We start from the raw sequence: 139,006 nt of genomic DNA on the forward strand, positions 1-139,006 counted from the left end.
GTAACTCACAGCATGCATCCAAAAAAAGAGACAAAATCGAGGACAGAAAGATGCATTAGTGCTACGAGCTGAAACTGAAGCTTAGATGCAAGATGCCAATATAGCATGAATGGTGTCTGGGATGAAAGGACTCGTTTTAATTTCCTGTCTTCAACTAAGAGATGTGCCTCTGCAAATCAAGTCAAATGGGTTTGAGAATGCAGTAACTTCGATTTACTAACAGTGTGTCTATTTTGAGGAAAGGGAATAGAAATGAGAGTAATTAAAAGAAAATTAAGTTGGTTTTTTTTTTCCTTGGATGCTAGAGTCAAGAGAGATTTTGTTTGGTGTAAAATATTTTAAAAAAAAATAATCAACATAAAATAATTTATTGTTGATAAAAATATATATTCTCAACTCATATAATTCTATATTTCTATATAATATTTCAAAAACAATAATCAACTCACAATATTATCTAACTATCTTCTCACATTATCTACTTCTTTTTTTCACTTTTTATTTTTAAAAATCGATTAACAAAATATCAACTAAACAAAGAGGATTGAATTATAAATGGGTTTAAAACACAAAAATTAAACATAATTTTTAAAATCATGAGAACTGATTAGCTCTAATTTTACTAAATCAAGTAGACTAAATTGTAATTAACACTCCCGGACACCATGTTAAAGAGGTCGAGAGTTTGTGCCTTGATTCAATGGATTCTTTCTTCTCGTCAAAGAACCATCAAGTGAAGCTACGGATCATGGATGATAGGTCAAGCATTTAATCCCAAAAAACACGGTGCTAAAATAATTGTGGGAGTAGAAGGTGGTGCTCGCTACAGGGAAGAAATAATTGGGGTAATAGAAGTTCAACTCACAACTCGAACTCTCAGCCGAGCCGTGCCCTTTCCATATCGTTGTCTGTCCAACTCTCTGTTGATATCTTCCTAGTGGGCCTACTAAAACAGATGTTGTTTATCTCATCTGTGCCGAAAACGAAGGTGTTCCATGTATTTAAACACCGTATTTATTCGATTAAAAAAAAGAAAAAGAAAAAATATCATGTATATATTATCTTCTTTTTCTGTGCGGTGCATGAAAGATAAAACATAAAGAAACTAGGGTCTCAGGGACAAAATGCTAGCAGCATCACCCGAAAGGAGTCTAATCGAACTCGGAGGTGGAGAATCCCAAACCATACTAGGAGAAATCTGGGAAGCACCAAGCTTAACTAAGAAACCTGCAACATAATTTTCCTTCTCAAAGGGTATGCTGTATACTATCTTACCTCCCATACCTGACAAGTTTTTTGGGTCCCGTATGAGCTTAAATTAGGCTAATTAGCAAGAATAATAATTATATCAAGGAAAAAGAAAAATAAGATTTGGTAAAACAAGGGTCATGTTCTTGTTCTTAGGAAGCAAATTGTCCTAATTAATACATTTTCCGCCTTGTCTAAAAGAGGAGCTGATGTCTCTCATAGGAGCTGGAGGAAAGATTAAGGGAGTTGTAAGGTAAGTTTCATGTGTACAGGATTGAGTATATATCTACGATGAACTCAATCTTTTTATTCTCCATCTTGTGATCTTCAAGGTGTTCAAAAAATAAAGTGAAAATTTTTGTATAAACTAAAAAGATGTTTGAGATAGTGTGGTTGTATCTTGATTTTTTAAAAAATGAATTTTTTTAGTTTAATTTTTGTTTTTATTTTACGATTTGATGTTCTAAATTTTAGAAAATATAAAATATTACATTAATATATTTTTAAATAAAAACACTTTAAAAAAACAATTACTAAAATCATAAAATCATCTGAAGTGAGAGTATTTGCATGTTCGTCCATAATAGATAGAAGGTATATTTGAGCCTGCCAATTTTTCCTCAAAGCCAGAGCTTCGTTAGGCCAGAAAATTGAGGGCCTGATTGCGATGGCTTACATGGAGTTTTTGTGGCCGGTGGGATTTTTGTGGATCAACGGTCAACGGTGAGTTAATAAAATGAACTTTTACATTAAAAACCCTCAGCTAATTTTTTTATTGATCTGCTGAATTATCTTATCTATTTTATAATTTTTTATGATAATTATCTTATATTCTTTTTTATCGCATTAAACATAGTAAATATTTTTCAAAATCGTTTTTCTCATTTGTTTTGAAAATGAATGTGTTCCATATATTCAAACACCATGTGTTTATTCTATAAAAAAAAAACATCATGTTTTTTGTCTTACCTCTTAGGCCTGGCAAGTTTTGTCGGGGACATGAGCTTAGATTTAGCCTCGTTAGCATAAGAAAGAAAAGAAAATAAAGGCAGAGATTAGATAAAATTAACAGTCATGGGTAATACCATAATAAAAGTGATTTTTTCTTTTTCCTTTACAATTTTAGCAATTCAATATATTCTCATGTTAGTTTTTATATATTAAAATCACAGTTATTAAATCCAATTCAAAATAGGATAAATTAATTTAAATTAACTTAAAAATCTATAATTTTTTATAAAAAATCAAAACTATGTTGTTCGATAAATTTTTTTATAAAAACATAAATAAGTTTTTAACCAAATCAATCAAGTTTTTAATAATGTCATACCAAGTCAATTAATTCCTATGCTTTTTTATGAAATTTGAATAACTCTAAATTTCAAGTTGGCTGGCACAAACTCGTCTAAATTTAATAAGTAGATATTTTCAATGATTCTAAATAAATACCGATTGACACTTGAAATATATATATTTTCTTATAATCTCTTCTAAAATTCAAATAATAAATTATAATAATACGAAAAGCACAACCACTTAGGACCACCAAGTTAAACTTTTAAAATATATATTTATATAGTGTAGTTGAAATTAAAATTAAATAAAAAATAATTTAATGTATTTAAACTCTTAAAGGCACAAAAGAAGATATCAATTCCCAGCTCTATCCCACGCTTCCACCTACGGGGCGACTGGACTTTAACTTCGTACCCGTACCTTAAAAAAACCAACTAAAAGAAAAAACAAAAGGAAGCGGACCCACTTCAATCTGACGGCTCAAAACACTCAAAAAAATAAAATCCAATGGCGTACCTTGACTTGTAGAACAAAAGACGCGAAAACACGGAGCCGCTCGTGCCCAGAGTTTGGAAGATATTCGCCTCGACAACCACAAACCCCTCCTGGACCCCACAAATCACTAAAAAATCCCCACCGTTCAATCCGCAAAAACCCTTAACTTAACCACAGTTGCCTTTTTAACTTAACCACGTAACCACACCCCCTGCTTTTGCCCTCTTATACACCTTCACCGCTCCCTAAAGCTCACTCCTTCCCCTAACTTAAAACTAATCCTCTCTTGCTTTATCACCAAGAAAAATATCACCATTTTATTTGATCATCACGAAAAGCATCAAGACCAGGCAGTAATTATATCAGACGGTGGGTATGAGCTGCAATGGTTGCCGAGTGCTGCGAAAGGGGTGCAGCGAGACATGCGTATTGAGGTCGTGTCTGCATTGGATCCCCACCCCTGAAGCCCAAGGTAACGCTACCCTGTTTCTAGCTAAGTTTTTTGGCCGCAGTGATCTCATCTCTCTCATCTCCGCCGTTCCCGAGTCCCAACGCCCTGGTATGTATAAACGTATAAACACACAACAAACCGTATATACATAGTTATACATGTAGAAGAGTACAAATTAATTTTACCTTTTCTTTTTGTAGTTTTGTTTCAATCGCTGTTATTTGAGGCGTGCGGGAGAACAGTGAATCCGGTGAACGGAGCGGTGGGGCTGTTGTGGAGCGGTAACTGGCACGTGTGTCAGGCGGCTGTGGAGTCAGTGCTTGCCGGTGAAACCTTACGGCCGTTACCTGGAATTCTCACCGGAGTCTTAGCGCCGAATTGTGATGAATCATCTGACAGTTTCTCTGCGGCTGCGTACGCCGTGCATAGCATGACGTGGAATCAATCAAAACCGTTTGATAAGGAGAATAATAATCAAGTGGTGTCTGATCATCATGTGAATCTGTGTCTCGCTAGAGGAAGAGGTGGAAGAGATAAGAGAGGAAGAGATGCGGTGTCGTTTTATACAGGAGGAGAATCGGAGACCACAAGCTTTGAAAGCAGTGGTGCTGATAAGAATAAACTTTTGAACCTGTTTGTTTGAATAAATAATAAATTTAAGACAGAGAGTAAAGGTTTTGCTGTAACCTCTTTTTTTCCTCTATAAATATAATGCCGGAATTTTAATCCGGTGCGTTTTTGGCTGGATATGGACATTTTTCCGGTGTAACTTTCTTTTAGTTTTTTTTTTAATTATTGTTATTGTTTTAGTTAAATTATTGGATACTCTTTTCTCTTTATTTTTCGCTTTTATGATAATGATGGTTCATCATGTGTTTATTTATCAATTTGATGTTTTTTTTTTAATGTATAATCCATCATTCATGGTTGTATTATTTGTAAAATCAACTGAGAATAAGCCTATTAAATTCAATTTGAGAACTAATATAAAAAAGATTTGTGTTATTGAATCACTTCAATTCAAAATAATTTTTTATATTAAAATGGTAGTTTTTTAATTTTTTTAATTTTGACTTGATCAATAAATAAAAATATTAAAAATTAATTGAATTAAATGGATTTAATCAAGTTTATATTTTATATAATTTAATTAAAAACTTGATTTGAATAAGGGTATGGATTCAGATCTAGGATTTAACAAATATGATCTTTGTTTGTTAATTAATTTGCTAGTACATGAAAGGGGTGTAGGCGCGGTCCGTACATATGGAGAAGCGAGGGAGCTTCTTAGAGATAGAGATAAGCTGCTGCTGCTGCTGCTGAGACCCGTGACGGGGGTGGTACCACCTAAGAGGGAGAGGGCCACAGACCTAGACGAACCATGGTTTTCGAATGAAGAGTTTGGTGCAGCTGTTTAGATTCTACAATGCTATCTTTTCGTTGAAGGATAATGATAATTTGATTCAGAAGTGTAAAGTGCTGAAACGCAGATCAAGAGTTGAGAATTTTACACATGATGGAAGACAATGTCGATTCTAATCAGTTGTAATATCATGTTGCTATATGTATGCTACCACATCAATTCGAGAAGAAAGTTCTTCAATCCGATTTTGATTTTGATTTTCTATCATGAATTGTTGGAGTTAACCTAGATTGATTTAAATTAATTTAAAATAATATTATTTTATTTTTAAAAAAATATTAAAATATAATTTTAAAAAAACTAAAATTAAATTTTACGGTTTGATTAGATGACAGATTAACTAGTCAAGTCAATCAAATTTAAACGAGTCCACTCTTACTTGTTTTAATATAAAACCCAACACGAACTAGATTATAGATCATCAAATTACTAGATTGACTCATTGAATCTAGGGTGAGTTGTGTGAGTTAACTTAAATTGACACACATCAATTTAAAATAATATTATTTCAAATTTTTTTTTAAAATTAAAACATAATTTTAAAAAAACTAAAATCAAGTTTTGATGGTTTGTTCAAGTCATAGACTAACTAGCCAAGTCAATCAAATCTAAACAAGTTCACTTTAATATAAAACCCAACACAAACTAGATTTTAGATCATTGATTTCGAGGTTGACTCATTGAATTTAGGATGAGTTGTGTGAGTTATCTTAAATTGACACACATTAATTTAAAATAATATTATTTCAAGAATTTTTTTAAAAATTAAAACATAATTTTAAAAAAACTAAAATCAAGTTTTGATGGTTTGTTCAAGTCACAGACTAACTAGCCAAGCCAATCAAATCTAAACAAGTTCACTTTAATATAAAACCCAACACAAACTATATCTTGTATCATCAAATTAAGATTGACTCGTTGGACCGGTTGAATTTGACAAAATTGATTGCCACAGGCTGCCTCCCCAGTCTTCGGAGAGAGATGGAGTGGTAAGTCCTAACCAAATAGATGCATCTGTAAACAATCATATGTCTAGTTCAGCTATCCTATCCTTGCTAGCTGATAATGTAATGTTCACATGGATGATTTGATGCTGATAAGGTTCACTGATGACAAATGAGATTATGACGTAGTATTATTATTATTATTATTATTCTGTAGCCTTGTTAATATAAATTAATTTGGTGTTGGCTTATTATCTATCTCTCTTTACAGATTTCGAGTATCTCGTTGATTAAGCTTCGGGCAGCAGCTAGGCTAGATGCCAAGTACAACACAAAAGGAGGCATGGACTTCACATGAAGGCAGATGGTTTTTGACCCATGGTCTCAAACTAGCCAAGCAGCTGGTAGATGAGGAGGGAGCATCATAGAATTACGTTCTTGACATGGGACGGAAAATGGGGGTGAAAAGGATGGGCCCCAGTTGAGATTTTGTGGAGAAAAAAATGGTGCGGTGCACGTCAGCTTCCTCCCCCTCTAGTCCTCCTCCACTGGAAGTGCGTTCCACGGCATTTTAACACCAAAAAGACTTTTCCTTGGCAAAAAGACAGCGTTATATATCATATATGCAAAGAGAACACAAATAGCAAAAGAGAGAGCCATTATTATTCCAATCCTTTCGAGTCGCTGCGTCTCATAGCATATGCTGTGGATCCCACCTCATCTCCGTTGGATCGCCATTTTAGCATACTTCCCTTCACCGTTCTGTCCTAGCAATGGGAGTTGGGCGATGCAAAAGCAAAGTTAGCAGGCTAAATGCTTTGTACTTGGAGGGAAATGTGATTATTAATTTAAGGAAAAGGAAGGGAATGACGTGAAGCCGAAAGAGACTCTTAAGGAATCTTATTGAGATCGCATCATAATTCCTTGCTTTCAACATCACTGTATTTTTGACAAACAACATTATAAAAGTCGATCACCTCCTGTTCCATGACAGGGAGTTACTATTATTTTTATTACCATGGTCTTTTCACCTCATTTGATAGCTCTAAACAGACGGCTCGTGTAGCATGCATGGAGTAATTGAGCCTTTCATGTGACTGAAGCATGCTTTGTGATCCCACGATTAAGCAACTCTTCATCTATAAACAAATTGTTCTTTAGAAACCTAACCAAATAAAACCAATGGAAAAAAAACAACTAAAAGAAACAAAAAATTACGAGATAGGATGATGGGAAAAGGGAATTGTGCGTGTTTAATATTACTCGTGGGGTACTTTTTAAAAGTATTTTTTAATTGAAAACGTATTACAATGATATATTTCTTTAATTTTAATATTAATATATTGAAATTATTAAAAAAACACTTAAAAAAAATGTTAATTTAATACTATTTAAAATAAAAAATATTTTTTTTTTAAAAAAACAACTTGTAACCCAAAATCAAATTCATTAATCTTGACGCATGAGGTACTAGCTAGATATATGTTGTAATCAATAGCATAAAATTGTATTTGACTAGAGAGTCGTGTAACTAGATATATGTTCGGAATGACTTTCGATGCTAGAGAGACGTGTCTCCTCAACCCTCACGGTCATCTTCCATCTTAAAAACAGTATCCAAACAAACGCTGACATTTTTAAAGCACCTGCACAACGTGACAAATAACAACGGTCCATTTTCATAGAAAGAGAATAGATGCAGAGCAGGCCCAGAAAATGCCTAATATAGCAATGACATCCATTTTCAGGCAAAAGGCCCAATACAAAGTAAGTTCTTTTCCGAAGGTGTAATCAAATTTCTTGCAACATTCAACATTCTTTTGATTGAGGTCACTAACTGCTGATCAAGCACGGATAATAAGTTGGGGATACACAACAGATGGATGTACTGAGAAATAAACTGCAGAGAATCATCGTTGGGACACCAAATGCAACTCACAAGTCACGAATGCACGTAAATAAAACAGTGCAAACAAGAACTAAAGAATGGAAAGAAAACTGGAAGAGGAAACCAGGAAAAGAGAGAGATTGAAAATATCATTGTATATATTTACATACGATGAACTCTGCCCTATAGAGAAGTACCTAAATACAATCTAAATCTGACTTTGAAACTACGCGTACAAAATAGCTACCTTTTGCTTGTCCATTCAATACTTTCTTAGTTCCTCTCAGTTCCTTGAATCGGAGGATAAAAGGGTTTGATTTGATATTGTTAGCATTAGGGAAGGAGTTAAGTGATTTGAGCTTTTTACACTTGTGTTGTCAGGCTGGAAGGCACTCATTTTAGCTGTAAAATATGACTTTTCAGGCTACATTCTTTTACCTGGCAACATGAACACTTTTAGTTAAAAAGCTAACAGCATTAAAGGTAAAATGCCAAGAGCTACAAGATCAGGATATATATGGCTCCTCTACTAAGTATAACAAAAGCACTAAAATGAATTTTACTTCTATACCACCTTCTTAATTCTTTGTAAGAGTAAACCAAACACAATTACCTGCAAGGCTGCAATGGTTGACAATAGATCCTTGCACTGATAAAGCCTATTACACTCCTTCCGACTTGCCTTTTCAAGTTCCACCACCAAAGAGTTTACTTCCTCAACCTATGGTAATGCAAGGATAAATAAACTGTTAACACAGTTGACAATGATCAGTTGACAATGATCGCACAAAGCCATCTTCGGAAGGTTCATAATTCAGCCAACACTAGGTTGTATGCTCACAATAAAAATCAGTCACGACAAAGTGTTTATATTTCCATTTGCGAGTCACCAAGAGAAGGTAGCAGATCATTTCCAGTATTAGGCTCCTGGCAAGGCAGAAGTATTATAATGGCAATTCCATAAAATTTATGCAGCTTCTTTGGGGGGTTAGGGTTTTGAAGGGGTATTCACTGGGAGGCCAACATGGCCAGCTCTGAGCAACAAAATATGCAGTAGCCGCCCTTCATCCTAGAAATCCCTTCCATCTATATCAAGATTAAACTTTAGACCTCCAGCTAAGCACAAACACTGGACTATCTAAAACTTGAAAGAAAAGGGCTTAAACACTGATACATTAAGGCTATGCTTGTTTCTTGTAAAATATGTTTCCATAAAATATTTCTCATTTTCTCATGTTTGGTTCAGTTGGAAAAACTTGGTCAACAGAAAATATTTACAATCAAAGGGGAAAAAAAAGCTTGAAACAAAGGAAGACAACTTACTGTTCTCAAGAGATGAAAATATTTTACAAAATCATCTTTTTTCATATATACCAAACACCAAACAATCATTTTCAAGGAAATTTTACTTAAAATAGCCAAGCAAAGAAAAATGATATATTTCCAGGAAATATTTTTTACATAAATCCAAAAACAAGTTATTTCACATGTGACAAACAGAGCATAACATGGCAAAATGTTCACTTATTGATACTGAATAAAATCCAGAAAAGAATGAATGCAAGAATGAATGTTAAAAAAGGAAATGAAAGAGAGGAGTGGGAAGAGGAAAATAATGACCTTGGATAACAGTATGCAAATTGAGGATGCCATTGCCTGCATCACATCAACCGCTGAACATATAGCATCCTTCAGGTTCTGGACATCTGCCTGTAGAGTTACAAATCAAATAAAGCAATTATCAGAAACCCAACTGAAACCAACATGCCCAAAATGAAAATCACGTCAAGGAAAATGGCACATACCCTTGCCCCACCAACAACAGGCAGACGGAGTGTGCTAGCCTGCAAAGCTTCAATGGCTCCCGATAAAGAATGGGAGTAATCCTGGTCAATCAATGCCAATTCTTCTAAATATAGCATCTGCAACAATCATGCACCATTAGTTTAAAACACAAAATCACTTGAAATAAACTACCTTTAAGCTCTCCAATAAAGCATGCATCTCCATTAAAATAAAACTTTGATTTGGCCATTGCTCTTTAATAAAACAGAGTAAACTTAAATAGCATTCAAAGCAATGACATGGTTGAAATCAAGTCATATATGGTTTGAAAATCTTTGACAATCCATTCAAGAACACAGCCTAATGAGAGTCAAGTTTATATGAAAAAGCGTGTGTATGTATGTGACAAACATAGAGGATTTAAACACTTTAAATCACGGGATTTAAATATTAGCTTAAAATGACAAATGCCACATCTTAAAATTCAATTTATTAGAAACACTTCAAAAGTGCACCAGTAAAATTTGCATAATTTACTAAAACGAGTACAGCAACATAGGAAAACGTAGTGCTTGCATGTATGATGGGGATGATGCAGTCGTATCTTACTTGCCCCTTGAGGATGGAAATCAACTTCAAATTATGTCTTAGCCACTGTAACTCTGTTCTTTTTGCTCTAACAGATTCATACAGTTTTGATGTTGTTACACGTGCATTATACAGGCTTTTCTGGTACAGAGAAGAACATTTAGACAAGAAAATTCCTCTTAGATAATTTGATTAGTTAAGTTAAATTGCATAATAAATGAGTCACCCAAAATAAAAATGAAAGGTAAGCATGGCAAAAATCAATACATCCATCATATCGGCCAAAAGTGGAAATGCTGGGTGTTACTATTATTTAGATATCCTTAAATAGCTTGACTTTGGCCACAATCTTACTAAACGCTAGAAGTGATAGATGGACACATCTACAACACGTGTCTTCTCACATGGACAAGCTATTACAGTCTATCAGGCTTTAGTGAAAAATATTAATAGCTCAACATGAATAATATAATTGTGAGTTTCATGTTATAGAATTGACTTAATCAAAAAAAAATTAGAAGGGAACTAAAACATAGGGGAGGGGGTCTGAGCAATTATTTTTAGTCAAAGCTTCTAAAAGAAATTTTGAAAACCTAGCACCCATGACCTGTCTACACGATAAAAATAAGCGAACTGCAGAATCAGCTTCCTATCATATTAAATACAAGGGTAAAAACTAAAAATCAATCTTTTCTCCATCTCATCTCAAGCCAAGAAAATATTCATCTTGTCAGTATGGTTTCATTAACAATACAAATTCTTCGTTAATAATAGTCCTCAATCCCATAATTAAGAAGGTTTGACCCGTATATAAAAATTGTCGCTCAATAAGTTGTCATTATTAAGAATTTAGGCTGGCAGATGAAAAGCAATATACTAGAAATTTATATTCACCTTACAATCGCACCCTCCACAAAACTTTAAAAAGCTAAACTCACGCGATTTGACAATTATATTTTTTTTCCACTGATCCCCTACTATGTTTATTGCCATATTAACAGATCATCTTCACCCTTGAAGACATGAAACTCAAAACTAGACTTGATGGATGGTTGTACCTAGATGGGAATTTAATGCCAAAATACCAAAATAAGAGGGCAGAGCGCCAAATGACATTGCCCCATCTCCAATGGCTAAGCCTCTTGTTAGGCTTTTCAGGCAGTAAGTTTCCTTTTAACCATGTCAGAAACTACGAAAAAAAGCAGAATGTTCAAAGGGATTTTCAACTGCCCCACCCCACCTCCACCTCCACCAATCATACATCATCAACCAATCAATTTACATGACCTTACACCAGTCATCATGGCACAAATTTGATATCAACCTATAAGTTCTTCCCTACTGCTTATGCAAAGCATTAGCAGGAACTAGCAAGTTCCCTTCCACTAGCAGTTCACAAATGTGACCAACTAGTTGTGCAAAAAATTCATCTCCTTCTGTTGTGAATGACCATGACTATTTACTTCTTGATTGCCAATCAACCTCAAGACAGCTCTTCAGTTTTTATTAGGCATTACTTAAACCATCCAGATTAGATCAAATCCCTAAGTTAAAAAAAAATGAAAATCGGCACTTCTCACTGACAATTATATCAATGGTAGAACACCAATGGCAGGACAACATGGAAAGAAGCAGCAAAGATATTATTATGGTTTCCTTTCCACTAAAATACTCTATGCCATTCATCAACTGGTAGTAGTTACCAAGCAAAATACACAAAATAAAGAAAATATATACTAAATCATAGAAAACAGAGATCATACCTCTACATTCAACCTCTGGGCTGACAAAACGTAATCAGCTCTGGCATTGACAAAACGCCATTGCAACATCCGATTATGCAAAATCCTTAACAAATGCACCTCCACAATCCGATTCTCCCCAATCCTCCCTCTCCTAATATCAGCTGCAAAGCTCAAAATTGAAAAGGTGCTACTCACATTGCTCAAATTACTACTGACAACACCTCCCACAGCATTCCTCACTCTCGAAGGACTCATTCCCCTCATAGGAGACAATGAAGCTCCTGATAATGTCCCAAACTTACTAGGTGATGCAGGCCGTAACGCTCCGCCACGTATAGGAGACAACTGTCCCCGACTATTAACAACTCCTTTTGGAGAAGATACCGGACTATCACCTCCAAACTTCTTTGGTGCAATAAGTTTAGCAGGTGTAGGTCCTTTTAGTCCGGCATTCCGAGAACCTGGCGACCCAGGCTCTGGTTGCCGCCTGATTCTACTATTAGTCTCTTTCCAAAACCTTGCCGGCACAATTAATCCACGAGCTCCACGCTCCCCTTGTCCTCCGACACCAACAGCATTTCCACTGCTACTCTCTGAAGTAGTACCAGATGATGCACTCTCAGTATCAGAAGCCAAACGATGCTCACTATGCACAGCAGATCCGTTAACATCCAACGGCTTTGCGGATTCAATTGCACTAGAGTCAGAGCTCAATCTGCTTTCAATTGAAGACCTAATAATATTGTTGTTGTTGTTGTTGCTGCTGCCCACCATTGAATTTTGCAATGCCCTAACAACATTCAAATTGACTCCAGATCCAGCTAATTTCTTCCCATCATCAGAACAATCCATGCTTCTAGTCATGGAATTCTGTTGCCTCAATCTCCCTGGCCACCGACGTTGCTCCATAGTCCTTGAATTCTCCGCCTGATCAGCTCCTCTGGTAGGTATTGGAGTGGTTGCTTTACGCCTCTCCGGTGTTCCTTTTCTTACAGCACTGGGAGACGAAGTTGGCTTCGCTTTACTCACTTGAAACGAAAACGACTCTCCTTGAAACGACACCGATAATCTTCTCGTTGAAGTAATCAACATTCTCTGAGCATTCGTTATCTCACCACCACCACCACCACCACAATTGGCATTTCCTATTCTCGAATCAAGAGAGTTAGTTCTCGGAGTAGCCGGACGCCTACGCTCCAATGACTGTGACCGTTTGATTGCGGAAGCAGCGGAAGGAGTTGGAGTCATCATGGCCGTTCGTCGTGAAATTGACGGTGATGCGCACCGGTTAAATGTTGAAGTAGAGGATGCCGATGCCGATGACAAGTAGCGAGAACTGACTTCCCGGGATTTGGGACGGCGAGGAGCGAGAGCATTGTCAGGGTCTGATGGTAATAAAGGAGGCCTTGCAGGGTTTAGGTTTTGCGTTGTTCTTGCTGTTGATCTCGTTTTGGGGTTTATCGGTGTTGAAACTGCAGTTACCATTGTCGTGAGAAAATAAATTCAAAATTCAATTCAGATATCATTCTTCGTCGAAACCCTAATATCTGTTTAAAACCCAGACAATTAATTTATTAAAAAATAATTATAGAGGGAATTAAGGAGATAAATCAGTGAGTGAGAGTGGATTTAGAGAGAGTGTGAGAGAAACAAAAATTGACCGGGGAGTTTTTTTATGACCGTTACCGTTTCCCGGCGTGATAGTAGAGAGGGTGGTGTCGTTTAACTGGAGGCGAGATTTTGGAGCATAACTGTCGTCCTACAATTTTTTTTTCTAATAAATGTGAATATAGACACGGTTTTTGAAGATTTGATGTACTCGCTGGTTATATATGGGGTTGGAGACTCGCGCGTTAAGGAGGTGACGTGGTTAATAATGGGGGTAGTTTTGGAAATGGGCAAGGAGAATGTTGCGTTTTGATGACGTGGCTATACTTGAAAGCGAGTTTGTGGGTTAGTTTTGTACGCTATACTGGAGGTGTGTGAGAAGAAAGGGGCAGCGTGTGAATCTTTGGAGCGACGCTACGCAAATGACACTGCGCTGAATTTAAATTTCTTTAGAATTATGGAAAAAATAGCCGTTTTGATTTTGACATGTGTGAAACTACTCCATTGGATACAGTTAAATCTGTTTTTTTTTAATTATTTTTTATTTAAAAAATATCAAATTAATATCTTTAATATATTAATATTAAAAATAAAAAATATTTTGTTAATTAAAAAATAACTTTACAAAAATAATTTCCACTACATCGTTAAATACACACTAATTTCTATCATGGCTAAAATGTTAATATAAATAAATAAATAAAAAAAGGTGTCAAAATAACGTTAATGACGATTTGTTTGGCGTTAACTAAAACTCTTAGCTTCACCTAAAAGTAAATTGAATGTAAGATCTACGAGGAAGAAATTTCAGTTCAAACTAGAGTTGCTTAAGGTAAAACGAAAAGTAATTTTCAAAGTAAGTCATTGGACTGGGGAGGACAAAGACAGTCACAGTGAGGGGAAATATATCTTTATTTAACTTTGTTTTGTTAGCTAAAACAATTCCTCATCATCATTTGATCATATTCACCATGCTTTTCCTATACCCAAATGATGGTTTGTGTCTCTTGCTTGAGGTAAAATGGAAAGTGATATTCAAAGTAAGACATCGGACAAATAGAAATCATGGTCAGACAACCTAATTGTGCTGACAAGACATTTATTCATGGATTTATTCAGGCAATAAAAGAGGGATGGGATGGACAGACTTCAATGCCCTTTTGTTTTTCTAGTTAGATTCCAAGACATATCATCTAAAAATAATAATTTAATAATCATATTTTAATCATCTCTTGAAGTAAAATATTTCACTATTAAATGGGGGGTAATGATGTTTTGTGCGTGGTAATGTGTTCTAAGGTTTCATTTAACTATGATTAGTTAGTATTTTATGATAAAAATAAATAAATACAAAGAAATGAAGAAACATGTTTGATTAAAAATATAAATAAAGACAAAATAGATTTATTTACATAATAATTTTTAATTGAATTTATATACTTTTAAAACATGAAATATATTCTGTGGCCTTATTATATATTTTTTTCAAGATAATAACAAAATGTTGCTTTTTGAATTTTAAATTACATGCTTAGTATGCTTTGCTTCTTGTAAAAATCTTTTTTTTAATCATTTATAATTTTTTTTATTTTTCAAGTGTGTTTGATATTAAGATGCACGGTATTTTTTATTTGAAAATATATTAAAATATTTTATTTTTTAGATTGTTTTTTTACATCAACACATTAAAATTATATAAAAAACTAAATTATTTTTTTTAAGATAAATATATTTTTAAAAACATTTAAAAACAATAATTATTATACTTTCAAAGAAACAGGTAGAGCATCAACCACTTAATAAGGAAAATAAAGAATGTAATCACCAACTAAATCAGAACCCAATAATTAATCTGGGCCTAGGAAAGTCACTTGCGTCCCCAATAACCAAATGCTAACTAACTATAATTAATATTCTTTTGTTGGAAAAGGACTATCACCCTGCTTTGAGTTATTATAACTCAAACTCTATATTAAGTTAATCCAAGTCATTAGTGTTTGCTTTATTAACCCGTGTGGTATCAAAATCAATCCAACTTCTTTCCACCCCGGACCCCACATTAATTCTTGATTATTTTTAACCTTCGAAATACTTTCGATAGTGCTTTCTTTTAGTATTATTATTATTTTGTCTTTAGCATGCATTTTATCTACTTAGCTTGAGTATATACGTGGAAGCAGGGTGATTTTGTTTTTGTAATTCAGCCTACCTTTTATTTTCTTTAATTGAAAAAAATATTAAATTAATACTTTTTAGATATTTTTTTTATAATTTTAATATAATAATATAATAGATAATTTAAAACAAAAATATCATTGTCGTCACACTGTGATCATGATATATTTTTAATTAAAAAATATTTTTATAAAAACACTTTACACTGTATTATCAAACATGTACTATGAAATAACTTAAGTTGACTCGACCCAAGACTTGAGTTGTTGGTTGGATGAGTTGATCTAGGTCAATTTAAGTTTTTTTTTCTCTAAACAATGTTGTTTTGTTATAAAAAACCCGGATTTTTCTGTTACTTTGAGTCAACGAGTCACCAGATTTGATTCGGGTTTTACAACTAAACATGAAAGCATTAACTTTCCCAGCTAAAAATGTTTTATGCCTTGGTGCTTTTTAAGCTCTATAATTATCCCTCGTGGTTAAATTCGGGTGAATGAGCAATAAGGTATTCATACACCACTCTCAGCTTTGTAGGAAGCTAAAAATCTGAGGTCGAAGTCAAGCACCTTTGCCTTGCCTCTTCGAAAAAAGTAGGACCTGTATATGTATGCAGGACTATTTTGAGCCTTAACTCGCACTAACTGGCTGCCTTGTAGAAAAAGGTGGGGAGAGGTAGGCAGCTTTGGCAAAAATAAAAGCGTGCCTCTGCTCTTTCCATCCCAACCCTAAACTTGAATGAATTTAATTTATAGTTCTTGTACCCACCCTAGCTCAACATTACTAAACATTCATCATCTCCAACTGGCATACCAACTCTTTGAAGAGTGGTTAAGGCCTTAAAAAACACTTTTACCCATCAAAATCAGTTATTTTTTAAATTTTAATATAATTTTAATAAGTTATTAATACTAGAATTATTATTTTTCTCTTTAAGTAACATGTCTCCAAATATTAATTTAATTCAATAAAAACTTGCATGTCACTATCATAGTTATTAAACTTAATTTAGAGGTCGATTTAAGACATGCAATGTGTAGATCACAGATCTGACAGATTAAGTATTTTTTTTAATGAATCAAAATGATATTATTGTGGTTTTTTTAAAAAAAATTTTTGATCGAGTTGTAGATTAATTAATTCAAGTATTTTATCATGTCATAATTGATTAATTCTCCTTTTCTTTTTTGTGAAACATAAACCAACCCCAGGTCACAGGAATCCTAATTTAATAACCAAGGTTACTATATCTTCAAAAAGAAGAAGAAGAAGAAGAAATAAAAGGGAAATTGAGGCTTGATATAATTAAGATAATTATTTTGTGCCACTAAAAATTTAAAAGGAAGTTCGTTTTAGTGTGCAGTTATGTAACGAGCAGGATCTAGCTAGTGGCTGCTGGTTCTTTTTGCTACAGCTAGCTAGGCAAACAAGGCAGCAATGGAAAAACTATACAAATTGCCATGGACAAGTTTGAGGTCTGTGAATCAGAATCACGACTTGGACGCTGCGAGCACTTTGCATGCTTGTGAAATTAATGTATAGAAGGACCACTCGGGAAAAAGCCTGTTCCTTCGTTAGCACTCAAATTAATAAAGATGTTCTCTTTTTTCTTTTTCTTTTTCTTTATAAAACAATTCTCTCACGTATAAATCACAAGTTCTACAAACCATAATAATTAAATTTGACCATAAATCGATTTATAACTTGTTTATTTAAAACTTGAATCAAATCAAGTTTTTTTAATTATTTTAAATATTCACTCGATCAAACTCAAGCCTAAATTAATGAGACTCAAGTACTGGGATGTTTATGAAAAAACATTTTCCAAAACTATGTTATTTGCGGATTGACCCGGCAATCAATGACTTGTGACTTAAACCGGCCGGCAACAATGACGCAAACAAGCTTTTGCCCAACTAGGGTTTCTGTTTAAGATTTTCATTTGATTGGCAAACTTTAATTATTAAACATCTTATTGATTAGATGGCAAGGAATTATGACTACAGAGAACGATACATCATTATTTTATGAGGCAATTAAGATGATGGAGATGGAAATGATTGCTTTATGAACACTACTCATGTCAAGCAATCTTCCTTCTCTACAAACATTCACCAGAAGTGCTTAATTAATTGCCTTGCAAAAATGGTGATAAACCTAACCGAATCACCCTCAACTTGTTGTTTCTTTCTCTAACAAGCACCTGACGTGAGTAGTTAGCACTGTTTTATTGCAATAAAAGATGTCCCAAGCACTCCGATATAATCACTGCGCGTAAAGATCAAGGAGAAAAACACTACATGGGCGGATAAAAAAGCATATATAGCTGATCTTTCTAGGATGCCCTGTCCCATGCTGTCTGTTTCTGTCCTCAATTGCCTCTCTATATGAATATTTCCCTTCCTTTTATATAGGCTATTGATCTCATGTGCCCCATGACTCCTTTTCTATTTTAATGTAATTTTGGTATTATGGTAGTTTTTTCACATTGGGGTTTGAAATGGCCGGTTTTAAAAAATTCATAAATTGTTTTTTTTTAAAATTAAAGTTAATTACCTGTGTAAAACCATGTTGCGTATTAATTAAATAATTAAACAGACTCAAATTTATGATTTGAGTAAAACACAACATCGCGCCGCGCGCCTTATTCCTTGTACTGCAATACAATGCTAAACAGAGCTTTACACGGGCATTGAAACCTAAGAAATATGCACTAGGTTATAACTTTTTTGATCTAGTTCCATTGATGGTAATCGGTGGTTTGGACGGTGATAGCTTCCTAGCTAGAGACAGAAATTACAAAACTATTTTTTAAAAAAAATTAAGAAAATAATTAAAATCCATTAACATGAAATGATTTAGCAAACTAAAAAGATGACAAGGACATCATGTGGTTCCAAGCTGACATCTGCACTGATTTACAGGCAAGCTAATTCGTTAGTAACTTAAAAAAGATGGCAATCAGTTTAAAATCAAATCTTTATTAACAAATCATGATCGTTAGGAGTTAGAAAGTGTCGTGACTTAAGCAACAATTTATATTATAATTGGTTTTAAAGTAACTAAGCTTTACATTAAGTAACGTTTCTAAACTAATGAACGATATTGCCCCACTTTGAGAGTTAGGATAAATGGCTTTTTTCCTTGGTCCAATTGCTTTAATGAGTACAATGCTCATCTTTCCACTAGCAAGCCCAGAGAAGAAAAGAAGAAAAAAGAGTGAGACAGCACGTAGGGACTAAATGATGGTTGGGGCTCTCTTTTGCAAGTCTTATCATGATACTCTCTATCTTCTCATTGAGAGATTGTGAAGAGAGAATGAGCTAGGAGAATATTGGTGCACTAGCTAGGTGAGACGTTGATTGATGGGAAAAATTGGATGGTAAATAAGATTTAGCTTGGAGAAGAAGGTATCGTTTTTGTTCTTGGGTCTGGTCAATGAGGGTTGGTGCGTGGATAATTCTACTTTCCTTGATTTTTCTTCTGCTTTTAGGTTTGGTTTGGTCACCCTCTAGATCAAGCTTGTTCATGGTTAGCACTCAATTCTTATTAGGACTCTCGAGAGGGACAACATGATTAGTATTCTCTCCATGTTTTTGGCTTGTTTTCTGCTAGTTGCTTAGGAGGTATAATTCTCAGTATAATATTCAGGGAAATTAAACTTCAAGCAATATCAGTCGTCAAGAATTGCAAAAACAAAAGTAGATGTAAAGTTAGAAATGGAGTTGCCATTGATTGAAGGTCTCATGAATAATGCTTATAGCTAGGTGAAGATGCAACGCTAGTGCTTGTGATGGAATCCCGGCCCAGATCCTTCGGTCAGGGAGGAATGATCAGTAGGCAAAGCTTATATTAATTAAGGTTAATTGATTGCTTAAACCTTTCTTGAACTGAAATGGACGAGTTTGAGGTCTATGAATCAGGACTTGGACGCTACGAGCATTTTGCATGCTTGTGAAATTAATGTATACAAGGACCTCTATGAAAAACGTCTGTTCCTTCGTTAGCACTCAAGTTAATAAAGGTATTTTGTTTTTTCTTTTTCTTTTTCTTCATGAACAATTCTCGTAGATAAATAAAGCGTATACAATACAGCTATTAAACGTGATTGATTCTCTCATTTTGATTTCTATGAATTTGATCAGATTTAGATTTTATTTCGAATTGTAATGGATACTAATCAAGCCAGATCCATTTAACTGGTCACCTTAGGATCTAGACTATTCCAAGCTGAAAAAAAACAAAACAAAAAAAAAATTTCACTGATCTAGTTAAAAATTCATGTTGACCCAATAACTTGTTCAAAACCCGGCCATTAATCCGGTATTGAAACCAACTCTTCCGACTTGTAACTCAAGCTTTCCAGTATTAGATTTTAAAATTACAAGAAAAAGGATACAAGAGCACAAGACGAAGCTTTTAACAAATCTAAAAAGGTGCGTGGTAGGTTAAAGTGACCAACCATAGATTAGGAGACGAGCTTGAGCATCTCTTTCAGGCCACAGATATGGATAACGAAGTGTAAGCAAGTAATATAATTAACGAACAAGCAGCAAGATCTGTTAATCATTACTCTACTCAGGGAAGAAAGCGATCTTACTCCATTAATTCACTGCATAAACATTAGAGTTATTGTTGAAGGATAGCAAATCCCAAGAACATCATCAAATTACAAGAAAATTCAAACCAAGCAAAGCAGGATACATGAGCTAGCTATACGCAGACACTAAAACAGGCAAGGCACGTACACAAAACACCAGATAGAGATTAAGGGCTACATCATTTTTGAGAAATGAGTATGTTCACCAAGCTAACCCAAGGGTTTTGGATGACCAGGACCAGGAGGAGAAGGCTTGGGAATATATGGGTTAAGAGGAGTGCCATGCTCAATAGGACCAGGTTTTATGGAAGCTTTTGAACTTGGAACTGGATCGATAGGGTGGTAATCTTCCAGGTTCACGTTGTGTGCACTGGTCTTAACATCATCGCTCAGATCATAGCCATTTTCCTGCAGTTTCATAGGATAAGAATAAAAAGGGATCAGTTAATTAGTTTGTTGCATCTTCATAATTAAAGCAAAATGAATGATTCTTTTTAGCCTATATGCCCTTTTTTGCCTACAGTGCATGTACCTTGAGCTTCCTGCTTGTTGTTGCCATTGTCATGCTACCACGAGAGTCAGTGAAGACCATATCTGGAATTACATTCAGGAATAACATAGTGTTAGCATGTTCACTAGCCATTGGTTCCAGCTAACCAATGATAATTAAGCACAATTCAAAAATTGGTGTTTCGGCATCATTGCACAATTTCGCGGTTTCCCCCGCTGACGCAGTTCTCTCTGGAAAAACCTTCTTACAATATCTCGTGCACCAAATCCACAGCGTAATCACTGACATGAATTCCAAAAGACTCCACATAACATGTAATTTGATCATACAAGGTTTGACAACCCTTATCCACTGTTGGAAAGGCAAAGAATACAAGAAATGGCCAAAAAATTGTTGTGTCCAAGGACTAATTGCCCACAAATGTATAATTGTTGCGGTCCTTGCTGCACAATGCGCACTCTAGATTAGAGTGTTATTTAGAGGAAAGATACTAAAATGCAATCACAATTCACAAGTTGTATCTGGAAAAGATTTCCAATTGTTCAAAGAATCCTATGATTTGAAGCCAGCATATTCTGGACTGACCCTTAAGTTGCAGCATGATTACAAGACAACAAATACATATTATTCACTCTTCTGCTACCTATTCAGTCTCTACAACCAAGGATCCATTCAAGAACAACAACAGGTGCCAGATGAATACAAGTTATGCCCTCTCCAAAGCAGGGATTTTGAGAAGGGAAAGCTAAGCACCTCTTATTTATTTTTGTATCTAGTGGCTAGTCTTCCTTTGGTTACACAAGCCTTTGAACTAAGAATTCATTTTTGCATAAATCAATGCGCCTGATAATAGAATCCACCCAGCGCTCCATGTTTAAAAAGAATTTCGGCCACCGACGAATATTATTTAACAGTACTCTCCAGTCTGTCGAGTTGCAGAAATGCCTGTGTTCAATTAACTTACTTCAAGCACATTAATGATTAAATATAGTGATTACTTGATAAATATTTGGGATTTAAGAAGCTTTACTCGGGCATGATTTGGATTTTCTATGTATACTTTCACCTGATTTGTCATGACGGCTAACTACAACAATAAATGCTGCTGGTATGATGATAGAACAACCCAATAGGGATCACGAAATTCGACTCTTAAGTAAAAGCAGGGACTCAGCTACACATGGATTTTGTATTGCAAGCCCCGATTTCTTAGTGTGACTTCGGCAATTGATAGGTGAAAGAAAACAAGCAGTTCTGCTTCAATTACAGAGATCAGAATCATAGCCTTGACATTGACAATTTATTCGTAGTGAAGAGGGGGCCGAACTCATTTTAGGTATCGATCATTGAAAACATATCTCCACACACAAAAAGGTTATCATTGCATTATTTTCTCAATCTGTTTCCTAATTGTGAGAACCAAATGTGAACATGCAATAAAAAGAGCAAGCAATGTCAAGAATCAAAACCCAACAACCAAATTAAGAGAAGACAATGAGAATGAGAATCTCTACAAGATCCTACATGAAATCAGAAATTTTCTGCCAATGTCTTTGTCTTATAGTTCGATGATGCAAACAAAACCACAAGTGGAGCTGAAAATAGTTAGTAGTACCACTTAGGCACTTACCAGTAATTGCCAAGCAAGTCGTGCCTGGTGAGCAGTTAAGGAACATTAAGGCTGTCCCAACCATCAAGTACAAAATCCAGAGACCAGAAACCTTCATAATGTATTGAAAATAACAGAAAGGACACACAAACAAAAGCCTGTCTCCTCGAACCTAACTGTAGAATCTTCCTTAAGAAGACACCTTACAGCCCCTTAGTATGCAAGTAAGCCCACAGATAAGACCAGAAGAAAAGGGATGATCGCTGATCAGCTTTCGTCACAAAAGATTGAGAGAGCAAGAAAGTCTTCCAGAAAATCAGTGGAGATAAGGAGCAAAAGGGTAAGAGCCCATGTCTAGGAAATTAAAAAAAGAGACTGAGTTGTTTTATGAGGTTAAGTGAACAATAAAAGAAAGCATGTGGGCATCATTGTCTCACATTAATAGAGAGATGCAGGAAGGGAGTTAATTGGGGTTTTGTCTTTGTGTTGTATGCTTTTTAGTGTAGAAGAGAACAGTGAGGAATGAATGAAAGAAATTAATGCAGATTTCGAAAGAGTTGTGGTGGAATGCGAGCCGTCAGGCACGTCCTCTGCTGTTCCTGAGTCCTGACAGCAAAGCAAAAGCAATTTTGCACCAAACTGCCATGCATCACCTTGTTTATCAAACGACACCGTTTCCTTTTTTGCTAGGAGTTTCCTATTAAATTTGATGCTATAAGCCTATAACTATGAAGAAAGCAAACTCGTTTATCACTTGGACCAACCCTCCGAGGGGATCATTGATACGAAGTTCCAGCTCTTACATCTCCTTGGGGGCTAAGTTAGTCAATGATCCGAATACTCCTTGGCAATCAAGAAAAGAAAATCTATGAGATGTTAAGCAATTTTATTTACTGAACTAGCTAGAGATCTTATTTTTTCTTAACTGGAAAGCTGCTCCATCTTTCAGCTCAAGAAGAGCACTCTCACTAACTAAAGAGTCAAATTCTACGGTTGGATGAACGATGTAAAACCCTCTTCTAATGACATGCTAATCCAGGGTATTAATTTGGAGTAGTGACGATGCTGAACTGCCTTGGCAAGACATATCAGCGCAAGGATGAAATTAAGGAAACAATAGTTCAGTGGTCGGATTTGCCATGTTTTTGTGCATATCATAACATTTTTAATGCAAGAGATGCATGTCGCAGGCATCAAGATATGATGTTTGAGGTTTTTCAAGACACCAAATTCTATTATTTAGACCTTTGTTTTTAGTTCGTATAATTTTTTATTTTCTAAATAGTAAAAAAATTAACAAAATTTTCAATCCTAGCTATTTAAAGTCACTTTGTGAGCTCTTTTGGATATCAGAATTATTATTCAGAATTTTAATGTGCTTGTGGTTCTCTCTCTTGTCTGGGAAACGACAACTAAAAGTTATCTTGGTCAAAATTTGCAGTAACAATTTATAACTCAAAAGCCAAGAGCAGGACGATCCATAATGGAAGGCAAGCAGCCAGCCGATATATATATATATATATATATATATATATATATATATAGAAGCATTAAATTTTGACTTGAAATTCTTCTCTTTCTTCACAGAAGAGTCATCGAAGGATGGGCAAATTAAGCCTTTCAAAGCACGAAATACGGGACAGAGACCCGACATTGTTGATGGGGAAGATGAAAGCGAGAAGCTGGACAACTGATTGAAGATCAAGATTTAACAAGATTAATATTTAATGGAAAATTTGATCCAATTTAATGCATCACAGGTCTTCATAATTGGAACTGCGAAGGGACGCAAAAAACTATTGCGCAGGCGGAAGCTACCTTGTACAGTAACGGCAAGAAATCACAAGAGAAAGATACAGAAGATTAATGGATTAATGTCTTGTAAGCTTGTAATCCTATCACACATCAAAATCACAACAAACAAACAGAGCTCCCGTAAGGGCATTGTGAGCGTGTAAGAAACAGATCGTAAATAACTAGGACAATTTCAAGGTTGGAAGTATCATTGGCTGTGGGTTCTGTTTTTGCAATTTAGGCTCATTCTCTATGTGGACCAGGAGTGTTTCAGATACAAATCTTGTTAGTAATTCATTTGACCTGGTCGAGTCGAATTGATGCAAGAGACTCGGCAGATTTAAGCTATCAGATATGGATTTGTCATAGGATGGCTACAAGTTTAAATCCATCAAAAAGTTCATACGTGCCAAATGATTTTTTTTAACAAAAAAATATATAATTTTTTATTCAAATAGTGTTTAAATTTTATCATGATGTTCTAAGAGCCATATTGACCGGTTGAAGTCCAAAAGGTCCTTGAATTATACCCTGGAGATGATGTTTTTTATTTATTTTTTACATTTCGTAGGTATTTTCGGATATTTATATTTTCTTTCTTTGTTTTTCCTGGTTATTTTATGGTTTTCTTTTCTTTCCAACATAAGACGGCCAAGTTCCTATTTTAACAATCGTAGATTATTCAAAATTATTTTCTGTGTAAGAAATAGAAGCGGCTAATAATTCATCTAGTTCAGACAGCGGCACGAATACCTGGGACTTGCATGTTCAAGCAATCTTTTGGAAACACGACCTTGCTAGTAACCAGACCCCAGCAGGCATCAAAATCGAGGGTGGTGAGTGAATTACACAGTGAGCCCCCAATACAAAGCCATGCAATACAAGCAGGCAAAATAAGATCGAGCGTGTGTGTATCACTGGTACGTGCTCTGTTCATAATTTCTCATTTGCTTAAAGAAAAAAGATAAGGGTAGCAATTTTGACTGCAAAATTACGAGATATAACCTAGTGGTACAGCCCCTCCCTTCAGTTGTTTCTATTTCTTATATGCCAGAAAGAATTTTCCAAAGACTTCTTGGATCATAGCTGGTTAAGGGCCTCTATTTCAATTTCCTTGAATTTGGCAACCACGTTATACCTTCTTACAACCTTCGGGGTACACTTTGTCCTTGGCAATAACGTTCTTAATTCACAATTCCAAGTCTTGCCGTTTTACATTAAATTGAATTATTTGTGTAATTCTTGGCGGAGGATAGTCATTTATCAAGACGCAAAGAAATTTAACTAACAATACGAAACATAAGAGATATGAAAGAACTTGGTAAATTGCTTTGACAGTTTCAATACCAGGTTAAATTACTTCTGGAAACACGACTTTGATAGTAACCAGGGCCCCCAGCTGATTTAGGTTTCGATTGTGTTTTAAACCATGGAAACATGTTTGGGAACGCACATGTTTCTAAAAAAATTTAATTTTTTTATTAAAATTTAATATAATTTGTACGTTTTAAATTGTTTTGATATGCTGATATCAAAAATAATTTTAAAAAAATAAAAAAGCATCATTAGCATGCATTTCGACACAAAAAGTTATTTGAAAAGCAACCGCTACCACACTACCAAGCACCCTCTAAAAAACCCTCAAAATTCAGCTTTATAAAAACCATGATTTTAAGTGGACTAAGTTTTCAAAAACATGGTTTTGAAAGGGTTACCAAACACCTAATTTTGACTCAACTTGTATTTTGCCAACTTAACCACAATACCAAACAGGTACTTTAAAATCATGGGTCGGGTGACACAGGAACCTAACACCACAAGGCCATCCAGGCAAACCAAAAAAATTTCTACTGTCTGAGCTAAGGTTGCAAGAATTACCATGTGCATCAGTTCAATGAGGTATCTGGGTAGGGTTCCTCTTTATACAACTCTGTTGAACAAGTGCAAGCTTAGACCAAAAACCACATCGGTAAATCCCCAGGATTGGCTAATGTTAAATCAGAACTCTAAACAAAGGAGAAACCATCACAAAACATAAACAGCGTGCTACGAATGAAATGAAAACACAAATCAAAATACTCTAAACAAATTCCTTTCTAAAAATAAAACAAGACAATATAGTTAAGACTTCAGAATTCAGTAGATTACATCACTGGAGATGATAAAAGAAAAGGAAGATAAAACTCCCGCACACCATATTTCAGACAGAGCCTTCAAAAACAGATATCACCGAGTTCTCCATTCAGCGGTACTGCAGTCAAAAACAAATACGAATGTCTCACCTCACTTAATAAACAAATTTAGCAACGACAATGCAGACTAGTCTATGGAAATCCCACACTTCAAAGAATTTAGTACGAAAATTGCTCCTATTTTATTCCTTTTTCCTTGGCAAAGAGAGGACGGTTGAAGGCTCGAATACTCTAGGGAGAGTTCAACCGTGAACCTTGCATAATAAAAGAGGCCACTACAGATTCGAGCCAAGTCGAATCGGTTCCTGTTTTGCTTCATTCTAACTTATGGGATTTATCTAAACAAACAGTTCATTGTAAAAATTATCAGAAAATAAAGGATCTCTAGAGTTCAAAATTGTATGACAAGAACTATTTACCGATCCAAAATTAAAGGCATTCCGAAAACAGTTCATGCAGCAACCATAAGACTGTATGAGCCAACAAAAATAAATGTAAAAATAAAAATAACAGAATTAACAAATATTTCTGTGGTCTTACCTTGATGAAGCCTATTTCCTTCGCATTGCTGCGGAAGCACTGCCTACAACACATCAGTCCATACTTCCTGATTATCCCATGAGGGTTTCCACACACTCGGCTGCCAACAAGGAGATTTCAAATCAAAATCCTTAACTAAATAAAGTTAGGACGTGAAATTCACTCAGGAAAGAGATTTAGTCCACATAGCAACTAGATAATCAAAAGAAAAAAAATACAAAATCTTGACCTAAAAGGGATCACCATCATTTTACAAGGACCTAAGCAAACAATGCATCAAGAAAAACATCAAACCTAAGCAAATATGGATTTCATGAGTTGTTCTTTCAAATTTGAAAACTAACCAACAAAAATAGATAGCATACAGACATCGAACACCAAATCAAAAAGAAGACAGGACATTAAACTAAAACAACATGGGAATCATCAAATCAAGATGGCGGTAAAAAAAAAAAAGAGAAGCTGAGTTCCATAAAATACCAGGTTCGGGATCCAGGACCGTAGTTCTTGGGATGCGAGTTCCAAATATTTGAGTGGCCCATCTAGTAGTTGTGATCGACGGAGTAATGCCTGACTCGCTGCGCCGCTCTCAAGTGCCAAAAACCCTGACCGCGATATCGTTTACTTGGGAGGTGATATGTTGCTGCTTTTATAGGTCAATTCATAGTTGTCACAACTGACTTGGAAAACTACATGGGCTTGGATCAATTATCGGTATATTTAGATAAATTATAACGATATTGTTTTATTTAAAAAACAATCCTTAATATTAACCCGGTTAAAAAATTATTAGGTTATTAAAATTTAATCGAGTAAATTGAATTTTAATTCTAAATAAAGATAGGAAAATCCATATACAGCAACTTTTTTATTAAAAAAATATTGGATTGCATTGTTTTTAATAACAAATTTTATGAATTGCATTGTTCCCAACAAAGAAAACACCCCGTTTTTTAGGTAATTTAAGTATAAATAGTTTTATTCTATGTATTTTACTTTAAATATGAGTTTGATTTTTTATTATAATATTTAAATTATTGGTGTTAATTATTTATAATTAGCAATTTGTCATTTTCTAAGTTGATTGTGTATGGCTGGTTGATCCACTTAAAAAAATATGACTATGCTACATATTGGGTCTAGTCGTGGTTTCAGATGTAGGAATTCATAGTTTACAATCTCATAAGAGCATGCCAAACATAATTTTTTCAGGGTGAGATAAAAAATGAAAAAAAAATTAAACTGAGAAAATAAAACTAATTTTAAAATATTCTAAAAAAATTATTCAGTTTAGTTTCAGTTTTAAAATGTTAAAACCAACTAAACCAAACTAAACTGATTCTCACCCGATAAATTTTAAAGTTGATTGTTATATAATTAAATTAGGCCATGATACCAAAAAAAAAAAAAGACAAGATGTGAAGACAAAAAATAATATCTCATGCTCATAACAAAGATAAAAAGAAATTCAAAAAAATACATTAAACTCATTGTAAAATAAAACCTAATAAAAACTTAGAAAAGCTCGAGCCCATTACAAGGAAGTCCAAGAAAATCCAATTAAATAGACATAAGTCTAATTGGTTTTTAATGAAATAAACAAATCAAATCAAACCAAAATGGTTAGTTTGAATCAGTTGGTTATGTTAATTCAGTTTGTGATTTTTAAAAAATACAAATTTTGGTTTGGTTAGGTTTTTTAACTCAAAACCAAACCAAACTAAAAATATTCACTTTTTTTTCTTAATATACTATAGTCAAATCATTGCACACATCAAGTTACCTTTGTATGTTGGCAATGCCTGCCAAGTAAATTTTCTTGGCCGATGAACAGGCATCATCCATTAGTATCAGCCAACAAAAATTTAATTATCTACAAAATTCTTAGAACAGTCTGCTTAAAAAAGGATAGGGAGAGATATGAGAAGGTGCAAGCATGAATGCATGTATTCCAACTCCAATGATCAAGAATCCTATAGAATAGGATCTAAGCTTTAAATTTCACGACACGAGCATGATTATCTAGGGCTAAAAGGAATACCTACAAGCAATAATTTGATCTAATTTCAATGCTTAAATTATCTTGAACCAGCAAAAGGGGTAAAGCCGTTGCATTCTTCTCCTATAACTCAAACGGAGAAACAAGTGCAGCATTTGAAGTCCAAATCTGAGGATTAATCCGTGCTCGCTTTCTTTAAGCTTGCCATGTATGTCAAATAGATTGTCCACACATATGAACAAATAATGTTCACCAATGGCTGTCAAAAGCATTACCAGAATTCCCATATGTTAGCAAAGAAAATACAAATTACCTCCGAGTCATAGAAATTAGGCTCATACAAATTTTCATATATAGGAAAGAAAAGGACCCATATATACCTGTGGATGAACGAGCACAAATTTATATGTCGCAAAATCACAGACTGGCCAGTACAAAAGACCATTCCTCAGAGTTGGAAGGAGGTCACGCTTCAATCTAGCTACTATCTCATCGCCTCTTTCACCTGAGCTGGTACCAGAGCAGTCATTCAGGAACGCCAAAGACCAAAGGATAAGAGAAATATGCAAATATAAATAGGTCTACGGGCAAGTTGACATATCTCCCATCACTAAAGCGAGGGATGTAGAGCGAAACGAATTGAAAGCCATCTCATGTCCTAACATATGGTTGAGGTCCAGTTTTTTTGGAAGAAAATAAACAATGAAGCAAACATGTAAAGACAGAGACTGGCTTGGTTTAAATTATCATGTTGCAGCAGTACAATCCTGCGGGGCCTTCTGTTTGAGGCTGTTTTAATTAGCTGCAGCACTGGCTAGGCAAAGAAATCATCAAAATGAGCAGTAAGGCCCCGCGGAAGACCTATAACAGCTCCAAAGCTAAAAAAAGCCATCTTATGTCCTAACATAAGGTTGAGGCCCAGTTTCCATTATCATGTTGCAGCCGTAAAATCCAGTGGGGCCTGCTGTTTGAGCCTGTTTTAATTAGCTGCAGCACTGGCTAGGTAAAGAAATCATCAAAATGAGCAGTAAAACCCCGCGGAAGACCTATAACAGCTCCAAAGTTTTTTTTTTTAAAAAGCTAGCTTGCACAGAGTATGCCAGCAGCCAATAACATCCAGGATAACGCCAAGCTTTCACTGGTATCAAACAGATGGAGCCCTACCATAAGGCCAAATTGATCCAAGCACAGGCATTGATACCTAGAGGAGGGCTCTGGTGTTGCCTCCACAGACTTGTACAAATGAGAGATGATAAAGAATTGACCAATTACTGCCTCTCTATAACCTTGTGGTGGAAACAAACACAAGATAGCCTGGAGAGCCAACTATAAATGCCGTTATAAAAATACTAGTGCCATAGAACACTGAAATCATAATGAAATAAAAATTTTGTTCACCTTGTAAAGCTGCATTATAGGAGAAAAAAGGGTAGCATTAGCAGGTCCATAAACTGCTTGTCCCATAAAAACTTTCTTGAAGGTAGTTAGCACATCACGTTTTGGGAGAACTTTTCTCATAAAATTGAACCAAAGATGCTGTGATGGCCCTAAAAATAGCAAACCATATCCAGCCATGCGTAATGTCCTAATGAAGTCAAAAGAACTAGATGATGTTGATGACATCATCTGCACAAATGTTTACCATAAGCAATCAAGGAACTTAATTTCCACACCCACACCCCTCGCACACACAATGGGATAAAAGGAGATCCTGTAAGATCACTTAAACCAGAAGAAATATCATAAATCTACTAAACAAAGTAATTCATAACCTGCACAGCCAATTTTTTATACAGTTTTTAACCCGGTGAGCCTAGCTATAGAAAAGAGGAGTACCTCATAAATACTATGCAATAGCTCCACAAACTATAATAGCAGTCCATGGAGATTGTGACAGCTAACTGAAGTTAGATAAAACTTCAATGTAGTTCTGGCATTTATTAAGGTTAGAAAAGAGAATTGAAAGAAGCAAGCTAGATGAAAAACGTTCTCTCTCTCTTGCCAGAGCACAATCTGTCAATCTTATACACTTGCTTCTTCAGATAAGAAATATTGCAGCTCCATTCTGCATCTCCCTTACACCCAAAACGGGGGGGGGGGGGGGGGGTGGGTGGGGCTCATGTATCACTAAACAAACGTTATATTCACAGCTTGAGTTGCCAGTAAATGAAACTCCTAATTAGCACCATACGCAAGTAATACACTCTTTTCCACGAAATATTTATTAGCAGTTGGAATCAAAGCCCCCCCAGTATCCTACATAGGAAGCCACGAAAGCTCAAATGCCTTGTAAAATTCAACTAACATTTCATCAAACACAAGTTATGCCCCCAACCAATGCTTAGTATACCCATTTAGAAACCAGAACTGAACTAGTGTAAATTGAAGGAAGCTAGGGCTCACCTGAGCGGTCAAATCAGCAGCAGCGTAAATAAGCTAAGTAGTGAAAGTTTTTGTGACAACTGGGTGTGATTCCAGCTGGTTCAAGTACCATCCTATAAACCCACTTTTGGATTTAGAATTCGAACAAGATGGTCTTGATGGTGATGTTGAAAATGGGTGTGAAGGGGATGGTTTGTAGAGAGTGTAAGAGACTCTTGTTTTGCTCGAATGATGACGAGGAGAAAGAGACTCTGTGTTTCTAATACATGTTTGCCTCATGAGATTTCCATGGAGAAAGCGTTTGCTAATTGTTCTTATGCAATGCTGCCCATGATGACGAGGGGATAGAGACTCTGGGTATCGTATACCTTGTGCGCTGGGTTTTCTTATCCTCTGTTTCTGCTCTCTCCTCTCTCTCTGTTTCCTTCCAAAAATAACCTGGAGTGTTGTATATACACGAAAGCGAAAGAATAAAAAAAAACATTACTTCGGGTATGCAGGAGAGATTCTGTTTTTTTTTTTTTTTTTCCTGAATTTTTTAAAGTGTTTTTTTTAATATTTTTAGTTAAAATATATATATATATATAATTATTTTTTAGTATTTTTTTATAGTTTTGATGTGTTGATTTTAAAAATAAATAAATAAATTTTAAAAAAATATTTTAATATATTTTTAAATAAAAAATTATTTTGAAAAGTATTTTCTATTATTAAAAAATAAAATTTTAATTTTAATTTTAATTGAAATTAAATTTTTAATTGAGTTAAATCAAATTTTATTGATTCTAGGAATGTTTTTAATGAGTACGGAGTTTCTAGTTGATATGAATTTTAATTCATTAAACCCAAATGATTATGAAAAGATTTTCAATAATTTAATTAACTTAACTAACCTTGTTTAAATCTGAAAATGAATAGATTTAGAAAATTTGAAATTCGTAGTTAAATTTATATCGGATTTCTAGTTGAATTAAACTATATATTGACTCTACCAAACCGGGAAAATCCGGCCAGTTTTTCAATAACCTGACTCGACAAACCCAATTAAGATCTGACGAGTTAATATTAAGAAATTTATTTTAAAAAACAAAACTCAAACTCTTTGAAGAAACAGTTCTAGGATCGGATCCGAGAAGCGAGAACTCTGCTTGGGGGCAGAAACCTATAAAAGTCATCTTAATAAAATCAAGTGATTAACATCTCACGACGGTTAGATTGGGTTGGATCCAATCTTCCCTCACCTTTTCAGGGATGGCAAATGCCTGGAAAAGAGAAAGCAACAAACAGCCAAAATACCTCTCTCCAATCCTTCTCCTCCTCTCACTATCTCTCTTCCTCCTGTTTCTCTTCTTTTTCTACGCTCGATCCCCATTGAATCCTCCTAACTCCACGCTTTATGTACCCCGAGTTTACCCAATCCCTCCTTTTGATTGCTTAAAATCTCCACAAGCTCACCCTGTGGTTGCCAACATAGTGGAAAACCTCAAATACCCCTTCCTCTACTCTCTCTCGGATTTTGGGTCCTTGCCCGACAAGCCCCACAAGAACATTGTCAGGCTTCTGAAAGGAAAGCCTTTCAGAAAGCCAGATATTTCAGCCACGATTCAGCAACTTCTTGAAGGAATGAAAGGGAGAAATGGGTTGGTTGTGGATGTTGGTGCTAATGTGGGAATGGCGAGTTTCGCAGCCGCGGTTATGGGCTTTAAAGTGCTGGCTTTTGAGCCAGTGATTGACAACCTTCTGAGGATTTGTGATGGGATTTGGTTTAATCGTGTTGCGGACTTGGTTACTGTTTTTGAGGCTGCTGTCTCTGATCGGATTGGCAATATCACTTTTTACAAGGTTAAAAATCAATCTTTTCCGAAAATTTAATTCTCTTTTTAGGGCTAAGATTTATACTGGTTGATTGATTTAGCCTAATTTGAACCCTACTTCTTCCATCTGCTGTACTGAATACTCATCATCTTAGTCCTTTTAAACTGGCAGCTGGTAGGTCGGCTTGACAATAGTGCTGTTTCAGCCACTGGTGCAAAGTTGGCATTCAAGTCCAACGAAGAAATAGCCCTTCAAGTAAGGACCATCCCCCTTGACGAACTAATAACAGATTCAGAGCCTGTGTTGCTTCTCAAAATAGATGTCCAGGGATGGGAATATCATGTACTGAAAGGGGCCGTGAAATTACTGTCAAGAAAGAAAGATGAAGCCCCCTACCTAATTTACGAGGAAGATGAAAGGTTGCTGCAAGCGAGCAACAGTAGTGCCAAAGAGATCCGGGATTTCCTCCGAAGTGTTGGTTTTAGTCATTGTATCCAGCACGGTACAGATGCCCATTGCACCAAGGATTAGTGAGCACCAGATCATTTCATGAGAAACACAACCTATCTAACTGAATGGCTTGGTTTCCAGACCCCATCACTTGCAAGGAAATGTAACACGTTGGCTGCTTGGTGCCTGTCATTTCTTCTTGCCTTGAGAATTTTTTAGGTTGCAGAGTTCGCATGTAAGCTGTAGAAGACTGCAATTTAGGGCCTCGGCATCTGTACTGACCGAGGAAAGTCAGATTTTCTTGGATGCATATTCAAGCTTTTCAATTGTAACTTCTCCTGATGTATTGATGTCTATGAAAATCTATGACCTCCTCTTTGTGTTGGCCAATTATTTTTGTTTACAAACATGGAGTAATCTTTCCATTTCTGTAAAAAAAAAAAATGTTACGGGAGATCTTGCAATCCTTGTACCATTTGGAAAACAAGAGTGGCAATCATCTTGCAATGATAAAATCTTGCATGATTTTGCATGGTCCTGCTTCGGAGTGTCAAGTATACACTTTTATTCGATTGGAGTTCCAAACTCACAAAATCCGCTCAACGCTAATTTTTACAACAAAAACATCAGAGTATATTGTTTCCACGGAGGAAAGCAAGAGTTAAGGTGGTGAAATTAACACGAGGAGCAGCAAAAGCATTGAACAAGGCACATCTTTTGGCGGCCACAAGATTCTATGGATGCTTACAAGTCGAACTTCTGAGCCCTGTCATGCAGTGGCAAGAAAATTACGACGATTTATCTCACAAATTTGTCCTTCCAGCCAAATCAGAAGATGATTGGCCATGCAATAGTCAGGACTCAGGACCGTAATCTTGTCAGGTACCAAACACAAAAAAACACCATTTTTGGGGAGGCACGTGTGGCGTTATTCAGCTGTAGCATCAGACCTGATTCGCTCGTACAGTTGGTAAATCAGAGTAGACCTGGACATCTGAGGTTCCCTTTCCAGCACTGACATTACATCCTTAACAGAAATGGTACGGACCACTTTGGTTTGAGGCACAATTGCTTGATTCCTTCCACATTTCCTACCAGCTCCTGTCAAAGGAAAAAAGGTAAGGTTAAAAACCAAACAAATGTAATGTACACCATAATACATAATGTGATTACGAAAAGAAAGTTTGCTCCAGCATGTGTCCCTCGAATTGTCACACTTACCAGATGCAGAAGAAGGAACCACATGGCTCCTTTTTTCTGCTTCGAGATTTTCCATCATATTTCTTCCTGATGGTGATAGAGGTTTGCGGTTCACATCTTTAACTGGCTGGGAACCGGATGCCCCCTCCATCCCTCCTTCACGTTTCTGCCGGGCTTGCTCAGCCATTAGTTGCCATTTTGACAGTATGTCATCTCCCCCAACAGCTGCTCGAGCAGCAACATTAGCAGCTGTTGTCCTCATTTTGTCATCCTCCTCTTTGTTAACCTACATAGTTATAGAAATTAGAAAAACAGAGATTTGTTTTATTTGGCTAGAAGGCAAACTTTTAATACTTGCAACATCTTTAATACCTTCACTGATTTCACTCGACCTTCATCTTTCTCCTTCTCACCTTCACCTCCATTGTCACCCTCCGGCTGTATACAGAGATACAAAGTACGTGAAAAGTTAAGGAATTCATGCTTGAACAAATATATCATATGTAGAAATATTACGTATGTACTTGTGCGTTGTTCTTTATGAATGTACTTCTTGAATCATATATAATGATAGTTTAAGAAAGTGTATTGTTCTATATGAGCATGCAATTCTTGAATCATATATTAAGAAAGTAGATAGTATCAAACAAAGCACCCACTTCGTTAACTTTTTGGAGCTTTTCTGCTTCAGCCTGCTTTTTCTCCAATTCTTCCTGAGCTTTCCGGTTCATTGTCATGATCTGTTGCCGAACATCTGAAGTGATTAGAGTCTGGTGTCTTGGCTTCTCGGCATCAACACGCTGTAGAGATCCAATTTAAATCATGAAAGATGATTAAAGTAAGCAAATAAATCCAAGAACAGAGAAAGAGTCTGAGAAGTTAGCGAAAAGAAAACAAAAACTCACCTGTTTTGACAGCCTTATCATGTTACTTATTAGTCCGCGCATCCTTTCTTCCACACACTAAAAATTGAATTCCACAAGAAAACGTGTGAAAATTATCTCAAAAAATGGACCAAGAGCTAGCAACTCACCAAGGACAAGCATCGCTCCACATCAGTGCCAAAGTTCTTCAAACCACATTTGGCCACTGTAACAGATAGACCGATAAATATCAAACCATGTGAATAATACTGCCTTCCATAAAGCACAAAGTGCATAGACAAATGGATTTACAGCGGACATAACAGGGGCCAAAAAACAAAAATACTAACTGATCTCTCCTAATTTTTTCTTCAAAGGAGTTTTCTGCAACATCAGCCTTTCTTCTTCTTCTTGTACAAACCGTCGAGATGCTTCGGAAACTCGACTGTCCTCCTTTGGCCCTGAAAATAGCTGTTCTTCCTCTTCCTATATCAAAGCAAAACATCCTAAGAATTCCAAGCTTATTTGTCAAAGGAGTGTTTTTCCTTGCTAGATGATACTTTTGTACACACAATCTTGATGGTTGCAAAAAATACCCTGAGATTAACTCCACTGACAGCAGTGACATCATTGAGTTGTTCAATGCTTTGATCCGAAAAAGCCCCAGATACCTTATGCTTCTTACTGCATGTTATCCCATAGATTATGCATCAAACATGATTGAAAAAGAGCTTTTAATAGAATTAAAGAAATAAATGAGTCAATTAAAATCATTCTTGGTCCATAAAAGGAGCTATTTACGTTGACGCAGGTGGAGAAGAACCAAGTGCTTCAAATGGCTTCTTTTGGCCAACAGAAGGCTTTTTGGGAGGTGTTCTTGCATTAACTCCAGCAGGAGAAGCTACAGATGAGATTCGCGAGCCTGCCTGATAACATATAGAAGCAAAAAGGATATTATTCATCAACGGACAGAAAATGTCTAGTTTAATCATTCCAGCAGTTTTGTTTGTGAAATTGAGTGCAAAAAACATATTTCTGATGAGTTAAATTAAAAAATCTTAATAAAATTTCATGGGATTGGAGAATCTGTATACCATATTGACTCTCAATCTGAGTCAAACCACAGGGAAATAAGCTGGTAAAGACAAATTCACTCATATATTCCACCAGAGCTAGGAGCCAATGTTAAGACAGAGGATGCTTTTAGCTATATACCAAGTTGACACAGGAGCTTTCAGAAGATTTTTATTTGCTTAGTAATTTTAGTTTTTTTATTTGGTTAAGAAAATGCTTGTGTTATTTGGATTCACTATTAGTCCTATAACTTTTAATAGTGCTTCCTTTTCTGATGAGGAGTAGGATTTAGACCTACAACTAGTATAAATAAGGCTGCCTATGCTATTATTCCAAACATTTCGTATATTTTATCAATCGGTTTATGTTTTAGAGACTGTCTACAAACTGTAAACTTATTTTTCCAGTTCCAGCTTCAATTTTCTTCTAGTTTAGACATCATATTTACTGTTCTTTGCTATTTTGATTTGATATCTCTTCCCACTATACATCATATTCACACACCAAAAGAGTACTTGAGTTTTGCAAAATGCAGGATGACATTTGTGGTTCATTTTCAAGGATCTTGGAGAAGGCTACATTTTTCAACCAGTTTCAAAGTAGCTTCCTTCAATGAAGCAGGTTCAAGTCCAACTAACTCCAGTTTATTTGCTCATTGTGTAATGAGAGAGGCCTACCCCCATTTGTGTAGCTCAAGACTCAAAAGGCCACCCGATTAACCCAAAAAAAACATCATCATGTTTCATCTCAACAGCTGGATAAATCATCATTGGCTAAAAGAGTTGGGCTTGTGCAGCACCAAAAAACTCCAACCTAATAACTATTGCTAATTGGTCCACCGCCATTAACTGATTGACAAAGAGTCAGGGATGCAGAGCAATTTGCATTATTTCTACCACTTTTTTCAATACCTGTTTCCCAATTATATATGTTTGCTCTCATTGATGCTTGGTATAAGATATCAAGTTTCTCCAATGCCCAATGGACAAGTTATTTTAATCCAGCCTCATCAATGTTCATGGTAACAAGAATAGAACAAAATCAAATGTTTCTAGCATTACATGAAATTAATTATCCATTGCAAATTAGTAGGAAGTACTGGGGGGTTTTCACCACTTGAAAACATAAGACCAAAGTAAAAATGAAAAAAGAAAGAAAGAAAGTTTAAAAGTAAAGCAGCCATGCAAAAAACAAATGGTCGTGTTCTTCTGTAAATGTTTAACCTGTCAGATTAAGAATTCATCTAGTGGTTAAAAAACGACCTATAAGATGGTAGATAAACTATGAAATCAAGACCTAACAACTAGATGTGCTAGAATTATATTCATGATCAGTATGAAAGTACCTGGCCATTGGGGTCCATTTGAGTCGCAATTGAAGGGGGGGCAGAATTGGGAGGCACTGTTGAAAAAACAATTTTAGTGGACTGCTTGTCTAAAGATTGATCCTTTAAATTTCCTGAAATTGCATTTCCCTTTTCAACAGGTGATGGAGACAGCACTTGAGGGCTCGACAACTGGGGTTTGTTCTGCTGCTCACCAGCCTGTTCAAGCAAACCTGGTTTTACATAATTCAACGAAGAGAATGAAGCAGGACTTTTCTCTCTATTTGATGGTGCTTGCCAAGGAGCTGAATTCTGTTGCAATGCTGATTTGTTTGTATAATGGGAAACAGAACCACTGTGCACTCTACTAGGATCATCAGCAGAATTTTGCCTCTCAAACTTCGGCGTGCTTATCATGCTGTGCATTGGCCCTCCTATTTGAGTCACACCCAGATTTTGATGATGTAGAATTTGCCTTGTTTGTGGATCATGGGGTTGTGGCTTCACAGATGGTCCTGAAGTACTAACATTTGTCCCAGAATATGGATGGTAATTACCACCACTGCTTCCATACATTGGAAAGGAAGTTGGTGGAAAGTTCACATGTTGTTGTTGCTTGTTCTGCCCTTGCATTGCAATTGAGGATCGCTCTCTTTCTTGATTGGAAATGCTGGCATTGGAGGAATGTGATTGGCTTGCTTGCATTACAAGAGAATCTGGCTTCCATTCTACCGCTTTGGATTTCTGAGAATTGACAATGCTTGAATCAGTCTGCAATTGGACTGCTGAAGGAGGATTATGAGATGGTTCTGCAGGAATAGATCCCCTCGGATGAAGTACAGAATGATGTGGATCAGGAAACTGAGCAGCACTGATACCAGCAGGCATTCGCCCATCGAGCTGGCGACCAGCTTGAGGCTGTAACTGGGATTGGTTGGTACCTGGCTGCAGTGCAGGACAAGCTAGTTTTAGCCTAATATCACTAAGAGAGTCCTAAGCTCATTACAATTTCACTAGCCCATGCATTACTTGCCTGTGATTGCAGTTGTGCAGCTGCCAGCCTGAGCACTTGATCCCCAACAATATTTCTCATGAGTCTGACAAATTGGTCTTTTGCAATTTCATTTTTCTAAAAATAACAAAGGAAGATATATCATAATAATAACCAGTCCCATGCATAAAAGAGACAGCACAAGAACAAAGAAATTCATGTCAGAGACCCACCCTCAGTTTATTATATAAAGTTTGTAGCTGCATCTCTCTGTCTTTATCAAGATGAGGCTTTAAGGCAGGCAACAATATCGCAAAAGGTATCTGCTTGCTATTCTTTTGGTTGCCTGCCTGATCTGTGCCTGCAGTTTGCTGATTGCTCATCTTCTGAAAATTTAAAAAGTGAGGATCACCATCAGAACTTTGCATTTTATCAGGCTCGGATTTTGGGATAGGATTTTTCTCATAGCTTTGCATCCCAATCGATTGAGGAGTCTGGAGAGGAGCCTGTTCCACAAGCTCTTGTTTAATATCATCTTGGGATGTTTTCTTAAGTAATGGCGGGCGGGTTGGTTCCTGTGGGAAACCCCCCTGCTGCTGTTGGTTCTCAGCATTAGGTCCATTCTGCTTTGTCTCCATTGCAGATGTGTGCTGCTCCTGATGATGTTGTCGTTGAACATTTTTTGCATCAAGTTCCTCGGTATTATTGGCATTGCCAATTTTCCCTGCAGTTGGCCGATTAGGAAATTGTTGGCTGGAACTTTAATTGTTTTCATGGCACAAAACTACTATGTTTTACAATTGTGTACAATAAATAATCAATATTTTAAATATATTCCAGACAAGCGAGAAGAGTATCGGCAAGTCCAGGAAGAAATCTGTACTTTTCAAACAAGCTTTCTGACAAGAATAGGCATAACTTTTAATCTAACTGTTAGATTGGACTAAAATTTTGTCAGCTCATTCTACCTCCCTGGTTCTGTAGTAGGTCAGCTAACTATAACCACCTACACGCTAGTTTCTTTCTCTACAGTTTAAGGCCATAAGATTTAGGAATTGAGAAATCCTAGCTTTCTATCTTTCGCTGCGTCAACTAACTTGACGAAAGTATGAAAAGACTAAACACAAGCACAAGTATTACTGCAAATATGATAAACTGACTAGCTACTTGACAACCCGCAGCAATTAAACGAGCACAATACCAAAAAAAAAATTATTAACTTCTCCAACTTTATATGCTTACATATTAATCCTAATCTCCACTTTCTCATATTTCAGCCTAAATCATGTAATTCTATACTGCCAGTAAATTATAAGAAACTGAATTAATTGATTAAAATGTGGTTGAATGAAGATCAAATAAATACCCGCACTCGAATCAGACGGCTGCGAGTTGGACACGTCGCCCCCAATATCCCTGTTCAGGGCAGCTTGGAAAGCCTCCACATCAGCACCGGAATGCATGGTTTCGTCCTTTAAGCACAATTCCAAAAACCCCTCAGAATCAAACTTAAGTTGAAAATAAGAAGAAAAATAATAATGCTTACCTCGTCTTCTTCGAGAAGCCTCATTATGTTAGGGTCCATCACCAACCAAACAGCCTGTGGTAGTAGATGTTACGACTATGTTGCTTATTTCAACGATCCGTTTGCTTTTGGCGTGGATAAGATTTAAAATTGTATTCGTATACGAGGGGTGAATAACTAGGAAGGAGATTAATCTGGGAGATTAAGGGACAGATGAGATAGTGAAGCTATTTGATTTTGCTCAGCGTTCCTGGGAGATGTTTTACGGAGAAAGAGGAAAAGGTTGCAATCTCGTTGTGCTGTGCAAAGCTATTTAAAACCGGTTCGGCCCATGACACCAACTCAGTCAAAGATTTGGGTCACAAGGTGGTTTAAATGGTTAACCTGGGTTTATATTATTTTAATTTTTTTAAAAAAATAAAAACAATATTGTTTAGAAGCAAAAGAAAATTGAAATTTTTTTTCAAAAACCTATATCTCATTAAGAATTGGGTTGACCTATCAGACTAGATTGAATTTTAATAATTGTGGTGCTTTGGTTGCTTTATATATAGTTCTCTTATTTGGTTTGGAGACTGGCTTAAAAGAGTCATAAATCATTGGATTATTAGGTAAATCGAGATTACTTATTTTTATTAAAACAATATATTTTTTAAAATAAAAAATAACTTTTTTTTGTAACCAGACCCCTTCAAGAGTCAGGACAACCAGACTGATTTCTAATAATTGTGGTGCTTTAATTGTTTTATATATGGTTCTCTTATCTGGTTTGGAGACTGGCCTGAAAAAACATGGATCGTTGGATTATCTCATCAAATGAGATTAACTAATTTTTTATTAAAACAATATTATTTTATTTAAAAAAAATTCTCTAATATTTACATGATTGATTATTTAGTAACCTAATTGATCAGGATATACTAATATCCTATTCAATTTCACTATAACTCAAGCCAGATTTCAAATACTAAGTTTTTTTTTAGTATAACACCAGCTTGATTAAAGATTTGAGTCACAGCGTTGATTAAGATGATTAATTTGAATTTATGTTATTTTAAATTTTTAAAAAATAACAAAACAAAATCATTTAAAAACAAAAAAATAAACAAAAGAAATCAAACTGAGTAAATTTCAAGTTGATTTTTAAAAAAACCTATATCCCATTAAGATTTGGGTTGGCTTATCAGGCTATATTGAATTTTAATAATTATGATGCTTTTGTTGTTTTATATATAATTCTCTTATTTGGTTTGGAGGCTGATTTTAAAAAAATTATAAATTATTGGATTATTGGGTTAATTGAGATCAATTATTTTTATTAAAATAATTTATTTATTTGAAAAAAAAACTTTTTTTAAAACCAAACCCTTAAAAGAGTCAGGATAACAGGCTGATTTCTAATAATTATGGTGCTTTAATTGTTTTATAAATAGTTTTCTTATTTAGTTTCACATGAAAAAACATGGATCATTGGATTATCTCATCAAGTGAGATTAATTATTTTTTTATTAAACGGTGTTAATTTTATTTTATTTTAAAAAAATCTCAAGTATTTGCATAATTGATTATTTGGTAACCTAGTTAACTAGGTAATTCTAATATTTTGTTCACCTTAACTAGAACTCAAGCCAAATTAGATTTTAAATCAAGAGTTTTTTTTTTTTTTTTATCCTGTGTTTAACAACTATGATTTTATACGCCAAGCACTTGATGATTTAGAACCGGGTTTTTTAACCTTTCCTTCTCGGCCGACCCGATTCATGACGGGCTTGGGTTTGTTGTTAGTGTGGACTCGTGATTTTAGAGACCAGTCCTTTATGTGCTTTTTTATTTGGAGGCCCGTTTCATTTAATTTTTAATTTTTGTTTTTTTATTTGAGAATTCCACTTTAATAATAATAAAAAGATTTAAAATAGATAACTTATTAAATCCGTAACACAAAGTCATAATAGTTTGAAAGTATGGTTATGGTTGCTTTTCAATGTACTTTTCGTGTTGAAATATATTAAAATAATATTTTTTTATTTTTTAAAAATTATTTTTGAGATCACGCATCAAAACGATCTAAAACATAAAAATATTTAATTTTTAACAAAAAAAAATTTTGAATTTTTTGTTAACAAAAAAAAATTTTTAAAACTACGGATTAGCCCGCGTTTCCAAACGAGCTAAAGGGTTTCATCTAATATGAGGTTTCGGATCCGAGTTTTCGTGACTGGCTCATTGAGGAGACTATTTATCACTGACGACCAGTTAAATTATACGTAGCCTTGGCCTGAAAGGATGCGGTGCAGTGAGGTTTTTTCAATTATAAAGAACACAATCCCCCCTTCCTACCACTTGTGTGGCAGCTTATCAGTAAACTGGAACACAGGAGGCAATTGGAGAGGACAAAAGTTTTAATGAAGATTTGTTTCTGGTATCAAATACAGCATTATCTGGGATGCTGAATTGAGATGGGGTTATCAGTGCCAATAATGAACTCAGGCACATCTGAAGTTTTCTCTATGTCTGGGCATGTTTCCCTGTTTTATCCTGCAACAACTGTACCGTGTGAAAGAGCATTTCAATGGGGTTTAATGGACTTGTGCCTCCAGTGATCCAGAGGATAGCAATGCACACTCTACCTTCACATGCAATTAGGTATGGCGTAATCTCGAAGGAATTAAAGCAAAAACAACGTGGGCAAAGATAAAGTCAATAATGTAACTAAGGCATCATAGTAATATAAACAAATCCACAATACATAGCAATAACATCCAAGAATCTGAACGAATTGCTTTGCAAAGTTCCAAACTCGATCACCTACGACAATATATATGGAGCTTTTAACCAATCCCCACAAGTTCTTTCTTTCTCTCCTGCTTCATCTTCATTTCTGGAGGTGGGGGAAACATGTATTGACGTCAGATTTGGGGTGTTTGGCTTCTGCATGCTCCCTGCACTTCACTTCCGATGTGGTGCAAATGAATGTCTGCATACACACCTTGCACTGCAAACAAAACCCACCAGTTTATTAGACGACCAAAAACAAGATTTTCAGTCCAAATACTTTCGTGACTGAAATTATAGGTTAAGACCTAACGAGAAGGTAATCTCACCGAGTCAACAGCGATAATCTAAGAAATTCCACTGAGACAATAACAAGATAGAAGCCAAAGAAAAGCATAGATATAATAGAAGATCAGGGCATCTCTCAATTGCCACGAATTCATTCAAAAGCCAATACTAAACCGCAGCCTAGCAGTGGTCAACAGACAGACATGGAAAAGCTAGTATAGATGATTCTTAATCATTGATTAGTTTTTGAGACTGGGTTTCTTCCAATGATTAATTCTTGCCTAGATAAGTGACTATAGAGGAGGATTATCTCTCAAAAAAAAGTAATCATTCATCGGTTAAAAACACAGATCCTTTCCAAAATCTATCAAAAAACCAGTAACTCAAAAGCTCAAGCCGTTGGCTAAGATCATGAAAATAGTTTTACATTGCTCCCTAATACATACTCTCATGTATGTATGGGGGTGATCGGGTTGAACTGGATCTTTGAAAAAATCAACCTATCTTGACCTAATTTCAGCTTTCACTAAATAAAGTAAATTTAAAAATTCTATGAATTAAATTGTTATAAAATTAGCGGCCGAGAAGAGCAAGAGCGGTAAATACCTGGATCGACATGGCTTTCTTGTTTGATTCGAGCTGGCTTCCTGCATATAAATCGGAAGAACAAAACCGAGTCAGGACATGAACATGACCACATAGATCTCCTCGGACAAACATCGAGCAGTCAAATAAACAAATAGAGAGAGAGAGATTAGGCTTGCTAGGGTTTTATAAACAGTCAATCAATTACCCTTAGAACCAGCTTTTTGCTTCTCCAAGTTCTTCTCGCGAGCCATCTTTGCCTTCTGCCCGTTGCCGCCTCCCATTGTTTTCTTCTTCTGGTGAAACAGGCACTGGAGAATAGGAGATGTGGTTTGGAAATCTACCACTTAAAGAGAGGAGAGGACACCACGGCCAATTCTACCTAGAGGATACCCTATTTATGTTCAGAGAAGATAGCCAACCGAAAGGACAATTCCATTAGAACTACGCCGACGGATTTTGTTTTACTGGGTGGGGGTTTGGATGGGCCTGCGGAGCTGTTCGGGACTGTAGCCTTTTTTTAAAGTGTTTTTTTTATAAATATATTAGAATACTATTTTATTTTTGAAATTAGTATATTAAAGTAATTAAAAAATATTAAAATAAATTAAATTAAAATTTAATGAAAAATCAGCTACAGGCCAGGTTGTTAAAGTCGACCCAATTTATTCGAGTGGCCTTAAATTCAAAGAAGATAGCTTAGAAACTTAGTTAAAGGCAGGCTTGGATCTTGTTCATATGACGGGAGTAGGTGGGAGAATTTAATCTCATCTCGTGGAAGTTGATTTTCAGATAGGGCCCATCCGTGGAAAGTTCACGCACAGTTTTTTTTTTAATAGAAAAGCAGCGGATACGAACAAAACTAGATCACTTGTTTGTTTGAAAATCAAGCTTTAATTTTTTTTTAATAATCCCAGTTAAATAATTTTTGTTTATTCTCTATTTGAATTTAAGATTTAAATAATATTTTTGATCACTTACTAATTTTCTAAAATTAATTGCTTGTTTGGAAGAGATATAGAAGTTGTTTTTTAAAATATTTTTTTATTTAGAAATGTATTAAAATAATTTTTTATTTTATGAAATTTATTTTTGATATCAACGCATTAAAACGATCCAAAAAACAATAATTTAAAACTTAAAAAATTCATAAAATTAAAAAAGTATGGTTTGTCATAATACCAAACACCACTTTAGATAATATTTAAAAATATAATAGCTATTGCTTTTCAAAGTACTTTTAACATGAAAATATATTAAAATAATATTTTTTACCGCCACGTTAAAAAGATTAAAAAAATATAATAAAATAATTTTGAACAAAAAAAATTAAAAAAAAAACAATCAGGCTGCACTACCAAATAAGACAGGCGTGTTTGAGATTATGATAATGGTGATGGTTCAAAATGCTTTTCGTTTAAAAATACATTAAAATAAATTTTTTTATTTAAAAATTATTTTTAATATCAGCATATCAAAATGATCTGAAAATATAAATTAAAAAAAAATTTAAATAAAAAAAATTAATATTAAAAAAATACCGTGTTTCCAAACATTAATACAAAACAACTTTGGTGCGGTTATTGTTAGGATTAACAACCACACCTGGAGCTCGCTTGTTAGAGCATTCTCGGAGAAAGCTAAAAATAAATAAATAAAATATTATTTTACATGTTTTAGAGAGACAACTAAATAAAATGTTATTTTATTATTTATCTTATAAAAATATTATTTCTACATATCTTGTAATAATGTTAAAATACTATATGTTATAATAATGTTTTTTTTTTTTTCATTATTTTCTCCTTTGATTTTTTATAAATCTATATTTTTTTATTATAATTTGTGTTATAGGTTTGACAAGTTTATTCAGCTGACTAAAATTATTTTTTTATATTTTTTAATTGATTTTTTTATTTTATTTTTTAATATTAAATTAATTAAAAACCATTCAGATTATTTTTAGATCTATCATCACAATCAGTTTATATTAAAATTTTAAAATAATTATGTACAATTCATTTTTTATAATTGAAATGAACATAAAAACTATATTACGCTGTAGTGAATAGTGTCTTTCATGGAAGATGCCCTTACTTTGAGGAACCGTGGTGGTCCGTGTGACAAGGCTTCTGCCAACACGCATTAGTGGTGGACCCATTCAACCCAATAAAAGAGAGCCTCCTAATAAATGGCCCAACCATCGGCGACTACCAGCACGCGTTTAATCGTTTCGGGTCTTTGACTCTGGCTTTCTTTTCTTCAAGGAGGAGCCATTCTTTGCTCGCTGTACGATGGTTGTATGGTTGGGTTCACGAACAAGCTTTTATTTTATTTTATTTGATAATAGTGTTTTTTAATCAATTTAATTAATAATATATTTATTTTTAAAATAATTTTAAAAATACACTATTCCTCTCAATTTAATACATTAAAAAATATCCAAAAATTCGAGTAAAAATATATAAAAAATTATCTACCAAACATTCGAGTGGATTGATCACACACACGCACAAGGATTGGTTTTTATTTTTTTTCTTTCCTGGTTGGTAAAACAACTAAATAAATGGTAAGTTATCCGTCATTTTTCTTCTTCCTCCTTTCACTTTTCTCAATCCATGTTCCTCAAGTCCATAGTTTTTTAACTCCGGTGTCGTTTTTTATGCCGAGGTTAGATATTGTGTGTAAGTATTTTTTCTTAACATTAACTATTTTAATTTTAATATTAGAAGTTTGGTATGATCCAGTGTAAAAAAATAAAGCAGCAACAAAACCATGTGCTTAATTCATTGATTTATCTTTAAAAAATATTTTTTTTTATTAAAACAATGTATTTTTTTTTCAATATCAACTCAAGTTTATCCTCACAGTCCACCAGCCCTGCCCCAATTCGTGGATTTTATAATTTATTTGGAACAATTTAAAAAGTGAAGAAAAAAAACAGTAATAAGATCTATTCATAGCATGATTCTACATAACACAAAATAAATATTAATGAATTTTACACAAATAAGTCCATTTTCAATTGATAATTTGTCCCCGATTTATATATAAAAAAGGACGTGAATCCAAAATTTTGGTTTAAAAATCAAAATTACTGCACCACTACCATACTCATTGCATAAGAGAATCCATAACCAGCTTTCATGCTTCGATCACAAGTCATGCCATGGTAAGAAATTATAAAGGCAATGCTTGTTACAGAAGGTATTGCCATGTTAATTAACCAATGGAGCCCTGACAACTTTGAAGGTATTTAAAGTGCGGTAATTGTTGCGGTTTTAGAAATGCATTAAAATAATATAAAAATATAAAAAAATTAATTTTAAATAAAAAAATATAATTTTCACCGCATTCTCAATCATTATCTAAATTTGTATATTTGGAAGTGTCGTAGCGGTTGCTTTTCAAAATGTTTTTCATTTTAAAATACATTAAAATAATATTTTTTTATTTTTTAAAAATTATTTTTGACATTAGCATATCTAAATGATATGAAAATATTAAAAAAATATTAATATGAAGTAAAGAAAAAAATAAAAATAAAAATATTTTTTTCAAAAACAATTCCAAAAATACCAAACACTACTGCAGGTGTTGCCACTGTTCATAGTCAGTCCTTTGACATGGGCACGGCCACTCTCTGGTGTCGAAATCTGCACACCTATGCAAGAGCCTAATACCATAGGAAGGCCAGGCTAAAACCAATCTGGTTTGGGCCGCAGTCCTGCACTGCCAATGAACAGCTAGCCTATCACCCCTGAAGGTGGAATTCTGGTCCAAGCCGAAAGTTCTAAAGTACTAGGCTCTGGCCCATGTCATCACTGGATCATCAACCCTGACTCCCCTCTATATTTTCAGTCTAGCCCGGTTGCTAGGTAGTTGACTACATGTTTATCTTTAATCCAGAGACCACCTTGAAAGGATTTGGATCATCGGTTTTAATTCTTGACTAAGATGATAATATTTTTATCTATTTGTGTTGAATTAGTCAATTTTAATTAAAGTTGGATTTAATTATATGAATCACTAAAAACTCGTTGAGCCTAAACTAATCTAGTTAGATTAATATATTATTTTATTTAATTAAAAAACTAACCCGAGTAAAGTTTTATATCAGTTCATTAAAACAAATGAAGTTTAGCAAACATGATAATTAAAAAACTAACCCGTTGACTTTTGTATTTGTTTTTTACTAAAACAACGCCGTTTTGAATTTTTTTTTAAAATAGGGATTGACCCGGCCGACCCGGTCAAAACCCGGTGACCCGGGCCTTGGACCGGGCCGGGTTTAAAAACTATGGTTAATCTACCTCTCTTTCCTATTCTTTTTTTTTTTTTTCCTTTCCTTTTTCCCCTGGTCTGAGGTTATGCTTGTTTCGTTGAAATTTACATATATATATTTGACTAATTGCATTAATGGGATTCATTTATAGTGATTTTTCAACTGGAGAGAAGATTCAATACTTTGAAATTAGGCTGGTTTCGTCCATGGAATCATTTATGGATAGTTGTCCGAGGGGAAACGAAGACCCACACTCCTATCTTATCTCATCATCGTTTTATTATTTTTCCTCTTTGCAACCCACCCTCATTATTAAAGGAGGATGCCTTTACCTGCAGGCATCACCGCCCCAGAGATTGAGATAAGCACGCCAGTGCATCACAAGATTTTCAAAGAAAAAAACACGAGCAACGTTGAATAAAAGAAATTCACCCTTTAGAATTTGATTTTTGTATTAATTTTAGTTTTTATTTTTATGATTGTTATTTGCTTTTATCTTATTATTTTTTTAATTGAAATTTTTTATCTATTAAATTTGATCTTTATTTTTTTTATTGTTACTTATTTTATTTGAAATAATTTATAAAATTATAATTATCGATTGTTGAATGTGATCATGCCGGGACCAAAAATCAACCCTGTAAACTTTATTTGTAATCAAAAGAAAATACATAAAAATCCACCTCTTGTCATCATACTTTTGGCACAACTATAACTGAACTTAACATTCATGTTGTAATAAGTTGCTAATCATCATCTTCAATGCCCAGCAAGAAAAGCTAGACATGGAAAGGAGAATAAAAGATTTATCAGCGTGACAACATCCCCTGATTAAAGTTAACGCGCTAGAGAAGTTAGAAAAGGACAATGAATTTGTGGCTGTCTCATCGGAATCCCATTTGCATTACAGAACCAGAGACCTCCAACTTGAACACTGTCTCAGCATGCTGTCAATGGTGGTATGCCTTCAAACACAAACAAAACTTCCCCTTGAGTAGAATTACTGTAGCAAGTAAAGCATGTGATGGGAAAACCAAAAGTGCTAAAGTAAACCTGAAAGGCAAGCAATGGATCAGATGCATAGCTAATGACCGAAGCTAGGAACATTTTGTTTCCTTCCACGTTAAGTAAACACCAAGTTATAGACACCTTCGCACACCAGCATTCGTTGCAGCAAAAATCAGATGTGTACTTAATAATACAAGGTAGACAGAAACTCACCAGGGTTCATTGAAGATGCTATAACAGAAATACAAGCTGAGCAACCCCCACTAGGAAGAAAAAATAACAAAAATATAGAGATGGTGTTCCCCAGGTCATATCCCAGCATGCAAGAGCGAGTGAGAGATGTCCAAAGCAAATTTCAAAATCATCATATCAAGCAAAACATTATAAAGGGAAAAATTGTTATTCAAAATCATGGGCAATCAGGACCAGGAAAATCAGCATATGTACAGATTTATAGCAGCACTACAGTCGATCCAAGTAAGTATTTGAGTTATATCAAGTTTTATTTAAAATGAATAGGTTTTGCTCTTCCTGCATTCAGTCATAAAACTAAAAGAACAGAAATTTATCGTTAACAGTCAGCTGAGAAACAAGTGAACTACCCAGCTTGCATAGCCCTGCCCTCTGATTATTGTTCTAATAAAGTATTCTCCTCACAGTATAAACATATTAGGCCGAAATCTTCAGTACAGTGTTATTATGTTATAACTTCCTTTTCGGCTATGCAAAAAACAACCTAATGCAAAATAGTTCTAGAGAAACACCAAGAAATTGCATTTTTTTCCTTGGAATATGTATTTCCACAAAAGTTATTACAACATTATAGCTATTTCTGACTTATTATTGCCATGCAGTTGATACAATTGATATCAATTTCCCTTTGTGTGTCTTAGATGTAAAAAAGTTAGGAATAACTTGAGTTCTCAAAAACTAGATGAGACCAGCTGACTGGACCTTAAAAATTAGGATAATAATCCATGATGGTGCGACGTTAGCTGATCATAAGAAACAAAAGTTTGATAATGATAAGTCTGTCTGCATAACATCAAGCTCCTTGTGATCTTCTACTTCATGCTGCATTTACTAGGCACAGGCAAAGGAAAGTTAAGTGCAAAAGCCTACCTCAAGCATGGAAAGAGCGAGGGACATGGTGGCACAAAAACAAGAGTATACAAAATAAAAATACATGTCGAGCCAGACTTTGGGATTCCAGGAGCTTTTCTTATGAAAAATCAACATAAGCATAAATTCTTCCTTGAATCTGTAACTCTTGAAATTCTAGACAATCAGATCATCTACTTTGACTGCAGATCTTGGGTATATCCATTTCAAAAGACAAAATCAGAGCGCCTATTCTTCTCAAACAATGTAAGTTAGAAGCCAAACTTATATATACACACACACACACACACACACACACACACACACACACACACACACACAAAATAAAGCACAATCAAACTCATACCTAATGTTGCAGAGTTATCTTCCAAATCATACACCTAGCGCTCTAGTGGAGTTGAGAAAGCTGGAACTTGCTAGCCTGAGAGGGGATGGAAAACAAGTGAGGAAGGAATGGGATCGAATCTATGACTATGATTATTACAACGACCTTTGTAATCCAGATAAAGGTCAGGAACACATTAGACCAGTCCTGGGTGGTTCTGAATTACATCCATACCCTCGTAGGGTGAGAACAGGTCACCCTCCCAGCAACACAGGTATCCCAAATTTCTCTCTCACGTGGTTCAGATGATCTGCCATGGTTCCTTTTCCTATAAAATTCCCTCATAGCTTTTTCCACTGTTAATACATGATTTTCTTTTTGTTTGCTACTTGTGATCACTTACATATAGAACCTTCAACCGAGAGCCGGACAGAAACAATCAACTTGGATATATATGTTCCTCTAGATGAGCGTTTTAGTCCCAAGAAACTATCAGAGTTCATATCAAATTCAATCCAGGCTACTGTGCATTTCATTATCACAGAGGCAGATTCATTATTCAAACAAGATTCCAGTAGTTTTGAGTCGTTTGACGAGATACATGATATGTTTTCTAGCAAGAGAAGTAATGCAGTAGAGGGAAAGGCCAAAAACAAATTGAAGGGAAAGGTCAAAGAAAGATTGAAGAAATTAGTTCCAGATGTCCTTTTCAAAGAAATTATATATACAGGCAAAGAAGACCTCGTGAAATTCCCATTACCTCAAATTATAAGAGGTAATTCCTTTAGCAATATGCTCTTATAATTCATAGATCCTAAAGGATTGTGTTCTATTAAATTGTCTCAGTATTATGCGTATATTTTAAATGTATTTTTCAGAGAATGAATTAGCCTGGGGAAACGATGAGGAATTTGGACGTCAAATGCTTGCAGGAACTAATCCAACAAGGATACAAAGTTTGCAGGTTTCTCTAACCTTATGAATTGCATTGGATCTATCATCAGCTTAAAGCCTAAACCTGCACCATTCTATACTAATCTCCATTAATCAAGAAATTTCCTTAATATGTTCATAAGGCATGAACTACATACAACAGACAAACATAACAAAGATCATGTTCCCTATACCGGTCTTAACACCTGGCAAGACTCATTATTTTCATGTAGATTTCAAACCCACAATACAGTTCTTATAAATTGCTCTTCAAAGTTCAACACTGTAGCAGCAGGTCACCTTGATACTGAGTCATGATTTAGTCATAAACACCCATCAAATGTTCTAATTTGACTATACTTCACAGGAATTCCCACCAGAAGGCAGATATGGAGTGAGTACAATAGAGGCATCACACATAGAGCACAACCTTGATGGGTTGACACTTTTCGAGGTAACCATCCACATCCTTCTCCACTAAGTAAACCTCTCATTTTTCCTTTTCTCTCTCTCTTCCCACCTTCTCTCCAAGGAGATTAATGATGCACAACAAGAGTAATCACAGGACATGAAATTCGTTTCATAAATGAGACTAGGCTAGAGGTTAATGTTAAATTAGAATGGTGAACACTCGTAGAGTTCAAAAAATTTTAAACAATGCAGGGAAATAATAGAATACACAAAATGTAAGGTTCAGATATCTAGGAATAGCGACAGAGGTTTAACAAAACTCATAAGCCAGGAAATAACTTTTTCACGCACCAATAAACACTTAAAACCATTTATGTTCCATGTCCAAGATTTATTATTATCCACAAGGTAGTAAGAGACAAGAGAGATGTTAAATTATGAACTAAAACAAGTACTATAGAATTAAGGAGCACTAGCAAAGTATTGTGAGATCATAGAATGCCTATCAAGTCAAGGGGAGAATTATGTAGGACATCGATAGCAGCCAAATTTTACGCATAGAATGTAGGACAACCCATAATAGAACAAATGAGTAGCTCAACTGATCAGATTTTAAATTTGTTTTGTAAAGATTACCTATTCGAGTCTTATAAACTTCAAGGCTACTAGAGGCTTACATGGTTGTTAATTTCAGGACCTATGAAATTAATCGAGATACACACAAGCTAACCCGGACATTCACATTAATTAAAAAAAAATTCATATATCTGATTGCCACAAGTTTAGAATACTTTTCAGATTGATTTATTAAATATATCATCAATCTACCTTAGGATATATAAATACCAGTAAACACTATACATTGTGTGTCATAAAAACAGGAACATCTCTTTTGGCAAAAGATTCAATATCAAGATTACTCAATGAGACTACTTATGACGAGAGAAATGAACAAGGAAAAAAATGAGGGGAAAAAAACAGACTCAGCAGTTAGTTTACAAAGTGGAGCCTCGATTATAAAATATACTTACCCTTCAAGCTTGGGTTTCAAAATATTTTCTCTAGCCTTTGCAAGCCTCAAATCTTTTAAAATCATGATCTATTATTAGAAAGTAGCCTTAAGGTAAGTTGGCATTCTATTATTATGACAAAACTGAGGGTTGAAATTATGTCCTACAAGTGCTTTATGGTGAGCTAGGTCTTGGAAATTTGGGGTTTTAAAGCTTGGATTAAGAAATAAAAGGATTTATGGTTTGTAATTGAGTTGGAGCCTTGAAAGGGTACATAGAAGGGCTACTACTGCATTATAATAGTAGGGTTTCAAGGAAACACACCTAGTGGAAGGAAAACCAAGGTACATAACTGCTGTAAAATTCATTCATAAATTATTGTTTTTGTCGCTTGCATCAGAGTCAGAGCAATAATCACTGACAAGGGTATATGATATGTGTTTAATTCATAAGAACACCCTTGAAGGATATAGTATAGTTTGTTCCAAAAACGCCATACAAACTACTTCAGTTCTAAGAAGTTGGAAGTTTTTCAGAATATACAGCAAGTACTCTCATTGGAGCATTGCGTATATAACTTATCTAAGTTGGAAAACCCTGTGTATATTTCTGATTATCCTTCTTAAGGAGTTCAATGCAGAATGCAAGAGGTCTTCTGTAGTTATTCACTTCTTTCTAAATATAAATCACAGGCAATGAATGAATGGAGGATATTCATCTTGGATCACCATGACTATCTCATGTCGTATTTAAGCAAAATTAACACAAAGGGTGTTTGTGCTTATGCATCAAGAACACTATTTTTCTTAAGAACTGATGATACATTAAAGCCATTAGCAATAGAATTGAGCCTGCCTGGCTCCAATGAGGACACAGAAGTCAGCAGGGTGTTTCTCCCAGCAAATCAAGGAACTGAAGCAGCACTATGGCAGCTTGCTAAAGCTCATGTTGCAGCTAATGACTCAGCATACCACCAACTAATCAGCCATTGGTGAGTTGAGATACTTTGCCAATCTCAATCCTGGATTTTCCATATTATTTGTGGAGTTTTACCCACAACAAAAATATTTTCTCAGAGATCAACAACTAAGCATTATATAGGCCATCCAATGACTGTTTCTTTCTTTCTTTTCGAGAATTTTTGACTGAAATTTCTAAATGCATTCTTAAATCATTACTGATGGTTCATTGAAAAAAGAAATGCCCAATGCTTTTGTTCTCTCTGATATGTGCATTTTCCAGGTTACACACTCATGCAGTAGTTGAGCCGTTCATTATTGCAACTAGAAGGCAGTTGAGTGTCATGCACCCAATCAACTGGCTACTACGTCCTCATTTCAAGGACACCATGCACATAAACGCATTGGCTCGGAGTATCCTCATAAACTCTAGAGGAATCCTTGAGAAAACACTCTTTTCTGGTGAAATATCCATGGAATTGTCTTCTGAACTCTATAAAGAATGGAGATTTGATGAACAAGCTCTTCCTGCTGATCTTGTCAAAAGGTAATTCATTTTAACAAATAGCCCCCCTCCCCCTTGCACCTAGTTTCTTTTTGTTATCAACACAAAAGGGGGAAAAATCCATAATGTCAACATTTAAGTTGAGATCATACGATTATTTTCATGATCTGTAGATAGTTAATATAATAAACAAGAGAAAAGGAAACAATGAACATAAATATCATAAAATTTGACAGGGATATGCTGAATATTTGTCATGCATTCTAGAGTAAGTGCAAAATAAAATTCTGAGCCAAAAAAACCAAAGTGAGCATAGTAGAAAACAAACACCTAGAAGCAACCTCAAAAATTCAGAAAACATGAATTCTTACTCTAGCATTCAGTTCTAATGTTGTCTTATAACAAATGCTATTTCAGAGGATTGGCCCTGGAAGACCCAGACAATCCAAATAATCCCACTGGGGTACAGCTCCTCTTCGATGATTATCCCTATGGTGCAGATGGACTTGATATTTGGTATGCCATCAAGACATGGGTCACAGACTTCTGCACACTTTTCTACAAAGACGATTCTTCTGTCAATTCTGATGTAGAAATTCAAGCATGGTGGTCTGAGATCCAGAATGTGGGCCATGGTGATAAGTGCAACGAGACATGGTGGTACAAAATGACAACTCTCGTAGACCTAACAGAAGCTCTAACAACACTCATATGGATTACATCAGGCCTTCACGCTTCCGTCAACTTTGGGCAATATGCATATGATGGCTGCCCTTTAAATCGTCCCATGCTATGTCGAAAATTTATTCCAAAGGAAGGGACACAAGAATTTGCCGAGTTCTTAAGAGATCCAGACAAATATTATCTTAACATGCTGCCCGACAGATTTGAGATGAGCCTTGGTATAGCATTAACAGAGGTTCTCTCGAAGCACACATCTGATGAAGTATACTTAGGTCAGAGGCCGCTGTTAGAGTGCACTGACAATGTAGTTCAGCAAAAATTCAAGAAGTTCAATGAACATCTCCAAGAGATAGAGAAGAAAATTATTCAGAGGAACAAAGATCCCAAGTTTAAGAACAGGAGCGGCCCTGCCAAGATCCCATACGAACTTCTCTACCCAGATACATCCAATGTTGGACCCAGATGGGGCATCACAAGAAAGGGGATCCCTAACAGCGTATCAATATAGCACGACTTCATTATACTGCAAACTGTAGTCCAGTGATGACTATACAGTCACTATAGAAGTGTTTCTCCAAAATATATACTTGTCCAAAGCATGTTAAGCTCCACCATTTTCCTGGTCTCATCCTGATAGTGATTGCATTACTGAAACATGTTCTTTGTTTCTTATGAGTCAAAGGGGAGAAAATATCAAGGGTTCAATTTAATAATATTCATCCAAGGCAGTATGCTGCCAATGGACTTTGTCTCACCTAGACAATCATCGAAAGTGGAGAAAGCTAGAGCCAGAGAGTCAAATGGGACTATAACATTTGTCTTAGATGTGCACGCAAGATTAACAGTAAAATGATGAAAGATTGACAAATGAGAGAGAAAAAAAAAACTAGAAGATAAAACTAATGGTTCAGTGAATACAGATATAAATTAAAGAAGCAGATATACGAAAGGCATACAAAATATTTCAGCAGCTACCAAAATTCAGCACTATTTCCTGTGACCTTGAGATGTCCCAGAAAACCAGCAGACCATTAAATACCGGCCAATCATGCAACCATTCCATCTTCCATCTTGTAAAAAACACGGGTATTTATTAGCAACATCGACCCTGAAGTGCAAATGCTGCCAAATCAACAATTCCAGGATTGCCCAACACCATATCAGCAACCATTTCAGCAGTACCCAAAGCCTCCAAATGGAAGAAAAAAAAATGATGAGCGATTCCTTTGTTCAACAAAGATTTATCAGCGGTCAAAAGGATAAAAAATAACTGCGAAGCTAATTTCCAAAGGCAGGGAACATAAGCTGTCACTAATCAAGTTTAGTTTAAAACTAGAACAATATGGTCAAACTTAAAAGCCTGAATTTATTTTTAGAAGGGGAAAAAAAGAATAAGAAAGGAAAAACACATAACCACTTTTCTTCAGTGGAAAAGGGGGATACGGATATTACCATAGAAAGTCCTCCTCCTTCATGCCCAGTTGCGATGATCACATTCATCAAACCAGGCACAGGCCCAATCACTGGCTTCCCATCAGGCACTAGAACAGTAGAACACATTTCATAAGTACAAGGTGATGGCTTAAAGTACAAATTTAAAATTTTCAAGTCCCAGTGCCTTGGAAAGAAATTTTTTCCTCTATGCATGTCCTGAAGTACATGGACTTACTATAAGGGCGTAATCCTATTCTCACTTTTCTATCCAAAGTGAAATCTTCTAGGGGCAGCTCTTTTAGTTTGGGAAAGAACTCTCCAGCCCTCTTCCATATATGATTAATAATGGACTCATCCACTTTAGTGCTATACCCAGTAAACTGACGGCTGCTCCCTGAAAAGTTGAATAGTAGATGATGGCCACACAAGCAGTCATTGAATGAACAACAATATCTTATTTTGAAGTAACCTAATTACGAAGAAAACAATATGCTAGGAAGAGCAGAAGACGTGACATAAATATCCAAGATTTACCAGAAAGCCACACTCACTCTCTGTTCGCCAAATACAATTACTCATGCAAACAATTTAGTATCAAGTCTTATGAGGTTGCAAGTCACCCAAGTTATTGTATGCAAGTTAAGATCGATGATATTAGATATCATGGAACTAAAAGTACAAAAAATTTACCAAGAACAAGGTTTCCCATTGTGTCCATGGTGGCCGTCATCGAGACAGACGGGGTTTGCCCTTCCTCAACTTTTACTGAATGTGAACTTTTGCGATCTAAAGCATCATGTAGATGATCAACATAACCCATCTCCATCAGGCCATGGTCCAATCTAAAGGAACTAAAGTTCTCAAGGACAACCAAGTGACCCTGTTAAAAAGATTAAATGCATAACAGGTCTTATATATACAACAAGTGCAAGATACAACATGGAATCACCCAATAAAGCTCATGTTTAATAAATAAATAAATAAAAAACAAAGAAAGAAAATGGTAATCCCAGGCCATTTTATATAATGCAAAATAAGAATAAAAATCTTGGGTTATGTGATCCTAGTTCCAACCTTCCGAGGCTTAACAGGGACATTCAACAAAATATCTGATTCTCTAAACAAGTCATGTACCAAAGACCCGCTCCAACAACCAGCTGCCACTATAACAGCCTTCTTACAATACAATGTATTCTTGAAAGTCCGAACACCTTCAACCTCATTGCTGCTATCAGATCTGTACACGTTAGAATTAAAGTAGTAATCTCAGAACTTATACCCCCTTGAAACCACAAAGAATTCACAGCCAGTTACAGAGAAGTGTGAGAATAAACCTCAATAAACCTGTCACAGGATCATGAAAGAACTCTGCATATCTCCCTTTTGTAGAAAAGTGCCTATTAGCCTATATACACATGAACCACACAAGCATGAATTCCTCCACATGCCAACTGAAAACAATGCTGACTAATTGAGACAAGGGAAAAATTAATAAACCTTTTGAATGAATGCAACAGCACGTTGAGCGTCCAATTGACAATCATCGGGTAGAAACGCAGCCCCACCATCTTTACCGACCTCAAGCTCAGGTTCCTTTAATCGCAAAGCATCACTTGTTAAGTACTCTGCTCTCAATCCAGCTTCAGATAATCTTTTCACCTTCTTTTTCAACGTTGCCGCCTCTTTGGCAGTTTTGCCTACCAACAAACTTCCTATAATAATAATTTAAGAAAAAAAAATCACAAACAATTATCACACTGCCCAATTAGCTAAACATAAAAGTTATCTTCAGAGACTTTTATGAATAAATTTAAATAATTACCAGTCCGTTTCCAACCTAATTCTTGTAACGGATCCAGGCCTTGGGCACGCACCTTCTCTGCAAACATTTGCCACAGTTTGTAGCTTCTCATTGTGAGGTCCCATGTGTCACTCTCTGGTTCCTTGTGCACCATCCACAAGTATCCCTGCCCTGTAACCGTCACAAAGTAAAACAAAAACAATATTCTGAAAAAAATAAACAAAACGAGAGATAATCAGAATTTGTTACTAAGAATACCAGCGCCAGTAGCACCAGAGCAAGGGACGTCCTTATCAACAACAGCAACGGAAAGGTCCGACCCGATGAGGAACTGCCGGGCAATAGTTAACCCGATGATTCCAGCACCAATAATTACAACATCGAACGTGTGAGTAGAAGAAGAAGAAGAAGAAGAAGAAGAAGTGATTACGGGTTGAGTTCGAAAGGTTTTTGGTAGAGAAAGCGGTTTCCCGTTCGCGGTCAACGAGGAGCCAAAGAAGGTTGTTTTGAAGGTGACGATAGGGAAATGATTCCTTGGAAGCGAAACGACGTCGTTGTTGAGTGGTGGTGACTGTATGTGTAGCGTAACGGAAGCCATTTTTGGCTTTGATTCGCGATTGGAATTTGAAACAGAACAGTTACCTCTACAAGGAAAAGGAAAAGGAAACGGTGTTGACTGTTAGGACCGTACTTAATCCTTAATTCATTAAATTTTTTATCAATTCAACTTAGAAGTTTAATAATATTAAAAGATAAAATTAATTAATTAATTTAAAAATATTTTTTTTAAAAAAAGTTACATTTAATAAAAAAACAATCTATTTTATTTTTAAAACAACTAAAAAATTTCATAAAAAAACAACAAAACACTGGAGGGTGGTAAAAAAGTTTTTTTTTAAAAAAGAAAATAAAACCAAGAAAACTCGAGTCAACATCATAAACTGGGATTAATTTTTTAAACCTTCAATCCATTAAATTCTAGACTTAAATTTAACTAAGAAGCTAAATACCCAGTTAATTAAATGTTGGAAGATGAAATAAAAAAAAAATCTTGCAAGGTAAGACAATACAATAATAAAAAGAATTAGATTTGATATGAATAAAATCAAGAATGATGAAATTGCAATAAAAAACAATTACAAAAATCATTTAAATAAAACAAATAGTGACCAAAATGATGGGAATCAAATCTAACATATGAAAAATATCCATTGAGGATGAAATTGAAAAAAATATCTTTAATTTCATAAATTATTTTAAATAAAAAAATTGTAATAAAGAGAATAGGGATGGAATTGAAAGAAATCCTTAATTTCATAAATTATTCTAAATAAAAAAATTATAATAAAGAGAATAGAAATGAAAATTTAAAGATAACAAATCTCAGGGGCTAATTTGAGATCAACACAAAAAATGAGAAAGAGAGAGGGAAAAAAAATGAAACAAAAATTCAAAGGTGCCAAACTAGCCACCATTAAGCTATGCGCACCGCTTTAATTATGGAGGGGATGCCAAAATGTTCCGGTCGCCGTCCTGAAAGTACAGTTTTAGCTATATGAAGGAGACATACATGTCGTCCAAAACCTGCAAAAACTGTTCATGCACCTTCAACTTTTTTTTTTTTGCTTATTATAAAAATTACTTTATTACCTCTAATTACACTTGATAACTACAAAAAAGCAAAGACAAAACTTTTTAAATTTCAAAGTTAATAATGTAATTTAACTTTTTTTTGCTATCAAGGACAATGCAGTAATTATATTATGCAAGAAAAATGCAAAAAACAAAAAATAATTTAACCATATTTTTTCTTATAATAACTAAAAAAACCTCTCTACCTCTAAAACAAGCCAAGCCAAGTAATTGAAGGGTGAAATACTAAACTCTTACACACACACACACACACACACCTTGCACTGCAAACAAAACTCACCAGTTTATTAGACGACCAAAAACAAGATTTTCAGTCCAAATACTTCCGTGACTGAAATTATAGGTTAAGACCTAACGAGAAGGTAATCTCACCGAGTCAACAGCGATAATCTAAGAAATTCCACTGAGACAATAACAAGATAGAAGCCAAAGAAAAGCATAGATATAATAGAAGATCAGGGCATCTCTCAATTGCCACGAATTCATTCAAAAGCCAATACTAAACCGCAGCCTAGCAGTGGTCAACAGACGGACATGGAAAAGCTAGTATAGATGATTCTTAATCATTGATTAGTTTTTGAGACTGGGTTTCTTCCAATGATTAATTCTTGCCTAGATAAGTGACTATAGAGGAGGATTATCTCTCAAAAAAAAGTAATCATTCATCGGTTAAAAACACAGATCCTTTCCAAAATCTATCAAAAAACCAGTTCAACTCAAAAGCTCAAGCCGTTGGCTAAGATCATGAAAATAGTTTTACATTGCTCCCTAATACATACTCTCATGTATGTATGTATGTATGGGGGTGATCGGGTTGAACTGGTTCTTTGAAAATCAGCCTATCTTGACCTAATTTCAGCTTTCACTAAATAAAGTAAATTTAAAAATTCTATGAATTAAATTGCTATAAAATTAGCGGCCGAGAAGAGCAAGAGCGGTAAATACCTGGATCGACATGGCTTTCTTGTTTGATTCGAGCTGACTTCCTGCATATAAATCGGAAGAACAAAACCGAGTCAGGACATGAACATGACCACATAGATCTCCTCGGACAAACATCGAGCAGTCAAATAAACAGAGAGAGAGAGAGAGAGAGAGATTAGGCTTACTAGGGTTTTATAAACAGTCAATCAATTACCCTTGGAACCAGCTTTTTGCTTCTCCAAGTTCTTCTCGCGAGCCATCTTTGCCTTCTGCCCGTTGCCGCCTCCCATTGTTTTCTTCTTCTGGTGAAACAGGCACTGGAGAATAGGAGATGTGGTTTGGAAATCTACCACTTAAAGAGAGGAGAGGACACCACGGCCAATTCTACCTAGAGGATACCCTATTTATGTTCAGAGAAGATAGCCAACCGAAAGGACAATTCCATTAGAACTACGCCGACGGAATTTTTTTTTTTTTTACTGGGTGGGGGTTTGCAGGGGCCTGCGGAGCTGTTAGCCTTTTTTTTTAAGTGTTTTTTTAATAAATATATTAGAATACTATTTTATTTTATTTTTCAAATTTTATTTTTGAAATTAGTATATTAAAGTAATTTAAAAATATTAAATAAATTAAAATAAATTAAAATTTAATGAAAAATCAGCTAGGTTGTTAAAGTCGACCCAATTTATTCGAGTGGCCTTAAATTCACAGAAGATAGCTTAGAAACTTCGTTAAAGACAGACTTGGATCTCTTTCATGTGACGGGAGTAGGTGGGAGAATTTATAATCTCATCTCGTGAGAGTTGATTTTTAGATAGGACCCATCCGTGGAAAGTTCACGCACAGTTTTTTTTTTTTAATAGAAAAGCAGCGGATACGAACAAAACTAAATCACTTGTTTGTTTGAAAATCAAGCTAACCTTAAAAAAAATTTAATAATCCCAGTTAAATATTGTTTTTGTTTATTCTCTATTTGAATTTAAGATTTAAATAATATTTTTGATCACTTAATAATTTAAGAGTCAGCCAAGGCTCTGTCTAAGGAATCTGCTAAACTTGACTCCCATAAACCTAACCTACAAGCTCTATTGTAAGTCTCATACCCTGCAGCTCTTAGACCTTCTGAAACCATCTCCCTCAAAGGTCCGCGCATGTCTGAGCACTTATTCATGGTATTCAGAAAAGTTTCTGTCAACCCATGTTGCCAGAAAATCACAATGGCGCAGCTATTATCTACCAATCGCACATCAAATTCCTTGGAGAAAGCTTCATGAGACTCTTGGAGCAGGCTCTTTAGTACCCCAGCTGTCACCCTATCCCCAAATCCCCACAAGAAAACCAAATCCTCACAGCTCACAGTTCTTGTGTTGTTAGTCCATTTGTTAGTCCATATTTTGATTTCTCCATCTATTGGTTCTTCAGATGCAGTACAGAATGGACTGAAAATATTTGCGTAAGCTTCAAGGGCTGAAGCCCCTTTTTCTTCATCTGATTTGACAGCAGCAGGATCGATTTTGAGTATACTGCATAGCCTAGCAAACAATTCACAAATCTTCACAACATTTTGCCCATGAATAGTGTCTTCATTTTCCATAGCTGAAAAGATCAAATATGGTGTACATCAATCAAGTATGTCAAGTGGTATAACTTCATAATTTGCCGAAAGAAATTTCAATTGCCTACTTCATAATGTTTGGAGACCAGGCAAGAAAATAGAACCTACAAGCTATAAATAAGCAATTCATAAATAGACTTCCGTAACACAGATTTCCATGAATCCCCTATCATATAACATATGTCAGCCTGTTCATGAAAAAACCAGAGAGAGTAACAGACCTTGGCATGGAATTTCCATATCAATGGGTGTAAAGAACCGATTCTTTAATTGAGAAATAGCTACAGGTATACTAGTAACTTTTCTCAGAGCACTGATCTCCTTCATCAGATGGTTGACATCAATTACCAGGGGGAAAGCCAAACGCAAGGAACACATAAACTCATCCACTGTAGGAGGCAGGGGAGCTATGAATTTTGAATGAATAACTGTTAAATCTGCATGTAGCAGTATCGATCCATGAGATTAGCTACCAAAAAAAAAACATATACTTTATTTTCAGATAAACAGAAACTTGAGTTCATAGATATACACCATTAAGGGAACCATGCGAGACAACAGGCTTCTGAGAAGCAGATATCAAATCGATCACCTCTCGAAAGCCACGGACCTTTTTCTTTAGTTCCTGTTCGTCATTTTGAAGCTTTCCCTGTCAATCAAGCATCAATTAGATCATTAAGTGTAGCTTGACCATGATCATTACCAAGGATTGAGATATAGTTGCTACCTGCAGAAGATCTTTATCCTCCTTTGAACTTGTTAAAACAACACGAACTGCCTGCATTGCTCCACCCTTTGCTGGAATTATTAAAGGAACAACATCATCAGCAAATTCTTGCAACATCTGTAGCCAACAAACATAAAAATTCAAGATATTATTACCAACAAAAATTGGAAGCAAAACAAGTCTAATTCAGTAAAACCAGCAATAAGGATAAGAATCTCATGCATCACTACTAACTGACAGTCCAGACTATCCTTTCAATCTACCTCAACCACAAGCTGCGCTTGGCGTTCGCTGCAAACATCTATATTCATGCACGGTCTTGAATCATACTCTTCATTTCCTAGAACGAGTTTTCTTAGGGATCTGACCAGAGCATCTGGAAACAAAAAGGTAAACTCATAATAATTTTGTTTTCTTATAAAAAAAAACAAACGAAAGGAAAGGAATGACATAATCAAACCACCTTGAATTTGGTTGCCTTCTTTCCTTGTGCTAGTTTCTTTACATGCTTTCTTCCAATTTTTAATGTGTGATTTAATCCTTTCAACGAATACAGAATCAGCAACAGAAAGGGTAGAAGTGGATTCTGTCACATTCTTTGCAAGTATTGGATTCCCCATCTGAATTTTTGCAGTAGATTCTTGTTCTCTGGACAAGTATGAGATACCTATCAAATCAGAAGAATCACACAGATTTTCAAAAACAAGCTCAATACATGGAGGCAGCAGACTCTACTCGACACTTGTCATGCTCCTAAAATGATACTGGAATACATTCACTATCTATTTCAACAGGTAAAAAAAGAAAAAACCAAATATGGATGATTCTTACTTTGATTAGGCTTAGACTTGAGAGTGGCCAGTTGTTAGTGCCAAAAATAACTATTAACTCAACCTTATTCAATGATTTGAGTGAGAAAGCATCTTAACCTTGGCTCACTTCTATTTTCTTTAATTTAAACAATGTGACATTCTAAAGGATTTAGAATATAGAAGAAAGAATTAGAATCCAAATTTGGAAATTCTTAGAGTACACATATGAAGCAATGCAACTTTAAGGGAATACATACCATCCTTTATGCAAGAATTAAAGTCAAAACCTTGGCGAGCCATAGATATCAAAGACGAGGTTTGACAATAAAAACTGTAAGAAGGCATTTCCATCTTTAGTTCAGCTCTTGGGAACAAGTGAAAATTATATCTGCGCCAAAAGCAATATCCAGTTTTAGTTCATCATCAATTCTAGATTTTAACAGAACAAAGATTGGTTAAAGATTGTTGTACTAACGGGTAGGCAGTGACTTTAGAAGCCCTGACAGTGATGGGGCAAACAGCGAAATGAAGAACCTGGAACCTTTCAGCGGCATACTTGGCTTTTAAGTAAGCCGTGTCGGCGGTGTCAAAAGGGGAGACGCGTTGCCAAGGGGCGGAGAAGGAGCCGGTGTTTTGCAAGGACACGGCCACAAAATCAGAATTGGAGACATGGGATTTTATATCCTTAAGAGTGTCAGCAAAGTTTGATTTTGTGACTTGCTTTATGCTCCATTGCTGGTGAGGTTTATGGTGGGTTTTAGTCACGCTGGTGCTTAACAGGCGCCTTTGCAGCAGTGGGGAGACGGCAACCATTTTTATTTTTCCTTTTATCCGGCGAACCAAGGGAACTAGGGAGCAGAGAGAGCAGGTAGATCAAGATGTGGGCTAATTGCTTATTGTTGATGAAGTCGAATATGGGCCATGGCCCAATTTTTTCATGGGCTATTCTTCACCAGGCCGTGAAAGATTGCAAGACTCTCTCTCTTTATGTTAAAGACAATAGAGGTGCCCCCTGGTGCTTGTTAGTTGGGGATCAGCACAGGTTGGATCCTCGTATTGTTAGTAATTTTTCATGAGCGTGTCTGCGCGGAAAGTACGGTGGAATTTATTTTTTAATATTTTGTATATATTAAAATAATATATTTTAAAAAAAAATTATTTTTGATATTATTATATTAAAATGATATGAAAATATTAAAAAATAATTATTTGAAATAAATAAAAAAACTAAAAAAAATTAAATTTTTTAAAAATATTTTTAAAATACAAAAATAATCTATCTTGATAATATATATATAGATGGTGACTTTTTGTTCTAGACAAGGTTGTCGAAAACGCTTTTTTGACACGACACGGAACATACAATATAAACTCGACTCGTAAACTCGAATCATAAAATCGTAAAATCGGAAGTAAATTTTTTTAACTAAAAATCGTAAAATCACAAGTAAAATATTTTAACTGAAATCGTAAAATCGCAAAATAAACATCCAAACATCTTAAAATACATAATTCAAATACAAGTAAAATAAACAATACAAATATCCAAATATCTTAAAATACACAATATTCATTCCTGTTCTTGAAGAAACCATAGATGATGGGGAAACAGTCAGAAGAAAATGTCTCTGTCTACAAAGTCAACAAATAAAAACAAAAGAAAATACGTAGAAAGTATGGAATCTCGGATCTCACAATAAATCTACAGCATGAGTTGAATGTAAGAATTGGAGTAGAGGTTGTTCGGAAATTTGTTTCTCTCTAAGGTTAAATTTAGCAGACACTTCCCAATATTCATTCCTGTTCAGCTAAGTTTTTGAAATTTGAATATCAAGAGATTAAACACACTGCCTTCGACCTTTCTTTTTTGACAGAAATTTTCTCCCACCTCTCAATTAACATCCTTCATTGCATAATAACTGGACAAGAATACAATATGTAATTGCATATGCAAGCCCGATAAATAGTATTAATGCCCAACACATAGAATAGAAGTTGCCAATCATTGACTTTGTTCCAGCCATAAAAGACAAGAACATGAACTTACCAATTCCAGATTCAACCTGTATTCAACAAGGTAAAAATTGTACAAGCCAAAGTCTCAGCAAAGACAAAGAAGCCAGGCAATGCTCTTAGCATCAATTGCCCTGCTGCCACCAAATACAATGCCAATTTCCAAAGGAATTGAAATGTTTGTTTCCCAGTATTTAAACTACAGAAGTATGGCAGGTGACAACATGTAATCTAATGATTTACAATTCATAAAAAGGCAACAGAAGCACGGCAAAAGGCATTCCAATCCAAGACTGACCTATCCAGTAATACACATTGAGAATTAAATGCAAAATATAAAAAACCTTAACACATTGAAAACCAGCAATCTTAGTTACAAGAAATTACAACACACAAAAACAGCAAGCAAGAAATTAAACAGAGCCCTCTCGTATAAGAAATTTGACATGAACTGCCACACATACACTCTTTTCTTTCATTCACATTTGAAAATTTTCATGCTTATCAACAGATGCATGCATTTCATCAACACATCTTGGACTCTCAAATTTCAATGAGAATATAATATTTCAAGGCCCTATTAGCTAGTAAAACAATGAACTTGACTGGATAAAAACACAAACAGGAAAAAAGCTAGTGGTGGAAAAAGAAAACCAGATCCATGGAAGTGCCTTGGCAGTGAACTTACGAGGAGTTTCCACGTTCATACAAGAATGCAGCAGGCTTTTCTTGTGTCCCAGTACTGAAAATAAAATAAGGCAGTCCAAGAGTGCAATCCTAGCTGGAATGCTTCGTTGTCTATGCAAAATTGCAGAATCTGCAACACCAAAGCAAGCAAGATCAAACACAGATTCAGAGCAGTGCAGCACAACTCCCCCTCCGAAAAAATACCCAGCACTCCAGCAGCAAACCAAGTAATAGTAGAATACCCAGAAGATAAACACAAATTCACAGAATACCTAGATAATTTTTGTCTATAATCACCACCATTAGACAGAAAAAACAAAGCTTGGGATTGGGAATCAATTCTTACCTTCGTCTCGCCAAGAACGCTCCGGATCGGGGGAATGTGATTTTTTAAATTGCTGGGGAAAGGGAAAAGGGGAAAGGGGAAAAGGAAAAGGAGTCGGGGAGACTGGGAGAGTGGGAGACGGGGACTTGGAATTTGGAAAGAGAGTGGTCACTGGTGCTGCGGTGCAGTGGTGCTGAGTCAAAGGAGCATTTGTAATTTTGCATTTCTAATTGTCTGCAACTCTGGTTACTCTGCATTTGTCATTTGGTGAAACCGTGAAACGGTAGTGAAAGTGAAAGTTTTGGTTAACTCGTTAAAACGTTACGTTTTTTACGAGTCAACCCGTTTTTATGCGAGTTTGACCGAGTCAACCTGATTTTGCTGGTTTTCGAGTTTTAACCCCGATTCTGCACGTTTTTTGTGTTTTAACTCGTAAAATCGGATGATTTTACGAGTTAAAACGCATTTTTAACAACCATGGGTGGGATCCTGGTCCAAGCCGAAAGTTCTAAAGTACTAGGCTCTGGCCCACATCGTCACGGGACCATCAACCCTGACTGCCCTCTATATTTTCAGTCTAGCCCCGTTGCTAGGTAGTTGACTAGGAGCGTGTTTGGCAGTGTGGTTGCGGGTGCTTTTCAAATAGCTTTTCGTGCCCGAAATGCATGTCAATGATGTTTTTTTATTTTTTAAAAATTATTTTTGACATCAGCACATCAAAACGATCCAAAAAGTACAAACCACACTCAATTTTAGCAAAAAAAAAAAATTCAAATTTGGACGAAACGCAGGTGCAAACGCAATACCAAACGCTCCCTAGATGTTTATCTTTAATCCAGAGACCACCTTGAAAGGATTTGGATCATCGGTTTAATTCTTGACTAAGATGATAATATTTTTATCTATTTGTGTTGAACCGGTCAATTTTAATTAAAGTTCGATTTAATTATATGGATCACTAAAAACTCGTTCAGCCTAAACTAATCTAGTTAGATTAATATATTATTTTATTTAATTAAAAAACTAACCCGAGTAAAGTTTTATATCGGTTCATTAAAACAAATGGAGTTTAGCAATCATGATAGTTAATCTCATAGTTTCGAAACCCGGCCGGGCCCGGCGGGTCGACCCACGACCCGGGGCTGGAACGGGGCTGGGCTGATGAAAAAATAGGATAAGCCATGACCCGGTGTGACCTGGCAAAACCCGGTTGCAACCCGTTGACTTTTGTATTTTTTTTTTACTAAAACAACGCCGTTTTGAATTTTTTTTAAAATAGGGATTGACCCGGCCGACCCGGTCAAAACCCGGTGACCGGGTCAAAACCCGGAACCCGGGCCTTGGACCGGGCCGGGTTTAAAAACTATGGTTAATCTACCTCTCTTTCCTATTTTTTTTTTTTTTTCCTTTCCTTTTTCCCCTGGTCTGAGGTTATGCTTGTTTCGTTGAAATTTACATATATATATTTGACTAATTGCATTAATGGGATTCATTTATAGTGATTTTTCAACTGGAGAGAAGATTCAATACTTTGAAATTAGGCTGGTTTCGTCCATGGAATCATCTATGGATAGTTGTCCGAGGGGAAACGAAGACCCACACTCCTATCTTATCTCATCATCGTTTTATTATTTTTCCTCTTTGCAACCCACCCTCATTATTAAAGGAGGATGCCTTTACCTGCAGGCATCACCGCCCCAGAGATTGAGATAAGCACGCCAGTGCATCACAAGATTTTCAAAGAAAAAAACACGAGCAACGTTGAATAAAAGAAAATCGTGAACCACGCATGGCTTGTCTTGAGCCGGTCTTTCCGAGGTCGACCTGGCCAAGACTCATGGCAGGTGAGCTAATTAGATGAAACCCAACTTTTTTTAAAAAAAAAACTCTAGAAAGATTTTGTTTTTTTTATTTTAAAATCCGGGATTTTTCGTTAACTTAAGATGTTTTTTTCTTAAAAAATCGAGTTTCTCCACCAAATTAATCCGACTGGTCCCGGCTATCCGACCCTTCAAGCTGGACTGCAAAACAATGGGTTTTTAGTTCTGATACTCTTGAAAATTTGACAGAATTGGTGCCATTCAAATTTCTAAATCCATTTTTCAAAGGAATGTATTTATGGAGACGCTGGCAAGCGTACTTTTTCTCTGTGGTAGTAAAAATTATATCAATTTCGAACTTTATTTTCCTCTACAAACGTATCTCAAAGGAATTAAATTAGAGATATAGAAAAAAAGCTATGGTCTATAGATACATCTCAGGCACCTTTTGGGTTAGGTGGAACAGTGATTTTCCAAGAATGTGATGGCAAGTGGTAAAACAAAACAAAAACACAGACAGCGAGGTCAGAGTCTCGAGCAGGCAAAGATCTTGAAACAGCCCGGTGATCTACCTCTTCGAAGTATGATCTAGACTGAATTTTATTTAGCAAAAATTCTGAAACAATCCGGTGATCTAGCTGTTCGAAGCACGATCTAGACAAAATTTTATTTTGAATTATTCTCAATGCTGACTTGATTAGAATTAGGTGATATAACATGTCCAGTTCAAAGTTCAAACACAGTTAAATTAAAACCAATAATTCCTTTTGTTTTGGCTTTGTTTGAGTAGAGTTTGGCATGGAACATTTGGGTTATAAATTACCTAATTTTGACTGGATTAATGTTCAAAGCAAATCCAATTTGATTCCACCAAACTAATAGCATGAATCCTAAACATATTCAAACCGACTTTGACAACCATGAACAAAATGTTTATTAAGGTTTTGTTTGTATATGTTGTCCTGTTTGTATTTTGTTTTAATTATAAATTTAAAAATATTTAATTAATTAATACTCAAATAATTTTACATAAATCTCTTTAATTATTTTTTAATCTTGAATAAAAATAACTACAATTTATATATTTTTTAAAAAATTTATATTTTTAAATTATAATCGTAAAAGTTAATACAATACTAAACACAAAAAAAAAAATTAATTAAAAATATATCAAAATAATCAATTTAGATTTTATTTTTTAGATAAATATATTAAAATCATCTGAAATAATCTTAAAAATATTTATCTGATATTTGTTTTAAAAAAATAATTAAAAATCACTTGTAAAAGGCAAACATGCCGAGTCACCATGGGTCCAGTTGGTTGATTGTGCACTTTTTAGACACCCAGCATAGTGTTAGCCTATTTGGGACCCACATCACCGTATAAACTTAGCCAAAAAGCAAAATAAAGATGCAGAATATGCTTTGCTCTTCCCTGCAAATATCCTTTCCCTCTCCTTCTCTTCTGTTTCGATCCCTTTATTACTTCTGTCTTCTCCACTTCCCCCATCGAAAACAAAAGACCTTCCCCTTCTCGCTGCTTCTTCTCTTTGCTTTGATAAAAAAAGATGGAGCTTGTTAAAGAACTGTTTGTGACTGGTGTTATTGCTGTTCTGTTCTCCTTTCTCATAGCCAAACTTGTTTCTATGGCCATGTCCAGTGGTGATTCTAGCCACCACGAAGATTCTCAAACTCAAAATGTTGATCGAGAAGCTTTTTCTGCAGCAGAGATTGTCGGTGAAGAAGAAGAAAAGGGGATGATGGAGGAGTTACGGTATCGTGAAAGATTGGAAGTTGAGGGGCTTAAGAGCGAAATGAGAACGGAGTTTGTTGAACAAGTAACAGAAAAGGTCTATGAATTTGTTACAGGAATTTCTTCTGTCGAGCACGCTAAAGATTCAGCAACTCGTGACGAGATACTACTTGAAAGTGAAACTGAGGTTCAAGAATTGATCGAGGCAATTTTAAAAGAAGAGGAGGAAGAAGACAAGCTAAAAGAAGGTGACTTTTACGATGAAGACGTCAAGCAAGTAAACCTGGTTAGTTCTAATAGAGAAAACAGAGAAGAGGAACCGATTGGCGTTGAATTAAACGTTGTCGAGGAGATTGGGGTTGCTGGGAGTGATTCAAAAGAGAGGATTGAAGAAATTGAAGTTAACGAGGTCGAGGATGATGATGATTGGGAAGGGATAGAAAGGAGTGAATTGGAGAAAATATTTGGAGAAGCAGCGAAGTTTGTTGAGGAGTCAGGAAACAAAGATGAGAGATTGGCAAGTGTAGGGAGCGATTTGCAGATGGAGTTGTATGGACTTCATAAGATTGCTACTGAGGGGCCTTGCAGGGAGCAGCCTCCCATGGCTCTCAAAGTTTCTGCTCGTGCTAAGTGGTATTAAATTTTGCTAAATTAACATAATGTCTCTGCTTTTCTCTTTTTTTTCTCTGTATTCTGTATTCTGTTCTCTTATTGTTTGCTAAATTGTCGAATGAGAGCAGATAAACGTTTTCCATTAGGGGTTTTAAGTTTGTCAGAGGATAGGATAAGATAGTCTTGGGTGAGAGAATATGGTTTAGTGATGCACAAAGTGAAGATTCACGGCATGTGGATCAAGAATTAATGGATGTCAAACAAGGTTAGAGTCTTTTATTTAGAAAAGAAAAGGAAAAAGAAAATCAGAATACGAACACATGGAAATCGTTAGAAATCCACGTCTGGACAGGTAGTACTACTATAAATGATGTTTATATGGCCATTTTGTCTGTTTCCCGCCATGCTTAGATCTACCATAGTACTTTCTTGTAGAAAAAAACCCCAATGATCCTATTGTCTTTATTTGGAAACTTAGAGGTGTTGCTTTTGCCGCTCCAACCTTTTCACGATTGGTTTGGTCGAAGTCCTTTTCCTTTTCCTCCACCCTAGATTTTTTACTGGTATTGATTCAATTGTTTGGAAATAGCCAAAAAGCCAGAAAGCTTATCAAACAAATTACAAGATAACGGCAGCCATCAGCCATAATCTTGTGCTAGAGGGATTGTACACCTAAGAAAAAGAAAATGAAAGCACAGAACAACACCTTAGGGGCTGCCTATACCAAAAAATTGCACGGTATAGTTTGATAGTTAGTTACAATAACAGGGTTGACAGCTGCTATGTGTGAGTGATCGAGGGCACTGGTTACAATGTGCAAGGAATGCTTGGCAAAGGCTGGGAAACATGAGTCCAGAGGCGGCTATGGAGCAGTATATTGCCCTTGTATTGGAGAGAGCACCAGGGTGGATGGAAGAAAAACCTAGTGTAGGTATTTTCCACTGCAGCGTAGAGCACTTGTGTTTCCTGTAATGACTTTGAACAATCTCTGGTTAATTTCGTTTTACAGGGAGACAATAAACCAGGATCATCTGAAGTGGAAAATCTTGTTGCTGTGACTCCAGATTTAAGTACATTACCATCCCGTCAACCAAATTTTACAGATGAAATGTATGTCCTGAATGTTTGGCTATTTCCCCCTTCAATCCTTTATTTTTTAGTCTCGTTTCTGTCTTTTCATTAGCTTATTATTATGTTATGATACTATCACTATTCTCATATGTAGGACATGTAGGAATCCAGAACCGAAGCCTGTTGCTGAAGAAGGCGATCCGACAGGGGGCTCAAACCTGGATAGCAGGTTACAAATTGTTAATTCATGCATATTTCTTTCTCTTCCATATGCCTTATTCTCCTAAGCTGTTGCAGGAACTTGAGGGTTCCTGAAAAGGTTTGAATAGAAAGTTGTTAGTTTCATAGGACAATATGATTAATGTAGTTTCCATGCTTTGCACAGCAGAAAGGTAGAAAATATTTTACAGAAATCTTTATTTGATGTCATTTATCAGTAGTCTGATTTATAAGGTTTATCTATAACCAGCACTTGGAAAACAAGCACCAGCGTTATAGTAACAACTAAAATTTCCCCTGGGTAGCTCAGGTGGTAGGGTATGGGAGTTTGAGTTGAGATCTTAGGTTTTTGACTTAAAGTTCTCCACCAAAACAAAAAAAAAGGCCGGTGGTTTCTGTCTATTTTGAATAATCCTTAATTACCTCTTGGAATGTTGTAGAGGGTGTTTTCCTCAAATGAGGCTGGGAAGAAATCCCTTTTCAAGAAAATCAGATCCCTTTAAAGAATAGTTTTTTATTGTTGAAAAAGAAACCACAGGCATCACGCTATAAATGTAAGAAAATTTTAAGGAAAATGGGTGGATGATCATCATTTCTTGCACCACCACATTCTTATGTGAAAAGTTTATTGATTCTGCCACTTATTTCAATGAAGATTCTTATTTACCTGTCATCTGTAACTAGACAATCACCAGTGACAATCTATGAGGAATCTGCCATCCAGGACTTGGGTCATATTCCCGAGCACTGCTCTAGTGAATTTTCATGTAGTCTCGCTACTCATTTCTTTCTTATGGAAGGGTCATGCTTGCAATGATTTCAATATGCAAGCCAATTAGGGCTGCACATAACCTATTTAACATGAAATTTTTCAGGCCAAAGAATGACAAGCATTGCCCTGCTGCTTGAGATAACCATGGAGCCCTTCTCCTTTGGCTTGACCACAAACAAGACTGATTACTGTTGCCAAGTATAATCTGTTTCAAGTATGTAAGGTTCTTGCCTGTTTATACTATCATTTATTTGTCCCTAGAAGTGAACTATGCATTGTGTGATACTAGTAACATTTATGCGTTGTGCATTGATGCATTTGTATATATACCCTGCTGGCTGGAATCATTGAATTATAATATGATGTTTATGCACCATTCTTTCCGAGGCATGGTTAAGACTCGATGCTTATGCCAGTCTTTGTGGTCCTTTGTTTGACTCTTTATTCTAATCCATGAGAATATATGAAGCGATGTTGGCATTACGTGAAAGGAATGTGCTAAGAGTTTTGCACTAATTATGCTATTTTTGCCAAATACTTATCGAGAATAAATTCACATGCAATTGAAGTGCTCCTCACGTTTGGAATTGTTGAGAGGGAAAGTAGTTGTCTATAGTCTCTCTATTTCTTTTGGTAAGAACTCTCCTGTTTCTTCCCTAGCAGTAAACTCCAATAATATGGGGCATCCCTTGATGTTGATTGGGATTTAGATGAGACAGGGTGGATATCATTCACTTGGAGTTTAGACATGGTCAACCGAGGTAAGGGCATTTTTTGGGTGTACAGCCCTTATAAGTATAGAAGTATGGATCCGTAAAACAATTTGCAAGCATTTCATGGTTGCTGGCATGGCAAGTTACACGACCAAGGCCATTTGGGTCCACCAGAATTGTTCCAAGGGCTCTCAGATTTTAATTTTCCGTGTTGGAAGTGCATAAATAAGTTAGATTTCGTTTCAATTGTTAGGGACGGCTTCCATATTTACTGTTTTATCGCATTTATTTGTGGTGGCAATGGATGACCCTAGCACTGGATACTGATAACGATTGCTATTTATTAGAGCATGCTGCTAAACATTGACAAACTCACTAAGATAGAGAATGCATAAAAAGCTACTATGGAGGTTTCATCCTTATCCTCTGCTTAAAGACACTAGGGAAATTAGTAATTCTTCATTGGTGAAACATAGGGGTTCTCGTCGCCATATCAAGATCGGTTTTCTGACCCAGATCCTGTGATATGGACATTGTTGTGATCATATCCCCCGCCTCCACCACCACCTATGCCTCCACCATAACCCGAGCCATACCCATTTCCTCCACCATTACCACTCGAACCAGACCCACCTCCAAAGCCGCCACCCCAGCCGCCACCAAACCCGCCACCTTGGCCCATACCATTCCCATTCCCATTCCCATTCCCACCGCCACCGCCACCGCCACCTCCACTGCCGTAGCCCCCGCCACTGCCACTGCCGTAGCCCCCACCTCCACTACCCGGTCCATAGCCCTTATCACTACCATCGCCTCGTCCACCCCCTTGTCCATAACCACTGCCTGAACCTGCACCGTAACCACCAGAAGACACCCGATATCCAGCCTTCACTCCGAGTACACGTTTCACCTCATGGTCCATAAAACTTCTGCCCCTCAATAATCTCCCTTCTTTCTTTGCTTCAGCGAGCACATAACTACAAAGGCCGAGTCCTAAGAGGATGAGAAGCCAAGACACCACATGTTGTCTCTCCATACCTCCTGTCACTCAAAAATCAACTGCACCTTGACAAAGAACCAACCTTGCTCTTAGAAAAACAACACGGATGAGGAAGACAGAAAAGAATAAAAAAAAGAAGATGAAAATCTGGTACAGTGTCTACTGTCTAGTAGCCTCTCTCTTATTGCAAGCTCACTGGTAATAGTCTTGAGTATTTGTTGGTAGTGGTAGTGGCCTGAAGGCTAAAGCTATATATAGAAATTTTACCTTTAGCTTCTAGGAGCTATGAAGCAGGTTCAAGGGGTGGGCATCCCTGCAGATTGTGCCTGATTGGGTGACGCGTGCCAGCTTAATCTGGTGATGGGAGCTATATGCATGAGCACAAGGGTACTGCAATGCGGTTTTGGCGTGTGAGTTTTGGGTGTCATGGACATGGAAGTTAGTTTCTGGGCTATAGGCCTTAGCTTGCGATTACGGCCTTGTTGGTGAGGCCAGAGTCGAATTTCAAGTGGCCACACAGGCTAAATAAATTTACGTGAAAGTGTCCTTCGTGTTCAAGACTTCTTCGAGTTAAAGATCAAAGAATGTGCTCTCTGGCGCTTCAAACAAGAATACGATTCCAGCAGGAGGAAAATGAAAAATATTTTTCTTTCAAAGTAAAATTTAGCTCTATTTTTATAAAAGTTTTTTATTTTATTTTAGATTGAAAATACATTTTAAAAGTTGTGAAAAATTCAGAAATATCATGTTATTTACTAATTATATCAATTTTGATCATCAAACTTTTGATTGCTATATATTTTGTTTTAATTTTTTTTTTCAATTTCACCCCTTAGAATCTGATTTAATTTGATTTTTATATCAACTTTGATCCTTATTTTTATGATTATTATTTGCTTTTTTCTTGTTATTTTTTTCATTAAAATTTTGTATCTATTAGATTTGATCCTCCTTTTTTTGTTTGTTATTTATTTTATTTAAAATAATTTATGATATTGTATTATTTTTTTTATTGCATCATCTTTCAATTTTTTTTATCTATTAGGTTTGATCTCTATTATTTTAATTATTATTTATTTTATTTGAGATAATTTATAAAATTAATTTTTATCTTCAATTTTATTCTCATTCAACTTCTAAATTTTTATATTTATTTCTCATTATTTTAATAAACTTGAAAAAAAATATTAATAAGTTATTTTCCAGTTCATTTTGAATGATATAGTCAAATACTGAAAATTATTTTCTGATTTATTTTTTATAACATTACTAAACATAAAAAAATAACTCACTTCCAATAAATTTATTTTTTAAAAAAACTACTATTAATAAATGAATGGGGCCTAATAATTGTTGCACCAAATAGGCTGGCTGTCGATGGAAAAAGACTTTGCTTGTGAATTAGAAGTTGGGGCGTATGCAGAAGAGTGATCATGGGCCCTTCTAGTATTAGGTAACCAAGATTTCATCTTTCGATCCTACAATCAAACCCATATTAAAGACAACGAATAATTCTTTCTGCTCGGATCATTACATGGGTTCCACGAGAATCTCAAGGACTGTCTGACGGCCCATGATTTCTGTTTGTTTTAACCATGATTATTGAACTTGATGTGTGTTTATTCAAGGAATCTATTACTTGAATGAAACCCGATCTTATTTGGATTTTAAATTAAATAAAATTTTTTTTTGGTAAAACCCAGTTGATTTGAATAGGTTTTTAGTAATTTTATCAAACTTGTTCTAAACCGTAATAATGAATTTATGTTTTTTTTTTAATAAAACAAAGTTGTTTTAATAAAAATAATTAATTCAATAATCTATAAATTATAAATTGATATGATAATTCAATATCACAAATTCTTTTCTGGGTCAGTTTTTAGACTTGACACAACTGTATTTTCAGTTAATTTATGTAAAAACAAAATTATCATTTATTTCATAACGATGTTTTCGGTTTTAAATAGTATTTCATGAAAAAACAATTTACTTAATTTTATATATATATATATATATTAATTAAAATTAATTTGAGATGCTGATGTCAAAAATAAATTTCAAAAAATAAAAAATATATATTTTTAATATATTTTTAAATAAATAAAATTTAAAAAGCAACTTACAAATACTCTCTTAGTTTATTACAGTTTTGTCTTTGTTTCACGTGTCAGCATTTAATAAGATAGCCAATTCTTTCAACGATGAGCTCCAGTGCATTGATGGGATTTTTGCAATAATGTCTTTTAACATCAAGGAAAAAATTGATTTAATAAAAATATTTTTAATTATATTTTTTGAAAAAAATATGTTTTTATTAAAATTAATAAGAAATAATTTTTTACATGTAAAATAAATAAAAAACATATTATTTTAATTTTTATAAAGCAAGATTTGTAATACAATTATATCTAAAATCCAATACATCAAATAAAATCCTTGCCTTTAAGTTTTAGCCATATGGTATGGAAATATTTTTCCTTCATTGCACATTGTATTCATAACTTTCAGTCTAGAGATAACCAATTAAAAATTATATCCATCTTGACAGAACTCTACATTAGTTTATTTGAATGAAAACACGAAATTACATATAAATGAGATGGGATAATAAATGTTACTTTTTAAAATATATTTTTATTAATAAATATATTGAAATAATTTTTTTAGTTTTTAAATTTTATTTTACACACCGATACATTAAAACGATTTTGAAATACTAAATCAATAGTAAGTTTTTTTTTTTTTTTAAAATAAAGCTAGAACTAAAAAAGCAAAAATAACAAGAACAATATTGTATCAATGTTTTCACACTAGCTCGAGTTGGGTCAGATGCAAAACAACGACTTGTCATAATTAATGATTGTTGACTGTTCGTGAATAGAACCCTACCCTCTGTATAATTGCAGGGGGAGGTTTTTAACTTTAGCCTATGAAAAACTTGAATGGCTGTGAGTATAGTAATCAGAGAAGAAGGACCGCTGAGAATTGCGAGCATTCAAGAGAGAAACGACTCCTTGCTGACTGCTCTCTCAATTATTTGGACTGTCGATATGCATGGGACAGTGACATGGTAGCAACTCTGGGAAGATTCTGAAAACATTTGCTGTGGTCGATCGCTTTATTTCCAAGTCTGCAACAGTGAACCTCAATCAATGCCTAATGCGGCCGGCTTCCTTTCAAATCTGCTCCTAACAATCAGCGACTTTACGCGTGCTTTTTTAACCAGAGAAACCCCGGGTTGATTGGAAAACATGAGATTAGAATCTTACTGTAGCTAAGTTTTAAGTCACATTCTCTCACTCGGCAAACTCGATTTACTCGACTAGGTTAGCGCATGCAAAACTAGGCATGATTTGTTTAGGCCAACACTATTTCATTTTAAAAAATAAACTGAAACAATGTTATTTTAAGCAAAAATATAGATTTGGGTTATATCAGAGGGATCCTCCAATAATCTAAAGCGTTATTGAAGTCGATAATTTAAAGTGATTGGAGGAAAAAACCAAGAACTTTGAGTCAGTACTTATCAACCTTCTTGGCAATAATTGACGATTAAAAAAAAATTGCATTTCTCGTCACTGTCCAAATGCAGAGACATGCATGGTTCATAACCTAAGTTATTTTGGCACTGAGGAAATAATTTGATCAGGAAAATAAAATGCAATGCACGGTCAAATCTCAGCATAATTATATATTTTAAGTAAAAATATAAATAAGTGATTCTTAAATTAACTTAAGAATTCAATAATTTAAACTTTTACGGGTTAAATTCTAAGCTAAATTTAATAATTATGATTTCATGTTGAATTTAATAATAAGTGATTTCACTTTTTGTTAAAAAAATAAATAAAATATTTTTATTTCGATAATTTAAAGTGATTGGAAGAAAAAACCAATAACTACAAGTCAGTACTTATCAATCTTCTTGGCAATAATTTATGATTAAAAAAATAGTATTTTTTTATTAATACGAGGATAGCTTAATTGATCAGATTTTAGATTTGTATTTTAATGATTACGAGTTTGAATTCTCTCAGGGTCATTAAAAATTATATTGTTATTAATTTTAAAACTCGTAAGATTAATCGAGATGCACAAAAACTAACCCAAATACTCATATTGATAATAATAATAATAATAATAAAAATACACTGCCATATCATAGCATAATCTTGTATGGAGTGCAAGAAAATCAGCGCACACAGCAGCCGTAGGAGTGGAGTAAAAGGGGGGCCTGGTACTGAAAAAATAAATAAATCTTGGTAATTTCTCTTTAAATAATTTAAAATTTTAGGGTTAAAATTATTAAAATTTAAATTTTGGCCCTCTTATTTTTGTTTTCTAATCTAAACCTCATATAAAAATTTCCTGGGTACGCCCATATTAATTATTATTGTTAATTTTCGGTCAAGGATTGATGGTTCTTGTGATGAGTTTTCACGTTTTGGAATTAAATTTATCTCTCTATTATAATCTAAAGCAAACCATCAAAAAATTCACAAAATTTCTTACTAGTTATTGTGGGATTCGATATATATATATATATATATATATATATATATATATATATATATATATATATATATATAACCCGGGATGTTTGGATCAGTTTACGCACACCACGACTAATCTCCGGGCCCACTAAACACTGTGCAAGCCTAGTGGGCAAGTAAGGCACCGCGGGGATGATAGACATGCATAGAGAAGATCGAACCCGGATGCAGAGGAAGGGAACAAGTCCCTTCCCCCACTAGACCACGACCTCAAGTGCGGATTCGATATTTGATAGAGAAAGAGATGGTATTTATATTTGTCAAACCCCGTTTCAAAAACAACTTGAAAAAGAATCTGAGTTACCGATCATCACATTAATCTCTAATCATCAATTTTTTTATTAAAACGATAACAATTTATTTTTCTAGAGAAATTAACTTTGTCAGACTTGAACGGGTTAATCGAATCACTAAAACTCATTCAAGTTAAATTGGTTTAATCAAAGTCAAAATTCTACTTCATTCAACTACAAACTCGACCTAAATAAAACTTTTGAATTATAAATTACTTGCATCAACTCGGGCCAGATATAGGCAGCATTTGGAAACATGGCCAACTCGTGTTTTTAAAAAATTAAAATTTTTTTGCTAAAAATTAATATTTTTTTATGTTTTAGATCATTTTAATACGCTGATCTCAAAAATGAATTTTAAAAAATAAAAAAATATTATTTTGATACATTTTGACATAAAAAACATTTTGAAAAACAACCGCAACCACACTTCTAAACAGATAAATAATACGACATCTATCATGGTCATGTAATGAAATAAAGAAAGTTGTAATTTGAGGAGTGCCAAATTGATAAAACTCGTATACAGAATCGTAGATATGGAGGAAGGAACAAGCACTTGCTACCATTGCCATCCTTTTGTCCATGGAAATCTAGATTCCAAACGATCATAATCCATACCCCACACTGCAAGGGGATTTGTACTAGGACAGGGATCTTAATTAAGTTAGAGCCAGACAGCTCTTCAAAGATTATCAAACCACAGCCAACCATTGTTTCTTTCCATCCTTAATTTCTTTTTTTCATACCTTTTGTTTAAAGTGTTTGCCGACTAGACTGTTGATAACTGAAATTGATGAGATACCAGCACGAAAAGGAAGTTTCAGCATGAAAAAAGGTCCAATTTTCACATTGTTTTCACATATTAACTACTCGATCACGACACTGACTCCATCAAAACCCAAAAACTGAAGGGAAATGACTGGGTTTATCTATGTTAATCACATTCTTTATGATAAAAGTGTGAGATACAAATACTCTGTAGCAAAATATACTGCTAGAACATCTGCAGCTACATATATCTGTTGACAGTCACTATATTTACCGGAGGCATTAATCCTTAGTCGGGATAAGTTTTAGATTATGTGCTAGTTGAGTTAATTCTTATTAATTTTTTTTTTAAATATTATAATAACACGTTTTGATTATTTAAAAAAAAATATATAATAAATTAACTCGAATTCTTAATCCGATTATATTGAATCAACCCTGTTAATTTTAAAACCCAGCCTAAATGAACAGGATTCTGATTCGACATGGGTGCCAGTCCGTTTCTCCACAGCTAATCCGCATTTAAGCATGAATCAAACAAAAGGCAGACTAACAAGTTAGGATGATTGATGGATAAGCGTGTAATTATTTACATGTAGAAACTGTTCCTAGTTCTGAAACAATCAAGCAATTATTAGTGCTGGTGGTGGTCCATTCCAGCTTGTTGTCAAGAAAAATATGGCTGGAAGATTGGGAGGAACACCCATTTGGATCTCTGCTGTGATTAAACACTACAACGATTCAATTGTCTAATCAAAGAAAAGGCTATTTTTTCTTAGGGCCTTTAATCACTTTCTGATAATTGCACAACATTACCTAATGTTCTTGGCTTTTCTTTTTTCTTTAAAGTATTCTCGTATAGTACTCGTTTCTCCACCATCCATTACTCAATCTAGATGCCCCAAAATCTGACCTGTGACTAGGCATCCACCCATCACAGGTATTGATAATTGACCATCAACACAGTTGTTAGAGGGATACTGGTTAAATTTTGTTGGATTCGACATGTTCATCTAGAAAATCTGGAATTAAAGCACTGATTCGGATTTGATTTTTTTAGTTGAATTGAACGGTAAAATTCTTGATTTTTAGTAATTCAGTCCAAGTTCAAATCCCGATGAGTCAATATTAAAAAAAAAAGTAGTACTTTTCAGTTTAGTTTCCTAATTGGATGTAAAAACTATGATTAAAGGGCACGACTTCAATCTTTCTGGATATAATTGAGATGAACAATTAGTGGTATTTCCACTAAACCTAAGCAGATTATTATCTTCTGCAAGTGAAGTGATGTGTGGGGTAAAAACAGATCACATATTTTATCATATCTTTTTCACCTAAACCAGATGGGGATAACATATATTATTGATAACCAAAAATTGCAATCACAGAAATAATTGCCGAAGCTCTCTGATGATTGGCGTTCTTCGTAGCCAAGCAAAAATCTTCGCCTAGTAAAACACACTTCGATTGTCCTGTATGAAAACTTTATTTTCCCAATAAAGTTGTGGAAGTGCATGCAGCTATATTATTATTACGTTAAAGGAACGCAGGATTCCATGATTTCTGACAAATTTGAAAGCATCAGGGATTCCCAAGAGCACTTGTTCTTATGCATGATGACCTGTAAAGTTTAGAAACAATGACAGATTGAACGAATCCCTGCCCACCACTAAGGTCCATCTCATTTATCCTCTTGAGTGGGATTGTTCAGATAGAACCTGCAAATCATGTGGCCAAACTGCTTGCGGAGAATTAAGACATGGATGTATACCTGCATCCGTCTACAAAACATTTGGCTGCAAGAATTAAGTGCTTATTAATATCATTGATCGGGCACTTTCTCAAGTGTCTTTGAGAGAAATCCAAAGACATTGGACTTGAAATGCTAGCAAACGCCTCGGAATCTTGAATGTTACACGAAATTTCGTAATCCTTCTTCGACATCCCACCCTTTTGAATTGGAAGTTCGGCGTCCCATGCAACACCTTTTTTGGCAAAATACATCACCTCTAGAGCTCTCCTTTTAACACAGATAAATATGCCGGCCATTAACTAGAATGAGATTCGGGAATCCAGATAATGATGCCACGTAAGAAAATAATTGAACTGGTCGACCCGGTAACTCATGGATATAGAATATGGCCCGGCCAGGTTCGAACCGGTTTGATTGGTTGATACAACCAAGTCAAATTTAATGAATTTTTTTTATCCTGAAATGATCTAATTAAAACCTGCTATAAAAGCCTTCTAAGTCAGGTTAAGCCCGGACCCGTTTCGATAACTATGCCTTTTATCGGCCATCATCGTGCATGCCTACTTTAATGCTTTTACTCGAGCATTGATCCTCAAACTTGATTGGTTTCTAGATAAAACAAAACTAGAGTATACTACAGTAGTGCCATTTGAAGAGATTCCAGAGGTTAAATAATTAGTTATAAAACACTGCTAATTTTGATCAGCTTCATAACCTCCTCTGCATAGCTCCGAATCTTTTTCAGAGTTCTAAACAATAATTCATTTGAGTCAAACCGGTTGTCATCATGCTATATATATAAACCTCATGGAGACCTACCTTGGAGCCAAGAGAATCTTTCCCTGTCCTATGCAAACCTCACTTTCTATTCTCCTTGCACTTTAAAAAAAGAACAGTCGTCAGAAGTAGAACACTATACTGCCTGAATTCTCCAACATGAAGATGGAAAGACAGGTCATGAGGGTGAAAGACTTGAACCTCGGGCTTCAACTGATAGCCACACTTCTGGTTCTGTGCTGCTGTTACACACACGCGGTAGCAGAAGAGAAGAGCCAGCAGACGAAGAAGACTTTCATAGTTCACATGGACATGTCCAAGATGGCAGCAACTTACGAAGATCATTTTCAATGGTACGATTCATCTTTAAAATCTGTATCAGAATCTGCTGACATGCTTTACGCTTACAACAACATAATCCATGGGTTTTCCACCCGACTCACACCAGAGGAAGCTGAATTACTTGAAAAACAACCCGGAATTCTAGCGGTCCTACCTGAAATGATTTACAAGCTGCACACAACTCATTCCCCTGAGTTCCTTGGATTGGGGAAAAGCGATGCTGTGCCCCCTGCGTCTGCCTCCATGAGCGAGGTGATCGTTGGAGTACTAGACACTGGTGTCTGGCCAGAGATAAAAAGCTTTGATGACACAGGGCTTGGCCCCATACCAAGTACCTGGAAAGGTACTTGCGCGGTGGGTAAGAACTTCAATTCATCGAGCTGTAACCGGAAACTGATAGGTGCACAATATTTCTCAAAAGGCTATGAAGCAGCATTTGGACCTATCGATGAGACAATGGAATCGAAGTCACCAAGAGATGATGATGGCCATGGAACTCACACAGCAACTACAGCAGCTGGGTCAGCTGTCTCAGGAGCTAGCCTTTTTGGGTATGCTTTTGGGACAGCGCGTGGAATGGCTACACAAGCTCGAGTAGCAGCTTACAAGGTGTGTTGGTTGGGTGGATGTTTTAGCTCTGATATTTTAGCAGCAATGGAAAAGGCTGTTGCAGATGGCGTTAATGTCATTTCAATGTCCATTGGAGGAGGAATCTCAGATTACAATCGAGATACAGTAGCGATTGGAGCTTTCAGGGCAGTTGCACAGGGAATTCTTGTCTCATGCTCGGCCGGAAATGGTGGGCCCAGCCCAGGCAGCTTGACTAATGTTGCTCCCTGGATAACCACTGTAGGTGCTGGAACGTTGGACCGTGATTTCCCAGCTTATGTGAGCCTTGGAAATGGAAAGAACTACTCAGGCATATCACTTTATAGTGGAAAGCCATTATCTGATTCATTGTTGCCACTTGTTTATGCTGGTAATGTGAGCAATTCAACAAGCGGCAACCTTTGCATGACAGGAACTTTGGTTCCTTCACAAGTTGCAGGAAAAATTGTGATATGTGATCGAGGGTTGAATAGTAGGGTTCAAAAGGGCATGGTGGTGAGAGATTCCGGTGGTCTAGGGATGATTTTAGCAAACACAGAGCTGTATGGAGAAGAGCTAGTCGCTGATGCACATCTTCTACCCACATCCACTGTAGGGCAAAGAACTGCCGATGCAATTAAGAATTATGCCTTCTCTGATCCAAAGCCAATGGCCACGATTGCTTCTGGAGGCACAAAGCTTGGAGTTGAGCCATCGCCAGTGTTAGCAGCATTCAGTTCCAGAGGTCCAAATCTGGTAACTCCAGAAGTACTCAAACCAGATCTAATAGCACCAGGAGTCAACATTCTGGCGGGATGGACCGGGGCAGTTGGTCCAACTGGGCTAACAAGCGACAAGAGGCATGTGAGCTTCAATATCATTTCAGGTACATCAATGTCATGTCCTCATGTCAGTGGATTAGCTGCGCTCGTCAAGGCTGCTCACCAGGACTGGAGTCCAGCAGCCATCAAGTCCGCTCTCATGACCACAGCCTATGCAACATACAAAAATGGAGAGAACATATTAGACGTGGCTACGGGACAACCATCAACGCCGTTTGATTTTGGCGCCGGACATGTAAATCCAGTAGCAGCCCTTGATCCTGGCCTTGTCTATGATGCCTCTGTTGATGACTACATCAACTTCTTTTGTGCTCTAAACTATAGTGCATCTGACATTAAACAAATCACAAACAAAGACTTCACTTGCGACTCGAGCAAGAAATACAGTCTGGGGGATCTTAATTACCCATCGTTCTCTGTTCCACTAGAAACTGCTTCAGGCAAAGGGGGCGGAGCTGGTGTAACAAGTACAGTCAAATACACCAGGACTCTGACAAATGTGGGTGTTCCAGCAACATACAAGCTTTCCATGACTTCAAAAACTCCGTCAGTTAAGATCCTAGTTGAGCCAGAGTCCCTGAGCTTTGCTAAAGAATACGAGAAAAAGACTTATACAGTGACTTTCACTGCTACATCCATGCCTTCCGGTACAAACAGCTTTGCTCACCTGGAGTGGTCAGATGGGAAGCATGTTGTAGGCAGTCCAATAGCTTTCAGCTGGACATGATCCGAAATCCTGAAGAAATCCCATAAATGATTGTCATTCACGGGACAAGTGCCTGAATTTGTATGTATTTTCAATCTCTTCCCTGATGTTCTAACAGCTGTTCCAGTACAGCAAGCTGTTGCGTTCATAATTGCTCTCTGAGGTGATCAGAGGGCATATAAAAAAGAAGGGGGGGAAATAATTGTACAGAGGATAATGGAAAGAATTGTGTGAATTGAAAATGACTCTCCAGTTGCTTTTAGTGCCTCTCAATCTGAATCCTTTAACAATTTACACTGCATGGCTGAGATTGAGGGACTTGAGTATGTTTGCATAGCAATACATCAAATCAAACTGAGCTTGACAGGCGAGGAGAACAAAAATGCTCACACACTGAACTTCTTGTGACTGCTTAGGTGAAATTAACATATGCCCAAAAACTAACTGGGAAAAGGAATTTTACAAAGCCCAACCTAAGATGAATAAGATGAGGGGGTGTGAAATCATCAAATACATCCCTCGAGCTAATTTATAACTGAGATACGAGGTACAATATAGACACAATGTAGTGTTAAGTTCTAATACCAAGAAAATTTGTGGATATTCCTGCCACTCAACCGTTCTGACACCCTACGAAATGAATTCCTCCATGTCATTCCTTTACATCGAAAGCAGATATCAATTCTTATTAACCTTCATCTAAATTTCAAAACTCTCCAAATTTAGCAATTGCCTGGTTCAACTGATTCACTAACAGGGCTACGGCATCATAGAAAAAGTACTAACTAACTAATTACTTTTGTTGCTAATGCATTTTTCATAATCTTATAACCTAAGGTTCATTCTTGATCAAACAATGGTAGGTTGCATTCCAATGCTAAAATAGACTCAAATTAACAAAATGCAGTGAGCAATCCATCAACCTCAAGACATTAGAAGGATACTCCTAAATTGCATCAATGAATAAAATTGTTACAAAACTGAACTGTCAAGTATAATTTATAGATTTCTAAAAAATGGAGAAAAGGTTACATCATGAATCCTCGATAGACTGAGAAACAGGGAGATAGTATGTATCAAGCTGCCAATACTTGTGTCTCACACCTTGCCAAACTTCTTCTCCCAAACAATCCTTAACAGGCAAGGGAATTAACTGTGTAGAGTAGCCCAAGTGCTCGAGTTCTAGCGAGACTAAATTACAGTAAACAACATGGAAGAACGCGTTACCTCCACAAAGTCCATTGAAAAAAGAGTAGATTCCTCCAGGCTTCAATAGCGCAGGTAAGTGTTGGTGAAACTCCCTCAGATCTTCATAATATTCTCCATAAGTGTCAAAGAAAATACCTGCACAAATTTAGCCCATATTTCAGAAAGTTATACAATACGCAATTGCTCTGCTGTCATTTCAAAGAACACACTTCATTATATAACTATAATTTTCAGTCCCTGCAAGGACAAAATAGTTTGGTGACATTACAAAACTTCTTGAAACTTTTCCTTATGTCTGCAACACCGCTAAGACTTTACAGAATGACCAAAATAATATCCACACTCAAACTACCGGTAGATAAGAATTATTCAAGATAGATTTATAAGGAAGGTGGAGCAATATGAGAAGTTGAAACTCAAGTTAGTATACTTCATGACCAAACATGAATCCATTTGCACTGCATGCTCCCAATGATACATTGTATGACTTTTTCAATGCTGACATTAAATGAAGATCTACAATGAGGAGTGGGTTATTTTCTTTAGGAAGTTGATGGGGTTTAAATTCAAAAGAAGCACCATTTCTGAGTACCTGTCTCGTGCACACACCACAAAAGAATACAGCATATTATATTCCTCGTATGAACATAAATTCAGATATACAGTGCATCTTCGCAAAGAGAATCTGCTTAAGAGCTAAACAATAAATTACTACTCTATTGTGAGTTAAACAAGCAGTGCAAAAGCATGCATTCTCAATTTCTCATCAAACAATACGATGAACTTATGAACAAACTGTTAGCCAGCAATGTAGGTTTCTCTAACAAACTCAAATCACAGAAGCTATACATTGTTACTTTGAAATGACAACAATAACAATGCATATCACGATATGCCACACCCTTTTGCAAAAATATAAATACAAACACAATCATGTTTAAAACGGGCATCGTGGATTTACCATCATAAGTTCCAAGTTGAGAAAGAACATCTTGCCACCGCCCAAATACTATCTTCACATTATCCTTCTCACCCCAACCATTTCGAATCATCCGTTCATAAACCTCCGGATGCGCCTCAACAATCGTATGCATAGCCGGATTATATTGTTGAATAGCTGTATCCACAAGCCCCATTCCAAAGCCAATGTTCAGTATATGACCACCACCTGAGCAAACCGCCTTTGCGTGTGCTTCCATCAATGGCTTCTCCCAAGCCATCATTATCGCCTTGCTATCCGAGTCCATTATCTTGTCTTCACTAAAACTAACCCTATCTTCTAAGTAATTCTCACCATAACCAGAATTCGACTTCTCTTTCCTGGCAATTGTTCCTAATATTAACTCAGACTGAATCCCTGTTCAATTAGAGGTTATTTTAGTAATTATAACGAAACCGAAGCTGTTTTAATTAATTACGATTGGAGTTGATTAAAGAGGAAGCCAAGATAAATTTTTTTATCGTACCAGCGTTGAGGAGAGTTTCGAAGGCGTCTTGGTGGCCAGCTTCCATGGCGAAGTCTCCTGCGGAGATATTGGAAGGAGAGAGAGCGTTCCACGGTGCGCCAGCTTCGAGGAGGTCCTTGACGATAGCGGCGTGGCCGTGCTTGGCGGCGTGCATGAGAGGAGTGAGGCCATTGCTGTCGAAGTAAGTAACGTCGATTCCTGAGTTTATGAGAGATTTAACTTTGTCTACGTCACCGTTCTTCGCTGCTTCGCAGAGAATTTCGAATTCGTCCATGGCTGCGCGCGATAATAGTGAAACCCTGCTCCAGAGTCCAGTGACTTTTTAAGAAATGGAGGTGCCTTTCTTTTGGAATTCCCGGTGAGTCTGACGGCTAAGATGAGAGCTACGTGGCATAATCAGGTATGTTTCTGGTTCCTCAATTTGGTTTGGTGGGCTGGAGCTGATGGTTTTCTTGTGTGGGCTTAGCCCGATTTCGAACGTAATTGGGGGCTCTTTTTTTTTCTTAGTTAATCTACACTTCGGCCTTGGGCTTTTGCCTTTTGATTATGAATACCGGTCTGAAAAAAAAGGGAAAAAAAAAATCAATTTCATCTTACCTCCTTAAAACTATATAGGTTTTATCGATTATTTTTCAAAACAAATTATTTTTCATCGATTAGACATTTTATTCAAACGTGATTGACTTTTGATAATTTTTAAGTAATTTAAAACACATAATAATATTACTTAATAAAAATAATTGATTTAGATTAATTTAATAATCTACAAGTTAATCCAATAAACTAACTGCTAAATTAAAAAAAGGATCAATTTCATCTTACTTCCATGAAATTGTATAGGTTTTATTGATTTTTTTTATTAGTGCTAGCATTTCATTTAGACATGATTAAACTAGTATTAATTCTAAAAAAAATAAAAAATATTATTTTAATAAAAATAATTAATTCGAATTTATCTGATAACGTTGGAGTTAATCCAAGAACCCACTTACTCAAATTCTTTTAGATCAATTAAGACAATTATTGTATTATCTGAATGAATTTCCTTGAAAAAATCAAAAGCAATAGAACTTGTCTGTACAGCAACAAATTAATACGGATAAGGAGATTTGGCGAAACAGTCCGATTGCATGGTAAAGTTCTTACTCTTAATTTGGCGCTAGTGTAATGACGTTTGCCATATTTTATATCCCAAATAAATCCACCAACTTTGACCGCAGTTTGATTAAACTGCCCGCGTTGAAACGTCATCGTTCAGAAATAAGTAATAACACTCTCCTTCGCGGCAGCCTAACCATTCGAGTACAGAAATAACCTCGGTCGTCGATGCAGTTTATTTGTTAAAATCCTGTGGCTCCAATCAAACACAATTAAAATCATTAAAAAAAAGCAACCCCCCCCCCTTCTCTCGCAAATATTTAGATTGCTTTGGATCCGCATCTTCATTCAAATGCTGTGAAGAAGCTTAATACTCACAGAATCTACAAGGGAGGGTTTTTTTTTCTTCTATTAATTTTTGTTTTTTTTAATGGCTTCAAGTTTTGATCGGTGGGAGAAGGATCCGTTCTTCTCTGCGGCTGAGGAAGTTCAAGAATCAGCAGACAGGTACCGTTTCTAATTAATATTAGCTAATTTATAGTTTTTTCATGAGAGATTTGAATTTTTATTATTTGTTTCCTGATTAAATTTAGTTTTTTATTAGAGATTTTCATATTTTCCTGATTAAATTTAGGTTTTTTTTACGAGAGATTCTGACCTCACCTCTTAAGTTTCGCTTGTAGTACTAAAAAATTTAGGTGAAACAACACAATATTTGATTAATTTATTGTTTTCGTACTTTTAGGAAGCGAAGGCAAATTTTTGTTTTTATTCTATCCTTTAAGGTTTGATTAAAGCTAGTTGTTTTGAGGGAGTATGCCTGTCTTATTGACGTTTTTTTTATATTGATATATTTTTTTGTTAAATTTGTATGCTATATGAAGGATGGAATCAACGTATAGAACATGGATTCATTCAAAGAAAGAGGAATCTAGCATGTGGGATTCCGAGCAACTATGTCGGGACCTACATACTGCGCTAGGCACCACCAAATGGCAGGTCATCTCTCCCTCTACTCTTTATTAAATGTTCTGTTTTAATCAGCTTAGTTGAGTTTAATTTGATCTGGGGTGGGAAAACTCAATGCAGTTAGAGGAGTTTGCTCGGGCTGTCGGGTCGAGTTATGTCAAAAGCTCTGTTGATGATGCGAGAGACAGGCATCGTGATTTTATTGTCGCGATCGAAGATCATATTTTAAGAATAGAAAATTCGTTAAAGGAATGTGCCCTTTCAGAGGGCAAGACTTCGTTGCCTTGGGTGCATTTGGATGAAGGGGAGTGCAATGAACTTGCATTGTTTTTGTCAGGGCCACCAACGACATCTAGAGAGAATATATCAAAAAATCATGTCATGGAGAGTGGGATGACACAAGAAGGAGGTGAAGAGTCTACCCCCCATTCTTCAAAGAACTTGACTAATTTGGTCATGTGCTCCTCCTTGGAGCCCAGGGACGAGAAGTTGCATGGGCATAGGAGGACGGCTAGTGCCAGTGCTGATATTGGTGCGTGGAAAATTGCTATAGCTGAAGATGTTTGCCTGTCTGATCCTTGTAATGAGAAGGCCCCCATCCCACGACCCCCACGAAAGGTACCTAGTTTGTCTGGAATCGTATCTTCTATGGAATCTGTTTCTAAATTCAACTGGCCAAAGAATGGAGTTCGGAAATGGAAGGCAATGGATCGTCAACAAGAATCTGATACAATACCATTGCAATCTTCACAGTTAACTAGGGTTGGTGTATTTCTATTCTATTTGACTTGTTGATTGGGATTTGCTTCTTGATTTTCTTATTATGTTTCTGTTATCGTTAATTAATAGAAATGGGTATTCTTAACTTTTTGTATAGGGCATAGATGCATGCTATGAGAAAAGTAAGAGTTGCCTGGATAGTTATAATGAATGTTATGACAAGCAAATTTATGGCTGGTATGGAGCTATGCAGCGCCAACTTCAACGGTCCCAGTATCAAATGCAATATAGTCGGCCTGTCCAAGCAGCCTTGTCAGTTGTTTTTCTCTTTTGCTTAATTGGTGAGCTATTTAGATTCGTTCAAATCTTGTTTTGTTGCATGTATGGGGTTATATATGTTGCTACAAATGTGCCACTCTTCATTTTGTATTTGTATTTCCAACAAGCACTCTAGGCTTTACAGCAATTGGGTTATATATATAAATTGATTGACTTAAAATAATTACTGGATGCATGTAGCTTGACAAGCATTTTAAGAGTGTGATTAGATTGGAAAAAATCTCAAGATTGCAACAAGATGAGATGGTGTGGTATATATGATGTTTATTACTTTATGTTCTTTGTTGTTAATTTTTGGTCGTTGCATTATGCTATCAGGCATTTAATTCATTTTATTAGATGAATAGGTAATGCATAGTTCAGGTAGAAATTAGAAGCTGCTGCATCAAATGATGATCATAGGTTGTCTATCAACTTAAGGACTTTCTATTTGAATCATGTAATTTTCTGAATTGGGTGTGCACTTGGGAATGCTTTTGCTAAAGTTTTTTTAAAAAAACTGAAAAGGAGAAACAAATGAGCCATCATAGGTTTGCTTTTGGGATTTTGCTTTATTTTGAAGTCAGTCATCATTCAGAGTAGTTTGTTGCCTTTTTAGCACTGCTCTGTGTTGCTTCTTTAGCACTGGATTGAGTTTGTTCAATAGTAATAACCACTTTCAAGTTTGGTATAAACAGGTGTAAACAAGGTTGAACTGATATGCAAATAAAGCTACGAAGCTTCCCTTGTTTTTCTTCCAATATTTACAATGCAACTGACATAATTTTGAGTGGTATGATAAGTGAATAAAAGCATTCAAACCACCTGTAACTAGTAATATTGTTATGAATAACTGTTCATTGTGAACCAAAATAAAAATCGTAAAATTATGGTAAACTATCTTTTTTTTACAATGAGGAAAACAAAACTTGTGAAGACAGCCATGGACATATCTAGAAACCCATAGCAATAAAACTTACGATGGTTCTTTTATAAAGATTTTTTGGATGATAAAGAATTTTAGTATGAGTTTATTGGTTTATAGAAGCTTATGTTTATTGGTTTATCTGCAGTCTTAATTGTGCTACGTGCAATTTAAGGTGCTGTTCATCCTACAAATTACAGCCTGGGGCAATAAATGGCTCGGAGGGCATCACAGTGGTGATATGCGGAAAGATGTTTTCGAGAGAACAAGAGCTTTTCATTATTATCAAGTGACTGGTTCAGTATAGGTACGTGTTCTCCTGTTATGCAGTAGCCAGTATTATTTCTGTAAATAAACCCCTTGCTCACCCATTTTTTCCCCTTCCTGACCACCATTTCGCTCTTCCTCTTAAAACTTTTGATTATGTTGTATAATTGTAAGAGCCAATAGATGGCGGAGAAAGTTGGCCAGGAACATTTCTCAAGTGCCATCTGATCCTGTAATACATCTTTTTTTTTCAAAGCCACTTTGGTGTAGTATTTTTACAGTTTGGTAAAAAACAGTTCTCTTTTCTTTTTCAAAGCTACTGAGGAATTTTTATTTGATATGAGCAAAAAAACCCAAAAAACTGAAAAAAAAATAATCGAAAAAACCGAACTGAGAAAAAAATTTAAATTAACCTGATTAGAAAAGCCAAAATAATTTCTGGTTCAGTTCGGTTTGAAATGTCTGAAACCAATTGAACTGGAATAAACTGAATCGGTTCAACCATAATTTTGAAAAGATAAAAAAGACTATAAATAATCATTAACCTAAACCAACGCCCACAGCCCCCTCGCCCTTTTATAATCATTAACCTAAATCAATGCTTGTAGCTCCCGTTTTCTTTCTCTCATTTCCTCTTATCTCTTCAAGTTTATCCTTGCATCTTATCTTCTCCATCACATTCTCTTCTTTTCCTGTTAATAAATTCATGAGCTTCACTATTTACTTCAACCAAGAGCAATTGCTTCTTCAAATGACGATGCCTTTCCTTAATTGCTTCTTCAAGATGACTAAGGTTTGACAGAAGTATAAATTTGAGCTTTATTTGGATCCAACTCATTCATTATGAGTAGATTTGTTTTCCTTCCAATCTCAATTGATCTCTAGTTTTTATTTTCCTTGATATTTTATGGGTTTATGTTTTTTTTATTATGTTGTAATTTGCAACTTTGGTTTTGTTTCTATTTTAAATAGAATTCAATCATGTTTTGGTTATGTAAACTGGAACAAGTTCTCGAACAACAGAAACGAGATTTGTGTCTTGGTTTTGCTGATTTTTAAACAACAGAAACTGAACCGAACCGAAACCAATCGGTTTGAACTGGTTTCAGTTTTCAATTTTAAAAAATAATAATTTTGGTTTGGTTAATTTTTTTATGTGAAAATTGAACCGAACTAAAAATGATGACCCCTAAATATAGCTGTTCATGAAGTGGGGGAATTGGAACTATCAAACTACAATTGGACATCACCTAGATTATGTGCTTAAAGGGAGCCTCTCAAGATGAGTGAAAAAATGCGAGAAGGAAAGGAAATGTTCCTGATGCATTTTATTAACGGTAAGCCTTACAGAGGTAGTTGCTGATCAAGTGACAGACAACTCTTAAAGATACCGGTAACCAAAGTAGAAACCAGTAAACACTAATGGCAGGACGAACTCAAGAAAAGCTTGATACTTGGGCATTTTATCATCATCCTTGATCACAAAGGCACTCATTTCTTTGTGCTTGGATTCCACGAAAGAAGCATACTTGTCTGCCTCATTGAAAGCGTGACCCTGAAGAACACCAACCTGGTACTTCAGGAGCAAGTTTTGGGCTTCCTTGCTGTGTCCAATGTTACTGAATTCCCTCGTCGCATCCTTTCCTGCAACCTCTACAAGCACCTCTCCTCCTGCTGGATGCTCATCCAAGAACTTTGTCACGTCGAGTACCTGTTAAAACGAAACAACTTCATTACCCGCAAAACATAAACGGAAAAATATAGGAGTATATGTTTCCGAAGAGAGGATTACTCTGCCGTTGATGACAAACCAGCAATCTTTTTTGGATCTGTGTTGGGCCACCTGTGAGAGAGTGAAAGTTTTCTGCCCAGCCATTTTGCACATGGGAATCCAAGATAGTCGTGCAAGTAATTTATAAAAATGGACGGGGTTAGGTTTTGATCTTGGTTGGTCACGTGCGCACTAACACCATGAGTCTGGTCATTCACGTGTGATCTAACATTGTAGTAGTGGTAGCTGATGCCATGGTGGCATCTTATTTTTCTGGGCTTGTTCGGTACACCTGAAGCCCAAAAGTCCCCAAACCGAAGTGATTTAAGCAAGATTGTCGGGGTAAGTTTTTCCAAAGGATGTGAGGTGCCCAGGTGGAGACCTGGTTGTCTTATGTTTTGGCCTGAAACACGAGCAATCCATGAGAATTCTTGTCATGAAGAAATGAACTGTCTCCTTAATTACCAATCCAGCAAATTATGTGATAATGTTTCCGAAAAAATAGAGGGGAAACAGTGTGCAGATTATCTCGCTTAACTTGGTTCAAGGCAAATTGTGTCCGTTTGTCTACGTGTTTGTTTGCCTTTCAAGCTTGAAAACATCATTTTTTATGGTTTTCAGCTCCAAACAGTGTAGAAAACGGCCCGGAAGCTTAGATCTGACACCAGGAAATTTCTTTAGAAGGGCGTAATGGTGCAAGAACAGACTATGCTACATTCTTTTATTAGTAGTTCAAAACAGACTGACTGTTCTCAACACATGATACAACGTTGTTTCTCCCCATTGTCCCCATGGTACAATCTACATGGTTCTTATTTTTGTACAAAAATCACATTACCAACAAAAGCCAGCATGCCCAAGTTTCTCAAGGCACAACCTTGCTAGCCTTCATCTTCTCTATCCAAGAAATGAACGACTTCTTGGAATTCCTAAACCCCAGGAACCCATGCTCTTTGCTCTTATTCATGCTAGGTATAGAAACTTCCCCGCCAAATATCAAATCGACAAACCACCACGCCCCCACTTCCTCCAGTTTGGTGGGCAGAAGCTGATTCTCCCTTACTATCTCCTCCCAAACTGCTCCTTTTTCTTTCATCGTCTCTGCCAAGCTTATCCTCTCCTCTGTCTCCACAAACCCATACTCCTCTAGTCCAAACTGTTCTCCCAAAACCTTCCACAAATGCTTCCATTTAAACACATCTCCATTGTGGATATTAAATGCTTCGTTTTTGGCACTAGGATCCACACACGCCCAAATTTCATGCTCCGCGATGAGATCAGCATCTGAGGCGATTGCGTAACAATTCCAAACCTCTTTCACCCCAGGAAACCGCATTAAAGTTCCCTCATGCTTGCATATAGCAGCGTAAACACAAAGAGTGCGAACAATACTCATCAAACTATGAGGCGAGAACCCGAAGATGTTGTCAGGTCGGTGAACAGACCAAGTCAATCCTTCTTTCTTTGCCACTTCCTGGAACAGAATATCCTCCAGAGTGTAGTAAAAGTTGGGGAATTCCAATCTAGGCAGATCCTCAGTGAAGGGCGGATCATGGGCTTCAATCTTGCCGAAGAACTGGAAGGGCCCAACGTAGTGTTTGGTGCCGGTTTGGAGGCAGATGTGGCGGAGATTGTGAGCATTAAGGATAACAGCCTCGAGAACATTGCGGAACATTAGGCCGTTTATCTTGCAGTTCTCAGACTCCGTCTCTCGATTGGCCCAGGTAACATAAAAGATGTGAGTAACATCCGTCAGCAGTGAGAGCTTTGACTGTGTTTGGTTCCTGTCAGAAATGTCACACTGGATGTACTCCACTGGGTTGTCTTCATTCCAGTTAGGCCGCTTACCTCGAGCAACACCATAGACTTTCCATGGACCGCCAGGGGTGTCCGCAAGTGGGAGAATCTCAGCCAAACTGTTGCCAACTATTCCTGTTACACCCACCACCAGCGCCACACTCTTGTAGTCCCGTGATGCCTCGTCATCGTCATAAAATTTTTTCTGCAAAAATTAACACCCCAACACCATTCAGATGCTACATACGTTAACAGAATCATACATATTTTCAAGTAAAATAAATTTAACAGGGGCAAAAGATATCGGAGTTGTGTTTCAATTACCCGGTTATTGCCAAGGGCACCAGCCCACCAGCAGCTCATTTTGTTATCGGATAATCGATAAAGAGACGAAAAATTCTAGTTAGTGAAATATCAAGGAGGCTAGCTGGTGTGATTTTAGTTTAGCTTTTGTGGTTGAGGTTGTGGTAGGGTACAATTCATTTATGCACAAAACTCAACCACAAAAACTAATTTTTCTTGCTTTTTATGGTTTTTTTAGTGGGCCACACCCAACCTCAACCTCCATCTCAAATACAAACACACACTTATAAGAGAGTTCTGAAGAAAAACAGAGCGGGCAGATGACATGAGCACTGATGTGTATCTAGTTGCTTTTATGAATTGTGGAATAGTCTGGACATGAGAATAGTTTGGCTGCTGAAATGAATACAGTGTCTTGCGTGATTGTGTAGCTGACGGCTGTGAGGCGATGGCAAAGAGGCACCGTTGTGAAATTAATCGGTTTCAGTAATGAAACACAAAGTCACTTATAATTATCTCTCTGTAAGCAGGAAAAAAAAGAAATAGTTCTCAGGAGAAAGGTATGAAACCCATAGTTGTATGACCTTGTTCGGGGTTTGACCCGTAAAATGAATCGAGTCAATAATTATCCAGATTAGTTATTTGATTTAGTTGAGTTTGGTTAAGTCAATTTAATCGCAAATCAATTTACTAGATTTTTCTAATTTAATTAAATTAATATTAAAATTTATTTAAATAAAAATTTGAGTTAGGTTGACATCACCATTTGACTATGTACCATTTGATGGGGGATCGAAACTTGGAAGCGTTAAAGTGATGGAATTTATCTCTTGTCCACCACTCTACATGTATTTATGTTCGTCATTTTATATTTTTTGGGTTGGATATCAATACATGCACAGCTAAATGTTAACAGGTCAAGGGGGATTTTGATCTAGCCCCATCTCGGGATTTAGGGTTCGATCTTCAAGCAAAATAAAACAAGAAAACACCCATTAAAAATTAGCAATAATTTCTTCTAAATTCATTTTCCCTTTTTTTAACATTTTTTTTTAATTTAAGATAAGTCCTTTCAACCTATTATTCACTGTTATTAAACTTGACTTGGTCAAATCTATTCCTAGTTTATGACTTTATGTTGCATTTTAAAAAAAATCAACTAGGAGTTGACACGGTTTAATTTGTGAATCCAGTAAAAATCCAATTTAAAATTTTTAAAAATCTATTCAAAACTACACCATTTTAATCCGCCATGGTTACCAAAAGAAATCTTTCTCCAAATTCCCGATTTAAAATGGGCCAGTTACCCCAATTACTAATTATAGGGTATCTTAAAACTTGGCGCCCATACAACTTGAGAAATTGAAGTTCATAACAGTAGTGTGGCGCAAGCTGAATTGAACTTCACGGAAACACTAAAGCCCAAGCAATAATATCTTTTACTTGTTGGGCCTTTGATCACTTCGGCGAAGAGCTCGAGAACACAGTCGTCGGCCGACCTCCAAGGATTTTCTAGTTTATTTTTTATTATTATTATTACTGATAATTAAGATTTTTTTTTTTTTTAGTTTAATGTGGGTGTCCGGGCCAGCTTGCGAGCACCTCGACTAATCCCACGGGCCCTGAAGCTAACGACCATGTAAACCTCCAGTGACCATCATATGAGCAACCACATGGCTCGAACCTGAGACCACAGAGGGAGCAAACCTCTTGATCCCAAGCTTTTATTACTGGACCACCACCCACCTAGATGGTTTGATAATTAAGATATTTTTTTCTTGGTTGCATGGCAAAATTGTACAGAATCACCTCAATTATTGGTTAATACTAAATTAATATTTGAAATTATTGATCGAAACGCCATTAATCTTTCTGTTAAGTCTACTATCTTTTCGTCCATTAATTACCATATTTTGTGGTGGTTCTTGCTAAATTTGCAAACAGAGAAACAGATTGACCGTGGTTCTTGCTGGAATCGCAGAGAAAAAGAGAGAGAGAGAAGGGTAAAATATCAATTTTGACGGGTTTTTGTTTGTTGGAAAGGATTTTTTTAATCTCCCAACGTTGCTAACACGTGACATTTTTCTGTTAACAATTTCACTGAATCCTGTTTTGATTTAAGGATAGATTAAATTAAATAAAATAGTTTTTCCAGGAAATATTAACATAAGAGCTTCAATTTAAAAATCAATGGTACTTTTACTAATAATTAAGAAATGCTCACGTGTTTAAAGTGGATCTCGAATTGTGATTCAAAAGAACACATAAAGGGAAAAGAAAAGCAGGTGGGCATTGATATCGGTTCATAAAAGGAAAAGCGGGGCACCTTGGCATTAGGAGATTTCGTGGATGTTTTCGAAACATCCAACCCAACAGCAGCAAATTGTTTTTATATATATTAGATGTCTGGTCCACTCATGTCTCAATCAAATATTTATATAACTTAATCCTAAAAGCTAACTTAGACGTGTTTGATTCTTGAAAATCGATTCTTGAAAAATTATTTTTTAAAATTTTTATATGTTTATTTGTTATTAAAAAAATTAATCAATAAAAAATACTTTTCAATCAATAAAAAAAAATTTCCAGTTATAAAAAATTTTATTTGGTTTTCAGAAAAAAAAATTTTATTTTAAATGAAAAATATTTTATATATATAATTTTAATTAGCTAGTGTGATGCCTTGGGAGCAAAAATTCAAGATTTTTAGTAGTTCTACGGAGATATGCTATATATCGAGGTCAGATTCTGTGAATATTCTAGTGGGATAGTGATAGCTTAAAAAAAACCCGTGTTGACGCTAAACCAGTAAAATAACTAAAGGAAGATAAAATATTCGATTTGACTATTGAATTCAGGTCAAATTTTTATAGGAAATTTTTTAAGTTCACAGAGGATCACTTTTCTTTTTTTAGTTTAACGTGATGTTTGGATCAGCTTGCGTATATCTCGATTAATTTTATGGGTCCTAAAATTAACGACTATGTAAACCTCCAGTGGCCATCATATAAGCAAACACAGGGCTTGAATCTGAGATCACAGAGGGAGCAAACCTATTGGTCCCAAGATCTTACCACTAGCCACCACCTAGATGGTTGAGGATCACTTTTCTAGTCCATCTGTTACATGAATTTTTTTAAATCAGGTTACAAAGATTTTGTTTAATTTAATTCTGTTAGTTTTTTATTATTGTTATGAAATCTAGGATTTATTTTAGGATTTAATTTTTTTATCTTGTTAATGTCGATTTCAAATATATAAAAAATTATAAATATCATATAAAGATAGAATTTATCATATTAATATTTTTAAAAAATTCTTTGTGTTTAAATTAACCATGTTTCAGCCAATTTTCTGTTTTTTATGTTTGTATCATATTGACAAAAATGGGTGAAAAAAAATCCCTTTTCTATATAGTTTAAAGTATAGAAAATTACTAAAAAATTATCATAAAAAAATTTTATTTTTATTTAACCATTCGAAAATATTTTGTCTTAATTGTTTCCATTTCATCAAGGGATTTTGAAGTTTTATAATTGTAAAGAAAGATTGACTGATAGTTTGGAAAAATTATATAGTTATTAAGAATTTATGTTCTTACAAACAAACATGTAAAAGAGATTAATAGAATTTTTAAATTTCTTGAAATGGGATAATGGATAAAATCGGTTATTAATTTCTCGATTTTTTCTTTATATTAAAATTAAAAGGCTGAGGTTCCTAATAGTTTATATAAAATAACATCTTGACAACTTAAAATCATTTTTTTTAATGATCAGATATATTCACACTAATTTATATATTAATAAGAAAAAATAAATTATTTTTAAAATAATTTTTAAAATGTATTGTTCATATTAAACTAATATACTAAAATAAATAAACTTTTCTACCCTGGAAAACAAGAAAAATAGCAATCCTTCTTAACCAACGCATCTAAACCACTACACACAAATGATCATGAGCAGCAAAGAAACATGCATCAATCTTGCCAAGATGAAACACACATTGTCGATATAATCTTAAATGCTGATACAAATTAAAATCGGGTGAAATTTGATGTGAGCAATCCAACCTCTCCATCATCCTCTTATTTTTCGACTCTAGCTTACAGCAAGTTACCAACATGAAGCAGCTAATACAAGCAAAATGGAAAACAAACTACTTCAATTAGGGATTATCTTCTGGGATCTCATCTTACCAATCCAGTGCACAAATGATTTGGTGGAATTCCTAAACCCCAAGAATCCATGTTCCTTGCTCTTATTCATGCAAGATATAAAGGCATCACCACTAAGCATGGTGTCCACAAACCACCAGCCCCCAACCTCCTCTAACTTCGTAGGAGACAACTGGTTCTTCTTCACGATCTCCTCCCACACTGGCCCTTTATCTTTCATCCTCTCAGCCAAGGTCTCTCTTTCCCCCCCCTCTTCGAACCCGTACTTTTCTATCCCGAACTGCTCGGCCAGAACTTTCCATAAATGCTTCCACTTGAAGTAATCTGCGTTGTGGATATTGAACGCTTGGTTTTGAGCATTAGGCTCCACACATGCCCAGATCTCCTGCTCTGCCACCAGATCGGCATCTGATGCGATCGCGTAACAGTTCCACGCCTCTTTAGTACCTGGAAACATCAACGGAGCTCCCTCGTGCTTGCATATAGCAGCATAAACAGAAAGAGTTACAATTATATTCATCAAGCTATAGGGCGAGAAGCCAAATATGATATCAGGACGGTGAACAGACCAAGTCACTCCCTCTTTCTTTGCCACTTCCTCGAACATAACATCTTCCAAAGTGTAGTAAAAATTGTCTACCTTTAATCTCGGCAGATCCTCCGAGTAAGGAGGATCATGAGATTCAAAATTATAAAATGACTCGAAAGGGCCAATGTAGTTCTTGGTTCCGGTTTGGAGGCAGACGTGGCGGAGATTAGTGGCGATGGGGACAACAGCCTGAAGAAGGTTTCGGAACATGAGGCCGTTGATCTTGCAGTTCTCTGCTTCGTTGGATCGGCTGGCCCAGGTGACATAAAAAATGTGAGTAACATCAGTGAGATGAGAAAGCTTTGATTTTGCTAGCGCCGAGTCTGAGATGTCACACTGGATGTACTCAACTGGGCAGTTCTCATGCCAGTTTGGACGAGGACGACGGGCCACTCCATAAACTTTCCATGGACCGCCTGGTGTGTCGGAGCGTGGGAGGATTTCTGCCAAGCTGTTGCCGACAATTCCCGTTACTCCTACTATCAAGGCCACGCTTCCTTGGCCCCCTTGAACTGCCGGTTTCTTCTGCAAAATGAGCCATGACAGGAGAAACAAATGAGATCACAAAAATTATAATACTTAATCAAGTATATGTGTGTGTGTGTGTGTATCTAATTAAATATGATCTTTTTTACCCAGGCAGCGCTAAGATCACCAGCCCACCACCAGCTCATTTCGTTATAGAAGATTGTAGCAGAGGAAGATAGGAAAGATGGGTGGTGGGAGTGTAAAAGCAACACTACTGCTGATAACTTGTCGCATTAATGTGGGGCGGTGATAGGCCCATTCGCGATGAGTCTCGAACTTACCAAATGCCCTTACGAAATAAAGTCTGAATCATGGAGTCAGGACATCAATTATTTTTTAAATTAGTTAAATTTGTACCGATTTCAGTGACGTGAATTAAGTTTTAATATTTTATTTATTTTAATTACATATTCAATTAGAACAATCTTCATGTCATTAATCGACAACCTCGTGGTAGAAATAGAAATAGAATTCTCGAGACAAACTAAATGCTGAGATGAATTTGACAAGTAGTTAGGTTTAATATCGCTGAACTCATCTCAATGATAAGCTTAAATATACATAGATGAAGTGATTTGTCATTTTCAATATTTTCAAATTAAGCCAAGTATAAAGCTCTAGTTAATATATATTTTGTGAGCTACCAGACCTAATATTATTGAACTCAGCTAGAAACTGGGCCAACACATAAATAAATTTGATGAGCTGTTATACCTATTACTCTCAAATTTAGCTAAGCATTGAGCCTAAATACATGCATTTATAAAAATCTTGTCATGCTTCATTTTGAATCAGAGATATTTTTTCTTGGACAATTTATCTCAAAATTACATATTTATTTTCAGAGTCTTTCTCTAAAATATCATTATTTTTTCTTTAAAAAATTTACTCACTTACTCATCAGAAAGTCTTCAAATCCATAAAAAAAAGATCTTTACAGGTATTAGGCACCAACTACTAGCTACCTTGGTTAAGAAGAATATATTAGATTGCCAAAAATAAAAGATTAGTCTATTATCGAATATATAAACCTTGTTCTCAAACAACTTTAATTTTTTGAGACATCATCAACTATAAAAATAAAAATTTTAAGAATGTAATAAATCAGAACTCTTGAAATCAAAAAAGAAGAAATTCTTTTTTTACCAACTTTTAGCAAATCCAAAACTACCATATTTTATTAAAATTAATCACAAATATATTGTCTTGACACTTAGAACATTAACCGCAACTCTAAACAAGATTTAAACAATAAAAACAATATTTTTATGTATTAAAAAAAATAAAACTAGAAAACATCATAACATTAAAACAAGTTCAAAAACATCAAAAGAGGTTTAAAATTAGTTATATAAACTCCTCCCTTTAGTTTTTACATGGTTATATCTTCTCCAAACTTACTGATTATAGGTTGTTGTTTTTTCTTCTCTTTTCCTTTCTTATTTCCCTTTCACTCTCTTTCTTTTCAAAACTTGTTAGACCTTCTATGTTAAGATCTTGAACCTTTTTAATAGGATATATTAATAGAGTATTTCCCCACATTTTCCTCTCTCTTTGTTTCTCTTTTTTTCCTTCTGATTTCCGGAGAGTATTTATAGGGTTTTTTCTAGGTTTTTGAGTAGATTCCCTCAAATATTGATCAAATCTTAGCCCTTTAATCAAAGTGAGGGTTCTAGACAAAAGCTAATAGCTAGAAGCTTTTGTACTATGCTGATTTTGCATCAGTGGTTTTGATTTTAGGAATACTTGATGGTTTTGTTAGATTTGACGGTTAAGGAGCTATTTCTGAATCAAACCGTGCTCCATTTGAAAGTCTGTAGCTTCACATTTATTTATTCAAAAGTGTCAACTTAATCAGTCCAGAATTTAAAAATACAAGGAAAGATGATTGGGGATAAGATGTTGGAAACTTTTGTGGAAGAATTGGGGTGTAAACATCCAATTTTATAGGCATGTGGGTTATAGAGAGGGTGTTTCTCAATTAAATGATGGTGGTTACAACCTTTGAGGTAGTTGGAAATGCCACATTCATTCACCTAAAGATGTCTACTCAACCAGTCAAGACTGCTAAAAAAAAAAGATGAATAGAGGATGAATGACATGTCATCTAGGTTAAACTCTAGAAATTTGGGTTCTTTATTTGGGTTTTGGCAAAGTTTAATTTAATCAATGCTCTTCCAATTCCTTTTAATTACAACCAGAATTATCTTCTAAATTTTAATTGCATACAATTATATCCCTACTAAATTTAAATATCAGCCTCAAAGTTCAACGTCTTTTACAAACAAGTCTTGGTTTTTAATTTGTTCAATTTCATCTATAATTAACCATTAAAATTTTAATTTCTTTCAATTTGACCTCTAATTTCATCAATTTCTACCCATGAAATTGAATGCCACCTACAAGTCGATCCTTGCTCTTGGGAATCTTCAATTAAGTTCTTAATTGACCTCCAAACTCTAATATTATCACAATTAAACCTCTTATTTGACTAATTAAACTTTTCAAAGTTCAATTTCAGCTTTTAAACTTTAATTTCTTCTAATTAACACTCAAATTGACTCCAAAAACTGTTTTTCCTTGTAATTAAGTCTTCAATAAAATTAATTAAGCCTTATAAATTTCTTATTAAGTCCTTAACCCTTCAAATTTATATTTCTCTACTCTAAATAAAAATATTTCCATCCAAATTGATCCGAGTTTTGTGGTTTCACCACCGCAATGACGTGAGAAAGCATTGGATGGTTTGATGTAGAGGTAATCAAAGAAGATTTGCTATTAGGATTCAATGATTTGGTAAAAATTAATCCATCTTATTTGAAGATAATTAAGGGTTATACATGCCCATGTAGCGAGTAGTTGGAGCAAAAGAGTCATTTGCAAACTGGTAAGAAAAATGAAGCCCAACAAGAAATAATTAATACATAGTGTGGAAGATTCATTGAATTCACAGGTCTTTGTCAAAGAAAAGCAGACAGTAGAGCCAATGTCATGTTAAGAGGCATCAAGAAATGTCCAGTGACAAGAACAAGAGAAGAATTCTCACATCGAAGCAAAGTGAGACAAGGAAGTTCGAGGAGAAACCACCAGACGAGTTGATAAAAAAATACAAGTCTCTTCAACTGATTGAAAAATTCATACAACAACACAAGATGAATCTATTAATTGGTAAGCAGATGCTAGCTGGAAGCGTTGGAAGAGAAATGCGAGGGATGCTTTCCCACACGAGAGCATGACGCAGCAGATTAAAATGGTGAAGAGCTTGCCCAAAGAACAACGTGAAAGCATTCCTTTTGCTGTTTTCAAATTTTCTTCCTGTAAAACCAACCTGACAAGGGAGTATTCAAGTTTTGTCCTTCATCGAATAGTCAAACATGTAGGTACAATTTTAGAAATATATTTCGAATTATCTCAAAATACCTTGAAAATAAAGCATGTTAAGTCTCAACCTCCTCTTTTTTCAATGTTTGCTGCTCGAATAAATGTTAGTTTTTCTTCCGAACAAACTATAATTCTCGTTGAAAATATATGCGAATTAAGTTAAATCAAATAATTTATTCAAAAAGTACTCGTATTAAATTTTTAATTTAAAGATTAATGATATTGTGACTAATAATCGAGAAGGATTTTATACTATTTAGCCCAACGCAAACGCAAGAGTAGACATATAACTTGGAGTTATTAGGTAATTTTCATTTTCAAACACGAAAGGCTCCCTGCTCGAGTACTGTTTTAAAAGACACCCCATCTTGTGATTCAAAAGCAAACAAAAGAATCCATTAAGGGAAAAAGAAAAGCAGCTCCCCTTGGAATTACATGACTCCTTGGATATACTTCGAACATCCAACGATACCACTTCCAGACACGGAGATGTTTGGTGGATGTCGGACTCATCGTGACTTAACCAGATGATACATGTAGTGTGTAATTGTCGTCTCGAGATAAAAACAAAAGGTCAAGATCGAGGCAATATTTTTTTTTGTTTTTTCTATTTTTTTTAAATAAAAATTCACTATAAATCTTTTTCATATACAAATTTATTTTAGATTTCTTTCCTTTTACTTTCAATCAAATAAGTGTTATCCTTTTTCTTTGAAAAGTCGCTTATGTCTTGGATACTACTTGAACACAATTTCAAAGTGATTTTTTAGTATTCTTTGAGAAAATAGATAAAAATAGAAAAGACAAATACATGTTTGGTTTGCTTTGTTTCAATTTTTTTTTTAAGTGCTAAGGTAGTAACCAAATGTTATTCTTGGATTAAGGGATTTCATGAGGTTTTATAATTGCAAAGAAAGCTTGTTTGATGGTTTGGAAAAAATTATATAATTACATTTTTTACAAAGACACATGCAAAAGATATTAATAGTAATTCTTATTTTAATGAAAGAGATTAATGGATAAAATTGGTTCTTGGTTCTGTGTTTTGGTTTTTTTTTACCTCACTTATAAAGGTAGTGTTTAAGAGTGCTATAATTTTTTTTTAATTATATTTTAAAAATACATTTCACATTAAAAAACATCAAATTAATTTATATTTGATATTTTTTAGTCCAAAGTATTCTGCATCATAGTAACAACCAGTTATTCCTGGCCGGACACCGAATATGAAAAATGATTCTTTTTTAAATATGGTATGGTTTTTTTTTTTTGGTTAGAAAAAACTCAATTTCCACGATTTTGCACAATTCATTTTAGATTTGACAACAAACAAAGAAGGAAAATATATAAAAGAATAATATAAATCATATCTTAAACCTTACCTAACAGCTTAAATTTTTTGGTTGAAATTATTTTTTGACATGATATCAAAACCTTGATGACCAAGCGGTCTAGAGTTTAAATCTCATTATCCTAATTTATTTAATAAAAATTAAGTAAATGGTAATGTGAACCTGTGTAAGTTTCAAGCTTAAAAGGATTTCACTTAATGATGTGTGTTAAAGAATAATATAACTCATTTCTAAAAACCTCACTTAACAATTTAAACTTTTGAATTGAGATGGTTCTTTGACAGAACATGCATTTTGTTTATCATTTTGAATATAAAAAACAACCTGACAACTTGAAATTATTTTTTGAATAATTAGAAACATTTTAAAACAACTTTATACATTAATAAAAATGAAAAGAAAAGAAATAATTTTAAGAATGTACAACTCTGGAAATAAAAAAGAGGAGCCAACCTTTTTTACCACTATACCTGAACCATTGAAAACATATATTATATTAAATATCAATCCAAAAATTTCTCACCACCTACCATTCTTGAATTATGTAGAAGACTCCCATTAAATATCTAGTCATTCTTATCAACTCAAGGTAGGAAATATCTTATCTCCAGAATTAATTACTAGTAGGCTAGCAAAATAAAAATAAAACTACAGTACTCTGGAATTGTCTTAGATTATAGGGGTGTGCAGGGGAGAAGTGTCCAGGTGCAAGAAGTGCAGGGGAGAAGTGTCCAGGTGCAAGAAGTGCAGGTGTAAGAGTGCACGCGCGCGCGCGCGAGTGGCGAGAAAAAAAGAGTTTGGTGGTGTGAGGAATATTAATAAAAGAAGCGTGAATTGTGAATCAGTGCGAAACATCATTAATCATGATCATTATTGTCCTAAAAATTCAACAAGTATTATCAGAGTTATTGCCTATAATTCATGCCCAATAATTAATACCAGGGCTTATCGATCAACGAAATATCAAAACTGGTGGTCAGAGACTACGATAAAGTAGCTAGCACAAGTGTTTACTCGATTGTGAAGTTTAGAGGTCAGGGACCTATCAGAGCTTGCGGTTTGGGATCATCTTTTTATTTTGCCGATTGGAGATCATAACTATTGAGGAATCATTAGAAGAGGCTCTGCTTTTTTGGGATCGTTTTTTTTATTCTTATACATTAATGTAAATTAAATAATCTTAAGACGGGACCAAATCGAGGAGCAATCCTTTTTTACCACTATATCTAAACCATTAATCAGAATCATGAGTAACAAAAAACACATTTATTAATCTTGCCAAAATACATATTATTAATATTGCCAACCATTAAAATTGGGTGAATTTTTATGCGAACAATCCACCTCTCCCTCGTAGCTCTTATTTTTCAACACTACCAGGCAGCAAGTTATCGACATGCAGCGGCTAATTATACAAGCAAAATGGAAAACAAACTTCTTCAATTAGGGATGACCTTCTGGGATCTCATCTTACCAATCCAGTGCACAAATGATTTGGTGGAATTCCTAAACCCCAAGAATCCATGTTCCTTGCTCTTATTCATGCACGATATAAAGGCATCACCACTAAGCATGGTGTCCACATACCACCAGCCCCCAACCTCCTCTAACTTCGTAGGAAACAACTGGTTCTTCTTCACGATCTCCTCCCACACTGGCCCTTTATCTTTCATCCTCTCGGCCAAGGTCGCTCTTTTCCCCCCCTCTTCGAACCCGTACTTTTCTATCCCGAACTGCTCGGCCAGGACTTTCCATAAATGCTTCCACTTGAAGTAATCTGCGTTGTGGATATTGAACGCTTGGTTTTGAGCATTAGGCTCCACACATGCCCAGATCTCCTGCTCTGCCACCAGATCGGCATCTGATGCGATCGCGTAACAGTTCCACGCCTCTTTAGTACCTGGAAACATCAACGGAGCTCCCTCGTGCTTGCATATAGCAGCATAAACAGAAAGAGTTACAATTATATTCATCAAGCTATGGGGCGAGAAGCCAAATATGATATCAGGACGGTGAACAGACCAAGTCACTCCCTCTTTCTTTGCCACTTCCTCGAACATAACATCTTCCAAAGTGTAGTAAAAATTGTCTACCTTTAATCTCGGCAGATCCTCCGAGTAAGGAGGATCATGGGATTCGAAATTGTAAAATGACTCGAAAGGGCCAATGTAATGCTTGGTTCCGGTTTGGAGACTCACGTGGCGGAGATTAGTGGCGATGGGGACAACAGCCTGAAGAAGGTTTCGGAACATGAGGCCGTTGATCTTGCAGTTCTCTGCTTCGTTGGATCGGCTGGCCCAGGTGACATAAAAAATGTGAGTAACATCAGTGAGATGAGAAAGCTTTGATTTTGCTAGCGCCGAGTCTGAGATGTCACACTGGATGTACTCAACTGGGCAGTTCTCATGCCAGTTTGGACGAGGACGACGGGCCACTCCATAAACTTTCCATGGACCGCCTGGTGTGTCGGATCGTGGGAGGATTTCTGCCAAGCTGTTGCCGACAATTCCCGTTACTCCTACTATCAAGGCCACGCTTCCTTGGCCCCCTTGAACTGCCGGTTTCTTCTGCAAAATGAGCCATGGCAGGAGAAACAAATGAGGTCACAAAATTATAATAATTAACCAGGTATATCTAATTAAATATGATCTTTTTTACCCAGGCAGCGCTAAGATCACCAGCCCACCACCAGCTCATTTTGTTTTGGAAGATTGCAGCAGAGGAAGATAGGAAATGGAGAAGACAGTAAAGACAGCTACTGGGAGTGTAAGAGCAAGTGAAAGTAGTAACCAACAACCTGTGGCTTGGATCTTCCAAGTTCTCGCATTAATAAGAACTGCTTTGCTTTTGGTGGTGTCGACGTGTCGTGTTTCTTTAAAAAACAAATTTTAAATTGAATTTGTTTTTAAAATTAATATTTTTTTTTATGTTTTAAAATTATTTTAATATATTAAAATTAAAATTAATTTTTAAAAAATATAAAAAATATTATTTTAATATATTTCTAAAAAAAAATCATTTTAAAACACAAATATTATTACATTTCCGAACACCCCATCTCAAATAATTGCTCTTCTAAAGTCGTTGTGCTGAAATGCCGACGTGGCATGAAATCAAAAGTTTTGATTGCGTAATTGAATCAGAACCGTTGAAGATAAAGTAAGGATGAGATCAGTTACCTGATTCTCCTTTATGATACGTTTTCTTTCTAAAGAATAGCAAAATTTTTTCCAATTTATTTATTGTTATTTCTTGCATAAATAGTTAATTTCTTTATGGAGACAAGTTATGTAATACTTATCTTTTTCATATTTTTTTTTATTACATAAATTCTTAATAACATATTTTTATCGGTTTCATCTTGCGTTTTGTCGTAGTTTATAACAGTACTCTGTTTTTATGCTGTTAGGAAATTTAAAATATAAAATTTATAATTCATAAAAAATAATAAAAATATTTTATTCAATATTTTTATTTTAATTGTATCTCTGTTTCTTTGAATTTTATTTCAGTAAATAACTAATAAAATGTTACTAAATAATTCAAAATCACTATAAAATTTTCTGTACGAGTTTGTCATCACTAAGAATATGTTTGGCTACGCGTTAGAGTTTGTGTTTTGTCAAAAACGCACGAAGCAAACGTTTGGTTAAAAAAAAAAATGATTTACTGTGCATGATCCCACCATAAATTGCGTGCGAAACGCAAGCAGAAGAAAAGCAGAAAAATGCTGCTTTCTTGCGCGGCTCTCAATTCAGAGGTTGGTACACTGTTTAGTGAAGTGAATTAATATAAAGTGAATTAACCTGATAATATTTTATCTACGCTCAAAAAATTATGAAAATTGTAGTTCTTATCAGATGAATTTTGTATGTAATGACATTATAAATAGTTTAATGGAATAATAAAAAGTATTTTTTATAAAATATTTTTTATTTCATGATGTAATAGGAGTAATTAATTCTAAAATATTTAAATTTAAAATCATTAATATTAATATATATTTTTAAATTATTTTATAACCTCAATTTCAAAAGCATTCTTAACTAAACACATTAAACTATTTTTTCTTCAATCTTAATTTCAAATACAGTTTTAACCAAACACCTATTTTTTCAAACCAACCTCAACTAAAAATACTTTTTATAAAATAATTTTTTTTAAACCACAACCACAACCGCTACTGTAATACCAAACACACTCCAAACCAATTAGTAACTGAGTTTGATAATATCTGCCGCTTCTTTAGTTCTTACTGTGAGATTGACAATATTTATTATTGATAGAATAAAATGATTTAAATAAAGAAAAAGAAAACTGATTCCAATCTTTTTGTCACGTGTTTTGTGCAGTCGTCCTGGAAAATGATGGTACCCTTCCCCACCATTTCCATTTCCACTAACCTTGAGAAATGCCGTGCTACAATATAACTTGATTTTTTTCATAAAATATTTTTTATATTAATTTTATTTTTTAAATTTTCAACTAGGTATTTTTATACGTAATCTTGTTTAAATTTTGTTTCTCTTTCTAAAAAAAACATTGTTCTGTGAGGTATTTAATGTTTCATGCAAGTAATTTTAATATAAGTTATTAATTAAGAAATCAAAATAGTATGAGAGTAAAATTAATATTAAAAATATTTTAAATATATAGCTAAAACTACCTCAACAATTTAAACATATAAATTTAAAATTTTCTCTTATGATTATAGTAACCTCAACAATTATAATTTAATAAATACTTTGTTACCTTAAAAATCAAATAATACCACCCCTATACTAATAACAAAAGTGAGCTCGAAAAAAGAGTTTCTAAAAAAAAGAATTTTGAAAATAGCACACAAACATGCTTTTGTCCGCTTGACCGCATTTAATCCATGCAATCCTGAAAACCAATCGTTTCGCCACGTCAACGCCTTATCTTTATTCTCTCAAATTTGATCACTCTTTGCGTGTTAAGTACAAGACAAAGATGAATGGGGAGCCTACTTTTCAGAATGTGGAACAATACGGTATCTGTCATGTACCATCCATGATGGCTTTAGTTGACCGGTCTTCGTTGCATTGGAAATTTCCGGAAATTTGATGTTACTACGTGGATTGATATTCATGAGTTGCCTAGTGTTGCTAAGTCGGAAGGTTAATTGTATCATTATATTTGGTTTTTATTTATTTATTAATATGGGTGTATGGGTCATTTTGAACGCATCTTGACTAATTTTACATGCCCTGGAGTTAACGACCTTGTAAGTTTTTAGTAGCCCTGAAGTTTGTGGGACTCGAACTTATGACCTTTAGGGAACAAATTCAAAATCTGACCAATTGAGCTACATCTCTCAGGGTTATTGTTTACTTGCTTTTGATGGTTGAGTTTGTTGTTGTATTTAGCTATTAAAAAATCAAACTTGTAGAACTAAAATCCAAAGTTTTAAAAGTTTAGGAGTGTTATAAGCTTTTAAGTTTTTTTAAGAGTCTATTTGTCTTTAAAAAATATTAAATTAATTTTTTAAAAAAAATAAATAATTTTGACGTGTTGGTGTCAGAAAAAAAACATGAAAAAAATATTTTAATATATTTTTAAATAATAATCACTTTTGAAAAATAACATATAACACACATACATACATCGTAATACCAACCTCAAACTAAAAATTTTATAGTTGGCAACACCAAAGATGTAATGTTGCTATGCCTCTTATATTGCTACTTACACATTATAATTTACAACTTGTTAATTCAACGCATGTTTCGCTTTGTGATGAGTTATAATTTTTTTTGTCAAAAACAATATCGGGTATGCATGTAATTTTAATGTCTTTTTATATGAAAAAATCAAAGTGTAAATCAAAAAACCCATGCAAACAAGATCTAGGTAAAAACTCAAAGGATGTTGGGTCTAGTAGTCTTGTCAGACTCATGTATATTTGGACTGAGCGCTTAGCTAAGTCCGTGTATGTTTGGACTCAACACTTGACTAAGTTTAAGTATGTTGGGTCTGCCAGCTCCGTCATACTCATAAATGCTTGGGCTCAATGCTTGGCTGAGCGTTTAAGATTTGTTTGGGCCATCACCTGGCCCCTAGTTCTTCTCAATGAGGATTTAGGTTAAAAATAACATATTGAAAAATATTAACCCATCAATTACCCCGAGTCTGTGTGTGTTTAATATGCAAAGATTTTAAAGGTCAAGATCTGTTTGTCCCACATATAATTTATCATTTTCAAGGTAAATTGTGCAATCGCACTAGAAAAATTAAGTCTATTCCATCCTTGGAAGGTTGTGAGGCTGTTAGGGTCATCCAGAGAAGAAATGAAAATTGTTATTTTGAATAATTCATGCATGTATAAAAAAAACGTACATTTTTTATTTTCATTAGCTTATTGGCCATGGTAATTTTCATTTGACTAGAGTGCTAGATGTGAAAATGACTTTTTATTTTCCTTTTTATAGTTGCTAAAATTATTTCACATATTGTATGATTTGAATTACCATCCCACTTTTACTTGTTAGAGGCTTTTCAAAACCTCGAGGCCCCAACTGTATTTTGTAAAGTTGGCAAACACATAATCCAGATTTGCTTGTCTTACCAAGTCTATAGGTAAGTAGAAAAAATCATGCTCTAACTTAGGACAATCAAATTACTATGTAGCATTCTCTGCTCCATATTAAAAAGTGTTAAAGCTTTGATGGAGCAGATATGACAGTGATTATAAGGAGGTCTATAACGCGTCCCTTTCTAGAAGTGTCGTGATTATCTACATTGGATAATGATTGGGAGTGTCAATAACAAGTTCTAAAAGAACATTTGATGGCTTTTTAAACATTTTTTCACATACTGTGCCAATGATGATGTTGGAAAAATTCAAGTAACTTGAGAGCAAGGCTTTTTGCGTTGGATAAATGAATAATCTTTTGATTCTAGGAGTTGGATTCTTCTAGGAGTTGGATTCACTCTCCCTAGTAGAAGCGGACGATATCAAATACCAAGAGTTTTGATAACTAAAGTGGCTAATGATTGATACTTGTAAAAAAGTCCCCTTTCCTTGGATTTGGAGACTTTCTAATGCTTAAGTAATTATATTTTTAGAGAGAAAAATGATGAGGCGCAAGATATTTTTCGAAGAAGATCTTGTAGAGAGAGAGACTCCCAAAATAAGTATCCAGAAAATATTAAAAACTTGGAGATATTACCCCTTTTTGCGTATACCTCACCTTTTATATGGTTCGTCATTCCTATTCCTTTATGGAGAGAAGGGCTTAAATGTCATATTTTCTTAATAGCATCAAATATATATAACTTTATTAGAAGGAAAATATCTCTGATTTTATTGGAGGGAAAATCAATGATTGGCCGAGCTAAAAGATGTTGGGTCTAACATTTTTGTGAGATCCACATAATCCTGGGTTTAGTGCTTAGTGTTTGGTTGAGCACAAAGATGCTTAGTCTAGTAGCCTTGGTAAACTCATATATGTTTGGGCTCACCGTTTGACTGAGTCCAAGAATATTGGGTCTGTTAGTTTTAACATCATGTTTAAGCCACATTATTGCTACAATATAACTCGATTTTTTTATATAAAACACTTTTTATATTAATTTTATTTTAAAATTTTCAACTACGTATTTTTATTTGTATTTTTGTTTAAAATTTATTTCTCTTATAAAAAAACAGCATTGTTTTATAAGGTATTTAATGTTTTATGTCAAGTAATTTTAATATAAATTATTAGTTAAAAAATCAAAATAATATGAAATTAAAATTGATATAAAAAATATTTTAAATATATAACTAAAACAAATCAATAATATAAATATATATTTAAAAATTCCTATGATAATTATAGTATTTTCAAGTTTGATTTATTAATTTACTGATTAAGTGTACTTTAATAATTTGTTTTATTAGTCAATAATTTAATTAATTGCATCATAATTGTGTTAAATATTAATTGTATGTCATAATTGTAATTTAATAAATACTTTGTTACCTTAAAAAATAAAATAAATACCACTACCAATACTAATAATAAAAGTGAATTCAAACCATCTAGGTGATGGCCCAGTAATTAGAGCTTGGGACCAAGAGGTTTGCTCTCTCTTTGGTCTCAGGTTCAAGCCCTGTGGTAGCTCATGTGATGACCACTGGAGGCTTACATGGTCATTAACTTCAGGTCTCGTGGGATTAGTCGAGGTGCGCGCAAGTTGGCCCGGACACCCACGTTAAATTAAAAAAAAAAAATGAATTCGAGAAAAGAGTTTCGAAAAAAGAATTTTGAAAAAAACACAAACACATGCTTTTGTCCGCTTGATCGCATTTAATCATGCAATCCTGAAAACCAATCGTTTCGCCACGTCAACACCTTATCTTCACGTTATCTTTATTCTCTCAAATTTGATCATTCTATGCGTGCTAACTATAATTTAATTTATGTAATTTAATAAAACTTATTAATTGATCATTATCTTATTCATTTTTTTTAATTTAATGTTCGTTTTCAATTTCTTTCCTTTTCGAAGAAATATAAAAAAGGAAACGAGAAGTAGATAAAAGGAAAAATATGGGCAAGGAGAGGAGGTATTTTTTTAACAAAAAATATTTAATCAACCCATGATTAATGCTGATAAAAAACTGAGTTGTTAAACTTTATATTACATGGATTAATTAATTATTTATGATAAGTTATAAAGATTAAGTCATTACAAACTCCTCTTTCCCCTTGAATTTTCTATCACTATATGGTATAATGACTTAATTGGTGACAAAATGCATTCAAATCACAAGCTAATTTTTTATGCCGACGGCGTCGAGTAATTTAACACACATCTAGAATTAAACTACAGACTAATTTTACACAAATCATGAATTAAGCTGCTGAATTTTTATTTTTTTTTTATAATCGTGAGTATCAGAGTTAGCTTACGCATACTTTGACTAATCTCTCGAGATCCTAAAATTAACGACCATATAAATCTCCAGTGGCTGAGATTTATAACACTTGAATTAATGATTTTTAAAAAACAAATTAAGAATATGACCAATTAAGTTATATCTTCAGGATAATTAAACTGCTCAAATTCTTGTTTTTATTTGTTAGTGTTTTTACATATTTCTAAAAATTATATTTATTTTTAAAAAACATAAAAATTATATTTTAATATTTAAAGTAAAATATATTTTTAAAAAATAGTTTACAGATGGATCCAAGTGAAATGAATGATTGGAAACAGGTTGAAAATACTAAAATATCTTGGGATAATTTTTTAATGATTAATAGAATCTGAAAAAAATCAAATTACCCTTTGTTCCTTATAACAAAGGCTTTTATTTTTTTCCACCCAGAAATAAAATGATAATTTCACTCCACAGTAAATCTTTTCTAGCACTACAACGAAAAATCCAAGCCCTTGGCAGCAAGCAAGATAAAATCAACTAAATTATTAGGGTTTTACAGGGAGATAGAATTAGACCAGCTCCAAATGCAATTTGACTCGATTACAAACATAGTTGCCAATGCGGTCTGGCAATTTAACCATGACTCAAAACTTGATCCCGGGTTGAATTTTAATAATCCAATCAACTCGAATAAACCCGATAGAATCATTTACAAGACAGAAAAAAATAAAATAAAATAACAGACACATGTTTATTCAATGCCGGCGAGTTGATTCGACAACCTAATACAGCAGGGTTTTTTTATCAATTCCGAATCAGGACGACAATGTGATTACAATCCTTGATACAGAACAAAATGCCTCCAATCTCCAAGTTTATTCTCAAAAACAGATATAACACCACCCGTATCAAGGCACAACCTTGTAATCTTTCATCTTGTCTAACCACGAAACAAAAGATTTCTTGGAATTTCGAAATCCCAAAAATCCATGTTCCTTGGTCTTGTTCAAATTCGTGACGATACCCGGACCACCGAATATCAAATCTGCAAACCACCATCCTCCAACTTGCTCCAGCTTGTTTGGCAGTAGCTGATTCTTCTTCACAATTTCCTCCCACACTGGTTCCTTATCTTTCATCGCCTCGGTGAATGTTATACTACTCTCCCCCTCTTCAAATCCATGTTCTTCGATCCCATATTCTTCTGCTAAAATCCTCCACAAATGCTTCCATTTGAACAGATCTCCGTTGTGGATATTAAAAGCTTCATTTTGTGCATTAGGATCCACACACGCCCAAATTTCATGCTCTGCAATCAGATCTGCATCAGAAGCAATTGCGTAACCATTCCAAGCCTCTTTTGTTCCACGAAAGATTAAAGGAGCTCCCTCGTGCTTGCATATTGCAGCGTAAACAGAAATAGTGACAATCAAATTCATCAAGCTATAAGGCGAAAACCCAAAGATAACATCAGGCCGGTGAACGGACCAAGTCACTCCTTCTTTCTTTGCCACTTCCTCGAACATAACATCTTCTAAAGTGTAATAAAAGTTGGGAGCATTTAATCTGGGCAGATCTTCCGTGAAAGGTGGATCATGAGCTTCAATCTTGCCATACAGCTCAAAAGGACCCACATATTGTTTCCCTCCTGTTTGGAGGCAGACATGGCGGAGATTGGGAGCGTTTGGTATAACGGCCTGGAGGACGTTACGGAACATGAGACCATTAATCTCGCAGTTCTCCTCCTCTGTGGGTTTACTGGCCCAGGTAACATAGAAGATGTGGGTCACATCAGCCAGCTTAGAAAGCTTCGATTGGGTTTCGGCGGTATCGGAGATGTCGCACTGGATGTACTCCACCGGATGATCCTCGTTCCAGTTGGGGCGTGAACGTCGGGCCACGCCGTAAACTTTCCATGGGCCACCAGGTGTGTCGGAGAGTGGGAGAATCTCCGCCAAACTGTTGCCGACAATCCCCGTAACTCCTAAAATCAGGGCCACGCTTTGGTAACCTCGTGGTGCTTCATCTTCTTCGGATCTTTTCTGCGGATTGAATCAAATACAACAAATGAGTTTTATTTATTAACATGGGCGTGGATGTATCATAGCTAGGGAGAGGACTGTTCCATTCTTACCTTGGCAGCGCCAATAGCACCAGACCACCACCAGCTCATGTTAACTTGCTGCTGCTTCTGGATATGTTTTGATTCAGAATCGCCCTATTAAAATTGGTTCTCGCGTGAAAACAAGAGCTATGTGACGCGAGCCATGACATACGTGACAACTAGATAGAGTTTTCTAGTAAAGCCTGCCTGTCGGGATTATCCGACAAAAGTAATGATAAGAAACGTGATTCGATTTTTAATTTTAATTAAATTTAACATTAATTTAGAGGATTAGTATGTAATTTGATTGAGCTTGTTAAATTAAAAAAAAAAAACTAAAGGAAATGAGTTTTTACTGTTAAAAAAATCCCTTTGATTGTAATTTTTTTCCTTTTGTTTTCTATATCATATCAACCAAACTTTCATTCGACAACTTGTGCACGACACTCTGCTGACTCGGATGATTAGAAGCAAAAATACCAATTTTCTACCTTTCCATAATACAAAATCAGGCAAACAAAAAATTGTAATCTACAAATACACCCTCCATCTATCGAATTGGTATCAAGTTAGTCCCTGATGACTGCACCAACAACACCATCAACTTGTGCATTTTATGACTCAGTGGGTTTTGTTGCATGCACTTAGTAACCCATGGCATACAAAATTGGTATAATTAATCGAGTTTTTGTCTCAATTTTTTATTTGATTTAACATATCTTCAGACTTTTTTGGTTAACTAGGGGGAACAATTTAGCTATGGTTGATTGAGTCATATTAAAATAATTTTTACATAATTTAATTTAAAATAGAAAATATCAAATAATTATATTTCTTGATACATGCTTTTTTATTCTTTTTTTTTTAATTCGACTCGCATTGTATTGTAGGAAGAGTTGTAACTTTAAGTTACCTGTCTTGTGGGCTCTGGACCCTGACCTCGAAGGGAGGCAGCCAAGACAAGTTGTTAACTAATATTAATTCCAGCCCAGTCGGAGTTTTTTCTAATAAAATTAAGAACAAAGAGAAATAGACCTCCAGCAAATATTTTTTCTTCAGAATTCAGATATGCTTTAATAGAAATCATCAACAATAAGAAAATCCTCCAATCCTCCAAATTATTTTTTAAAACAACATGACAGCAGCAAAAAGACCAGCAAACCTAAATCCACCAAACTCAAGGCACGATCTTGTGAGCCTTCAACTTATCCACCCACGAAATCAAGGAATTCTTGGAATTTCTAAACCCTAGAAACCCATGCTCCTTGCTCTTATTCATACACGAAATAATGGACTCTGCACCCAACACAAAATCGGCAAACCACCACACCCCGACCTCCTCCAACTTGTTAGGCAACAGCTGATTGTCCTTCACAATTTTGTCCCACACTGCTCCTTTATCCTTCATCAACTCCGTCAAGCTCACTGTCTTCCCACTCTCAGGCAACCCATATTTTTCTATCCCAAACTGTTCAGCCAAAACCTTCCACAAATGCTTCCACTTAAAAACATCTCCATTGTGGATGTTAAACGCTTCATTTTGTGCATTAGGATCCACAGCTGCCCAAATTTCCTGCTCAGCAATCAGATCTGCATCAGAGGCGATGGAATAAGCATTCCAAACAGATTCAGTCCCGGGGAATAGTAAAGGCATCCCTTCATGTTTACATATAGCTGCGTAAACAGAGAGAGTGCCCATCATGTTCATCAAACTATATGGAGAAAACCCGAAAATTGTATGCGGCCTGTGCACAGACCAAGTCACTCCCTCTTTCGTTGCCACTTCCTCAGCTAAAATATCTTCTAAATCGTAGTAAAAGTTGGGTGCCTTTAATCTGGGCAGATCTTCTGTGTAAGGAGTGTCATGTGGTTCGATCTTACCTACCAACTCGAATGGACCAACATAGTGTTTAAGACCAGTTTGGAGGCAAACATGTTTGAGATTGGGGGCGTTGGGGATAACAGCCTGAAGGACATTGCGGAACATGAGGTTATTAGCTTCGATGTTCTCGGCCTCCGTGAATCGGAGGGCCCATGTGACATAAAAGATGTGAGTAACATCAGTTAGCTGGGCGAGTTTTGCTTGAGTGTCGGCCGTGTTAGAGATGTCACATTGGATGTATTCAACTGGGTGGTCTAGGTTCCAGTTTGGCCGTGGACGACGAGCCACTCCGTAGACTTTCCACGGACCACCAGGCGTGTCGGAGAGTGGTAGGATTTCAGCCAAGCTGTTGCCAACAATGCCAGTTACTCCTACCACTAAAGCCACGCTCTGGTGTCCTCGTGATGCGTCTCCATTTTCAGATTGCTTCTGCAAAACATTTGCCAACAGATGAAATTAATGTTAAGTTAAAACATAAATATCAAGTTCAAATATTAAAGTGCTGAAGATTTGTAGATGGGGTTGGTTTAATCTTAATTACCTTGGCAGCTCCAATAGCTCCTGCCCACCACCAGCTCATTTTCTAGACAAGATTCTAAGTTCTACCCAAGAGTCAATCTTCACTGTCTCGCAAACTTGTTTGCTGTGTTAGGTTTCTATGGTACCAAATTCTTGAAGATTGTTATATAGGTGGCGTGGACGACGGTATGGGATGGTTTAATGATTTTTTCAGGCCTGGCTCACTGTCTGTGGTCACACATGCAGAGATTCTAGCAATATTTTCTTGGCAAACTCTAGTGTTTTTTTATTATTATTAATATGAATATTCAAGTCAATATATGTGTATTTTAATTAATCTCATGGATTCTGAAGTTAATGACCATGTAAGCCTCAAATAGCTCTGAAATCTATAAAACTTGAACTAATAATTTCTAAAAAACAAATTTAAAATCTAAACAGTTAAATTACACCCCTCAAAATTACCTCTCATCTATCTATTTATTAATATGTGTATATATAACGGAGTGCTAGTGCCCACTGCCCACTGCCCACTGCCCACCAACGTTTCAATTGTCAATCTCTTAATTCAATTTTTAAATTAATTTTTTTTTGTTTAAAAGAATATATTTTTTTTATAATTTTTACATGCTGATATTAAAAATAAAAAAAAATCTAAAAGAAAAATTATACCTCCTCTCTATCTGTCATTACAAAACGACAAGTCGAGAAAGTTAGTTGAATGCTATTATTAATTTTTTCTTACAATCACACGATACAAATATGGGGACATGGGCTTCTGCAAGAGAGGGAGGGAATTGGTGAACCGCTGTTCAAGATTCACAACAAACATTTATTTGTCTTTTATGGGTGGAGGCAACAGACAAGTTTATCCACGCCACCTGGTTTAGCTTAATCATAGCAGACTTGGTCCAAGACTAGCTTGGGCCATGAAGCGATGGACGCAGGGGCTAGCCTACCAAACTCAAATCTGGCTTCATGTGGAACTTGCAAGTTTGATGGGTGTATGTAACTATAGGGTGCTTACCCTTGCTGCCTAGTTGAGAGTGCAATAAAATATCTCATTAATATTTTTTTTTATTTTTTTAATAATTGTAATATGCTGATCTTATAAATAAAAAAATAAAAAAATATTTTATTTCATTTTAAAATGAAAAACACTTTTTAAAATCATTATACACCATAATGCTCATATTAAAAGAACCAATAAACTGTGTCAATGGATACATTCTAATTTAACTACAAACATAAAGAAAAAAAATTCAATGATCAAAATTTTAAAAAACAACTTAATGAATCATAAAAAAACCTAGTTATAAATCTACAAATTAACAGTAGTAATTTTTTTTTAATTTGTAATGTAATTGTAATTCATGATTATTTCTTAATTATATATATTTTCTCGTAATTTTAACATGACTAGTGGTGCTAACCTCACATGTTCACCCACTTGAATAATATAAGAAAAAAATAACTGAAAATATTTCAGGAATTGATCAAACTCTGCGTGCATGGGACTACATTCTCTTGTTTAATAAAATAAACATAATGGTCTCCATTATTGTCTCAGGAGTTCCATTCCACACACCTGCAGAAAACAAGTGGCCGAAAAAGTATATCAAAGATACTGAGATCACCACTTTAAAATTAAGTCACAAATCGCAGCATCTCTGCTTCAGCATGTAATAGCTTGAGATTCCATTCTCTTTGATTCTGTGATGGTTGGTTCCTCTCTCATGGTGGACAGCCCTGAAAAGTTGCAGGCCTAAGTGACTCCCTTGCATAGATATTGACACTAAAAACTTCAAGAAACAGGCACGCAAGTTTAACAAAGAATTCGTTGTTATCATACACTTAAATATATTGTGATATAAAGTTGTGCATGCATCAATGTTAACTTACTGCATGTCTCAGTCGATTCAATTAAAATCTAGTTTGATTTTATTTTTATATTTTTTTGCAAATAACCTTTTTTAAATTTTTTTAAATTTTAAAATAATATTATTTTAAATTTATTAGTTCAAATAAAGTTAATCAATTCTATCCAGGGCTTTAAGCTGGTCATGAGATGGGCCGGGTTTTAATAACTTTGCTATATACATATGTGTTTGATAAAAGCTCATACTTGCCTCAGATATAAAAAATTACCCTTTTCTCTTATCGTAATTCTCATCATTTCATCATATTTTTGCTGCTTGTAATTGCAACTCTCATAGGCATGCTTGCGCTGATGCTTGACGTTTTTGAGCCACGAGGCTTCCGTCTGTTTGCTGATCATTCGTGCTGCATGGTATTGAATTTTCACACCTTTGGTAGTATCAGTCTTGATGCAGCCATTCAGGAATATTACACAGTCCATCAAGCTGCCTTGGGCCAAACCTTTTATGTCAAAGGCCTGCGATCTTCTCCATGGGCTCTTGCTGTGAGAATTTGCAGGAGAGACAGGCAGGGAGGTCATTAATGGCAGCATCTAGGTCTCCAAGCAGTGACTCTGAGCTCGGTCACTGTGAAGTACCACTCTCTCTTTTTCTTAACCTCAATGGACATTATTCTAGCTTTGTTTCACTGGCAGCTCTGACAGAGATTGTACTTTGCTGCATCTGTTTATGAGCTTGAGAATGGAAGATCAATAGTTACAAGATGTTATTCATGTACATCCTTCTGAAAGGCATAAAGGCATTCCACATATCTTATACGAGGACGAAACTGATCCTATGACCACCATGCTGTAAGATGTCAGGATGAGAGACAAATTTTATTATTCGGAGCCCAGTGGAGGAGGCAGCATCTACATTTCTCCACCCCACAAAACCCAAAATAATAGCAATTGTCAATCTAACCCATTAAATATCAAAAGAATTCTCTATTCTCAGCCGTTAATGAGCATAAAACAATCCATAGATTTTGCTTTGTTTTCTCTTCTATGCTCTCCAAGTGGTTCCCACATCATAAACCAAGTGGTCCTCGCCAGCCTTGAGGAGAGGATGAGACATACTCTCTACACTTCTTCACCCCACAAAACCCATACAAATGAGAAATTTCAAATTTTCAATTACCTTCATCTTCCCGAGCAGTTCATGGACCTCAAGTAACGCGTAAATTAAACATCATTTTCTCTTCCATGCACCTAGTTCATAGAGCAAGTGGTCCTATCACTCAGCATTTTAGACCTGAACTCACATAACAGCTCTGCTTTGCTTTTGAATCTCACTATTTTCACTCTCTAGATCCTCTAAAGGGATTGCATAAGCAACAAGATAAGTTTTTGCAGATTCCTAGATGTTACAAAACAGTTAAAGTACTCAGATTAATTACAACAAAGTTTCCTGATTTTCTATACGGGTTCTTCACCATGTCGTCCAGAATGTACATTTTCGTTTGAGTTCCTTCATTAACTTCTCCATTGCTACTCTCACGGTCGCATTCTCGTTAGAAAACTGATTTAACCATAAATGCATGCAAAAGTGCAAAACATAAAACACTGACAGGAGAGAAGCTTAGCATCAAATGTTGATGGTCACTAAACCAACTGCAACTTTGGTGAGGGTTTAGTTTCTTCTAATTAGGAAAACTTCCCCTTTTCACCATAATCGCACAAACGACTCATTCTCAGTGATTTGCCAGCTGAAAACTATGCAAGACTGAAGTGATGGATGCCATATGTACAGAGTTAAAATGTTAACCATTAGCATGCAATTTCCCCTGATTTCTTTCACTTCCAAGTTATGATAATGGTTACTGTAACATGATCTCAAGTGGGCTGCAAAAGGAAGTGAGGGACCGCAGGGTGAACATGGGACATGGTCCCTGCAAAACAGAAGCATTATATATGTGGTCCCTTCACATTCTTCAACTTATAGCTTCAATTACATACTAACTCCATAACTAACAAATCTGAGAACAGAAGCTTGGAGAGACTAAAAAGCAGGCATACGGATTTTAATCTATCTAAAGCAAAGGCAATGCAGCTACATTTAGACTCTGTAGAAATGGTAGACATAGTTTGCTTCTGTAACTTTTTGAATAAAAGTTTGAATGTTTTCTTTCTACCAATTTCTTGAGTCAAATGTTGAAAGTATCTAAAGGAACAAAGATTTGGTTTTTTCATATATCAATATCAAATAAAAAGAGAGGTAGTTCAGATTCTTGAGAATGCTGAATGCTACACTGATAATAGGCCTAGGCTCCATGATTTTGTCTCAGAGGAGAGTAAACATGTTTAATGCCTACAAATAGTTGTAGTACCGACACTAGAAATATTTCTTTACAAGCAATGAATGATGGTTCCATGTAAATTCGTGACCATCATATCTGATTCTTCCAACTAAGATGGTGGAAAGAACTGTCTAACGTGTAGCATTCTGGGCATGGCACAAGGTGGAGAGAACCTCCTCCAAGCACCATTTTCACGACTCCATATGCTGAATCATGGCATCCATAAAGCATTAATACTCTCCATAACAGATTATGGCACCTTTAAGATACGTTTCTGTTGTGGAGAACTACTAACCTGCTAATTTGGCATCTACTTGGAACTTTTCAGGCTGTTCAAGGCTGAAATGTTTTCTTGGAAAAAAGGGAAATCTTGATAAACTATGCATATTGACAAATAATCCACAAAAATAGAAAAAAAGAGCACAAAAATCTTGCCTTTTATCTGGCAATCTCACAACCCTAACAACACATTGTTGTATATTTTACCTAGCTTAAGCACTATGGGCGACTCTGATTACTCGAGCTTCAAAGAGACTAATTAGTTTTCAATTTCATTTTCCTCGAGCTTAAAAATCCCTAATCCTTCTTTTTATTCTTCTCAAGCTCAAGATCAAGTACTTCCTTCTCCCATGTCACATTAATCAACAGTTTGGAGCAACACAAACAGATGGTTTAAAAGAAATTTGTTGTATATTTTGGAGAACCCTAAAATCATAGTTACAAGATTCAGATCCAGATCACAAACTGATTGGGTCAATTCTTGGGTCGGCAGTTGATTAGGCAACCTAATTTTTTAAAACCAAAACAACATTGTTTTGGGGAAAAAAATTCAAAATAAAACCCCATTTAAAACCAGGTTTAGTGCGGTTGTTCACCAAATTGATGACAACAATACCACGAGGCATGAAGCAAAAGATAGGGACCATCAAGGCTTGTGCCCCGACAACACGGTAAAGCAATCGCCCAGGCTGGGGAGTCCATACAGAAATTATCTACCTAAATGGGCTTTAGTGCTCCCAGTTCTGTGTTGGTCCAGTAACTGTTTGCACATCATCCACTGTCACGGCGTATGCATTGACATGGCCATGGACAGGATCAAATATTCGAGAAGCCCGATACTAGGTCTGCCTCTACATTTGATATGTTGCTTGCATTTCTGCAACAGCGTCAGTCTACAGAACGCACAGAGAACTCGAGCATAAATTGAGGAAGTGCACTTACAAAAGGTAAATGATACACCACAATTGAATGGCTTCATAGATGAAATCTTTTTTGAGAAGCCAAACAAAGGAAATGGAACCTCAGATATCCACTATTCCAGGAGTGTGAACGGAAAACCAACCTTTGTTAGCTGTCACCCACCATAAACACAAGCTCTGGCTCCATGATGGAATTCTTCCTTGAGAACAAGTTTTCAACCAGAACCTGAGAAAATATGTAAATGACTATGCTCTATTTACAAATTCAAAGGGACATTGATTCAATGCCAATACTTCACAAAACCACTAATAAGTTCCTACCTTTACCATTCACCTTCTAATTGGTAAGAGTAAAACTAGACGCCTAATCTAGCAGTGTGATGATAAGATACCACAAGCCCTTTCCCGCCCCTTCCCTCTAAACATCTGTTTTCCACATCATATTGTTAGTAGCATTTTCATGAGGTCTCTCTAGTGCAGCAACTTTAGCACGATGGGTTGAAGCAGTCACAGCAGGCTTTACCCTCTGACTGCGAGGAAGCTCGCAGGTTTCACTAATAGAAGCAAACCTTAATTCAGCAGGAGGAATAAAACAGTCCATGGACAGGCCAGGGACATTGAATGCCACTTCTTCAATTGCCCATGCTTCTTCCATTCGGGTCCTAGTGTGGCTCATTGCCGTATCTCCAAACCGGAAAAGGGTTACTACTGAACGCCCGGAATGAGCAATCATAATACCATCCACTAGCCTGTAATCATCAAGGAAAGAATTGATTGTGGTCTCCCAGTAAACAGCGTCACCTCCATTGTTCTGGATGCGGGTCAAATGAGAGTCTTCTAAATGAACAAGGAGTCCTGTTTTCTGGCTGAAGTAGCCAAACAAAACATGCCTTATGATCTCTGCTGGCCCTTCACTCCTAGCCTTGAGAGTTGCAGGATCTGCACATATCTTGAGGATAAAGCAATCATCTCCATTGATCTTCTTCTCCCCAATGCATCTTGCATTAATAAACATGCTTGCAGTTGTTCTTGGATCAAGGCCCTGGGATTGAACATGAGCATTTAAACAATCATTAGATCAAAGAACTGCCTGTTTGTTAGGTAGTAAAATGAGTGAAAGATGAGAAGCATCTCACCTGAAGTGCACGGCGCAAGGGTCTAACAGGACCTTTAGCAGCATGTGCACCAAGCCATGGTGTATGCCTCCACACAAGCTTCCCATTGCAGCCGGCATGAACCTTGCTTCCACCAAGCGCAAGCTCAACATACCACATATCTGGATTCATTTGCCACAAGACAAACCCACCAGACTCTGCAGCTTTGGAAGAGTTCCTATTTCTAGTGACCTTGTTAGCCGTCTCAAATTCTGAAGCTATCATCCTCACCTTCCCCATAGCATACGCATTGTGAATGGAATTCTGAAGCCTTTGCCCTCCTGATGCTGCTGTATACTGCTGTAATATGTACTGTGCAGATGAAGTTTCCTGCAATCACCAACATAAAACCACCTTAGCATGTATATTATTAAAATAAATGAGCATACCCCATCGATCAATCTAACAATAGCAAAGAGTCAGCTAATCAACACCATCTTTATTATTATTTTTTTGAAGTAAAAAAAGAAAAAAAAAGATAATTCCAAACACATTTCCCCCTTTGTTTTAACTAAAAGCACAAGCAACGAATTAAAGAGTAATCATATCGTATTGCGAATATTTCCAGATACACAAACCCAAGGAATAGAATCTTACATCACAAAAAATGTGAGTGATTGTCTCGAGAAACTCTATAATACTGAAGCTGTAACTACTAAAACTTATAGCATAGGAGGGAGACTGATACAAGAAAATATTTTTGAGAATTAGAGAGATATTCTTCTCACTTTTAGTGAGTCAGAATATGATTTTCTCTCTTGTTCTTGTTTCTATCTTTTTTCCAATGCTGTAAATATTGATAGTTACAGCTCCGAGTACCGCAAAATTTTCCGAGTGATTCTATCAACAAACATCTTTTTTTCTTAAAAAAATGTTGCTCCTAAACAAGCATGAAATGAAAACAAAGAAACCCACTTTGATCTCAACATTTCATCAAAGGAATCAACTTTTTGCATAAGAACACAGTAACTTTACTCAACTGAAGCAGTGACATTACTGTAAAGTAAATTAATGCTGAAAACCAATTAAAAAAATAGCAGAAATCCAGAAAAAAAAAACTTCTTTTTTGTGTTATTTTTAAGCAATCAAATAATTCAGTATAAAAACTAACGCAGAGAAAAATTGCAAGAGAGAGAGAAGGGACTCACAATGGGAGTATCTTTTATACTAAGGTGAGGCAAAGGCTCAGCAGTGCTAACGTGAACCGGAGCAAGCGGGGCACCCAAGACACCAAGCAATAACCTCAGATCGGACCGTTTACTAGTGTTATTACAAGCATTTGATGAAGAAGACACAACTGAAGACGGTCCTCCTCTTGAAAGTTGTCCTTTCATCCACTGGCCCCACTTGCCTTCCATCCTTGAATCTCCACCGTCATCTTGATCTGGTCCCTCTTTCAACGGTGATAAAGCTTCCGCTGGCCTCAAGCTCCCTGATCTAGGAATGATCAAGGGCTCTGGCTTTGCCACGTGCTGTCCATGTCCTTTTCTCCTCCTTAACAAACTAGACATCGGTGATGCACTCCTCGCCGGACTCTTCGCTCGTGACCTCCCCGGTGATAGTCCTCTAACAACTGAAAAGAACCCCTGCTTCCTCTCCATTTTTACAGTCTTGTCACTGTTGCAAGAGCGAAGCTAGCAAAAAAGAAGAAGCAGAGCGAGTGGAGAGAGAGAGAGGGAGGGAGGGAGTGGTGTGTGTGAGAGAGAAACCTGTAAAGATAAACTGATAGAACTAAATCATTTGCCGCGAGACAAGAAAACTGTAAAAGGAAGCCAGTGTGTGTCTATATGTTTTGTTTTTACTGTGCTTGTGTTTTTCATTCTACGAGGAGGAGTTGATGACGTTGGATCAATTCCGTTAAGTATGTTGCTCCTCAAATGATATTATTTGATGTTCAATTTCATATTTTCATAGTTATTTTAAAACTGGACTGGCTGACCCGGGCTAGAATTAGGTTAAATTTTAAAAAAATAAATGAAAGTAAAAATTTAGATTGACTTTGCAAGATTTTATTAAAAATTTGATTGCAATCCATTAATTATTTATTTCTTAACAAAAATAGCTTGGTTTTGTACTATAAAAAATAAAAAAATAAAAAGTTTATCTGAAATATAGTGATATGGTCAAAACCCTTGATCTAAAAAATATTCCATTTAAATAAAAAAAACTTAACAACACTGGATAATAAAAATAAAAAATAAAATTAACTAAAAAATATCACTAATTTCTGATTTGAAATTCACAATAATTTTTTTTCTAAAAAAATAACTTTTAAAAGAAAAAAAAGTATCTGAAATTTATATGCGGGCTTACTTACCCGGGCTAAAATTAGATTAAATTTTAAAAAGATAAATGAAAGTAAAAATTTAGGTTGACTTGGCAAGATTTTATTAAAAAATTAATTTTTATTCATCAAAGTTTTTACTTCTCAAAATTTATCATAACTTTTTATATAAAAAAACTAAAAAAACTTGGCAAAAACTTTTTTCCTGAAAAAATAATTTTTTAAAGGAGAAATAGTATCTGAAATTTATAAAAGGACTTACCTAATACAGAATTATTATTGGTACGAAAGAAAACGACAAGGACACACAATAATCTTTTTCTCGTGACAGAAATTATTTAAAAGATATTGATTGTCATGGAAAATCGTATCATCGTCGTTAGTAACGGTCAAATGGGGTTAGGTTACGGTCAAAGGATCGATAAAGAAATGCTAACGGGCATGGGGTGTAGAGCTTAATTTTTAATAATTAGAGAGTTCAGTGATCATTAATTAGTAATCAGCATGTTAAGCACGCCAGCAAGGGTGCAGTTTGTTTTTGTTTCTTGATTGTTTTTTTAATCCTAATATTTCTTACATTAACTTTTCAGTATTTTCAGATTTTCAAGGTTTTAGGTTCCGTTACTCCATGCAATTTTTTTTTTAAATATATATATATATATATATATATATATATTTTCTTATTTTTTAAAATAACTTTTAGTGTTTGATGTTAAAAAGAAAATATATTAATCAATAAATGTTAATTGTATAATATTTTATTTTTTTAATTTCAGATGAAAAAAATGAAAAAAGAAAATATATCTGTGTATACCTCTTGTTTTGAAAATTAATTAGACAAATTTATTTTATATCTCTAATTCTTAAACTAATTATATTTTTGTTTTTTTTTTGTATTGAATATTTTTTTTTGTTATGAAATACTAACAAAAAAACAACATAACATATAACATATATTAGTACTTGTTCAAGAAGAAAATGAGAGGGAAATAAAAATATAAGAAATTATTTATTATATTAAAAAATGTATTTATTCTTTTTACAAAAAACAAGGATCCATGAATTATTTTTATATTGAATTTTATGTTTCTATTTAAAAATGAAAAATATATTTTTTTTATATACCTAATAATTTTCAATGAAAATTGTATGGAACGATGGGCAAAAGATCTTGATTGGACTGCTTAGGATTTACACAAAGAGAACACGCTGTTTAAAAACAACATCATTGGTGAAACTTCTTTACAGAAATTATACTCGTTTTTTCCTTTCTCCTTCTCCGTTTCGGGCACAAAAAGTGACTCGATGGCTTCATAAAACATGGCCATCCTTCCTTGTTTTTTTATAGCCAAAACTTGTGCAGTTTTAGGCAAAGGAGCCACTGAATGGACCATGTCTCGAACAAAAAGATAAGTAGCCCCCCCCAACTTTCCTGTCTCTAATTAATTGCTAAATTAGCCACCTTTTGAATCTTTGCAAGCACTGTAGCTCAATCACCATCGCCAATCACGGCCACAGCCCACAGGAGCTTCTTCTCCCTCGATTTTTCTTGGTGTTTTGTTTGAAATGAGGAGGCCTGGTATAGATACGGAGTGGTTCAAATTTGCACTTCTAAATTGACCTAAAGTCGATGGACATTATCAACAAGGGGACAGCTCATCGACTCCCAGAATTTTTCAACATTATGCCATTGTTTCTTCACTTTTAGTCAATGGCCTTCTAGCTAGTCAAATGTTCTTCCCTTCCCTTTCTTTTTTTTTTTCTTTGTTTTTGTTTTTAAATACAATTATAATAAATCAAATGTTTCCTGTCATGATTGCTTGAAAGAATGCTCCACTTATTGAATGAACATGGTGTGATCTGAAATCAACCACAATGATGTCAATTGGGTTTTTTTCCTTTTTCTTTTTTCTTCGATTATTGAATTGTCAATCTAACGGCTTCTTTATTGAAAATATCACAATTGTTTGATTTAATTTAATTTGATCAAGATAAAAATATATGAATTGAGCATAATAATAAAGTTGCTGAGAAGATGAGCATATAATCACAACTGACTGAATATAGTAAGCATAATTGGTGTCACCCTAATGTACTCAGCACCGAAGAAAACCATCAAAATAGCAAAGAAAGGAGAAATTTAAGAAGAAATCACACTCTATAGTTTATGTTTTTATAATAACATAGTCTTGCTGAATTTATTTGAGAGCTATGTTTAGCTGCCTAGCCACGTCAAGTGATGCTAGGTAGGTGGGCATCAAATCATATTTCTACCAAATCTTAGGATTTAACGACAAAGCAAAAGTCAAAAAGAATACAAAATCGGCGATACCTTCAATGGGTATCGGATCACATGTAAAGCTCCAGTGGATATCAGGACATCTCGAGATCTAAATATGTTCTCCCAACAAGATCCTACAGCTCCCCCGTTCTGCCATCGTGCCATTCGATACTTTAGTATCTCAGTTAATGTGTCAGGATCATGCATGATCCACCCAGTACAGGTTGCATGCAAGAAGACAAGCAATTCTTCGAGTTGTAATTCATTGCATAGTTCTTATATCCGTTCTGGTATTGGGTTGCTGAATCCTCTTATCAAGTTATCTGTCACTAGATGAATTACTTTTGCTCAAAACAATCGTGGTTTTAGTTTTCTTTTAACAAAAAAAACTATTTGAAGTTAACCTGGTTGAGTCTCAAGTCTCGACTAAATCAACTGAATATATCCAATTTAATCAAGCTTTGAATCCACTGGGGATATTAAATTTAATGACTATGGTTTATTTACCAGTGTTTAACACATATATGATTGGTACGAGGGGCCCTCGAGTTGCATTTCTGTTGGTCACTCAGTCCTTTTTTTCTCACTTTATAAATAAATGCCATGTTTCCTCTTTATTTTTTACATTCAGACGCAGCTGCCGAATCATTGCTTCATTCTTCAAACTCAAGCAATGTATTCTCTCCACCTTTCATTTTTGCCCTCTTCATCAGTCTGTTCATGCTTTCCTTTTCTTTCTTTGTTGGCCTTTCTTTTGCCATCCCTTTTTCAATAGAGCACTAATTAAATAAAAAAAATCCAATTCACGTATATGCTAAGCTTATGATTGCTGTAATGACTTTAATTTATTGTTTTTGCTGGTTTGGTTCCATTTCTGCTTTTAATTTTTAAAGTCTTTTTTAAATTAATTTTTATTTAAGAAAACATAAAACTTATATTTTTTATATGGTTTTTGATGATTTTGATAAATTAGTGTTATAAATTAAAAAAAATAAAAAAATTATTTTAATATATTTTAAATTAAAAAATATTTTTAAAAAATATCACGCATTTTACTATTCTCAAGCACATAACCCTTTTATTTTATAAATCAGGTAAAATGTCCTTGTTTACTTAATTCAGATACAAAGATAAATTAAATGTAATCAAAATTATGGTTATTTGAAGTAATGAAAGTAAATTTAATCATTTCTTCTATTTTAGGTACAACGGAAAAGGAGGGGAAAAAAACTAGGAAGCTCAAGAGAAACAAAGACCCATAAGATCTGCTTGAAGAAGGTGATTCATTCCTGGTGGGGGCGAATCCCAAATGATTAAAGCATTTGAACCCTTCGCTGCTAGCTTCGCCAAATAGTCAGCACAATTAAGCATTGCCTTCCCTGTACGTAAGAGAAATTCCGACTTCTCAATCCCTTGACAACAAGTTTTCTGATGTATAAAATCCATTAGCAGGTAACTTGTCATGAAAGATAAGCCAAACAAGAATATTCCTAATTCTCTCTGGAGCCAGCCTGCAGCTTGATTGACCAAGACCATTTATGCTCAGTCACCAGGTCTCTAGATCTTGATATCAACTAAGAGTAAGTTAGCTAAGGTTTAAAGAGACCCGGAACTGAAGTGCTCTAGGCAATAAAGTCACAAGCTACTGAAGAATTAGGAATAGGAATAGCCATAATTCTATGCTGCAAGCTCTCTGGAAGCATTGTATTGAGTTCATCAAAGTTCCAAAGACCATTCCCTCAAAGGCCCTTAACGTCTAAGACCATGTCCATGATACTGACGGTTGGAACCAAGGATGTTAAGGTTCCTTCCTCAAGCCATCGATCATACCATAAAGACAAGCTACCCATGCCAATTCTCTATATAAACCCTTCCCATAATAAAGAGAAAGCTTTGTGAATGGACTTCCAAGTATATGAAACAGAATTCATTGGTATTGGATTATGGAACCATGAATTATTGTTCAAGTATTTGTGCTGTAAAATGTTTACCCATAATTTATAGGGGCTATTAAAGACATGCCACACCAATTTACCCAACAACAAAATATTAGCGAGCCTAGCATCACGAACTCCAAGTCCACCGTATTTCCTAGGCTTCGTCATCGTCTCCTATTTAACAAGGTGAAAGCCTCTCCCCGAATCCTTATTTCTCCAGATAAAGGTTATCACCACCCTATCAATGCCATCGCAGATAGCTTGAGGCACCCAATAGTTATGCATTGAAAAAATATGGATCGCAAACACTACTGACCTTGAAAGAAGTATGCCCTATACTCTGTTCAATAATCTTCCTTTCAACCCGCTAGCTTTCTGTTGATCTTCTCTAAAATAAAGTTGAAGCCCGCCTTCCTAACTCTCTCTTGAAGCAGCGGGAACCCCAGATATTTTCCTAAGTCGAAGCCGGCCTTCCTAACTCTCTCTTGAAGCAGCGGGAACCCCAGATATTTTCCTAAGTCGTTGGCAACCCTGATAGATGAGAGCTGAGATATCTTAGTTCAGTAGTCTCTTCTACTCATAAGTTTCGAGCTCATAAATCTGGACTTTTCATAGTTCATTTCCATCCCAGAAACTCTTCAAAAAAATCAGATTAGGCTTTATTGACAAGCCTTGCATGCGAAGTCGTGGCCTGTGTGAAAAGGAGGATATCGTCTATAAAAAACAGGTGAGAGATGCATGGCCCTTCTCTAGACACATGAATAAGCTTCCACTTATTGTCTTCCACCATCTCTGCAATCAGGCAAGACAATTTTTCCATACAAATCACAAAAAGATAGGGCGACAGAGGATCTCCCTGACACAGACCTCTAGCAGGAGCAAAACTGGGGAGCTTTGACCCATTCCAGAGTAAAGTCAAGTTCGTAGACCGAATACAAAACATAATCAGCCTAACAGTGATGTCAGGAAAATCAAATTCCATAAGCGTGGCTTGCAAGAAATCCCACTCGACCCTATCATAGGCTTTTTCCAAGTCAATCTTCGCAGCTAGAGACCCTTGTTTACTCTTGGACCTGTGCATAAAATGCATTATCTTCTGAGCAATTAGAGCATTATCAGATGTTCCTCTGCCAGGAACAAAGCTACATTGAAGTGGGCCAATCAAACTGTCTAAGAAAGGTTGAAGCCGGTTCACCAGGACTTTGGTAATAAGTTTATAGATCACATCACACAGACTTATTGGGCGAAACTGCTTCATATAAGTGGGATTATCCTCTTAAGGAATTAGGAAAATTAGAGTCTCCACTAATTGAGGATCAAAACTGCCAGAAACAAAGGCTTCTTTCACTAGCTTCCAGACAACATCTCCAACCACACTCAACATTAGTGCAAACCAGGGATTTATAAAAGTTAAGTGCCTTATTCTGCAACACACTATCCTCTGTGCACCAGTCTCAATTAGATAGAAATAAACCATTCACTCGGTTTCTCTTCCTACGAGCTGCAACCAATATGCGGAAGAATTTTGTATTCTTGTCCCCAAACTTGACCCATTTTTCTCTCGAATTCTGATACCATAAGAGTTCCTCCTGACAAAGTACCTTGTTATATTCGCATTGCAGGGATCTCCGAAAGGAAGCCAGGGAGTCTGTTGGAGAATATTCCAAGCATTTATAAACTCCCTTCAATCTAACTTCTAGCCTTCTTTTATTTCTGAGAACATTACCGAAAGTGTTTCTATTGAATATAATTGCTCATGCTCATATTATTCGCTAGAGCAGCGCCTGTTGTAAGAACATGCATCGCATCGATAATACTAAGGTTAAATATAAAATGAGCCGAATTCCTCAAGCTCTCCCTGTCATTGCCCATATAAAGACCCTTCTGAACTCTTCTTCCCTTGACTTGCCCGGCCCCCCTTGGTGGCTATAGAACCAGCTCTTCCTTTCTAGTTCTTTTCTTTTTATGGAATTTCTTTGTGGTAATTAGATGTTTCGGGCCTGCTATATTCTTCGATCCACTCGGCTCTCCTTGAACAAAGGTAGGCCTCAGACCCACATCAAACCCCCCATTAAGGCCTGCACTATGAGGCCCATGATCCCTCTGAAGCCCATATGACTTATCATTAGCTGACCCAAGAACTGCATATTTATTGTTAATCTTAGTAGTATATTTTTCCGTAAATGAATCCCCTTTACTCGTTGAATTGAATTTTCCGTTTCGAGAAACCACTACCCATTCTCCATGAAATTCGGACTCACATAACTACACAGCTTCTTTTGCGGGATTATCTAGACTTACTGCACCCTTAAGGTTTGTCTCAATCGCCGTTGTACTATCCCTTCCAGACATTTTTTCCGGCGAGTCATTCTTATTGTCTAAGGGGCAGGATCTCCCATGATGACAATAACACCCACATCTACCACAAATAATACGCAGGCCCTCGTATTCCACCTTGTACCGGTGGTCTCTAATCCATACTTTCCCCACCACTGGAAGATTTAAATCTATTTCTATGCATATCCTTGCAAATTGTCCCATCTCCATATTCAAGGTGTTGAAATCAGTTTTGATAGAGTGCCTAGCGCTGTGGCTAGGGCTAAAAGAAATCTCTCGTCAGAATACACCACATTAAGATCTAGAATTCTGACACAGACTAGAGTGTGATCTCTTTTATCGTAAAATCCAAGGACGTCCATTGACCACTTTCAACCTATCACACTCCAGATCAAATTTCAATATCCATGCCCGGCGTCCATCAAGTCAAAATCACCCGTGAGTTGCCAAAGAATTCAAACGAATCTTCATCTGAGTACCCTATGTGTTTCCCTAACAATTTAATGACTAGAGAATCGCCCCATGGACAACACAGATCACTGAAGGTTTTGTCACCAAGGAATATCTTTGGCAAGAGGCGATTCCCATTCTCGAACTCAGTCATGACCAACTGATTCCCCATCATATCAGTTTTTTTCACGCAAGGAAAAGGGGTTTTAGCCCCTAAAAACTTTATCCTGAAAGGAGAGTTTGTCTCTTTGTGGCACTTTTGGGACTCTGGAATCTCCTCCACCGTCAGATGGCTTGTCTGGGATAGTATTGCAAAAGGGTTCTCTTTCCATGAACTCCACTTCCATCGGAAGTTTTAGATTCTAGAATCACGACTCCAATTATTGTTATGCTGTAACTTTACTCACATATCAATTCGAAAACTAATCAGATAAAAAAAATAAAACTCTAAGAATAAAATAATATATTTTTATTTTATAAAATAATCATTTCGGTGTGTATATTCATTTTTATTTTACATTGCTAAAAAATAATTTCCTTGTTTTTCATATTTAACTCAAAAGAATTGGTTTAATAGAAAAATAATTTACAATGAAAAATTAAAACATGAAAAAAACAACTTATCAAGAGCCGGTGAAATGAAAATTCCTCATTCATCAAAATAACGGGGTCCTGCTTTAGTGGCCGGGCTAATTATCATTTGTGGGCTTAATCTAAAGTATTTAGCCTTTGGTTCGGGACCTCTATTATTTATTTATTTATTTATTATTTTTATTCACTCCTTTCTTCAGACCAAGCCGTGTTCAATGTAAGACCATGTTTCCAACAACGCAACGGGCTTCGGTCATTTAGGCCAGCTTCCAAAACGACAACAAATCATGAAATGATATTATTTTACGCAATAGGAACCTTACTGTTCCTTAAAAAATCTTTTCATCATTCATCAACCGAGCATTGGAAACTCAACTTGCTTTACATTTCCTCGAACTTTCGAGGACACAGAACTATTATAGGGTCACACAATTCACAAACAATTTGCTTTGATGATGGGTGGGTCATTCATTCAGTAGGGGAGCGATGAGAGGCTTTGAACATGACAATCACAAGCATGCCCCCTTCAGCTTTACAGCTGCAATTTGTTTGATTTGTACTGTGAAAATTCCTTTAGTGTGTGTTGTGGTAGCTACCGAGTTTGTTTGATCGGTACTGAGATTAGGTTTGTTTTCTTTTCTTTTTCAATGCTGGATGCTGTTTTGGCTTCTGCTATTCTCATCAACCTATATGATGCGTGAGTGTTTTAGGTCATTGAACCAGTTTTTCAATAGAATCAAAGAAATAAAGTGGCTCCTAGGTCTAGACAAAGTCAGAGGAACACAGCAAGGAAAAGATCAAATGAGTTACAATCAGGTTATATATATATATATCCACGTGCTCGTCTAAAATAAGGAAGTGCTTTACATTCAAGCATTGAATCATTCAAGAACAAAGGGAAATTCACAAAAATGGTTTAGAACGCAAATATATTGTAAATTAGGAGGTGGAAACAACTTTCTTGTGACAACGTACGATTCACATGACATGTCATGCTCTAGAAATCGAAAGGGCCATGCTTCTTTAATGTTGCATCGCATCTGTGCAAATCATTGGAGTTCTTCGTTTACCCTTTTCTGTCACCCCTCTTTTCCCTACTTCTCGAGAGTCCTAAAAGCTACCGTCGGTGCTAGGAGATGCCTTGAATTAATCCCCAATCCATCCATCGATATAAAATAAATAAAAATATGTTTGATTAGAAAAGTAAAAGTAAAATCCATTTATCTCTAAAGTAATTTGAAAAGAGAATTTCTATTATTTTATAGAAAGATATAGTAATTTTGTTTTTAGAAACAAAAATAAATAAAATTAATTATTTCGATAAAATTAAGAAATACGTTTAAGGTTTAAAAGAGCTTCTAAACTGGCCAATTTTTTCCCACGGGGAAACTTGTATAACATTTCACTATCAAAGCAATTAATGTTCAGATTTTATGTGGTTTGGTACTGTGATAAATTACAGTTTTTAAAAGTATTTTTTAACTAAAAACATATCAAAATAATATTTTTAATTTTTAATTTATATATCAAAATCATTTAAAAATATATAAAAAAAACAAGATGTTATATTTTTCAATTTATAATGGAAAAACGAACACCTGCCTCACCTGAATAAAAAGATTTTCATGTACAAATTAATACAATGTGATTTTCAAATAGCATTAATTTACAGCTGTGCTTCGTGGAGCCCATACTTATTCCTTTTGCATTATCAACACCATGGGAGGCTCCATAGCAGGTTGGTAATTAATAAATTCTATGCTTAGGAGTAGTACACTTAATTTCACATTTCCTCCATTTATAAAAACTATGTTAATTAATGTCTCTCAAACATTAAGCTATTTCCATCGATCAACCATCATTTGCCTTGATTTCCGTTAAAGAGCAAGGATTAAATATGCAGGAGAAGCAGCAGATAAAGCGCAAGCTTCACGAACAGCCATTATTCGGTGAAATCTAAGTTATTAAACGCAGTTTGATTTAATTAATAGAATGGTTTGAAAAACCTGTGACTTGAATTCTGACACCACACTTGTGTCTGGTTTTAATTTAAATAAAAAATTATTGATTTAATAAGATTTTGTTGGCTCATGACTAGATTAAACTAATAAAAATTAACATCAGTTTGATAAAAAAAAAATTGATAAGTTAATATAAAGAATAACATTTTAACACAACAATACAGGGTATGTTTAATCCTATGAGACATGATATTTTTAAATAATATTTTCTGTTTAAAAATATATTATATATTTTTTTAATTTTTAATATTAATATATTAAAATTATTAAAAAACACTAAAAATAACAT

At 35.4% G+C, this 139,006-nt stretch overlaps 19 protein-coding genes and 1 pseudogene across 29 annotated transcripts; 6 read left to right on the forward strand and 14 right to left on the reverse strand.

Moving 5' to 3' along the window:
* Positions 1-3,277: 3,277 nt before the first annotated feature.
* On the forward strand, positions 3,278-4,237 carry LOC7488873 (LOB domain-containing protein 39). Its single transcript, XM_002320000.4, has 2 exons — positions 3,278-3,598; positions 3,691-4,237. The coding sequence occupies exons 1-2, from the start codon at positions 3,415-3,417 to the stop codon at positions 4,131-4,133; spliced, it is 627 nt and encodes a 208-aa protein (XP_002320036.1). The 5' UTR covers positions 3,278-3,414; the 3' UTR covers positions 4,134-4,237.
* Positions 4,238-7,856: 3,619 nt separating this feature from the next.
* LOC7497334 (QWRF motif-containing protein 2) lies at positions 7,857-13,656 on the reverse strand. 2 transcript variants are annotated; one of them, XM_024585572.2, is made up of 6 exons: positions 11,882-13,656; positions 10,140-10,259; positions 9,551-9,667; positions 9,366-9,455; positions 8,359-8,466; positions 7,857-8,183 (listed from the first exon to the last, which is right to left on the reverse strand). In XM_024585572.2, the coding sequence occupies exons 1-6, from the start codon at positions 13,346-13,348 to the stop codon at positions 8,139-8,141; spliced, it is 1,947 nt and encodes a 648-aa protein (XP_024441340.1). In that variant the 5' UTR covers positions 13,349-13,656; the 3' UTR covers positions 7,857-8,138. The 2 variants fall into 2 exon arrangements, with proteins under 2 accessions (XP_024441340.1, XP_024441341.1); XM_024585573.2 differs by lacking the exon at positions 10,140-10,259.
* A 6,568-nt stretch (positions 13,657-20,224) lies between these two features.
* Positions 20,225-23,030, reverse strand: LOC7497335 (uncharacterized). The gene is made up of 3 exons (XM_024584908.2): positions 22,385-23,030; positions 20,776-20,837; positions 20,225-20,651 (listed from the first exon to the last, which is right to left on the reverse strand). The coding sequence occupies exons 1-3, from the start codon at positions 22,479-22,481 to the stop codon at positions 20,454-20,456; spliced, it is 357 nt and encodes a 118-aa protein (XP_024440676.1). The 5' UTR covers positions 22,482-23,030; the 3' UTR covers positions 20,225-20,453.
* A 3,203-nt stretch (positions 23,031-26,233) lies between these two features.
* On the reverse strand, positions 26,234-27,567 carry LOC7497336 (40S ribosomal protein S29). Of its 3 annotated transcripts, none has more exons than XM_024584728.2 (3): positions 27,370-27,567; positions 26,890-26,989; positions 26,234-26,408 (listed from the first exon to the last, which is right to left on the reverse strand). In XM_024584728.2, the coding sequence occupies exons 1-3, from the start codon at positions 27,429-27,431 to the stop codon at positions 26,400-26,402; spliced, it is 171 nt and encodes a 56-aa protein (XP_024440496.1). In that variant the 5' UTR covers positions 27,432-27,567; the 3' UTR covers positions 26,234-26,399. The 3 variants fall into 3 exon arrangements, with proteins under 3 accessions (XP_024440496.1, XP_024440495.1, XP_052302705.1); XM_024584727.2 differs by having other exon boundaries at positions 26,353-26,687; positions 27,370-27,538; XM_052446745.1 differs by lacking the exon at positions 26,234-26,408 and having other exon boundaries at positions 26,764-26,989; positions 27,370-27,544.
* A 1,239-nt stretch (positions 27,568-28,806) lies between these two features.
* Positions 28,807-31,753, reverse strand: LOC18104797 (uncharacterized; annotated as a pseudogene).
* A 582-nt stretch (positions 31,754-32,335) lies between these two features.
* On the forward strand, positions 32,336-33,925 carry LOC18104798 (uncharacterized). The gene is made up of 2 exons (XM_006374771.3): positions 32,336-33,112; positions 33,257-33,925. Exons 1-2 carry the CDS (start codon positions 32,522-32,524, stop codon positions 33,614-33,616), a joined length of 951 nt encoding a protein of 316 aa, XP_006374833.2. The 5' UTR covers positions 32,336-32,521; the 3' UTR covers positions 33,617-33,925.
* A 151-nt stretch (positions 33,926-34,076) lies between these two features.
* LOC7497338 (transcription initiation factor TFIID subunit 4b) lies at positions 34,077-40,807 on the reverse strand. Of its 2 annotated transcripts, none has more exons than XM_024584857.2 (14): positions 40,534-40,807; positions 40,354-40,459; positions 39,221-39,711; positions 39,030-39,125; positions 38,018-38,941; positions 36,400-36,524; positions 36,195-36,282; positions 35,949-36,084; positions 35,769-35,824; positions 35,641-35,697; positions 35,395-35,535; positions 35,108-35,173; positions 34,757-35,021; positions 34,077-34,636 (listed from the first exon to the last, which is right to left on the reverse strand). In XM_024584857.2, exons 1-14 carry the CDS (start codon positions 40,570-40,572, stop codon positions 34,464-34,466), a joined length of 2,763 nt encoding a protein of 920 aa, XP_024440625.2. In that variant the 5' UTR covers positions 40,573-40,807; the 3' UTR covers positions 34,077-34,463. The 2 variants fall into 2 exon arrangements, with proteins under 2 accessions (XP_024440625.2, XP_052302677.1); XM_052446717.1 differs by having other exon boundaries at positions 38,018-38,937; positions 39,026-39,125.
* Positions 40,808-43,199: 2,392 nt separating this feature from the next.
* LOC7497339 (uncharacterized protein At2g23090) lies at positions 43,200-44,789 on the reverse strand. The gene is made up of 3 exons (XM_002320664.4): positions 44,366-44,789; positions 44,179-44,219; positions 43,200-43,504 (listed from the first exon to the last, which is right to left on the reverse strand). The coding sequence occupies exons 1-3, from the start codon at positions 44,439-44,441 to the stop codon at positions 43,385-43,387; spliced, it is 237 nt and encodes a 78-aa protein (XP_002320700.1). The 5' UTR covers positions 44,442-44,789; the 3' UTR covers positions 43,200-43,384.
* A 4,826-nt stretch (positions 44,790-49,615) lies between these two features.
* LOC7497340 (linoleate 9S-lipoxygenase) lies at positions 49,616-56,371 on the forward strand. Its single transcript, XM_002320001.4, has 9 exons — positions 49,616-49,927; positions 50,538-50,818; positions 50,931-51,171; positions 51,307-51,672; positions 51,776-51,861; positions 52,198-52,284; positions 53,944-54,242; positions 54,494-54,757; positions 55,133-56,371. The coding sequence occupies exons 1-9, from the start codon at positions 49,744-49,746 to the stop codon at positions 55,905-55,907; spliced, it is 2,583 nt and encodes an 860-aa protein (XP_002320037.4). The 5' UTR covers positions 49,616-49,743; the 3' UTR covers positions 55,908-56,371.
* Positions 56,268-61,575, reverse strand: LOC18104799 (uncharacterized). Of its 4 annotated transcripts, none has more exons than XM_006374772.3 (12): positions 61,426-61,575; positions 61,233-61,273; positions 60,124-60,227; positions 58,893-59,278; positions 58,656-58,805; positions 58,331-58,545; positions 58,168-58,238; positions 57,908-58,070; positions 57,524-57,713; positions 57,069-57,227; positions 56,852-56,940; positions 56,268-56,588 (listed from the first exon to the last, which is right to left on the reverse strand). In XM_006374772.3, exons 4-12 carry the CDS (start codon positions 59,230-59,232, stop codon positions 56,493-56,495), a joined length of 1,473 nt encoding a protein of 490 aa, XP_006374834.3. In that variant the 5' UTR covers positions 59,233-59,278; positions 60,124-60,227; positions 61,233-61,273; positions 61,426-61,575; the 3' UTR covers positions 56,268-56,492. The 4 variants fall into 4 exon arrangements, with proteins under 4 accessions (XP_006374834.3, XP_052302679.1, XP_024441102.2 ...); XM_052446719.1 differs by having other exon boundaries at positions 61,397-61,546; XM_052446718.1 differs by lacking the exon at positions 56,268-56,588 and having other exon boundaries at positions 56,640-56,940; positions 61,397-61,546.
* Positions 61,576-63,360: 1,785 nt separating this feature from the next.
* On the reverse strand, positions 63,361-67,431 carry LOC7497342 (poly(A)-specific ribonuclease PARN-like). Its single transcript, XM_024585336.2, has 8 exons — positions 67,412-67,431; positions 67,067-67,195; positions 64,841-65,447; positions 64,623-64,753; positions 64,017-64,220; positions 63,817-63,929; positions 63,554-63,624; positions 63,361-63,475 (listed from the first exon to the last, which is right to left on the reverse strand). The coding sequence occupies exons 3-7, from the start codon at positions 65,176-65,178 to the stop codon at positions 63,586-63,588; spliced, it is 825 nt and encodes a 274-aa protein (XP_024441104.1). The 5' UTR covers positions 65,179-65,447; positions 67,067-67,195; positions 67,412-67,431; the 3' UTR covers positions 63,361-63,475; positions 63,554-63,585.
* A 3,188-nt stretch (positions 67,432-70,619) lies between these two features.
* LOC18104800 (acyl-CoA-binding domain-containing protein 3) lies at positions 70,620-74,015 on the forward strand. Its single transcript, XM_006374774.3, has 5 exons — positions 70,620-71,598; positions 72,399-72,504; positions 72,587-72,687; positions 72,803-72,877; positions 73,743-74,015. The coding sequence occupies exons 1-5, from the start codon at positions 70,781-70,783 to the stop codon at positions 73,774-73,776; spliced, it is 1,134 nt and encodes a 377-aa protein (XP_006374836.1). The 5' UTR covers positions 70,620-70,780; the 3' UTR covers positions 73,777-74,015.
* An 830-nt stretch (positions 74,016-74,845) lies between these two features.
* LOC18104801 (glycine-rich protein DOT1) lies at positions 74,846-75,388 on the reverse strand. The gene has a single exon (XM_006374775.3). It carries the CDS (start codon positions 75,386-75,388, stop codon positions 74,846-74,848), a length of 543 nt encoding a protein of 180 aa, XP_006374837.2.
* Positions 75,389-83,420: 8,032 nt separating this feature from the next.
* On the forward strand, positions 83,421-86,239 carry LOC18104802 (subtilisin-like protease SBT1.7). Its single transcript, XM_006374776.3, has one exon. The coding sequence runs from the start codon at positions 83,659-83,661 to the stop codon at positions 85,996-85,998; it is 2,340 nt and encodes a 779-aa protein (XP_006374838.1). The 5' UTR covers positions 83,421-83,658; the 3' UTR covers positions 85,999-86,239.
* A 658-nt stretch (positions 86,240-86,897) lies between these two features.
* LOC18104803 (protein arginine N-methyltransferase 2) lies at positions 86,898-89,014 on the reverse strand. The gene is made up of 3 exons (XM_006374777.3): positions 88,653-89,014; positions 88,148-88,543; positions 86,898-87,321 (listed from the first exon to the last, which is right to left on the reverse strand). The coding sequence occupies exons 1-3, from the start codon at positions 88,924-88,926 to the stop codon at positions 87,011-87,013; spliced, it is 981 nt and encodes a 326-aa protein (XP_006374839.1). The 5' UTR covers positions 88,927-89,014; the 3' UTR covers positions 86,898-87,010.
* Positions 89,015-90,029: 1,015 nt separating this feature from the next.
* LOC18104804 (uncharacterized) lies at positions 90,030-94,612 on the forward strand. Of its 4 annotated transcripts, none has more exons than XR_008057177.1 (6): positions 90,030-90,257; positions 90,635-90,749; positions 90,840-91,481; positions 91,597-91,780; positions 92,831-92,989; positions 94,149-94,612. XR_008057177.1 is itself a non-coding variant. In XM_024585399.2 (5 exons), exons 1-5 carry the CDS (start codon positions 90,181-90,183, stop codon positions 92,854-92,856), a joined length of 1,044 nt encoding a protein of 347 aa, XP_024441167.1. In that variant the 5' UTR covers positions 90,030-90,180; the 3' UTR covers positions 92,857-93,264. The 4 variants fall into 4 exon arrangements, 2 of the variants coding, with proteins under 2 accessions (XP_024441167.1, XP_052302681.1); XR_008057178.1 differs by having other exon boundaries at positions 94,161-94,612; XM_024585399.2 differs by lacking the exon at positions 94,149-94,612 and having other exon boundaries at positions 92,831-93,264.
* Positions 94,254-95,003, reverse strand: LOC18104805 (cytochrome b5). The gene is made up of 2 exons (XM_006374779.3): positions 94,742-95,003; positions 94,254-94,660 (listed from the first exon to the last, which is right to left on the reverse strand). Exons 1-2 carry the CDS (start codon positions 94,832-94,834, stop codon positions 94,331-94,333), a joined length of 423 nt encoding a protein of 140 aa, XP_006374841.1. The 5' UTR covers positions 94,835-95,003; the 3' UTR covers positions 94,254-94,330.
* A 408-nt stretch (positions 95,004-95,411) lies between these two features.
* On the reverse strand, positions 95,412-109,678 carry LOC18109482 (uncharacterized). Its single transcript, XM_052447010.1, has 4 exons — positions 109,509-109,678; positions 100,990-102,114; positions 96,842-96,916; positions 95,412-96,722 (listed from the first exon to the last, which is right to left on the reverse strand). The coding sequence occupies exons 1-4, from the start codon at positions 109,545-109,547 to the stop codon at positions 95,586-95,588; spliced, it is 2,376 nt and encodes a 791-aa protein (XP_052302970.1). The 5' UTR covers positions 109,548-109,678; the 3' UTR covers positions 95,412-95,585.
* A 6,922-nt stretch (positions 109,679-116,600) lies between these two features.
* Positions 116,601-120,534, reverse strand: LOC18104808 (uncharacterized). The gene is made up of 4 exons (XM_024585161.2): positions 120,271-120,534; positions 119,028-120,158; positions 117,878-117,961; positions 116,601-117,785 (listed from the first exon to the last, which is right to left on the reverse strand). Exons 1-4 carry the CDS (start codon positions 120,307-120,309, stop codon positions 116,652-116,654), a joined length of 2,388 nt encoding a protein of 795 aa, XP_024440929.1. The 5' UTR covers positions 120,310-120,534; the 3' UTR covers positions 116,601-116,651.
* A 5,160-nt stretch (positions 120,535-125,694) lies between these two features.
* Positions 125,695-128,627, reverse strand: LOC18104811 (uncharacterized). The gene is made up of 3 exons (XM_006374786.3): positions 127,965-128,627; positions 126,799-127,146; positions 125,695-126,704 (listed from the first exon to the last, which is right to left on the reverse strand). Exons 1-3 carry the CDS (start codon positions 128,415-128,417, stop codon positions 126,081-126,083), a joined length of 1,425 nt encoding a protein of 474 aa, XP_006374848.2. The 5' UTR covers positions 128,418-128,627; the 3' UTR covers positions 125,695-126,080.
* Between the last annotated feature and the right edge of the window lie 10,379 nt (positions 128,628-139,006).

The sequence above is a fragment of the Populus trichocarpa genome, chromosome 14 (genome assembly GCF_000002775.5).
Source record: "Populus trichocarpa isolate Nisqually-1 chromosome 14, P.trichocarpa_v4.1, whole genome shotgun sequence".
NCBI lineage: Eukaryota > Viridiplantae > Streptophyta > Magnoliopsida > Malpighiales > Salicaceae > Populus > Populus trichocarpa.

Coding starts and splice junctions, on each gene's coding strand:
- LOC7488873 (XM_002320000.4), top strand. CDS start 3,415: ATGAGCTGCAATGGTTGCCGAGTGCTGCGAAAGGGGTGCAGCGAGACA. Junction 3,599..3,690: donor TCCCGAGTCCCAACGCCCTG/GTATGTATAAAC, acceptor TTCTTTTTGTAG/TTTTGTTTCAATCGCTGTTA.
- LOC7497334 (XM_024585572.2), bottom strand. CDS start 13,348: ATGGTAACTGCAGTTTCAACACCGATAAACCCCAAAACGAGATCAACA. Junction 10,260..11,881: donor CCCAGAGGTTGAATGTAGAG/GTATGATCTCTG, acceptor TCTCTGTACCAG/AAAAGCCTGTATAATGCACG. Junction 9,668..10,139: donor TTTCCATCCTCAAGGGGCAA/GTAAGATACGAC, acceptor TGATTGTTGCAG/ATGCTATATTTAGAAGAATT.
- LOC7497335 (XM_024584908.2), bottom strand. CDS start 22,481: ATGAAGGTTTCTGGTCTCTGGATTTTGTACTTGATGGTTGGGACAGCC. Junction 20,838..22,384: donor GACTTGCTTGGCAATTACTG/GTAAGTGCCTAA, acceptor ATGTAATTCCAG/ATATGGTCTTCACTGACTCT. Junction 20,652..20,775: donor CAACAAGCAGGAAGCTCAAG/GTACATGCACTG, acceptor ATGAAACTGCAG/GAAAATGGCTATGATCTGAG.
- LOC7497336 (XM_052446745.1), bottom strand. CDS start 27,431: ATGGGCCACTCAAATATTTGGAACTCGCATCCCAAGAACTACGGTCCT. Junction 26,990..27,369: donor GGTCCTGGATCCCGAACCTG/GTATTTTATGGA, acceptor CCTTGTTGGCAG/CCGAGTGTGTGGAAACCCTC.
- LOC18104798 (XM_006374771.3), top strand. CDS start 32,522: ATGGCAAATGCCTGGAAAAGAGAAAGCAACAAACAGCCAAAATACCTC. Junction 33,113..33,256: donor GCAATATCACTTTTTACAAG/GTTAAAAATCAA, acceptor TTAAACTGGCAG/CTGGTAGGTCGGCTTGACAA.
- LOC7497338 (XM_024584857.2), bottom strand. CDS start 40,572: ATGGACCCTAACATAATGAGGCTTCTCGAAGAAGACGAG. Junction 36,085..36,194: donor TCAGTGGAGTTAATCTCAGG/GTATTTTTTGCA, acceptor GCTTTGATATAG/GAAGAGGAAGAACAGCTATT. Junction 35,174..35,394: donor AGCTCCAAAAAGTTAACGAA/GTGGGTGCTTTG, acceptor CTCTGTATACAG/CCGGAGGGTGACAATGGAGG.
- LOC7497339 (XM_002320664.4), bottom strand. CDS start 44,441: ATGGGAGGCGGCAACGGGCAGAAGGCAAAGATGGCTCGCGAGAAGAAC. Junction 44,220..44,365: donor GCAAAAAGCTGGTTCTAAGG/GTAATTGATTGA, acceptor ATTTATATGCAG/GAAGCCAGCTCGAATCAAAC. Junction 43,505..44,178: donor AGAAAGCCATGTCGATCCAG/GTATTTACCGCT, acceptor TTTTGTTTGCAG/TGCAAGGTGTGTATGCAGAC.
- LOC7497340 (XM_002320001.4), top strand. CDS start 49,744: ATGGTGTTCCCCAGGTCATATCCCAGCATGCAAGAGCGAGTGAGAGAT. Junction 49,928..50,537: donor CAGCACTACAGTCGATCCAA/GTAAGTATTTGA, acceptor TGCATTTACTAG/GCACAGGCAAAGGAAAGTTA. Junction 50,819..50,930: donor GCCTATTCTTCTCAAACAAT/GTAAGTTAGAAG, acceptor CTAATGTTGCAG/AGTTATCTTCCAAATCATAC.
- LOC18104799 (XM_052446718.1), bottom strand. CDS start 59,232: ATGGCTTCCGTTACGCTACACATACAGTCACCACCACTCAACAACGAC. Junction 58,239..58,330: donor CTGTTGCATTCATTCAAAAG/GTTTATTAATTT, acceptor ATGTGTATATAG/GCTAATAGGCACTTTTCTAC. Junction 56,941..57,068: donor AATAGGATTACGCCCTTATA/GTAAGTCCATGT, acceptor CTACTGTTCTAG/TGCCTGATGGGAAGCCAGTG.
- LOC7497342 (XM_024585336.2), bottom strand. CDS start 65,178: ATGGTTGCCGTCTCCCCACTGCTGCAAAGGCGCCTGTTAAGCACCAGC. Junction 64,754..64,840: donor TCTAAAGTCACTGCCTACCC/GTTAGTACAACA, acceptor CTTTTGGCGCAG/ATATAATTTTCACTTGTTCC. Junction 64,221..64,622: donor TAATTCTTGCATAAAGGATG/GTATGTATTCCC, acceptor CTGATTTGATAG/GTATCTCATACTTGTCCAGA.
- LOC18104800 (XM_006374774.3), top strand. CDS start 70,781: ATGGAGCTTGTTAAAGAACTGTTTGTGACTGGTGTTATTGCTGTTCTG. Junction 71,599..72,398: donor GTTTCTGCTCGTGCTAAGTG/GTATTAAATTTT, acceptor ACAATGTGCAAG/GAATGCTTGGCAAAGGCTGG. Junction 72,878..73,742: donor GGCTCAAACCTGGATAGCAG/GTTACAAATTGT, acceptor GAAATTTTTCAG/GCCAAAGAATGACAAGCATT.
- LOC18104801 (XM_006374775.3), bottom strand. CDS start 75,388: ATGGAGAGACAACATGTGGTGTCTTGGCTTCTCATCCTCTTAGGACTC.
- LOC18104802 (XM_006374776.3), top strand. CDS start 83,659: ATGAAGATGGAAAGACAGGTCATGAGGGTGAAAGACTTGAACCTCGGG.
- LOC18104803 (XM_006374777.3), bottom strand. CDS start 88,926: ATGGACGAATTCGAAATTCTCTGCGAAGCAGCGAAGAACGGTGACGTA. Junction 88,544..88,652: donor CGAAACTCTCCTCAACGCTG/GTACGATAAAAA, acceptor CTAATTGAACAG/GGATTCAGTCTGAGTTAATA. Junction 87,322..88,147: donor TCAACTTGGAACTTATGATG/GTAAATCCACGA, acceptor AAATTTGTGCAG/GTATTTTCTTTGACACTTAT.
- LOC18104804 (XM_024585399.2), top strand. CDS start 90,181: ATGGCTTCAAGTTTTGATCGGTGGGAGAAGGATCCGTTCTTCTCTGCG. Junction 90,258..90,634: donor GTTCAAGAATCAGCAGACAG/GTACCGTTTCTA, acceptor TGCTATATGAAG/GATGGAATCAACGTATAGAA. Junction 90,750..90,839: donor TAGGCACCACCAAATGGCAG/GTCATCTCTCCC, acceptor AACTCAATGCAG/TTAGAGGAGTTTGCTCGGGC.
- LOC18104805 (XM_006374779.3), bottom strand. CDS start 94,834: ATGTGCAAAATGGCTGGGCAGAAAACTTTCACTCTCTCACAGGTGGCC. Junction 94,661..94,741: donor GGTTTGTCATCAACGGCAGA/GTAATCCTCTCT, acceptor TCGTTTTAACAG/GTACTCGACGTGACAAAGTT.
- LOC18109482 (XM_052447010.1), bottom strand. CDS start 109,547: ATGAGCTGGTGGTGGGCTGGTGATCTTAGCGCTGCCTGG. Junction 102,115..109,508: donor GTGATCTTAGCGCTGCCTGG/GTAAAAAAGATC, acceptor CTCATTTTGCAG/AAGAAACCGGCAGTTCAAGG. Junction 96,917..100,989: donor CCCAGAAGATAATCCCTAAT/TGAAGTAGTTTG, acceptor TTCACTAACTAG/AATTTTTCGTCTCTTTATCG.
- LOC18104808 (XM_024585161.2), bottom strand. CDS start 120,309: ATGAGCTGGTGGTGGGCAGGAGCTATTGGAGCTGCCAAG. Junction 120,159..120,270: donor GAGCTATTGGAGCTGCCAAG/GTAATTAAGATT, acceptor AATGTTTTGCAG/AAGCAATCTGAAAATGGAGA. Junction 117,786..117,877: donor GTGCTATTGGCGCTGCCAAG/GTAAGAATGGAA, acceptor TTCAATCCGCAG/AAAAGATCCGAAGAAGATGA.
- LOC18104811 (XM_006374786.3), bottom strand. CDS start 128,417: ATGGAGAGGAAGCAGGGGTTCTTTTCAGTTGTTAGAGGACTATCACCG. Junction 127,147..127,964: donor GTATAAAAGATACTCCCATT/GTGAGTCCCTTC, acceptor TGGTGATTGCAG/GAAACTTCATCTGCACAGTA. Junction 126,705..126,798: donor CCTTGCGCCGTGCACTTCAG/GTGAGATGCTTC, acceptor GTTCAATCCCAG/GGCCTTGATCCAAGAACAAC.